This window comes from Dermacentor andersoni, chromosome 3, assembly GCF_023375885.2.
Source record: "Dermacentor andersoni chromosome 3, qqDerAnde1_hic_scaffold, whole genome shotgun sequence".
In the NCBI taxonomy this organism is placed as follows: domain Eukaryota; kingdom Metazoa; phylum Arthropoda; class Arachnida; order Ixodida; family Ixodidae; genus Dermacentor; species Dermacentor andersoni.
The window spans coordinates 59446898-59591076 of NC_092816.1; the positions used below are offsets into that span (position 1 = coordinate 59446898).

The 144179-nt window shown below is 44.5% G+C and overlaps 5 protein-coding genes across 6 annotated transcripts; 4 read left to right on the plus strand and 1 right to left on the minus strand.

Moving 5' to 3' along the window:
* The first annotated feature begins 6950 nt into the window (after window positions 1-6950).
* Window positions 6951-9682, plus strand: LOC126543874 (neprilysin-like). The gene is made up of 3 exons (XM_050191007.1): window positions 6951-7250; window positions 7564-8553; window positions 8597-9682. Exons 1-3 carry the CDS (start codon window positions 6951-6953, stop codon window positions 9680-9682), a joined length of 2376 nt encoding a protein of 791 aa, XP_050046964.1.
* A 13238-nt stretch (window positions 9683-22920) lies between these two features.
* LOC126547285 (OTU domain-containing protein 3-like) lies at window positions 22921-47811 on the plus strand. Of its 2 annotated transcripts, none has more exons than XM_050195256.3 (9): window positions 22921-23083; window positions 23805-23998; window positions 27438-27586; window positions 28928-29040; window positions 31900-32022; window positions 38615-38719; window positions 41524-41629; window positions 43124-43272; window positions 47088-47811. In XM_050195256.3, exons 2-9 carry the CDS (start codon window positions 23841-23843, stop codon window positions 47250-47252), a joined length of 1068 nt encoding a protein of 355 aa, XP_050051213.1. In that variant the 5' UTR covers window positions 22921-23083; window positions 23805-23840; the 3' UTR covers window positions 47253-47811. The 2 variants fall into 2 exon arrangements, with proteins under 2 accessions (XP_050051213.1, XP_054919018.1); XM_055063043.2 differs by lacking the exon at window positions 22921-23083 and adding an exon at window positions 23107-23351.
* Window positions 47812-49903: 2092 nt separating this feature from the next.
* Window positions 49904-66177, minus strand: LOC126547298 (transforming growth factor-beta-induced protein ig-h3-like). Its single transcript, XM_050195261.3, has 6 exons — window positions 65715-66177; window positions 65362-65561; window positions 64319-64508; window positions 61001-61102; window positions 54668-54775; window positions 49904-53712 (listed from the first exon to the last, which is right to left on the minus strand). The coding sequence occupies exons 1-6, from the start codon at window positions 66019-66021 to the stop codon at window positions 53567-53569; spliced, it is 1053 nt and encodes a 350-aa protein (XP_050051218.1). The 5' UTR covers window positions 66022-66177; the 3' UTR covers window positions 49904-53566.
* Window positions 66178-67104: 927 nt separating this feature from the next.
* On the plus strand, window positions 67105-107475 carry LOC126547255 (transmembrane and coiled-coil domain-containing protein 4-like). Its single transcript, XM_050195213.3, has 15 exons — window positions 67105-67576; window positions 68048-68171; window positions 70312-70369; window positions 72910-73051; window positions 78574-78706; window positions 80800-80897; window positions 84380-84523; window positions 87372-87491; window positions 89251-89415; window positions 90852-90988; window positions 91597-91681; window positions 94797-94914; window positions 95687-95804; window positions 99134-99340; window positions 101080-107475. Exons 1-15 carry the CDS (start codon window positions 67522-67524, stop codon window positions 101398-101400), a joined length of 2025 nt encoding a protein of 674 aa, XP_050051170.1. The 5' UTR covers window positions 67105-67521; the 3' UTR covers window positions 101401-107475.
* Window positions 107476-129865: 22390 nt separating this feature from the next.
* On the plus strand, window positions 129866-132839 carry LOC126547385 (thialysine N-epsilon-acetyltransferase-like). Its single transcript, XM_050195370.3, has one exon. It carries the CDS (start codon window positions 130206-130208, stop codon window positions 130728-130730), a length of 525 nt encoding a protein of 174 aa, XP_050051327.1. The 5' UTR covers window positions 129866-130205; the 3' UTR covers window positions 130731-132839.
* The last annotated feature ends 11340 nt before the right edge of the window (window positions 132840-144179 follow it).

Genomic DNA, 144179 nt, shown 5'->3' on the forward strand with positions numbered 1-144179 from the left:
CCGATATAATGCTAAACATTTTCCCTATCAATATCTGAATAGTATTCTGGAAAACCACCTGGCACATCTGGATACAAAGATCGTTATAGCAACTGATGCTTCGGTCTGTGTCGAACTTATGTCAAACACTTGCCTTTGCTTCGTGTTGTCGACAAATTCGACTTCGCCCTGCCATCTCCTAGCCGCCTGGTTAGCTCAGATGGTAGAGTGACTGCCCCGGAAAGGCGGTGGTCTCGGGTTCGAGTCCCGGACTAAGACGAATTTTTCAATTGTGAGGCTTTTCTTTCGAGGAACCCGTATGGTTTTCCTTTGTAGCCAACGCCACGAACGGGTAGATATCTGATTTCCCCTTTATTAATCAGTTACATTTCTTCGCGGACAGTTTAGATCGGGTCTGGATCTTACGTTTTTGGGTCCAGGTCTCTCTATATCCGCGTCGCAAACGGTGAATGTTGGGATAAACAGTGATCATTTTCTAGTTGTGTTTGAAGTGGTAGGTCCGCAGTCCACCGTGGTGGCTCAAATCCACTCTTTCGTTGATTACCAAACATTTTAAAATGCTTGCAGACTACATTCAAATCAACTGAAAATTATTCATTGAACGCATACGATATTTGCTCCATCTTAGATACTACGCGCAAAAGGTCAGAGTTCCAGTTAAAGCTAGACACGCAAAGACACAAACTCTACAAATTGGTGGCATGACGATTGCTCGCGGGACTTTGGCATTGGCATCCACTAGATCATTCAAAAAGGACAAATTTGATACTTCGATTTGTATCTTACGTGAATTTGTTGCGCTGTGTACAAGCAATTGCCGCATTTCTATATTACTGAGTTATTTTGGATTCATATGTAACATATCAATGTTGTCCCCTTTAGATGTATCAGATGCAATTCACAGGATTGTGATAATACTTTGTTCTTGCTGAGTTAGAGAGTTGTGGACTTGAAAGTATCGTTTTTTAAAATGAGAATTGACAATCTAAATCAAAAATTGGAAACAAACATTCACTAGATTTCAATTTTCTCTTTTAGATGCAACAAAGCTCGTCAAATTCAGTGCACTGGTTGCCGAGAAAAACGAATTCTCCTTTTACAAGTTTTTTATATAGGAGCGGCCGAGCTAAAGCTTCCTCTTAAATTCACAAGTAATATGACTGTCACCGGTTGCCTCGTCTGGCTTTTCCATAATTGTACAGCACTTTTCGTGCAAAATTGGCTACTGGAAACAAGAGTCGCAAGGAGTTGAGAAATTAAGTGATCTACTAAGGGAGAGAGCCAAGGCAGCAGCCCAACAGGAAGAAAAAGCAAATATTACCAATTCACCCGTTGTTTATAAAAATATTTATGGATCAACATCTCTTTATTTAAAAAGAAAGTAGAGAAAACGCCGCCGAAAGTGGAGAATAATTCCGTGTGTTTTGAATGACGCTTCTACAGTTCTCATTCGAGCCGCCTGACGTAGCCACGTCTCCTGCTGTGCTTATGTATAGGTGTTTTTCTCACCTTCGGCGGTGGGCGCAGTACGACTAGAACCGCAGCGTCCTGCACTCTACAGGGTTGTACGGGACTGGCGGCCACGCATCGTTACGCAACTGCCCAAATAACAATTTGAGTCGGTTGTGGCACTTAAATTGGTAGGGCAGCAAACGAAGGATCCAAAATAACTATGATTGTTGCGCAAATGTGTATTCTTCTATAATTCTTCCAGAGCTAACTCAAAAAACGCTGCTATAGTCGGAAACAACTCGAGTCTGCAGTCGAGCCCCGCACGCGCCCTCATAATCGCCAGCCACTGTTCCTCCGCGAGGCTGCAAATAATTCGTACTTCAAGCTCTTCTTGTTAACCAAATCAGGCGGTAACCACAAAAATAATATTATTAGCGAGTAACTTTATACGTTCTCCCTCGCCTATAATAGTGGCATGGCGAATACCTAATTCTTTATTGAACTGAAATGAAATACTTGCTTCGCTGCAACTTTTCAGTATATTGTCAAGTTGTACTTCAGTTGGCACTCAAGTTTCATGAGTAAAACGTGCTCAGCAGTGAAATGAACTGGACCGCAGACTTTCGAAGATTTAATTAATTAATCATGGAGTTATACGTACAGAAACCACGAGGTATGCCGTAGTGGGGGACTCCGGAAATTCGGACCACCTGGAGTTCTTTAACGTACACCTAAATCTAAGTACATGGGTGTTTTCGCATTTCGCCCCAATTGAAGATGCAGCCGCCGTGGCAGGGATCGGGATTCGATCGCGCGACCTAGTGCTTCGCAGCCCAACGTCATAGCCACTAAGAAACCATGGCAGGCAGACTTTTGATGAGTGAAATGCTCAGACTCCGCATACTTTGTCCATGTCTGCTGCCCACCTCGTTGCTTCCGTCGATGAAAAGACTCTTCAAGAGCAGCAGACGCTCCGGAGGTATAAAGTACGACGCAATTTGAAAAGGGCGCATGACGACGATTGTGTTTGCATCTGTGATTGGCTGGCGGAGTAACACAACCCCGCGCAGTCCGTGTGCCTTGGTTGCCAACTGCTGTTCTTTTTTTTTAAGTTGTATGCTACCATGGGAATCTTTATTTTACACTTTCGCTTTTTTAAATTTTTCTTGGCAGTGTTCTTTCTGCGCTTTTTTCCTACGCGAGTCCATTTGATGTGGTTCCTTGTTTGCCTAGTAAAGGAGAGGTATATCTCACAGGCGTATCTGTGAGATACACCTTATTTCATTTCTCTTTTGTGGGTTTACGCGTCATTATGACGAATGGCGGACGTTATTAACATTTGTACTAGTAAAGGTATCTCCCCCCGCCCTCATTTGCATAGAAAAGTTACATTGGGTTGGGCCCCTCCCGAAATAAAATCCTGGGTGTGTGCCTGGCAGGACTACAAGCGACGTAAAGCTGCATGGAAGCAGCTAATGCATAACCAGTCTCCGAAAAACTGGAGCAACTATAAATATATTGCTGGAACATTTAAAGGAAGGCACATAAGGCAAAATATGATTACAATGTCCGCCATTTCGAATTTCTTTCATTATCAAAGAATAAACGTGCATTATTTCGGTTTTAGGATCTCAAAAAGTTATTCCGCGCCCACCAGTGAAAGACCTTAGTTTCTAGATGTAATTGCGAGAGGGTTGGAGACCCAATTCGCTACTTTTCTTCCCTCCTCTCCTCAGAGACAGGGCTCATCAGAAGATTTCGAAGGGATATCGATGTCAGAATTGTCCCGAGCTGCTGCATGTTTACCAGCTGCTGTCCCAGGTCCCGATGGACTCACTACTAAGACGATTAAACAACTCTTTGAAGTCGCTCCTAACGGCTTGTTGGATACCTTAAATTACGCATACAATATACATGGATCCCTCCTGCGTGGAGAATGGAGAAGGTCATTGCACTGCTGAAAGAGCCAACCAAAGGGTATGTTCGAGAAAATATTCGGCCTATTTCTCTAACATCAAATTTTGTTAAAATGAATAGAAAAATTATTAAACGCACGTATGATTAAGTTTGTGACCACAAGAGAATTATTGAGAACATGCCAAATTGTATTTAGACCAGGGATGTCAATTTGGTGCACACACGTCGACCTAGAGAGCCGAATTCATTTGGCTCGTTACCAAAAACAATGTGCATCTCTAGTTACACTAGTCATTTCTAAAGCATACGACAGTGTGGAATGCCCTGTACTAATAAAGAAGATGCAGGACATTAGATTACCTGAATGCTTCGTAACGTGGACTGCTGAGTTCCTGCAGGGCAGGGAGTTTTACTGTGCACCAAGTGGAATATCATAGGGAGCGAGAGAGAGAGAGAGAGAGAGAGAGAGGGAAGCGGGAAAGGCAGGGAGATAACCAGACGCACGTCCGCTTTGCTGCCAAGCACTGGGGGAAGGGGATACGGGGAGGAAGTGAGTGAGAGAGAACAGTTTCGCGCACAGTGGAAGGTTCGCACCGAGTCTACACACGGTTCCCAAGATCTGTCGACTTGAGGAATTCAAGAATGCTTTCGTGGCTTTCTGTGCCATCGACGCGTACGGCCAGGGTACAAGGATCTTCATTGCGGAAAAGTGTCTTGAGTGCATAATTTCCCCGGGAATATTCAGACAAACGCGCGGGGTTCAGCACGGCGCAGTCTTATCCCCGTTGTTTAACATCTTACTCAGCGCCATTCCTTATCATCAGGATGTAAGCACGTACGTTTACGCTGATGATATTGCGTTCTTTTTTTTTTTTTTGATTCAGCAAGTGATATTCAGTCACTGTACGAGTGCTTAGACGAATACTTATGCGAGCTAGAAGCCTTTCTGGACACTATCCGATTGTCCCCTAATGTAAATAAGAGTGCCGTTATTATGTCCCTTTCAAAGCGCCACTCCACTATTCTGCAAGTGGGAAAGATCAATGACCTTGGTATTTTTTATGCTAAAAATCTTAGCTGGCGTCATCATATTGAACATATAACTTCAAAAGCTTCTTGTGCAATGGGGATATCAAGAAGGATAAGCAATCATTGATTAACCATGCAGAGGTACAAACTCATGATTAACGGCATGTATATGCGACTTATACTAGAGTTCGGCTATGTGTTATTCTCTGGAGCCTCTGCTTACAAGCTACATCCACACTGTAAGACAATTTACACTCTAAAAAGTGAAAAAGAGTGTAAATGTGTCTGTAATTCACACCCTTAGGGTGTCCGTTATATAGATAACACGCTAAGGGTGTGGGTTATAGACACATGTACACCCTTTTTCACTTTCTTGGGTGTAAATTATTTTGCAGTGCACTAGTTTTGCTGCAACGGCAAGCGCTTCGCTTATGTCTCGAGCTACCGAAGTTTGTAGCAAACGCTGCGGTCTCCAAGGAATCGCGAATACCTTCCCTTGAAATGAGATTTAAAATACTCACCATTGAAACATTCATAAGGCTCTATGAATCCCCTCAAAGGAGATTCCAGTCAATCATTATCAACCAACCAGCCCAATATTTCAGAGTCTCGTGGCCTCGGTTTCACACGCCGCAAGTTATTATAACACAGTCGTTATTGAGTCCATTAGATGTACATATATATTATGTAATCACGGGAAACAGTATCTCAATTTCATTGGTCATTACTTATGATGACATTTACCCAGACAATGCATAGCAGCTTCCCTCGCATATCGTTAACGGCTTACTCCAAGATCACTTGAATCAGCTGCGCACAAACGTAAATACAGCAACAGATGCCTCACAGATTGTAGAAAAGGCCGGAGTTGGAATTTTTTCCTCATCATTGTATTGGTCTTTTTCTATTCGGCTTCCCGACTTCACTCCAATATTCCTAGCGGAATTCCTAGTTGTTGTCCTAGCTTTGCGTAAGCTATGAGCTTCCAGGACAACCGCGATTATCATCACAGACTTACTATCGCTGTGCACCATACTTACTGCTCCCGGTGAATCGCATATATTCAAAACTTTGCACTCCCTGGCTCCAAGTTATTTGCGGAGTTTACGATTAATGTGGGCACCTGGGCACAAAGACATATTTATGAATGAAACGGCAGGCAGCATGGCCAAGGTTTCTATCAGGAGTGTTACGTTTCGCCTACAACGCGCGGTATAGCCGGCGCGGATGCAACGGACGCCGGGGCTTCATTCAAAGCGGCGGACATTTTGGCCCGTTCAGAGCTCCCGCAAAGCCTCCCCGCCAAGCGCGTCCAGGCGTGTTTCAGTGCCACGTGTCTTCGTGTGTGTGTGTGTGCCCACGCTTGTCAAAGCGCGGCAGCCGGGGAGAGGAGCTCCCCAAGTGTGAAGCGAGGAGGTCTGACAGGCGCCGGCTTGGCGGATGCGTCACTACACTCGTCTCAACGTGTCTCTCAGCCTGTCCGTGCCCGCCGTCACGTGGTCTCGTCACGAGGCCTTCCTCTTGCCCTCAACTCCGAGAGTATAAGAGCAGCTGCCCCCGGACGCCAAGGGAGAGGCTCCGATTTCTTCCGTTGAGTTACGTGCTCTCCCGCCTCTCCACTTCGGTCGACCTGACCGCCCGCTCTTTTGCGATGCTAGAATAAACAAGTTGTTCTGTTACCAGTCGACTCATGCTTTGCCAGGACCTTCGGATGCTTCCAGTTGTGCCCCAGGCCGCCAGGCCAACGCTACCCTTGGGGCTTGCGACCCATTTGCAACAACGGGCGTCAGCGCTGAGATTCCAACAGGAGCCCTGTGCTTACCGCTATTCCAAAACGGGTTTTATCTGGTCTGTAAAGTTTAGAAGATACATCTTTTTAACATCAAAATCAAATCTAACACCATCCTCTGAACTACACCACTTACCATTCCCTTGTAGCAGGACATTTTTCAAAACCAGACGGACGGAAGTGGCAATAACGAGACTGCGTCGTCGAGTCCCACCTGTAAATTTATACTTGCGCCGAACTGGTCTGGCAATTTCCCATTTGCGCCATTTCTGCAACTCATTAGAAACGATTGAACACTACTTACTGGAAAGCCGGAGTTTCTCCTCCATGAGAAAAATGACGTTGGCAATTACAGCGCGGCAGCTCGGCCGGACATTGAACACTCCGGCACTGCTGTCTTTCGGAGCGTCTTTGCTTGGGCACTCGCAAAGGAATGTTTGCATCGCCTTAGAAAAATTCATAATTGAAGGAAATTGATGTCATTGTTGACCGCATTATTCATTTCATCCCTCCTTTATTGCCCCCTTTATATCATATGTACTTTTTTTTATTGAATAACTTTCTACTAAATCATCGTGTACTTTCCTCGCTTTAATTTATTCATCAACACCATAGGTTTTTAAATTTGTTACCTTAAGACACATGTAAAATACGCCGGACTCATGACCGATCCCCGTGAGTGGGAATGCGCCAAACACATCATCATCATCATCATCATCATCATCAAGCTCCGGGCACGCGCCGTTCCGTGCCTCGTGCAATCATGGAGGACGCCGACGAGCTGGCGCTGAACGTGCGGCCTTCCTGCTTGGACCGCCGCTGCTCGCAACCTTTCATCGCCGACCGCGCCGTCCACTACGTGTGCGCCTGCAACTACGCCGCCTACAGCACGCTGGTCGTCGTCCTCGCCTTCCTGGTGATGGGCCTCGTCGGCTATCTGGTCGTCGTGCAGGGCCGAGGCGGCGTCGACTACGCGCACCGGCGATTCAACTTCACCGACGAATCGCCCGACGGATTCGAGGGTCAGGATTTCTCTCCCACCGCTCAAGCAGACGGAACAATGGTCAGGTTCACCATTTTACACCGAATATCATTTCTGTGTGCGTGTGTGGTGTTACTTAGCTTAGCGGTGCGCGAATAGTTATTTTTGATACCAAATCGAACACGTATCAAGTGGTGCCAAATGGAGCCGACTATGGAATAATTTTCGGATATCCAACAGCCCTTCCCACGATCGTGATCAAACGACAAGCACATCCTCGTATCCATGTCGTTTACCAGCTCTTCTCATTATATCGCACGCTCAAGGGGCTGTTTATTAAGAGCACGAACGGAGATTTAGAAGAGAATTAAGCCGTTTGTTAACATATACTCAGGACTCTTCGGAGAGCCGTGTGAATAACGCCTGCCAAACCAGCCGGCGCACCACTCATGAAGTTTTCTCTCCGAAATGCCAGGTCGTCCACGAGAGGGATCTGTGCGGCTCGCGCGAGTGCAACCACGAAGCGGTGCGCATAGTCGGCTCGCTCAACGCGTCCGTGGACCCATGCGACGACTTCTACGCCTACGTGTGTTCTGTCTGGATGGACAAGCACCGTCCCACGAAAGGCCAGGACAGGCGTTCCGTCGACGACGACCTCTTGGACAGCTACTCTCGCTTCCTGGTCAGCGTGCTGGGTCACAGCAACGCCGAGATACCCTCGGTTAAGACCCTCTTCGACGCGTGCGTCGAACCGCCCGCCTCCCTGTTCAGCGACGTCGTCACCACCTTCTTCTACATGGTGGGTCTACAGCACTGGCCTTACTCGCATTCGGACAGGGTTATGGCCGTGGACGTCGCCTCCAAGGTCGGCACTCTTCACCGTCTCTTGGGGCTGGACAGCCTATTTCACCTCTCCGTCGTCGAGGATCCCGAAGACAAATACACGTTCATGTCCATCGGCGAGCCCGAGCTGGTGTCCGGATTCGTCGAAGGATCCTCCGTCGGAGAGTTCGCCTTCTTGGCCAAGGCTCACGAAACACTCATGTCGTACCTGGGCAGGCCCTTGTCGACCAACGTTGCGGTGGTGGAGACGGACCTGGCGCGACGCATGGCCCCACGAAAGACTCCGGGTTGCTACGAGCTGCTCAGCCAGTGCACTACCGTGCGCCTAGACCAGCTGCCGGAGTCTCGCGTAGTCCACTGGAAGCTGCTAGCGGAGGAAGCGTTCGGCGACCGCATCGCGGCTGTGAACAGTTTCGTCAAGATGCCTAACGACGAATATCTGCTGAGCTTCGGCAGCGACGTGCAGCAGACCCTGCAGAAGCCGGACATTCTCAACTACCTGGCGTTCACCACTCATCGCCAACAACACCGTGCGCCACCGGCTTGCCTCCATCGCGTACGGCCGCAACCCACACGCTGCCCAGCCTCTGCTACCGGAGCACTACTGCGTGCGGTTCTTGGACCGCTTCGAGGCGCCCCTCGTCATGGCGTTGGCATACGACCAGTCCGTCGCCCGAATCTCGTGGGACGCTGTCCGGGAGCTTGTTTTGGGTCACCTCAATGCCACGCTAGCAAGACACCTCAGGTACGACTTCTCCCGTTGGTTCACGCGCGAGTTCGCCGATCACGTGTCCCAACAGTTGACGCGCGTCTCGTGGGAGCCCCTGGTGCCTAAGCGGTTCTTCGACAAGGAGTACCGCAGCAAGTACCTGAGCGGGCTCTATAAGGAGGACTCCGGCAGCCAGCAGCTGCCTTCCTTCTTCTACTTCTGGCTCCAGCGAGCCGTCAAGAGGGCGCGCGGCACCCTGGAAACGTCCGAAGAGGACCTCAGGCCCGGCTGGAAAAAGGGCTTCCTTAGCACGTGGCCGCACCTCGGCGCTCCCTTTAGAAACCTGGAGATCCCGCTGCCGGTATTCGACTTCGGCATGCCCCTCGACCGCAAGCTGCGCAAGTTTCACATCCCTCGAGTCGGTACGCGAGTCTACTGGAGCCTCTTAAAATACATCTACTTCCTGGCGTACGGTTTCTACCTGAACACCACGTTGTCCGACCCGGTCTCCGTGTTCGAGAACCTGCGCGGGTGCCTCCAGAAGGACTACGCCCGGATGAGCGCTTCTGCGGGCCGGTCTCCGCTGCACACGCAGCTCCTCTTCGAGAAGACTTCGACCGCGGACATGCTGGACGTGTTGGCAGTGGGCCTGGCCTACCAGTCCTTCGAGGAGTACATGCTCAAGGAGCTCTCCAACTTCCGCTTCACGGAGGCGCGCCAGTTCTCGCCGGAACAGCTGTTTTTCATCTACTACGGCATAAGCCACTGCGAGAACGCGAACCCGCTCTTCGAGAGCTGGCAGCAGGCGAACGACGTCAGCTCGGCGTGGGCCCGCGTCAACGGACCCCTGAGACACGTGCCCGAATTCGCGGCGGCCTTCCGCTGCTCTCTGGGTTCGTTCATGAACCCGCACGACAAGTGCAGGCTAGATGAGATCAGCGCCACTGTGCGCCAGCCTTAGCGGAAATTTGTTAGGCTATATATCTGACGGGGGCACAGAGACCTATGAACTAAGGCTTCAGCGAGTTTATAGGCTACCTGTGATGACGTTAAACGATGCGACAGACAATGTGCAGACGGCGAGAACACAGATATCTGCGGTCTCCCGAACACGCTGTTTATGTTCTTGCAAAGTAGTACTTGTAACGTAAGCCTTCATGGACAACGTAGTTTTGTCGCTTGCTGATGTCCTGTCGGTGTCGTTAGCATTGATGTCGTTGCTTACCGCCACAGCACACGATTTCCGCGATTATTTTGATTTATGCGATGTACAACAGAACATGTGTACACTGGAGTCAAACTGCTAATGCGACAAATCATGACGCGTGCGTCTAAAAAGTCGAAGCGTTTCTTCGATACAGCGTTCTTTTTCTTATTACTAAAAAAAAAAAAAAGAAACATGCTTTGCGCAATTTGATGTTCATATACCGTATAGACGTTTAACGGCGGCTGGCATTTTCCTATTTGTCGACGCGGTTTCTTCCAGATTCAAGCTAGTGTGTTGAAGATTACCCCGGATGTTTGGTTGATTGCGCATGCCGTGGTTACGTAGAGGATGGAGCGTGGGTGCGCGTCATTGTTGATCATTGCTTCTCATCCTTTTGTATAAACGAGCATAGTTCATGCCTCCGTGGTGTGTTAGGTTGTTTTCAATGCAAATAAGCGTGACGGGGGTATTTTTTTACCTCGTTCGCACCTATGTCACCCAGTTGCTTGCGAGTGAACGTCGAGCGATTGGGACGCGAAGAACGCGCAACTGGACACCCGTAAATGAACACGGACAATCGAGGAATACAGACAGTGTTAGCGTGTCACCACCATTTGATTGCTGCCGTACGATTAAGAAGTTTGCCTCCTTGCGAATGCAGCGATAGCGCTACGTACACAACGTTAGCAGACATTGTTTAAGCGTACGTGAACCGCAATGAATATGTGTAATAATGAAATACGGGACGTGGTCTGCTCAGGATAATGCTACGCTGAGCGAAGGAAATCTTATAGAAAAGCGAATGAGAGCATATGACGTTAGGGAGACGGAAGAGTCTCGCTGAGGTTGACGTCACACCGGTGGGTGGCGCCGTTAATGACAAATATTCCGTTGTTTGACTTTAGCTACGGCTCCTTGGTATAATGCGACTGTGTACTGCGTACGCAGATCGTTATCAAGAGTGCTCGGCGTTGTGGGTCGTCATCGTGGTTCCACGTTCTCGCTTTTTATTTTCGACGTAAATCGGCGAATCTCTTCTCGAGTTTAGTCTTTTTCTACGTTTCCGTGTAAATCTGCATTTACTTGTTTTTTTTTCTTTTACTTGCCGATTATCCGAAATATTGGAGTTTCATATTTCGCGTTTTGAATGGCGGCGCGTTATAAATAGGGACACCGACCACACACACACAAAAAGAAACCTGATCTGGAATGCTGAAAATAAATTTATTCACGCGAAGTATATCTGCAATCACGGTGGGTCAGTTCGTGCAAGCCCGATCGTTCAGCGCGTGTTAAAGCCATTGCGATGCGTGAAGCGTCCAGCATGAAAGGGGATAAACCACGCTCCCGAACGCGTATAGCTTCTTATCCGTCTCAAAAATCGTACACGAGTTGTGGCACGCACGTCGCCCGCGCCAACAAGGAGCACCAACGTGAAGACGTGACTCGACATTTGTCGGGCAATTAAGCGCCCTGGTTTCGCGAAGTATAGGGGGCTAATATATGCAGTATATTTACGTAACGTTATTTGCGCGGCGCTGACACACATGCCTGGAAGCGAAAGGCGCCGCTGCTGAAGAGGTTTCGTGCCGAAGGTGCAGTTACCGAAATTCACGGCCACAATAGCGCTCATCTTGATGATGATGATGATCCTGATCTTTTGCCATGGCTCTCACCCACTAAGGGATGTCGACCGAGAATCAGGAGGCAGGATCGAGGTAGTTCAATGAAATTCTTGGAAAACGACAAACGCAAAGTAAAAGAAATACGAAAAAAAAGGAGACGTTCTTCAAACCAAGACACCCACGAACTTCGTCTTTCGACTGTTTCGCGCCGGCGCTGATTTCCCATACTTGTTTTTTGTTCCTCGGTGAAGTGGCGCAACCCGTCTCCGGGGGATCGGCCAAGAGTCGAGCGGTGAGAAAACTGCTATTACTTTTCTTTCGAAGAAACTGAAGTGAAATCAAACAAGTGTTTTGTAATAGGAATGAGTATGTCTACTGTTACAGACATAAACGTTCAAATGTCAAAGTATTACAGTAAAAATTATGTGACGATATGAAGTAGAACAATTTTATCATGCAGTTCTTTTTGTCTCGCGCAGAAAGTCCCCCGTAGTAAAAGTCAATCCGTTATGTTTTTTTTTTTTTATTCGTGAGCATTCCTATGCCTATCCAACAAGGAAACCAGTCAGTCCGTCCGTCACACAAGACAACATCGCTTTCAAGATAGGGCCCGCGCGTCTCGTTCGAACGCGAACTAAGCGGCGATAACACAGCGCACACGAAGCTATCAGCAGTCGGCGCACTCTGTTGCCATAGCAGATCGCTTTCCAGATAGGGCCGGCTCGGCCGAGCCATATGCAGCCTTCTAAGCGGCGAGAACACAACGCACAGCCGCCGCCGCCGTACGGTTGATTAGGGTTGATAATGGTCCAGCGCGCATGGATAAGGCGCTCAAGAGCGATAGCGGTTTTAATAATCGCTACCCCATCAGCGCACCCGGCACCGTAACATGCAATAGTACGTGTAGCCTCAGCGCTCTCACTTATACTGGTCGGATCAAGTTTCATAACTTTGATAATGACACCGGGCTGCGTTGACATGAGGAAGCGGCAGAATGCTCACGCCTAAATAGGGAACTCCCAGAGGAGTTCTTCCACGACTACGTTCTTTTCCGGTTATCGCAGTGGAAAAATTCGCACTTACGAAAAAATGACGAGAAAAAAATGTTGCGAATAAAAAAATTTACGGGTGGATGTTTTTCGCAGTTTGAACTTGCAACACGGAACGCGAGTTATCATCGGGAACGGTTAGGAGAGATGGAGTTTTTGAGAGAGAGGCGAAGAAAAAGAAGATAAAAATGGAGAACGTTGCTCGCGGCCCTCGCTTTTCAGCGCCACGTAAGAGCACAGAATGGTCTCGTAGCAAGTTGGTTTCCGCGGGTCTCCGAATGCGCCACCGTCGCAAGAATTAAAGCGGTCACTCTCAAAGAGGAGTATGCCAACATGATGCGGAGGGGAAAGAATGTCGGCGTAGGCCCAAACGACGCAGATACTTCAGAGTGCTGAAACGACCTATAGCGACGTTCGCTACTGGCTCGGAAATCACTCGGTTATCGAAAATAGGTTTTTTTTCTTTTGCGTAAGCGCACCGCACATCCGTACGCGTTGTCCTCATCGATTTCGTCTACACGGGAACAAAGCTCTGAGAACTGGGCAAACGTGCTATGGTAGTCGGCCATTTTGCTTGCGTTAAATACGGGCGAAGGTAAGGGGGGGGGGGGGGGGGCTACCTTTGTTGCCACTCGACGCAAACCGAGACAACAGTATTACTTCAGTAGAATGTTGGTTCTTGATACGGCTTAAGAGTCGATCAGTATTCAAGTTGCCAGTTTGGTTTGTGAATACGAAGTGGCGCTGTACGCCGTAGGCCCGTATAAGTGACGTCAGGACTTTGTAAAGCATAGGCTCACCCCTTGCCACATCAACGAGGCGTGGGAGCTGCGTATAGTCTCCACGTCGCTCTGCAGTTACCCGCAAAAATGACCCTGCCAAAGAAGCTTGTCTGTGTAGTCAGCAAAAAAATAATGCATTCTGGCTGTGCCGCGGGCTCAGACGCTTGAGGCCAGCGCTGCGCGCTACCGGAATAAGAACGGATCGGTGAACGCGAACACTCCGTTCGCGTTCAATGGAAAAAAAACAGTCTTCAATAACCTCTCACTCATTTCCGCTGCACGCATACGTCACCAGTTCCTATGCACGTTAGAACAGCGGTCACCGTGCCGCTATAAAAAAAACTACCATCTGTCAGAACCCTCGTTCTAACCTAACAATGCTTCACGTCACATCGTGCTCGAGTGACGTTGTCGATGGCAGCCAAAAATTTTCAGCTTGGAGAAAAACGAGTGTAGGTGTGGTGACGGTGGTGCCCCTGCAAAAACATTTAACTTTGATGAATAAATCACGTGAGACAGGAATAACGCCCGAATTGATACCACACGAGTGGAGCCCCCCACCCCCTTCCCGCCCCCACCTTCTTTATGACCCGCCAATATTTTTATTTGCTCTTTTATACTCCTACCATCCCCTTCCCCACTCAGGCTGATAAGCCATGCTTATAAGTCTTAATTCATTATTAAATGAGGCATTGCCACAAGGTTAGCACAAAAAATTCATGGTGTGTTACACAAACACACACACTAAAGAGACAGAGCTATCAAACATAGTGAGGAAATATTTGCTTACCATTGTCGCAATGGGTTCGAGGAAGCCACACGCGAAACGGGGCAGCGTGCAGCTTCTTCCGAAATCTAAAAGCGCTACGTAACGTAGAAAGCACAGGGCCCCACCGTAATGCGCAGCTTCCATAATATTCCATCGCTTTACTGCCGAGCACCGCAATAAAAAATAAAAACGACAATAATAGAGGCTAAATGTCTAAATGCATAAAAAATATAATAACGCCACGAAAAGCGGGTTAATTAAAATTTAAAAAGAACAGCCAAGGCCACAGCACATGCACTTGGGTGCTGCGTGTAGTTCAACGCGGCAGTTGCCAGCTGAATCGCACGCCATGGCGCCGCATTTCGCGCAGCTGCATCTGCCTGTGAAGTCCCAGAGGACACGGCGGAATGACGTCACTCGGCGGCGGAGGGGACGGCAAGGGCGGGGGCGACACGGTGGCGGTCTCGGCTTCGGGCACCGCGGACAGCCGGTTTCCCGTCCACACGCCGGGCAGAGGCATCTGGTGGATGGGCACCCCGCCCTCGACCATGGTGGAGTTGAACGGTCCCTCCGACGCGGCCCCACCAGCCCGACCGCGTCGGGCCGCGGGGGCGTCGCGGTGACAGCCGGCACCTGCTTGCTCGACGACGACGGAGGAGCAGCTTGCGCTTCCGTCAGTCACCGAGTCGAAACGGTCTTCGCGATCGACGGCACAGCGCATGGTCTCGACCTCTTCGTCTAAGGACGAAGAGGGCGAATTTGAAGCCGTCGTCACGAGGACAGAGCTGCCGGAGGAGGACGTCCGAGATGCCCCACCGTCGCTAGCGTGAGCAGGCGGAGAACCATCCTGCTGTGGTTCCGTGCCCGCCACTGGGAGACCGGTAGTGGCCGTCGAAGAGGCCGCCGGCCCAATGTTCCGAGAACGACGCGCTGCAGGGACCGGAGAACACATGCCGGGTGCCAGGCGGCCGCGGAGCGCTCCCCGCCCACGTCCGCGGCTCAGCTTGGGTGCTTCGACGCCACGACGCCTCGGCGCCATACTTCTTGTTGACTTTCCCGGGCAACTCGGACACGCGCACCTCCTTTCGTCGTCGTCTTTCACCGCAATCTGACTGCTTCGACAGTTGTCGGGTTATTCGGTGCAATGCTTGAATGTCCGCCTGGTGGCTTGATCTACCATCAGATAAAACGACCGAGACGCTATAGCTCGGCCGGCGTTCTTGTAGCGTTCCGTATTTAGCTTTCTGTTCTTCTTATGTCACGCTTGCGCCGCGTGCTCGATCTCATGCGATAACAGCGGTGCGGCTGAGCCCGAGCTACGTCGAGCCAGGGCGATAATAGAGACCCTCCGTCAGCTTACGCTCACGGCGGCAGTATACTGTCGCGAAAAGAGTATAGCGCGGGCCTCTTTGCTTTCTTTCCGGGAATTTTGTGGGCTCCTCGACGCGGGGGGAAACCATTGTACACAAATAACCGCGACGACGCCGCGGGCATGTGCTGCCGCCGCCGCCGCGCCTGACGTCACACGTGCACCTGACGCGTCCTGTTCCCACGCTCGGCTGTCAAAAAGCTGATTAGTTATGGTCAGAGTGCTTTTGTGTGCGGAGTGTTGACGCGACCATTTGGTCGCGTCAACACTCCGCGTCGTTACTCCGACCAGATTGGTCGGAGTAACGAAATAGCCCATTGGTGGAGAAATGTGTCCCTTGGATGCTGTGTAAACTTATTTAAGGAATAGTTCGAGTAGTTTTTGAGTTGTGAGCAAGTAGACAGCAGCAGACGGCGCAACTTCACCACGGGAGACCAGGCCGGTCAGGCTGGCCGACGACGACGGGTATGACATCGTTTTGTTTGTAGATATTCTTGTACAGTGTAAACTTAAGGTAAAATACCAATTGAATAAACCTAGTTGTTGGAATGCTACCTCTCGTCGTCGTACCTGCGGATTTGGACTTGCCCCTGCCAGAGCTCATCCCCATTCATCTCCGTCTCCCTGGTGAGCTGATGCGTCTGATATCTAACGACTGCGTCACTTCGCTACAATAGAGGCAATGAATTATAAATTAAATGCATCGCTACAGAAAAAAATATGACCCATGGATGGACTTATCTGATAAGAGAAGGCATGCAGCGCGCCACTTCCCCACAGATTATTTCTAGAAAACGCTACAAATTCGTGCAGAACTCATCCGCCATGACTATGCAAGTATGCGAATTACATATAGCAGCACGGGCGGTCTGGATGGGCACTCCAGCGCTCGTCCGTATAAGTTGCAAGACGTTCGACGATAAATTTGCCTCTGCAAACGGGCGCCTCCCTTTCCGCGTCTTTCTGCTCTGTTGGGCGCTGCTAATCTTTCCGGTATTGTTTTGCGCTAAAAAAAATAATGTCATTCCGTGTCCGTTTCGGTATAGCTCGGCGTCCACGCTGCAGAGTCATACTTTTATAGCGAAAGCTTTACTGGCCGCGAACTTGCGATTTCGCCGTGGCGGTGCTCGGAGGAGCCACATGACGTCACAACGCGCGCCTCGCCGTGGATATTTCTCTCTCTCTCTCTCCCGCTCCCTAGTCACTACTGCGCATGCGTCACTAGTAGCACTGAGCCACAGGTGTTCCGCTGCTGCGCTGCGCCGCGCCTTTCTGGTCCGCCGTTTGGTACGACGTCACACCGCGTTCCTCGTCGTTGCGCTCGCCTCCGCTCGCTTCGCCAGCTGCGTCGCATGCCTGATAACATGTCGTAGGATTGAAAAGGAGAGCTCGCCTGCGCTGCAACCACAGTTGAGGCGGCAGTATGGACGGCGACAATTTTGATAAGCAGGAGGAGGCCTGGAATCGACGTCGTAACGAGATGAAGAGGAAGCGAATCGCCCAGGAAACAGACGAACAGCGCGCCGAACGACTGGCTAAACGCCGCAACATAGCTAGACAACCAAACTAACCTGGACTTGCAATCAAGATTAACCAAGGCTAACCATGCTATGCCTTAGCTTTCGCTACGTATATCCTGGCATAGCCGAGCTAAGCCACTGCCAATTTTTGCTCTGAGCGCGCCTCGATATGCGACTTAATTCGGGGGCGCTGCCGCTCCTCTTCAGCGGTGCGCATACCTTCTTCGGGTGAGGCATTTCGCACTGCTGGACAACGTGGACACAGCGCAGCAGATTTCAATCCGAACGCCGTTTTTCCTTTCCCCCGCGGCGAGCTCGCTCCTAGCCGGACGATGACGGACACCTGTCCCATCGCCTACGTAGTCGGGTCGGCAGTGTGACGTCGCTCGTGGTGACACGTGATTTCGAGAATTATTCAAGACATCTGCTATTTCATGTGATACGTTGCTTGAATTGACGAATTGGAGTTTAGAATAATAAAATACACAAACATAATGTCTGCGTGTTTTTTTGTTTTACTTCGCACCGAAGCAAGAGAAATGTGCTTGCGCTTCGTCTGCTTGTTCCCACGTTCGTGCAGTCACGTGCACAGGTACCGAAACTGCCATTTTTTACCGCGTTCCAGCGCGAGATCATGCTCTGCGATCCGCTTGGTCTGCCTCAGTATTCGTGTAGCACTGAATTATACCGCTAGCCATGTGTCCTTGTGCACAGCGCGCAAAATCGTGGGCTGCGCGAAACGATCACAACACCTCGCTCGCAACGCCGTCAGCGCAGCGCCGACATAAAAAGGAGAAGAAAAAAAAAGAAGGCGAGGCCTGTGACGTATGCGCAAGCGATCCTCATATACTGGTTCCCGGCACACTTAGGACCAAAGATCGGCGACGTCCCCAACCTTACTCGAGCTCAAGCGGTTACACTCAGAATGCTACAGACACATACCCCACGCAAAACAGGCTACACCATTACATGCCTGAGCTCTACGACAAGTCTTATTGCACCAATTGCAATACGTCCCTTAACGTCTATCATTTACTCTGGCCGTGCTCGCAAGCTCACATAAACTGCAAACAGGGCAAGCGCAAGTTTGAGGAAGCGATCCGGAGCGAAGAACTAGCTCCCCAACTCTGGGCCGTCCAGCAGGTCCACGACGCCGCCAGGAACCTCAACCTCCCGGTTCCGTCGTGGGAGACGCCCACTCCATGAGAGCCCAAAGCTCTCGTGGCCTGCAGGGCCTCGAGTAAAGTTGATTTCCTTCCTTCCTCGAAGTCCAGTGTGGGAGAACGCAGGGAAGGAATTTCGCTTGAGGGGGCTACACGGGGCGAGTGGAGAGAGCGTCTCGATATGCAGTGGAGCTCGTCTCCTGAAATCAAAGGTTCGCGGCGCTGAAATATTACTATCTCGGCTATTGATGAGCCGACCTGAAAAATGTTTGCGGCAGAACGCTCCCTAGAGGACACGTAACAACTTCCAGCGTATAACCATAATTTGTTATGGGTCCTGGTGAAGGCGCAGGGACACGTGTACGTCATCGTCCGGCTTGGAGCGCGGTCGCCGCGAGGGAAAGGAAAAACAGCGTTCTGATGGAAATTTCAGCCCTTTCCACGGCGTGTAGCGATGTGATTCTTTGCAAACACGATCCTTAGCGCGTATTGTAGGCTCTGCGCTTGTCAGCTCAAGATGGCCAGACTTGGTGAGGGGCCCTTCAAGAGGAAGCTTTAGCTCGGGTGCTCCTATCTAAATACATGTAAAAGGAGAATTCGTTTTTCTCGGCAACCACCACGCCAAATTTGATGAGGTTTGTTGTATTTAAAAGACAAATTTAAAATTTAGGGACTGTCTGTTGCGAATTTTTGATTAGGTCATCAATTTTTTATTAAAAAGTGGCAAAAATCGAATGTTTTCAGAAAACAAAACTATCAAGTTTACAACTCTGTAACTCAGGTGGAAAACACTTCTTAATAAAGAATAAGATGAAACATTCACTGTCAAAGAAACATATACAGGGTGTTTCGGCGAACACTTTCAATTAAAAAGAAATGCCTATGGCAGATAACACAATTCTAGTCATCGAGCTGGTCTACTCGAAGAGGCGGACATTAATAGAAAATGAAAAATGAAATGCAGAATAAGAGAATTTAAAGGAAATCACTAATTAAGGTTCTAACTAGTTACTTTATGACAGATATTTCAATTTACAAATTCTAGCGGGTGATACTGCAAGGCATATCCACTTGAAGGGAATTGTGTGTATGACACCATTTACGAGATATGCGCCGTCAAACTTGTCGTAAAAATGCATTGTCGTTCCACTTACTTTCTTAATAAAACGTCGTTTTAAGCATTGAGGCACAAAAGTAACCGCAAAGTTCGGGAATCAATATCTCGAAACTGTTATATCATTCTCAGAATTCGTTCCAAGTGGATCCGTCTTGCGAACTCTCCGGGTAGAATTGGTAAATTGCGATATGTGCCATAAGCTAATTAATTTAAAACTTAGTTAATTTTAATGTAGTCGATTGTGCATTTAAATTTTTGTGCAAGTAATTCTGCCTCTTCGAGTAGAACAGCTCATGGATTAGAATTATGCTATCTACCGCAGGCAAATTTTTTAACATTTTTGGAAGCGTTCGTTGAAACACCCGGTACACAAACTATAACCGCACGCTGCGCGTTTTTCTTTTTTCTTTTTGGTATTTCATGTACACAGTATTGAGGCCGCAGCGACCGAACACCGGTCGAACTCACGACCTCCGTGTTCGACAATAAAGTGCCGTACTTTGCTGCGGACCCATTTCGGCCGCGTAGCCGTAGCTATTCCACCCTTTCGAGCGTCGAAGGGCCCGCGGTAGAGGTCACGGAGCCCGCAAACAGCTTTTATCATTATCTCAGGTACCTTTCGAACATATTTCAACAAGCACTTTGTGGGTATGACTCAATTAGATGACCTGTCGGACGACACGACTACACACTAGTCGCGCTTCCATTTCGAGTCTCACGGTACAAAAGGCTTTCTGTTCATTTTTCGTTATTTGCTCTTGAAGTGGTTGTAGGTGTTCTCCGCCTTCTCGCCTGGCAGCTCCCGCGCCTCGTCCCTCTATGGTATGGTATGGTATGGTATGGTATGGTATGGTATGGTATTCCTTATGCGATGGCGCACACCCACTGTGGGGGATTGGCCAAGATTTGGGTGAAATTAGGCTATCTTTATTAAAAACTAAAATTGGTAAAGCTAACTGGAGGAAATGAACAAAAATAAAATGTTTAAGAATTCAAGACAATCTCTTTGTAGCAGTTATAAAATCCTCCACGGTTGAGCAAATATCCCTGTGGCACTTTCCAAGAGAGGAGGCTCCTAGAGAAAGGATATTTATAACTGAAAAGCTCAAACCAAGCTGTGTAAATCTTGATTCTAGATTTTTTCTTAAAGAAGTGAAACGGCGGCAGAATATGAAAAAAAAATGATCTATTGTTTCATCTTCTCCACAGACTGGGCACAGAGGGGAGGGCACTAGACCAGCCCTGTGACGATAGAAGTTTAATTTTGGTATTCGACAACGTAATCGGGTAAAGATGACTTCAGTTTTTCTGGTGTGAAAGGAATTTTTGGGCCGAGGGAATAGGAGGTGTCGATATACTGAAAAATTAGCTACAGCTGGGTTCAAAAAGTCTTGAGTAGTTGTATATCTCCTGAATCTAGTAGTCGTCAGGCAAGCTATTGTAGGAAGTAATGGTAATACAGGGCCACTGACGGCCGCTCTTGCGAGACTGTCAGCCATTTCGTTCATGACTAATCCTTTATGTCCAGGCACCCAAAGCAATCTAATTAAATTTATGTGGGCAGGCACTAGAAAATGAAATGTACGTAAAAGGTTAGTGACACCATTTGCTGTGAGCGAGGAAAATAAGGATAAAGAATCTGTTATTATTACTACCGCCGATATTGACAAATTTAGTTTGCGTAAGGCTAGGACTACAGCTAGAAATTCAGCCAAAAATACGGAATAGAAGTCCGGAATCCTGATTGCAAATGACCAGTCTAGAGCGGGAGAGAAAATGCCAATTCCAGATTTTTCTTCCCACTGTGAGGCGTCTGTCGCAATGACCGTACTTATATATAAACTCAATAAATGGTCCTGTAATAAGCCGTTTAATATATTATAAGAGAGATGTTTTGCATTATTTGGGTAGATGTCATCATATATAATTTGTAAGTTCTCTCGCACATCACAAATAGGCGGTACCTCCCATAGACGTACATTTAAGGGATTTATCAATGTTTGTACGAAGACCACCTGTGGTGTATGAAAATGATGCCAGTGTACTCCGAAGAAAAGCGCAGGCTGGGAAATGAATATGTATTTCAATCTTGTAATAGGGGATTCATACAATCTTAAGACTGTTTGCACCGTCAGTAACCGAAATCTACACAATATTGAGGGCAACCTGACTTCTTGGTGTAATATGTTATTGGCAACATATTTCGGTAATCCGCAACACAGTCGTAGGGCTTCCAGCTCAAGTAGAACAAGGGGACGTAATTTATAAGCTGGAGCACCAGAAAATAAAACACATCCAAATTCTAAAATGGGCCGCACATACATTTTGTATATCCTTAAAAGTGGATCCCTCCGCATTCCGGACCGACTGTTGCACAGCTTACGCAGCATACCAACTGCTCGCACTCCTTTAACTATATGGTCAATATGGCCGAGCCAGCTGAGGGAACCGTCATATACTACACCTAGGTATTTCACCGACTCCACTTGGGGTATAGTCTCGAGGCGATAGGATATCGATATATTAACGGGATTGTTAAGAGGGAAAACCAATATCGAGCATTTTCTAACGTTAAGTGAAAGGCGAATTTTGTTTAACCAGGTTTCTATGGCGTTGAGGTAGTTTTGTAGTCCATAATATAGAGAGTGAATATCACTGTCTGACGCGAAGAAAGCAATGTCATCCGCGTATACGTATGTTTGTACATCTTGATGAAGAGGAATGGAACACATCAGAATATTAAATAGCAATGGTGAAGTGACAGCTCCTTGAGGAACACCTCGTGATTGATCATATATACTCGAGGAAACGCCTCTGACTACAGCAAAATGTTCTTCCATTTAGAAATTCACCAATCCAGTTTGAAAAATAATTTGGAATCTCTAGATTTCGCAATATATCTAATAAAATTAAGTGTTCTACACTGTCGTAGGCTTTGGAAATGTCTAATGTCACAAGAGCACCTATTTGCCTCTGTCGCCGTGCTAATTTTATTCTACTTTCTAGGTCCACGTGGGCATGCCAAATTGAACATGATGGTCGGAATCCAATTTGGCAGGGGCTAAGCAAGTCCTTGTTCTGTATAAATTTAATCATGCGGGCATATAGAATTCTTTCAATTAATTTAACCAAATTTGAAGTTAGCGCAATTGGCCTAATGTTATCTATTGTATATCCTTCCCCATGATATTTAAGAATAGGGATGATTTTAGCAATTTTCCACGCAGACGGAATCCATGAGCAGCGAACTGAGTGATTTACAATAGCTAAAAGGTCATCAGGAGCTTCCTTAAATAAAATTCTGATCATAGTAGATGTTACCCCATCCACACCGGGAGCTGAATCTGGAAGTCGCTCCACGATTTCAGCCAATTCTAACATGGAGATTTCTCTAAAATCATCTGATGCCCTTCCTATGCGAGAACAACTTGGCAAGACAGAAGAAAATCTAATTTCTAATACCTTCGCGATTTCTCCTCCTCATCCTAATCCCTTCGCGTTCTCCTCATCCTCATCTGCTTCCTTTCTACTCCTGCATCCATCCCGGCCTGGCCGACTCCTCTTCCTCTTTTATTTTGTCAGTGGCCGCAGCTGCCGGCAGATGGCGACTCGGTCGACGCAGCGGGCATCCATTCTTCGTGAGGCTGGCTGTCGCCGTGTAGCGATGCGAAATCGTCTCGGAAATGTTACTTCCCGATGACATGGGACCCCCGCCTATTACCCCGATGATCCAAATCACACGCTGTGGCCACACCCGTCCTGTGAGTACGCCGCGCGGCCGACTGGGATCGGTAGATTCCTTAGCTTTTCCGGAGAGCGGCGTCGATGTTCCTTCCCGTGTACGCGAGAGCCGCCGGATCTAATGCGAAATGTAGCTGCACTGCCCCCGCCGGTGGCGTATGACGCGTACCGGAGCTTAGGCGATGCTGGTCGCGTGGATTTTGCGAAAACCTCGGGGCTTCGGATGTGCCCGCTGAGCGGTAAATGTGCGCGCCTCGTTTGCGAGCAACGACCGCATCCGAGTGCTTTGTAAGTGAACTAGAAAAAAATGAAAAGGGGGCCATTGGTGGTGGGTGCTCCGGTCAGCGCGTCAGTCATCCCCGTGCGATACTATTATAGCGTATCGTTTGCAACACCGATGTAATGCGGCGCGCGAGTACGCATAAAATAAAAATAAACGAGTCTTGTTTCCGATCGCAACAGAGCCGGTGTGCGTAGTGTTTCGGCAATAGCTATGTTCCCGTAGCCGATGCTGGCACTGGGTTTCCATACCGTCAGCTGTAGTGCGGCTGGTACGGAAAGGCTCGCTGCTCGCTTTGTATAATGCACGGACTTGTTTGAAAAGGGAGGGCGACGGCGTTCTTGCTCTTTATTTCCGTTTTACGTTGTGGCTTTGCGCTTCCTTATTGCTTCGTCGTGAGCGGTTTGGTTTTGGTCGCTGACGGACTGCGTTGTGTGCTGTTTTGCATGCGATGTTTGCAGAGGCACGGTTAGATTCAATATTTATTCGGAAGGAAAATGGCGCGCCGAAAATCGTCGGAAAAGTGCAACCAGCAACAGAAGCCGAGCACCCTGAAGCAAAAGAACAAGGCCAACAGCGACGATGAAAATTTCACGTGCTTCAAAGATCAGCTCAAGGCAATGGGGCTGACCCTACGGGAAATACAGGGTGATGGGTAAGAGCGTCCTCTACCACTGTTTTGTGCGGTACATCTTAATTGTCTCGTTTCTTGTTTATTGAATCGTGAGCTCGATAGGTCGAGTTATTTCAAGGAAGTTACTTTCTCGCTTCTGGTGTATCATTGTTACGATTATCATACCATATTCATTATCCCCTCGCGCTGGACTTCAATGATAACTCGTGCTGTGCTAAAAAAATATCGCTCGTGCTGTGCTAAAAAAATATCGACAACTCTTTTTCCTGGTGTCATTATACGTGTAAAAGTTATAAAGCATTTATACTTTAATGTAAAAATGCATTTGGTTGTAGGTAAGCTCTCTTTCCTTCAGCAATGTTTGTGTACAAACTTGTTCGTACATCAGGTATACAAACACTGACAAGGAAATTTGTCACAGGTGTGACTTGTGCTGACAGTACAAGCTAACCACGTCCCTAATTATTCTGCTTCTCATATGTTGTGCTTACTGAAAGTAATTGAATCAAATGCAGCTGAAAGATTAAAACAATAATGAGTTCATGCATTAGTACTGCACAGCACATTAGCACAGTGATCACAGAGTGCCTAGCCTGGGTAGTGTATGTTATTACGGTACATTGTGGGTGTTCATCATATGCATGCCCACTTATTTGTAAGACGTAATGAAAACATGAAATCAGGGCAAGATATTCAGTTTGACAATGCAACGGGGCAATTGAATGTGCACTAGCAGATTACCCTTGGGGGTTGAATTGCAGGAACATCCATAGGGTGCAATGTTAACATGACTTAAATGGGCCGTGAAATGTTTCTGGAGGGGTAGATAGTCTGTATGGTGAGCCCTTCTGATCATCGAAAGACAGATTTAAGTGCTTTGCATAATATGTTTAATTGATTATTGAGTTTCAAACACCTGCAGATTGCAGAAGCACCACTCTCTGTGTTTTCTGCTGCTTTTGCCCATTCTGTGTAAAATAAATGAATGGTCATATCGTTGAGCGATCTCAGTGGCTTCCCACATAATGCCACTGGGAGTACTTGGAGTATACTACTTCATTAAGCTTATTTTTAATAAGACATATACCTAGCAATTCCTGTACCTGTATAAGTACACATATAAGTACACATGTGCGATATATATAGATGTTTCTTTCAAACCGTCGGCACACTTCCGCCTGAGGTTGCAGATTGCCTGTTACAGTTGTTGCCTAAACAAATGCGGTTGTGTGCGCATGGTGAGGGAAGGAACAGACTGAAATGTTTCTTTCTAAAAACTTTGCAAGGCTACCCAGAAGAAAGCAAGATGTGAGAAAGAATGGGGCAACGGTTGACAGGAGTAAAGTGGTGATGCAGTCGATGGGTGTGGAGGAGTTTACACATGAGCACAGGTGCAGCAATGACTTCTTTGTCAGCGGAAATATGAATAGAACCAGCGCTCTACAGCGTTCGTCTTGTGCTGCAGGCATCTGCTGGGAGTAAACTGCGCTGACTGTAAGACATTAGAAAACATGAGTGCTAGATATATACTTTATTTTGAGGACACCATCACCACAGTAACTAGAAAAACTGTGTTGGAAAGAGATGAAAGAACACACATGGTTCAAATCGACTGGAACTAGACCATCACTTGTGTCATCACACAAATGTCGTGCCCCACGAGGTGGTACATAGACATGGCTACATGGAAGAAAGTGAAGGGGAAATGCCACAGCTTGAGAGGAAGGAAATGTTTAACCACCTGTGACTCTTCTAATATAGCATGCCAGCACAAAATCCTTGTTAGCATTCTGTGACAAATGCTTTCTATGTCTAGATGGTAGTCATTGGTACTTTGAAGATCTTTTCAGGAACCCCTTGAAGTTCAAGTTAGAGCTCAAGGGAATTAAAATTAATCAACAGTCGTCTGTTAGATTCATCCGATCTTATGTACGAAATGCAGTCTGAATATCAGACAGCTTTGCTTTTCAACCCTGAAAGTGTCTTTTTTTTTTTCATCATGACGTGTGTCTACAGCAGGTAGAGCATGCTGTAGTGAGCTGGGAAATTTGTCCTGATTATCCATAGGGAGCGGATGCCTAGCTGATACATTTATTTGTGGAAAGTTTCACATGGGGCAGAAGCCACACTGGCCATAAAATGTCTTGTCCATACCATAGCAGCAGTGTACGTTCGACACTGGAAAACCTTTTGTGGCCAGCTTGCTTAGTCTAGAAAAAAAATGCCTTTCTACTGAGCTTAATTATAGCGATATGTTTTCTGTGGGTCCATATTTAGAAGCAGTTCTCAAGCTTTCAGCTCATGTATGTACTCCACTGAGCAGAAGTATATGGACCAGGAATTCTGTGATGAAGCCTTGTTTTCTTCTTCGCCTATGAACATGACTTAAAATCAGGGACTGCAGTCCAAAATTTGCATTGCAAACATTCTAATGTGCCCATCAATTTCAGTTTATGCATCTGAATTTCTATAAAGAAGTTTCTTGGCGAGCTTGTGGTTCATATGCTTTGCTCACAGGTGTACCTTTTCCTGAATATGTTGTGGTAAAACTGATTCATAGAAAATACCCTGCATGGTACTTCACTGGCAGCAGCGTTATGCTGCCGTGAAGAAGGTAACAGGTTCAACTTTTTCATGGCTGAGACTCTTGAGAGTGGTGGCCTGTGTGCATGATTATCTGAGGCTACGTCAGGTATTACTGTAGTGGACAAAGACAGTGATGTTTGGGAATATGTCAGTCTTAGAAACGATGTCTGAGAAATAATGATAATATCGCCATTTTTATTGCGGGAGCCTGCTGCTGCTCCTCCTTTATTCAATTGCCAAGGGAACCATTAAAGTCTACTCATATTGCTTTTCCAGGTTTGCCTGCATTGTGTACATGCCTTACAACAATTCTTTCGAGGAGCAAAGTGTTTTTTGTTTGTAGCCAATCCACTGCTGCCGCACTATTTGCTGCAAGTTAACGAACTGCAACCTTTAGGTTGTGCCTTTATGGCTAAATCTTGACCACACTTGTACAGCAATACTCAGTATGTGCAGATCATACTTTATATTAAACAGGTGATTCTTCTTGCGATGTTCTTGAAACACTAGTGATATTGTATATATACTAAATGACACTCATTGCCGTAGAAAATAAACTATGCGATAACAAGTAAACTTTAGGTAATCTGCATAAAAAGTTGTAAGAATGTTCAGAGTCAGAAGGGCAAAGTTTTGACAAAATACACTTGCGCATGCAGACACTAGTGCTGGGTTTCCTCCTGGTAGTGTTTGTGTGAAACTCCCTGAACACAGCACCCACGTACTGAAGCTAAACTTCTGTGTGTAGCTTTTACTGTGACTATGCACAAGAAAGCCTCACTTGCGATTCATTATTGAGAGCAAGCATTTCAAGTAAATGACTGATGGGATGTCATTACACTACTTTATTTTCTTCTCCTTTTAATCCAAAAAGGAACTGTCTGTTCCGTGCTCTCAATGACCAACTCGAAGGCCATACGAGGAACCACCTCAAGTACAGGTTCGAGACGGTGCAGTACATGAAGGAGCACAGGAGCGACTTTGAGCCCTTTGTCGAGGATGAGATCCCCTTTGACCAGCATTGTGAGTACATGCAGCTTGTGGCCTGTCTTTCACAACATGAGCAGTAATCTCTGAAAAGTTCTCCCTGCTCTAGGGGTTTAAATAGTAGAATTCCAACTGGCAGCACAGAAAACATTGCATCACCACCTGTTAACTCCATCACCCAAGCTACATTCACTTTGGTGTATTTCACTAAGATGCCTGAGACAAGCTGTACTTGTCAAGTTGTCAATTCTTTTTTCCTCTCGTTGCAACATAAGCCATGCTTGTCAAGACAACACATTTCATGTTGTGCACCTGTATTTTGGCATGCATTCATTTTCTGTTGCGTTTTGAGATATCTGCTTTCAATATTAAATGGAAGGCAAATTATACTTCAATAGTAATATACTAGCAACAGTTTTTTTACTAATAAAAGAAAATTAAATACAGTGTGGCGAGTCACGCATCCCAATCCTTAGCCAAAATGGTTAGTGATCGATAATTTACATAAATAATCTTTAAAAAGCAGAGCAAATGAAAATGCATAAGCATCACAAAAGACACTTTTATAAGTGCTTGCATGGTGAAAACACAGGATGCATACCAAACGGAGCAATTTCAAGCATAGATCACATGCAGGAGCATCAACTGATAATTGTAGTTACACATCCTGTTTTGTTCAAATAGTTACGTGTGGTGTTTCAAAGCAACCGTAGAATTTCCGGTGTGTTTTATCTGTGGAGGTAGTTCAAAGGACATTACGACCAGCAAAGGGCATTACGCGGTGTCCATAAACATTGTTGGATTCTGACAAACTAAGGTTGTTGCAGCTTGCCTGTCTTGTATAATGTTTGCTCCCTTTTTAGAGCTATCTTATTTCAGTATTGGGTTATTCATTATAAAGGATGAAGAGTGCATTCTCTAAATTTCAAACCAGAATGTTGCGTTGATTGTAGGAAGCTAAATAAAGTCACAGAAAAGACGTTTACTCACTGCGACATGTCAATGACTCTTTTGACCAGTTTTTCGGCATGCTATGTATGTATTTTTCATTCAGACTTAAACAGTGGCTTGTTAAGGCTGACAAGTGAGATTGTGAGAAAACTTTGTTTGTGACTCTGCACAGTCTGTGCGAATTTAGAGTGCTCCCTTACGGTCTGCTATGCTCCTGCCACTTTCCAGCGAACGATACATACCATTCTCGCTGGCTTGAAATGCCAAACTGCATGAAGTGTAGAAAACTTCGGTAGCACAAGAAATTTTCTTTTCTCCCGAGTATAGGTGGGTGAGGACATTAAAGTGTCAATGATTACTTCCACTAAGGGCTTTCATGATTGTTGCAGTACTTAACCTGATTGTTGGGTCGCTCTTGTGTTGCAGTACATAACCTGGGTCAGCCTGGCACCTATGCAGGCAATGATGCCATAGTTGCCTTTGCCAAGCTTCATGAGCTTGTTATCGTTATACACCAGCTAAATACTCCTCTGTGGCAGGTGAGTGATAATGGCATTGTCCATGTACTTTTTATCATTTAAATCTTTGCAGTGGCTGGCCTCAGCGGTCAGTAATCCACATTTTAAAGTTTCGCTAAACATCTTTTCCGGAATTCCTTGTTGGTTTAGATTTCTTGAAATTCAGTATCAATCCAAGGCTTCTGGAGGTGCTGGCATATGTAGAAGTGCATATGTGTAAATTTCAAGCGTACAGTGCGGAAAAGTGAAATGGATAACCATATTGCTCCTCATTGACCTCTTGAAACCAACCTCATGCTTGATATGTTTTACTTTCAAGTTCAAGGAAATCATGTTAGTGCGAACAAAACCAGCTTATTAGAAAGTCTAACAGAGAAGGAAGCATTCGGGACAGCTGAGTAAACCTCCAAAACTTGCCGGTTTGCCTTTATTCTCATTGTTTTTGCATTTGCTTGACCTAGCCTGCTTTGGGGTGGCTTTGTTTACTTCTTGGATTAAACTGATGAGCCAACTGTTCCAGCTTTTGTTTTGTGGTCAGAAATGTTAGATAGGGGTATAGAGCTTGCTGCTTCATACTGGTCCGTTTCACACAGAGCTATGCAAGGAGTGCAGTTTTGCAAATCTATCATTCCACGCATATTGTAATAAGCAGGTTTGAATCAGTGGCACCTCCTATGGAGTAAACTTTCTTATTGTAACTATAATGCCTCTATACTCTTTCATCTCACAAGTAACTACATCCTATATCACATGCTATGACTGCAATATATGAAGTTAGTGTTACGTCGAGTCATTCGTCATTTTAACACATTGCACATACCATGTGCAATGCACTCTGTTTTGGTTGCAAGTGCAGGCAGTAAGAAAAGTTGCTCCAGCATCCACGGTGTTGCCCACTGTCTATGAAATGGGTTAGGGTCGATTGCCCTCCCGTCTGAAATATAAGTGCAAGCTTTCTTCAACAGTGACATTCTGTAACCCTTTCTCACTCATCTCCTAAATGTTGCACCGTCCAGGGAGACGGGTGTAAATGACATTGCTGGTTAAACCACTGCTGGTTCGGGTCCGAATTTTACCGACAGGTAGCATTTTGTGGCCTTTTTAGTCTAATGGTGCATTTGGGTGCAGCGTTTGCCTGCTTCATCCATAGTGACAGAAGTACGAGTTGTCTGCACCCAAATGCTGCTCCATTAAAGCATTGTTGTCTCTAATAACTGCATGCAGATGGGAAGGTAGGCTCCATGAAAAGAATGTAAATGCCATACATCACTTAGGGAGCAAGCTGTTCTGCATTTTATCATGTCTGTGGTGTTTGTCTTGCACTATAAGGAGAGGTGGTACCAATATTCCTCTGTTTAAACCATCATTGCCAGCTCCACATTTGGTGTGAGCATTATGGAAAAGTTTGTTTAGTTGCTACAAATGCACACCTAACAAAACAAGGAAGACGTACACCGGTGGACGCAGTACGTACTGTATGATGCTGTATCATAACTGCAATATATTTTCTGTGTTCAATGTCATGTTAAAAAGACACTAAGGAGCGACACTAATTCAGTTTAGGGAGCATACTATACTTTTATGCTCTAAAACTCGGTTATCATTAATTTGGGAGAAAAAAAAAGGGTTCGGTTAGTATTTGAGAAAAGGAAAGACGAACTTCTCTTGGTGCACAAAAATTTGTGGGAACTTGTAATGTCATCCTTTGACCTTTTAGAATGCAAGTAGTATCGATTGACTATCAGCCCTTCCTGGTCTGAATTTTTTTTCAATAAAGTGGATGTTATGTTACATTTATCTGAATTGCCAAACCCGTGGAGAAATAAAAAAAAATTATCACTGTAGTTTTCGGTAATGAAATAAATGTTTTTTTCCGTGAATTGCCAAAAAGTGAATATGTTATAAGCAGCATGTGGTTCTTCATATTCCTAATTCGCAATCATAAGGTGTGAAATACAGCCAGCGGTTATTTGAAGACCATTTTTGCGCTACTCGGGGCAAGTTGTATGCACTCGGCAGTAGGCTCCAAAAGTACAGTGCAGAGGCCTAACCTTAGTGCGATGCGACGCGTGAACATTTGTGAAATTTCAGGGAGAGCCATATTCACATGACAGAGTCGACAAATTATGCACTTAGCATCGCTGGCCCTCACATTTTTGAAAGTAGTTTTGTTGTTTCTTTCTCTTAATGTCAGATATTTCCTGTAAAACATTGATTCCTACAGGAATTATTGGAACAGAAAGGTTTAACTAGACCTGAGCAGATGCTGTTGAAATCCACGACACTAGAACAACCAGACGCACAAACTTAAAAGCACTGTGACCACCCATTTTTAGCTTTCACGTATTTTCTGTCTTGCTGAGCCTCCTCTTGCACTAAGACTGGCATTTCTGCTATTTGCAAAAAGTTTGCTTTACTTATACTGTGCAACTTAATATTCCTTTTTAGTGCTCCTGTAAATTGGCATTTTTTTAACAAGCAGCATCTGAGCTGGCATTTCATTGCCCATTGAATGCAGTGCTTGTTTATCTGCTCATGCTACAAAGGATAAAATGCCTGTCTATGCTTTCTTATCAGAAACTTGTTCTGTATTCTATCACCATTCTAATGGCACATCCAACTGGTCGTTTGAGAGCATTGTTAGACTGCTCTAAGAGTAACATAAAACAAGAATGAAACTGTGTGCACAGACAAAGGACTTCAGCAGCATTACTGTCACTTTCTCAACACTATAGGAGTCTGTTTAATGTCAATAAAGGGTAGCTACTTTGCTAAACAACCTCTGAAGCTTCGCAGCAGTGCTCGGAATAACCTGTCAAGCCGAACCACACCACACTTCGAAACCATAGAACAGCGTTTCTTTTTGTTTTGGTTTTTCAGGTGAAAGGCACAGACAAGCCTAATGCCACGGAGCTGCACCTGTCCTACCACAATGGCGACCACTACAACAGCGTTCGTAAAATTGGCGACAATACTCAGGGTCCCGCATCAATCCGATTAGCTGTAAGCCAACACGAAGTTTGAATGCCCGTCAGTGTGGCCTCAGTGTTGCTCTGTCTCATTTTCGCCCTTAGTCCCTCACCCATGTGATGTGTGCGCTGTAACACTGCCATTGGCACCAGAGCTGCCACCAGAGTGCACTCCTTACACCCCTGCTTCACAAAACCCCATTGTGCGACTGCTAGCTGCATTCCTTCCCATTATTTTCTTTTTTATTTATATCTCCTCATTACCTTCCAATGTGCCAAATCGCATGGCGTAAGAGAAGGCGTGAGTGCTGTATGACTGCATTAGTATGCGGTGTGTTCAACGTAGTGTGATAATAGATAGATATGCGTCCGTACATAAATTGTAAATTTGTGTATATAGATAACACATATAATAGTGACTTCCCTTAGAGGTAAAGTCTGCTTATTGGCCATTTTTGGCCTGTACCACCGATGTGCTTTCAATAAAAAGAGGCGATGCGGGAGCCTGGTCTGAGGAGAGGAGAACCAAAAAAAAAAACACTTGTGTTCTGTGTGCGTTTCTTGCTTGGTTGTCGCTTTTGGCTTTGAACTGCCCAGACACGTGCGATGGTGCAGTTGCAAGCCTATTATATCACTAGATTAGCTAAGCTGGAGGTCAACTGCAGTGAAATCTCACTTGAGCCTAATTTGTTAAAGGTGAATGGTAGACATCACCAAAGAGCGGCAAAGTAGCAAGGCCAGAAGTTACATATTTTCAATTAACAGCATTCCGATTGCTTCGTAGGAGACTTACAGGCGCTTCTATTGGTGTGCCATGAAGCCACATGATAAGCCAGAAATGTCAACCCCGCAATCGCGCGCGATGAACTGCGGGCGGTCCCAGTGGTATTTTTTGTTTTTAGAATATGCAGCCACACGCAGCATACATTATGCATGAGCAGTGAGCAGGCACGTGGGTTCTGATCAGGCCGAACCTGGGTTCTGCGCAACACCCGGCAAGTTGTAATCGGTGGATTTTTTTTTTTAATTTTCAGTATCGAAAACAAATTTTGACACATTTCTGATGCACATGATTGCCTTTTGCACCGAGTCTTCTTTATCACTATACTGTCACCACAAACGCTGGTTACGCGATGTGAAATTTTGCTGCTGTTGGCCTTCAAGCAGCAAGTACATTGGTAAACACTAGGTGCACTTAATAGAGGGTAGCTGAAACATGGAATATATGGGGCACCCTACGAGGGCATCATTAAGCGATTGACTAGAAAGGATGTGGGCAGCTTGTTAACATGGTAGATTCCCGCATTGTCAAGATAGCCCTAAGGGCTGTTTACATTGTTTTCTTTCGGTGCCAAGTTGCCTACTTGAAGGTTTTAAGCAGTGGACCGGGGGGGGGGGGGGGTGTAGTGCAACTAACGGCACGAGAGAGGGTGCACCGGGTACTGTTATTCTAGGACTGCTAACCTTCAGAACGAGCCATTCTTCCAGAAAACACGGGCTAAGCTATCCCTTCCCCATCCTGCTGTTTGCAAGGTGAAAGTTTTGTCCTATTCCTGCTCGTGGCCTGCCAATCCTCTCTGCCGTGCATGCATCCTTTAATGTGCGTTCATCTTTTGCTTTTCGCTTAATTATGCCCCTTTTTTTGTGCATGCCTCTTGAGCTTTTCCTTTTCTTTATATTGTACTCCTATATGCTACAGTCGGAACCTCGATATGACGAACATGGTTATAACAAATTATTGAACATAAATAAAATACTAGTACATTTCTTGCCAATAGGGGACAGGGTGTAACAAATGTTACATTTAACATAGAATATAATGAAGTATAATGAGGATTCGCTGTAACGAGGTTCAACTAAACTGATGGCATTGCTTCCCATGAGTCAACAAAGGGTGCGTGGAATGAGCAACCTTGGTTAAAGTGCACAGGCGGCACTGTGTTTTAGCAAAAACTACTACAGAGTCATGTGGTAGGGCATCTGTCGTGTTGCAAAACGCCACTACTTGGGTTGGAGGGAGTAAGGGCAGTAGTCCTGCTTGTTCTTTGGAATTAAATTTGCCACCCCGAGTCCCACATTGTACTGTCCAGAGATTGGCTCAAATTTGTGGTTGGCGATGAAATAGCATAGTTCCAAGTGAACTGCACTCTCGCAAGCTTGGAGTAAAACTGCATCAACACAATTTCAGTGCTTCGTAAAGACTCCTTGGTCACACTTGCAGCACGCTGAGGTTATGTCTGTGGCCACTCTGTGCTGCTTTCGTTGGCATAGAGGCACCCGTTCAAGGCACCAAGACATCACTGTGCTGTTTTGTTGCATGTTTGCGAGTGTGCGTTCAGTTCGCAGCTAAGCCCCACAACATAGCCCAATGTGAACTCCATTCATAAGCAGCGGCAGTATGGCCTGTGCACTTTTTACAGAGGTTGCAACATTGTGCAAAAGACAGTGAAGGACCAAGTAAGTCCAAAGGCGTTCCAACACTCGGAGGCTCTCGAGCTCAAGCACCAAGTGCATTGCCAAACTGAAGCAGCTGTACTGTGTACGCTGTAGTGAAAGAAAGTGTACTTACTATCTTTAGTTGTTCAAATGCGAACAGTGGAGCACATAGTTTTCTTGCAGGCCAGCAAAAAAGCAAAGGCAATGGAGTTGTATGACCAACTGTGGTGTGCCACAAGCGGTGACTGTGACAGATCAGAGTTTGTAGTACATCTTTGAGCCTTTTTCTTTTCGCAAGACTGCATCAAAACTGTGTGCTCTGGTGGTCGCATTTGAACGACTTCATACAGTACAGTACTTTTCAGAATATGACTCAGCTTGCACCAAAATTTTATCAGCCCCTTGCATCAGCACACTCATGCTATGTGTGGTATAACGCTCTGAGGATTTGTTAGGCATTTTAGGAGAAAAACTGAGATACCGTATTTGTGCAAACTGAACTGGTCCCTCATTTTTTAAAGACCAGAGTGGGAAAGAATGCTTAGATTCAAATAAGGTCTTTATTCTTACTTTCAACAAAAGGGGGGCCTGGCAAAAAGAGTTGCTGTATTGCAGATGGACAGAGCTGAACACCTTAGATGCACAATATAGCAAGCGAGTGCAGCTTCTTTGCCAAGCAATTTAAATGTTCTATCAAGATACTGTAAACAGGCAGCTGGGGCAGGAAAAAATAAAATAAGAAAGAAGAAGTACAAGGTTTATGAAACAAATACTGTTTGCTTGAAAAGATTTCCAATGTAACTTTTAGCAGACAAACCAATTGTGGCCAACTAATTAAATGACTGCTTGCCACGATGACTATTGTGGTTCAATGAAACTGACACACTTGACAAGAATTCCTCTGTGTCACGGCTCCTAGAGTTCTCAACAACCTGTCTGTCCCGTCATTTCTGCTTGTGATTATCAATTTTGCTAGGTGCCATTACATAAGCTTGGATCCAAATATATTCCACAATTCGCGAAGAAAGTGGTTATTTTTATATCCTCAGAGCATTGGGGGGCTGTGTGCTTAGATTCAACAACATGTGGTACATTTTTTTTTCTCCTTGGAACGGTGCATGCCACAATGAAAACCTCCGGCCCTTTTGTTAATGGGACATGAAAGAGCAAGCTCAAGAATGTAAAGCCAAAAACTTAAGTCTACCTGAAGTGAAAGATCAGTTTTCCCAAAGTGTTCAAAGCACCACTTCTACTGAGGAAATTACCCACTGCCGTAGTTTAGTGGCTATAACGTACTGCTGCAAGGGAGGCTCAAGGTCACGCGGTCTATCCCGCCCACGGCAGCTGCATTTCTATTGGGGTGAAGTGCAAAAACGCTCATGTACTTAGGTTTAGGTGCACATTAAAAACTCCCAGCTGGTCAAAATTAATCCAGTTCCCCACTACCTCATAAACTGCATTGGAGCTCTATGGCCATAGTAGCCTTTATGCTCTTAAACTTCATAAATCGTCATCACTACCTCATAATCAGATTGTGGTTATGGCACATGAAATCCCAAAATTTAATTTCAATTGAGAGCACAGCCTTCATAAGCGGAAAAAATGCAGGACGCTGTTGCTGAGAAAGACACTACACCAGCTGCCATATATAATTGATAGGTTGTATTCAAGTGACAATGACAGCAGCAATGAGGCTGTGTTGCCTGTGGAACACTTATTATTCTATTTGAAATGTGTAATTAGCACACATCTTAACTCTTGTTTAAAATTTCAGATTGAAATTGAAAAACAATTTGAATGCAGCTTGGCCAATTTTTTTTTTTTTTTTTTTTTTTTTCGTAGAACTCTCTGCTGCAATCTCCTTGCAGCTCTCTGCTGTGAAGGTTTTTAAACTTCTTTTTAGCGGGAGTGCCACGTCTTCCTTATCAAGGCCTCTCAGCTAGGGACTTGGCAGGTAGAACACGATTTTGTAGTCTTATATAGGGCCAGAACCGAGACTCATCACGAGAGTTTTAGTGTCTATATTGACACACATTTTATCTTCATGACTTGTGTTTAAATCCTATTTCACGAGGTACGATACCCACTTAGGATTTTTTTGCATTTGTGATAACCATAATCCATGCAATCATTTTATGTAACTTGCAGTGGTTGTGATTTTCGCACATCTGAAATGCAGTCTTCAAGCCCAAGCTTTATCTTGAAAGTTTATCTTTGTGATAAAGAAGGTACAAAACGTTTGAATAATTGGTTTACTCTGCCTTTATTAAGGCCTCGTTCACAATTTCGTGAAAAAAAAAAAAGAAGAGAGAACACGCGTCATAGATTCATGTAGCGCGCACATTTTTCAGCCATATTTTCAGATTTAAGTTTTCAATGGGAATACCAAACATTGAAAAAATGCATACCTTCAGGTCAGTGGCGCTTTCTTCATATGCGTGAAATCGCAAACAGAATTTCGTCGTGTGGAAAAGGACTAACGGAGAGCACACTTCCTTTTGATCAGAGTAGTCTGGGCTTCAGCAACACTGCTCAGCGGTTTCCGAAATAACGAGTTTCATAGGAAACAGCCTTCTTCTTCAGTGCCTCCGTTAAAAAAAAAAAAAAGAAGCACCACCACCATGAAGAGCACCCTTAAAGGGACACTAAAGTGAAAAATGATTTCCTCTACATCAGTAAATTACCGTTCTACAACACCAAAAACACCACTCTTGCAACGATAAGACGTTTGGTAAGCCAGAAAAAGCACAAGAACGAAAATACGGGTGGCGACACCTAACTTAAGTTCCCGCACCTGGGGGCTGTGACGTCTTGGATTTTGATGGCATCTTCTAGGGCCTACTAATTATATATAGCGGTACCGATTGACTACATTGTGTTCTAAAGGGACCAAATTTTAAACATGGCAAGTTTCGGGAACCTTTATTCAGCCAACGTGGCCCAAATGCGAAAACATACTTTGTAATCCCTGACATCACGCTGACGTACCGGTGCTGGGGTTTCGGCGCGAAATTCAAATACTGATACTTGGACCTTCATTTTCTCATCTAATAATCAAACTATTTTGTTGAAATGACTGCCTGCAGGGTTCTCAAACAATGCTTCATTAGTCTAAACTGATTTGTTGTTTCGCTTTAGTGTCCCTTTAAAGAACGTGTTGCTGGGCTATTTCATTTGCTTGTGGACGCCAGTTGTTTCCACCCACTGTATGGCGTACATATTTCTAAAAGTGTAACAAATTCAATTTCTGTCCATGTAACACATGAGCAGGCTTTAAATTCAAATGCTATTTACTGACGATATGTTACCAAACATATTGCAAGGTATTTTAAACAAGAGTTAAGATGTGTGCTAATTATACATTTCAATTAGGATAATTTCTTTTTCCACAGGCAGGCAACACAACCTCATTGCTGCTGTCTTTGTCACTAGAAAACGCCTCGTTATCAACGTTGAAGCCCTCCAGATCAGAGTTCATAAGTTCTTGAATTTATGCATCATTAAAAAAAAATATGCTTGGCTTTTTTGTGCTGGTTCACCATGTCTGAAAACAAAAGATGCGAGCAACACTGGCAGATAAGCTTTGTTGTGCCATCTGTTGTAATAAAACAAAACCTGCCATGAAAGTTCGACACAGATGGCACAACCAGCCTACGGATGTTTCACATTTGAGAATCATCCGGAAAGGCAAGGATTATCCGGAAATTGTGACATGGCATTACTTGTGCATTGCCACGGGTTGTGCGTCAGCACCCAGACGAGCATACCTGGGCAGAGCACTCGCAGGGTTAAATAAGCGTGCACTTTGAACAAATGCAAGAGACACAGGACAGGCACTGCTGTCCCATGTCTTTTTCTCGTTTTCATTCGAAGTGTGCACTGCTTTAAGCCAGCAAACTACATGGACTCAACCGAGAAGTTACGGCTTGTGAATAGCCAAGAGTCATCGTTAAAACAGTGACTGCTTCTGTTATGGAAGGGGTGGAAAAGTGCCAATTCAGAACGGATTGGCGAATGTGCAGAGTCATAGCTGCCCTCCTTTCTCTCTCTGCACTGTCTCTAGTTCCTTCTCTCATTCTCAGTGCCATGCAAAGCATCCCCCCTCCTCCACTCGTGTTTCAGTGCATGCAATGGCTGCTTCCTGTCCGCGATGTCAACCGATTAATTGTTCAATACCTCTTTGAACAAAGGCATCAAAGGTCGACAAACAGGAGAATTCAAGTACAGAAGGGGCATCCGGTGATACAGCAGCAGCACCGCTGGAAGAGCAAATAATGCGAGAGACTGGCATACAAGTAAGTACTTCTCGTGCATCTTTATTTCTGCTAGTGATCGACGGTCGGTGGACAAGGGAAAAGCTTCAGTCAGGAGCCGTTGTTTCAGCAAGGGGAGTTGCGTTCATCGGAGTAAGAAGTGCTTTCCTTGGCAGAATTTACATAGCTGCCAAGTCCCCTCATCGAAACACACTGGCTCCTGGCTGAGGCGTCCCTCATTTGACCACTGGTGATCATTTCAAGCATGTAATTTTCTGTGAACCTCTGTCTTTGGCTTACTTCTGCCAGTAGCACGGCTGATGATGCTGATGTTAATTATGCAGTCTATTGTGCAAGGGCTAGATATAATTGTATAATTTCATTCATTTAATCATCCTAATTCACCCCCATCCCATACCCCTGTATACCGAGGCATTTACCCTCGCATTAAAAAAAGAATGTAGATGGGCAGGAACGTGGTATCAAGTAGTTGACGGAGTAATTAATTATGGAGTCCTTGATGTAACATAGCTGTGAGATGCCTAAAACTCTCTAGCTGCACATCTGTCTCATATGGCTTACTTCTGCTGGTAGCTTAGATGGTTAAGGTATTTTTAGTGCAAGGAATGTGGTAGCAAGTTGCCGATGGAGTGACAAATTACAAATGGTGGATGTAATGCGGCTGAAAACAGGCCTAAAAAGTCTATGGTATGCCTGAAAATATGACGACGAATGTGGTGAGCCAAGTTGTGAACGCAGTACCTTTCTGTACCATAGATGGCAATTTTGATTGGAGAGATGCATGTTCTCCATGGAATGCATGTAGGGTGATGGCATGAAATGAGAGCAAAGTGAGGTTTCAAAGTTTTGGCTCTGCAATTTTAGTGTGCATCAACCTCGGAATTATTAGGGGCAACAAGCAAGTGCGTTGTTTAGAAGCTTTGAGTTGCATACGTTGCTTTGCCAAATATTCCGCTTTTGTCAGTGGCTAATGCTTAGTCTACAATGAGACAGAATGTCATTGAATAAAAGAAAGCTGCGTACAGCACTGAAACTGGTTATTACTATGCAGAGGTGCTTGTTGTCCTAAGCATTTGTATTGTTTGTACATTGCTATTATCGTTAGCGTTGCCCTTGTGGCATTATTTATTTATTGTACCTTAAGAAGCTGAAGTTTGGAACAATTGCGGCAAAAAAAGGGTACCCATTGTTAACAGTTTATCTCCATCTTCCTGTGGACCATTTGTCTTGTTGAGATCAGAATGAGCATTTTTAGTACATATGTGTATGGATGACTGGCACACCTCACCAATTCATTCCTATCGAAATGTGCATAAGATTCATGATTCTGAAACAGTTTCTTCTATTCAAGTTTCCCGCAATATGTCTGCTGCTCGTCTGTCTGGCTCTGCATGCTGAAGTATGCATTCAAAAAGTGCAGGAAGGCTTACAACTGCACCTAAATACTTATTGGTTTTGTTGTCATTGGCCCTGCCAATTTTTTCGAAAGCTGCTGTCCTCCATAGAGAACTTTTGCAATATTTTCCAATCTGCTTCCAGTTTCGGAAGGTTGTTCCTTGTTACTCAAGTGATGGCCTGGAATTTAATGGCTCAGTTCCAAGAGGTCACTCGATGCTTAGGAGCACTTGTGTTAATGTGTCCCCTTTTTTCGTTTCCACCTGTAAGCTGTGCTGAATTTTCCACATAAACTTATACCAATTACTTCAGGTTTAGTCTGCGCTCGTGTTGACGTGTCTCTTTGTCTTCATCTCTAAGCTGCGCTGAATTTCAAACATGACATCACTCCGCCCCTTGGCTGGCCAGCCATGCAGTGAAAGAGTGCAGACGTGTGTCTGTGCGGAGTGTACAGCTGGTACAGTGATTCCATATGACTGTCACGGAAAACATAGAGAGGTGTTCAGTTCACGAATTACCTGGTGGCAGGAATTAGTAATGTTGGATTGATTTGAAATGAAAAGTTTTTGGGTTCAATGTTCCAAAGTGACTTGTGTGCCACGAGAGGCACCGTCGTTGGGAAGATCTGGATGATTTCCATTGCCCGAGGTTTTTTATTGTGCACCCAAAGTGTGGTACACAAGCGTTCTTGCATTCTGCCCCCCCATTAAAATGTGGCTGCTACAGCCTTGTGCTTAGCAGCGAAATGCCTTAGCCACTCAACCACAGCAGCAAGTAAAGGGAGTGTAAAGTAAGTTGTTGGGCAAGTTCACAATTGTTCACGAATAGAAAAAAATCGGCACAATAAAAAAGAAAGACGACAGCGTCATCTCCCTCGTTAGACATAGGAACAGCGCAAAGAGACAAGGATAGAAACCAGATAGAGACCACACGAGTGCTGATAACAAAACATGCTTTGCCACATGTCATTAAATGATCAAACACTATGAAAACAAGATAGAGGAGGAAGAGGAATGAAGGAAAGGTGTATTCTAAGACAAACAAACTAGCCAAACACACCCTATTGCAGTTCATCTGCCTCATCTTTGTTTCTTTTTCATGCACATTTCTTCCCGTTCACGAGAGCGAAAGTTAGAAAATCAGGCTTGATTGATTAGGTTTAACATTGAAGAGCAGTACGGGAGACTATAAGGGACACTTCAGTCGAGGGCTCCATATTAATTTTGACCAGCTGGGGTTACATACAGTGCCACCTCCGCATCGTACAGTTAGCATGTTAGCATGCCATGCTCATTGGAATGTGGCTGCCATGGCCATTGCAAATCAGCCTCTGCAGCAGGTGCCTCATGTATCGACGAACCTATGCTATTAAAGTTTTTGTCAATGTCTGCACACGGTTGGACAGGCTTACAGTTCGCGATCATCCACAGGACCTGCAGCTGATCAAGGAAGCCCTGCAAGAGAACGGTTTCAACAAAGTCGGAGCCATTAGTCAACTCATGACGCGCCGGACTTCCCTTCCCAGTAGGGACACAGGTGAGTACCGTTCACGCAGCGCAGAATAGTACAAGCAAACCACCCGATAACACGCAAGCATTAACACTAAGCGTATGCACAGACAGATGTAGAACAAGAATGGCTTGTTGTTGGGCAACCCAAAATCAAGAAGAGGGCTGACAGATGGAGTAGCACACTGTGGTATGAGGATTATAAACAGGGATAAGGTGCCTCAGAAAGGCTGTTTTGTTAGGAGGCTCTATCTTCGTCAAAGGTGGCCTTGTCATCCTTAGCAGGTTAGGTTTAACATGTTGGCAAGCTTGTTGATACTTCGGAAGCCACTGTAGCACAAATAACATCTTCAGGTGTCAATTTTGTCCTCAGAAAATGTTGTTTTGTCACATTTCTCGTATCGCCAGAATCTTGAAGAGCATGCAGCTGTAAACAGATTACGAATTTTCAATTCTTGGGCAAGTTTTGTCAGGTTGCAGTGTGTGGACCTCATGCGAGAACTCTCTACAAGAATGTAAGGTATCAGAACATCAAATGTTTCATGTCTAGCATACTTGGAAAGCACATATTCAGCCACTTTAAAAATATGCCTGATGTAAAACATTGTGAAAAACAATGAAAGAAGTGAACATGCTACGTGATGTGATACTGACAACAAGAGCAAGCAGCCAGCTGTCTACCTTCCAAATAATTTTACACACATATTATTCAAATTTGTAGCATAGGTCCACTGAGAAGTGTTTCAAGATGTATGCAATATATTTTAAATATGGTTTCAATCGGCTTTTTCATTTTACACACTAGTTTGGTTTGCACAATTGTGCCCAGTGTCCAAAGAGGATAAAGCAAACACAAAGAAAAGAAAGAAAAGAGTGCACCCCTAATGTCCCATCTTCTGTTCCTCATGCTTTTTTTTATTTGGACTACAATGGTTTCATCATTTCGAATTGCCTTCAGTCTGAAGCAATAAAACGACAGACACCGACCAAAAGAAGTGCTAAAAATAAATAAATCTTTAAGATGTTTCGGCTTCGCTACGAAAGCTTTGTTCACACATCGGTTGTGAACAAGGCTTCTGTAGCGAAGCCGAAACGTCTTGAAGATTTATTCATCCTTAGCACTTCTTTTGGTCAGCGTCTATCATTTTATTGCTTCATGTTTCATCCCGACCAGACGGGCTTCTGTCGAACCCTCGACTTAATCTACCTTCAGTCTGTTCTGCAACTTTTGAAACATACTTACTGCAACTCTGTGGATTCTTTTGCCAGTAGTCATTTAGAACAGGTGTCCTGACCCGTCCATTGGGTTAATCTTGTGGTTTAACGCCACATATTAGCAAGCCTGTAGATATACTTATCTACCTTTGTTTCCATTGACTACGATGTTATGGTGGCCACTTTTTAAATTCCTCCCACTTGAGTTTTCTTCCTGTACTTCAGAAAGGTTGCAACTTCAATGTTTTCACTCAAGTCCTGTGACTGTGTGTGACAATTTCTTTCCCTTTTTCTTTCTTTCTGCCAGAGCTCAGCGAAGATGTAGAGTCGATCTGGAGCACAGATGGACTGGAACCTTTGATAGTCGGTGAGGGTGCAGCAGCAGTGTCGCCGAAGAATGGCGTTACGGAACCTGAAGAGGGCAAAACGAAAACAGATTCCACGCCTGGCCAAAAGGTGGGACCTGTGTGATGCCCCGAGGTAGCCCTACCGCTGCTTTCTTTAGCAGTGCTGTGCCGTCATTTGGTCTGCCTTTTGACCGGCACCTCGGCGATATTGTAGACCTTGTGAAAATATCCACAAAACATTACTCTCCAAACATTAACAGCTCATTAAGCTGTTAATGTTTCCAGAGCTTACAGAGAGAAAATGCTTACATTGCATTCTTAGGAATTGGCTCACGCAGTACGAGTTTCTGTAAAGTCTGCAATTTACCAAACGCATAGATATTCCTATTACTTTTCTTCATCAAACAGAAAAGCTAGTAAAGCTTTCAAGGTTCTGCATTTTTCATACATTGCTTTTGAATGCTTTCATATTCAGTTTTGTGTTCTATCGAGACAAGGCAGAAATAAACCGAAGAAAAAGTTAGTGTATGCATGTTCATGGTTACGTTGACAGTTAGAAGGGTAGCATATACCTGCCATGCTTACGTTGCATTCTTGGGGATTTGTTCTTGCAGGGCGAGTTTCTGTAAAGTCTTTAATTTACCAGACACATAGATATTCCGATTAATTTTCTTCATCAAACAGAAAAACCAGCAAAGCGTTTAAGGCTCTGTATTTTTTACGCATTGCGTTCGAATGCTTTCATACTGTGCCGCACTATGTTTTGCAATTTCTGTTAGGTACATCTAGCAACTGCTGCAATGCAAAAGCATTACGACATTACAAGTCAGCATCCATTGAATGTACCAAGTGCTTTTTTTCTTAAACCATACAGGATCTTTATACAAGTCGCCTGTGGCACACAGCACAATTCTAGTCCTCGAGCTGGATTATGTGAAGAGGTGGATATTACTTGCATGAGAAATCGAAATGCATAAGTGAGTTACAAAATTCAATAATGAAGTGTCCAACTAAGTGCTTCACAGCACATATTGCAATTTACAAATTGCAGCTTGTGAGTTAGCGAGGCATATCCACTTGGGAAGTAATTCTGAGGATAGCACTGGTTTTGGGACGTGCATCGTCAAACTTAACGGTAAAAATTCACTCTTGTTCCAACTTATTAACTAAGCACTCTTCTTTGCATTAAAGCACAACATAACTGGAACACCAACATACTTCGTTGCCTACTTTGGGAATGAATTTCTCTAAACTGGTGTCATCTTGAGAGTTTGTTCCAAGTGTACATGCCTTGCGAAACTTACCAGCAACAATTCCTAGATTACAATTACGTATTTACCCGCGTATAACCCGCCCCTGCGTATAACCCGCACCCCTAACTTTGAACTCGGCGGAAAAAAAAAAAAAAAACTCGCGTATAACCCGCACGTTTACCTGAAAAAAAAAAATGAGCGCTAGAAAGATGCAACTGAAAGATGCAACTCACACTCAGTGATCATTTCGTTTTCAGAACATTTATTCAAACGACCGCCACCACGTCACTGGTTATCCGATTCTTAATCGTCGCCGCTCTCACTACTGCCATCCGAGGCTTCATCGCCACTCTCAAAGACGTAGTCGTCCTCGGAACCATCCAAACTATTACTGATCGCACATTTTTTAAAGCTTTTGCGCACCAAATCGGCCGGTATCGCTTTCCACGCATCCACGATCCACTGGCACAGCAATGGAATATCAGGCCTTCGCACGCGTCCCGTCGGTGTGAGGGTGTAAATGCCGTCGGCCATCCACTGGGCATACAGCCGCTTCACGTGTGCCTTGAACGGCTTGTTCAGGCACACGTCGAGTGGCTGTAGCATGGACGTCATGCCGCCAGGTATTATGACGAGGTCGGTGCTGGTCTCGGCAAGGCGAGCCTTCACCGCATCAGTGCAGTGGCCTCTGAAGGAATCTAGTACGAGCATCGACCGGCGTGCCAGCAAGGCACCTGGTCTTCGCTCCCAGATTACTCGAAGCCAGTCACCGACTAGGCCACTGTTCATCCACGAATTTTCTTCCGCACGCACAACGATTCCTGGGGGCAGTGGAATGCTAGGTAGCGTCTTGCGTTTGAAAATGACATACGGGCGCAGTTTCGTGCCGTCAGCCAAAGCGCATAGCATGACTGTGCAGCGCAGCTTGGCATTTCCGCCGGTCAGCACGCTGACTGATTTGGAGCCCTTTTTTTCCATGGTCGTGTCCATCGGCATCTCAAAGTACACAGGTGTTTGGTCAGCATTTCCCACCTGAGACAGCAAATAGCTGTGCTCCTTCCGAAGTGCGATCACATATCGTTGAAAGTTCAACAACTTTTCCTCGTAGGCTTCAGGAAGCCGCTGGCACATGGTTGTTCGCCGCCGCATAGAAAATCCATGCCTTCGCATGAAGCGCTGAAGCCATCCACGGCTTGCACGAAACTCACGTGGAATGTTCAATTCCCGGGCCAACTTCAGGGCTTCCATTTGCGCCATCTCAGTCGAAACAGCGTGGCCACGACTTCTCTGCTCCTCAATGAACTTCGCAAGCTGCGTCTCGAGGTGGGGGTACGCGCCAGTCTTCGGACCCCGAAACGCTCGCCTGTCCCGGTTCGTTGCTTCGAGACTCTCTTTTTTCTTCCTCCAGTCGCGAATGCACGACTCGTCGACGTCATGCTGTCTTGCAGCAGCTCTGTTGCCGATTTCTTCGGCAGCGGCTATAATCTTTAGCTTCTCTTTCGCTGTGAAACACTGCCGTCGAGTCGCACTCATGATGCCAAAACAAAGCAGGCAAACAGTGCAAACTGGGGTAAGTACACTAAACAGCGCCTAACGCGAGGCTCAACAATGCTGGCCTTTCGTTGGCCCTTCATTGGCTTGACAAGCGTCGATGACGATGGGGATGGCGGACTACACGGGGAGGCCGCCGCACATTGCGGTGAAGCCGACCCCCCCCCCCCCTCCCAAGGAAAAAATTCGCAGATAACCCGCACCCCCACTTTTTAAACGCGTTTTTTCACATTTTGGTGCGGGTTATACGCGAATAAATACGGTATGTGCCATAGAGTAACTATTTATAAACTAAGTGGAAGTTAAAGGGGCCCTGAAACACTTTTCGAACCCTTCAACTATAAGTGGAGCTATTACACCGCTTTCTCTTTCTTTTCGTCTTGGCTAACACGATGGAAGCTACACAGCGAAGAAGCCAAGAGGGAAAAGCCCCAGCCAAAATTTGAGTGTCACAGCGGTGATAGCGCTTGTCGCAGTACCCCATGGTGGCTGTCGCAGACTACGCTACACAGCACGCTGCTGCCATCTCGAGAGGCCGTGCGCAGAGCAAAGATGAAGTAGTTTTTCTGTAGTATCTTTGAATTCGCAGACACCTATATATTTACAATTATTTAACTCAAAATGAGCAGTTATGAATTGCTGCGAATGCTCTCGTGTTCGCGAAATCAGCCAATGGCGCGTTGGTGTGTCCAGCTGCTTTCGATGACACTGCGTGACAACATTGCATAAGCCAGAGGAAGCGATATTTTACTGTGTCTGACAGGAGATTGTAAATTCCCTGTGGCATGCAGGGCAGTGATATTTGGCGCACATGTTCCCAGCAGCCTCTACAACAGATTGGCTATGTTTTCTTCTTATGTTCAAGAAGTGTTTTAGGGCCCCTTTAAGTGGAATTTTGGTAATTATTCGTTTATGCATTTGGATTTCTCGTGCAAGTAATGTCCACCTCTTTGAGTAATCCAGCTCAAGGAATACGATTGTGCTGTCTGCCACAGGCAATCTTAAAAAGTCCTGTATGATCTAAAGAAAAGTACATCCAGTAGATATCGGAGCTGATAATGAAAGATGCTTCACAACATTATCGCTTCTTCAGTGTTCACTCAACTGTGGCTCTTTGCAGAAACGGCTATCATCTAAGGCAAAGAAAGAGATTAAAAAGCAGGAGCGCAAGCAGCGAAACATCCAGCGCAAGAAAGGCGACAGCAACACCCTCAAGCTTTGCAACGAACAGGAGGCCAAGGCGACCGACGTCATTGTGGCAGACTTCAAGTACCTCACCATCTAAACTTTGCCGAGCAAAGGCCACTGCTGCCGCCTTTCCTCGACATAAAGAAGAAAACACACCAAAAGTGGACTGTACAGACATTCCAAGTTGCGTGCCTTAACGACCGTTCGTGCGTTTGGAGGCGACGACGTAGTTCCTGTGAAAAACCAATTCGACGCCGAGGTGATGGGGAGGAAGAGGTCTCCAGCTTCATTAACTTATTTAGAATGAAAGTGGGTTGTGAGTGTCCTTCGCCTTGAGAGACAAGTGTGATAGGTGCGTGTGGGCGTCTGGCAGGCCCTTCGCCTTTTTGACGAACTCTCAGGGCTGCGACGCCCTCTGTTCTTGTTGTTTGGAAAGTGAGAGAGAGAGAGACTTTGCATTTCGACGTTAACGCCAATCAACTCCTTCTCGTGGGCTCCCATTTCCTACCGTTGTCATTACGACGGAGCGCTGTAGTGTGTTCTGAAACTCTCTGCTATGTATAATTTATTTAGATGACCAATGAACTGCTGCTCCAGTGGTGAGCACTCATAGATGCTGTAAAGTTATGATGTTGGTTATAAAGAATATGACCGTACGTGCTTGCTTATTTTCTCTCCAACAGTAGAGTTTTGCGATAAATTCCATAAACTTACTGCATCTTATGGAACACCTGAGACAAGCGTGCGCCGCATTGCTGGTTGCACCATCTCATAATGCTGACATCAACTAGGAACACTAAAGAAAAATACAAGCCAAGTATAGTACTATTAGTAGGAAAAGCTTACCAAAATAGGCTGCTGTTACCAGGAGAGGAGGCTTGGTAAGCCAGAAAAAGATGCAGAAATGAAAGATTAGTGCCTATGCCGCTGCCATGGAAATTTATGCACCAGCTCACCGTGATAAACCTAGTTAATTGTTTACTGGTAAATATGGGCAGCATTGCATTTTAAAAGAGCCAAGAAATGAACTAGTAGCAAGTTGCAATAACTTTTACTGCACCATGGCAGCCTAAGTACTAGAACTTTGCAGTGCTGCTTTATAAGTACAAGTACAAGAAACAGTTTCGAAATCCAGGACGTCGCAGTGACCTACCAGTGCTGGGATTACGGCCCAAATTTCCAAAACATTATAATTTGGTCCTCGTTTTCTTTTTCAGTACAGTCAACCCCTTTCCGTGAAATTAACAAAAATAATGTTTTAGAAGTATAATTTGAGTTTTGCTTTGGGTGTTTCTCTTTAGTGTCTCTAATTCCAGTGACTACATTCTACCTACCTGCAAAGGCGCCAGCAGCATCAGTAATTAGTGTGTAGTGGATTTTTCTGTTTCTACATTTCTGCAAGAGCAATGACTCAATGCCAAAATATTTCTAACGAGCAGTGGTTTCATAAAGTCTCACAAGATGGTGCTACCACTGCTGCAATCCATGTGTCCAGTGTTCCGGTATTCGATAAACTGTACTATGTTTGCAACAAGCTGCAACTTTCTAGTGGTACCCAAATTACGGAAAAACAAAACACAACCAGCAAAGGGCCAAGAGAACGCAGAGTGATGTCCCTCGTTGATGGCACTGTTTAGTTTTTCATGTGAATGCGACTATTACTAATATGCCCAGCCTGCTGCGGTACCCAGGGAGTCTGAGAGCATCAAAAAAGGCAAGCAGACAAATGGGCATAGCTCGGCAAAACAGTAGGTACAACACACTGGTTTGCTTGCCAAAACTTTTTCCAGCTGTGTGTTTAGTCACACTCATGTCCACTCACATCTGAGGAATCAGTAGACTTGCAAAAGCACACTACAAACGTCACATAGGCAAATAAACAGGCACAACAAACACAGCAGTATACTCTGTTACAGAAGCTCCGTTCAGTACTGTGGAAGCTACAAGCGCCTTAACTAAAGAGGAAGGCGAAAACATCGGAACACATACATCTGTGCTTTGTTGTCGACTGCCGACACTGTGTTACCAGTGCCTGTAGAGTCCACAGGGTCTGCAACATCTGTCATTGCATAACACTATGCAAATACGATGCAAGAGCAAACATTTGAACTATATTTTTCTTGCGCAAGCATCTACGTTCATGTGCCTCGCAGCCTTCTGAGCGCAGCTTATCAGACAGAGTATATCTCCAACTACCATTTATGAAAAGGCTAACGATATATACCAAAAAAGTTACAATACAGCCACAACAGATAATTTTGTCATTGATGTGGTTAATATGCAAGCGCCAGGGTACCAGAGGTCTTTGTTCAGTAAGGACAAGGACGAAGTGCCGACCCAATCTTCTCCTCCAGAATGAATTTCCACTGCTTCTATAATCCCTCGTGTGCAATTGTTCTCATTATGGCAAATAACAATGCAATTATCAAAAGAGTTGTTTCTTCAAACTTTGTTGTACCTGTTTTTGTGCATATTTTCCATTTGTAACATGCTTTTGCAAATTTGCTATCAATTACCTATTGGTCCAAGTTAATACCTTGCTCAGAAATCGGCTTGAGTGCGTGCACATGCAAGCGAATGTGCTGACCTATGCAGATGAGACTGTTTGATATTGACACATGCTGAACTATTCCTTCAGCATGTTACAGGACATAAGAGCCTGGGTTAGTTTCTAAATTTGTTCCGTCTTCCAACCACATCTATGCAGTGCGGTGATCATACCACATTGAAAGAAGCAGTTTGGTGAAATTTTTTTCAATTATAAAATTTTATTCGCATAGGTGAGCTGGCATCATTTGATACATTTCATGGTCGTGAAAGCCTTGCGCGTGATAATAGCACTTTTCATTGCTTCAAGTGGGCGAAGCTGGCTAGACTTGCCTTGGTCTAAGCACAACTCTTGCTTACCTCAATGCATTCAATCACAGGGTGTCATAACATAGCACCGTTCGGCGCTATGGTATAGCTTAAGTCTTTTTGGTCCAAATTTTAGAAATGAAGCAAAAATGTTATATTACCTTTTTATATTTTTATTTGATTATATTTTTATTATCTGAACGACCAAAGTCTGGGAAAAAAAAAAAAAAAAACGTTCCAACTGGAAACGAAGTTTCTTTTTCTCATGAACAGCCAAAAGCTCAATATGTTTAAGTGGCAAGTGGTTCTTCAAACCTCTAATTCGCAATCGTAATGGTGTGAAATGTGGCCACAGATTATTTTATTTAGTTATTCTTGGGGCTGTTCAGGCCCCTAGGCAACTTGTATTAGGCACAGCAGGTTCCAAAATAAGAGCACAGAGGCCTAGCCTCAGTGTGATGCGATGCTTGGACATTTGTGATATTTCAGGGAGAGCCATATTTATCTGTGGCACAAAGTCTACAAATTACGTTATTAGCATCGCCGACAATTTTTCAATAATGATTTTGTTGTTTGTTTTTCTTGATGTAGGATATTTCCTGCAAAACATTAAGGCTCCCACAGAAACCACTAGAACCAGAAAGTGTTAATTTCGGCGGTGGCCGCAGAGGCAAATTAACCTCGTGGGCACCATGATGTGACGATCACTTGCCGTTTTTGTGTTAACCAAATACAGATGTATGCAGTAAGTACAGCACACTGCTGATAAGCAGAATAAAAAAAGCCATATGTGGCTATGCTCGGCAAGCAACCGGATGGAATTCAGCATTTGCATCTTGCTTTAAAGCCAGCTTCCACATAATAAATGTAAGTAAATGCAAAATGTTTTCCAAATACATGTATTACAAAAGACAAAAATACACATATACTTGAAAAAATTCTGAAACTATGTGAAGAATGCGAAGCATGAAGGTTTTGTTAGAAATTAAACAGGTGGCTGACCACCGTTAGAATACTTAGGGGTTTGTATGGATCCCTTACTCAAGCATAAAAGTGTGGCTTTGCAAGCGTATTGGAATTATCGGGCAAGTCCAGGTCAACGAGCAGCTTTCCCAAAAAACAAACTGAAGTAAGCGGCACGACGTTTTCAAAATTGGCACAGCACAGATAGAATATGTCACCAAAACAACCTCTGGCTCATTTGAATGAAAACATATGCTACTTTGCACATAATAATTTGGGCGATGGTCAACTGTACATGGAGAAACGATCAGAAGTTGGTTACCATCATTGATCACAATGCTACCCTTGCACCGAGCAGCAACTGCAATGTCTTTTGGGTTGCTCTTCTAGCTTTCGACAACAATTGCATGTCTGCATGAATGTAACAAATGAATGCCACAAGTCTGACCATGCTCGAGGACTTGGCAAAGAGTGAGCGCATGCAAGAAAAAAAGACATTCCTTGCAACATACAAAGAAGCTTAACGCCAACAAGTCCAAATAACCATTACAAGCAGTTGAAGAATTTGACAACAAACTCGGATAAAAAAAACTGCTTGAATCCCTTTCTAATAAGCAGAAATGATCACTGTGCAACATAAATGAATATTGATTGAACATGCAATCACTTACAGTAGACGACAACACAGATTTGTTCAATAATGGACGATTACAAATGCACTGTTACTGATATAGCAATGTGACACTTGACATTGCGGCAATCGTTTGCAGGCTGTCTGCAGTCTATAAAATTCCATGTAGTACTAAATAAAGCAATGTTTTATTGTCTCCTGCCAATGCACTACCAAGAAAAAGAAAAGAAGAAAGGAAAAACCAAGAAAATATGTCAGTGCATATGAAATGTAATGGCGAGTAAAGTGTATTTGGTTATAGCAGATGTCACTTTGCATTTATTCAAGGGCTGTCAAGTGTATGTTAAATGCACAGAATTGTTTAATAATGTGACCAATATTAATTATTGTGAAGGGGTCTACGTTAAAAGGGTTTTATATAGGTGCGTGCAAATATTCGAAAATTTCGAATATTATCGACTACTATATTTTTTAATATTCGTGTTCAATTCGAAAACTAGGTGTACGAAAATTTTCGAATGTTCGATTGGATACGAATATTCGAAACAAATTGAATACATTGCTGGCTGCGAGGGATCAAACGTGGTTCTTGGCGTTTATTTGTATCTAATATAAGAAAATGTGTCTGATTTTGTGCTGAATGTTGCGATAATTTCATGCTGCTGGCGGAATTTCGCCTGCAAGACAAGCTTATCCACTGGACGCACAAGCTGTGCAGGAAAGCCAGCTTCTCAGTAGCAAGGGGTAGCACGGGTTTGCGAACAGCGAAGGCGCACTCTTGTGCAGGTTCCACACTCAAGTCCTGAGCTTATTGATTGACAGAAAATGCGATGAGTGACGGCTGGTATAGGGTCAAATGGTTCCGAGTTTACGGGAAATTGATGCGGTATAATAAGGCACAGGTTGGCGAGAACAGACAACTAGCGGAGATTACTCAATTTTCCAAACCTAACATGAGCCAAATATACAATCTTTTGGTATAAGGACTTACTAGGTTAATTGTTTTACCAATGACAATGTAATTGCAATGTTCCAACATGTTAAAATAAACCAACTTGCTAATGAATGCATTTGCATATCATTATTCAAAATTTGATCCGATATTCGATGCTAAGTATTCGTATTTGAAAATTTTGATATTCGCACGCCCCTAGTTATATGCTACAGTTATATTACTCAGAATTAATATCAATCTCGCAGTCTGAAATCTTGTGCTTGGCTTGTCTTTAGCAGTCTGTGTCAGGTCATCAACAAACGAAATGTGATAATGCACCTGCACCATACTGCATGGAAACCATGCTCCGCACAATAGGCGTTGCGTTAAAATGTTCACTTGTAGCCAAGAGATATGAACTACAGCATCTGCTACTCACAACTTCATTACTACCTCCACAAATGTGCACCCTTCGCGCCGGCCCATGTCTCTTGCATAACTTCATTTGTCGCTGACTACGTGAACATTATGAAAAGGCTCACTGAATTAGTTTTCAAGCTACTGTGACTACTCACAAGTTCAAGCTTGACATGCGAACACACCCCAACTGGCTTTTGTACTGAATACTCAGCCTTGCATTACAATTACATGTGTTGAGTCACTGTGGTGTCCCGAATGCAAATTTAGGTAAACTCTTCCTCAAAAGCATATTTCCTATGTTGCCTGCGATCACCAGGCTGTTTAACGGACTTCCTGCAGTACGCCGTAAATTACAACGCCCTGAGGAATGAAAAGAACTCTCTTACTAACCATCCAGCAGCCTAAATTATCAGGAGTGCCATGGGAACCGCACCACACATATGAAACGCATGTATGAAGTAGGCTGGAAACTTTTGACAAAGGCTGTATGTTTTCTGTCTTATTGCGCACCGCTGTACCTAAACAAGCAAATTTAGTTTGTGTGAGACCCTGTCGTGGGGGAAAGCCATTTCGTATAATGGGATCCGAATGACCCAACAAAGCAAAATTATGCCATGGTTACAATTGTTACACGAAAGGGTCGGTTGAATCTCAGAAGCTTTGGTATGAGGACAGTGTCAATCGAATGGACTACACCGTTGCGCACGGCTGCATCGGCCAAGGTGACAGTAGCATCGTTGACGTGGACACCACCTGTAAAAAGATACAGACAAGGTGAGTCATAGTCATTGCAAAGAAGTTTCAAGCAGAAATGCTCAGACACTTGCTTACAGCTACAATTGTAAAACTTAAACCCCTGCCCGGAGAAGCGTCTTAGTGACTCTGACGGCATTTCGGAAATTTTCTCTCGTGCACTCAATACAACTAGTACTACTTTCTTGAGTTTTTTCCAGTATGAGTGCCATTAAGAAAACTTTGCTAATTTCTAGCAATGTTCTAATTACTCTGAACACTTATAAAGCTAAGCTGATTCATGCAGGGTGTCCCAGATACCATGCGCACAGGGGAAAAAGAAAAGTGTCTTGTGCAGGTCAAAGCAACTGCATAATAACAGAAACATGAAGCATTCAGTATCTTTTGTGCTGTTCTTTATTCACTCACAATGATTAATTGAATCAATTATTATAGTTATGGCAGATATGTTAACAATAGGTTCTAGAACACATTGAAAAACATCAACTTCAACTGTTTGTGGCACACAATCTTTTGCATGGCTCTGTTTTCAGTGTTTGAAAGAAAGCCCACAAAATATTAAGAAAAGCTAACCAGACTTCCTGCTTGTGCAGCTCCTGCAGGGGACGGCTGACAACCCAAAAGCCTCATAGCGCGAGACATTAACTCGGACATGCACAGCAAGGCAATATGCCTGCAACCGAGCTCCTACATCCCAGTGCAGAGCCAGTGCCGCACCTGCATGTCCGAGTAGTGCTGCAGCACCCTGTACTGCTGTCATACTGCTGTTCAAGTTAGTATATCTGAATCTTCACATAAGGGGGATGGGAGGGAGGGGGGGAGGAAATGGGCATATTTGGAGCATGGTGCTTTCTAGGCTCATAATTCTGGAGAAAAAAAAGTCGTTGCTGTAATATTTGTGCAAATATGGTAACTTTGACTCCTTGCGGGCTTGTCCCTTTGCCCTGGCACTCACCGTCGTCGATGGAAATAGTCAGGTTCTGTCCCTGCAGAGTCTTCAGCTTCCCATTCACCAGCCCAGGGCTGTACCACACATTGGGTACCACGTGGTAAAGCAGAACCTCTGAAAAATTATTGGCAAACAGAAAGTGTATTTGGAATGTGCTTGGTGAAAAACATTAATTACATTCAGGGTTTTTTTTTTGCCTGCCAAAAACAGAAGGGTATAGGCTTGGGCTGGTTGGTAATACATAGTTACACTGGAAACATAGCGCGGAAAGGACGATCGACAAAGACTAAACAGGACTAGTGCTAAGACTGTCTAGTCTTTGTTGATCGTCCTTCTGCGCTGTGCTTCCAGTGTGCCAAAAACAGTATACAATTATTGAGAATGCCATAGTGGTGGACTCTGGATTAGTGTTGAACGCCTTGAGTTCTTTATGGTGTACCAAACGCATGGGACATGGGCAATTTTGCATTTCACCCCCATGGAAATGTGGCCACCATGACTGGGATTTTATGCCGTGCCCTTGGGCTTAGTGGTGCAACACCAAAGCCACTACACCCCTATGGCAGATTGCATGATGCAAAACGCTCTGTAAATCGTTGTGCATAACTGTACAACTGCATATAACTTAAGTGAGATCTACGTAATACCGCTTAGAGATATGCTCTCATGTTGATATGAACACAGAGACAACCAAAACTAATGAAGAACACCCAGTTCTGCGCAACACCACTGTGCCAGCTTACCTTTGCCATAAATGTTACTTGAAGGGATACTAAAGCAATACATATTAAATCAGCTTAGGTCAGTGTACGTTAGTATTTAAAAACCCTATGTGCACTTTTCTTGCAAAAAAAAAAAAAAATGCACTTGATTGTTAGTGGAAGAAATCAATACTTTCCCTCCAAAAATTTGTGCTGCCTGAACTGAAACAATGATGATGTCAGCATGACATCACAGATTTCACACTACTTCCATGTTTTGCTCATATTGTAAAGGAAAAGTCCTCAAAAGGACCTTTCAGTGCTTTTGCATATGCTTGAAAAAAATGTTATAGGCAATCGACTAGCACAGAGCATAGCATAGAGCAGATGCTGCGCCATAATCTATGACTTCACACAGGGCTGTTGCAGAAATTCTTAGGTGGTTCTGCTGACAACGTTTTGTTCTCACTTTCTCTCTCAAATGCCAATTACCTGTTCATGGTAGGACCAACCTTTTTTGCAAATCTAGATATGTAACCTTGTCGCTGTTATTTTACTTACTATTTCTCTCTATACAGTAAAGTAAGCTTTTGTTAACTTGAACTATGATATCCCGAGCCGTGCTGCCCGCTTATCTTTCCCTCTTCCTTCTGCCTATCACCATTCGCGCGCACTTGCTCGGCTGCTCACTGCCACTTTGTTTTGGCTTCACGCAGCAGCTGTAAGCTGAGAGCTGAAGTATTTTCTTTTTCCTCTCATTTAGGACTCTAAGGGATGCATCAATGAGGGCATTTACATGAACCCGACAGAAGCGGATTGAGTCGGCTTGTCAGGCTGGAATTGGCCTGTCGAGTTCATGTAAACGCTAGCCGGTCAAGCTGAACGAGTGTTTAGTCAAGCTGAGTCAGCCCCACCGCATGAAGTAGATCGACCCAGCCCAATCCATCTGCAGCGTGCATGTAAAATGCTGACGGGTCGGACCGACTAATGCTGACAAAATGTGGAACCAATGTGACGTCGCAATTTATGTGCCGGGCCGCAGGAATGGTATTAGGACATAACAAATATATACAAGCACTGTGCAACACAACCTAATCGTAACGAAAAGGCCCATGAAATAGAGCTGTTACAGACGACTGCAGGAACCTGAAGCATAGTTTGAATGCCTTGACGTCTCCCAGATAGCCACAAACATCCAATAGATGTACCGGTTTGATCCAAACATCCATCAAAAAATGGGATGTCCTATGGACATCCTTTACATGCACATAAATCTAAGAAACCTACAATGGCATAAATGTTTTGGATGTCCACTGAACATCCATTTAGTTCATTCATCAGATGTACAGTGGACAAAATTTTGGATGTGCGTAGGACGTCTCCACAAACAGTACCTCAGACGTACATTGCACAAAGTTTTACATGTCCATGGAACCTCCATAAAGTTTGTGCTTTAGACGTGCACTGTAGACCCCCCCAAAACTTTTGCATTGTATATGCCCTTCTATGATTTTGATGTGGACGATGCTACGCAGTTGGTGCCTGTAGTTGGTACGACTATATTGCGCTGTGTCATCAGTTGACATGTAATGAATGTCCATAAGACATCCCATTCTTTTGCTGGACATTGATCGATCTTTGATACCTCATAAAATGAACGTTTGTGCATGAAATGTACATTGTTTCAGTACAACAAACTGTACAAGCAGTGGGCGAAGCGAAAGAAAAATGTATGTGTGCCAAAAACATTCGTGTTACAGATTCTAAGTTTTGCAGACTTCTTCGTTTCCAACTTTGGGAAGGTAACCGAAAAACAAGGTACAGTATATTCAGCAGTTAACTGATATACAGCAGAAAAAAGAAGCGCATGGAAATTATATGAACGGGCTCTACTTTTGTTAAGCGCCACCAAACGTTTTAAGATGGTGACAAACCTCACGTGCGCAATTTATTGTGTGGCCTCCAATGCTTAACAGTCAGTCTCGGAGGCCATGTATGTCGAACGCAAGGAGCCAGAAGCACACCATAAATGTCACACTAAATAAAAAGTGATGTTTAAAGATGTCAGAAAAGTTAAGTGATTTAAACGGATTTTACGTAGCATTATTGTCCAATTATCAATTAGTCTCACAGTCACGTGCCTGTCATACGTCACCATAAGTGCAGCAAGCAAATGTATGCGGGCATGTGCAAGCTTATGTTTCGGTGCTGGCGCTGAGCCATGCTCCTCTATGCCATGCTCCCTCAAGGGCTGCAGAAGATAGCAAGATAGCGCCATCCTTTCCTTTTTCACAATGAACCACTTGTATGTTGCGGTGCTGATGCTGTGACACTTCATTTCTTATGCTCGCCATGTCTGCAGCGGTGTCTGGTCATCAGCAGGCACATGCTTTTCAAGCATGTACTTTCTTCTCTTGTATGCCGGTAACGAGTGCTTAGCATGGGCCAGAAGGGCTGATGCACAACGCAAACACACAACGGTTTCGGCAGTACGCCTCAAGGCATGTCGGCGGTGTTCCTTGTTGGAATAGTATGAAACTCAGCCAATCGTTGCATGGCTGAGACGAGTTTGAACAGCTGAACTGCAACCAGAAACAAATGGCGATAGACAAGCAATGTTCTTGTTTGTCTCCCTTTGTCCCGTGTTTCAGTTCAGCTTCTCATACTCAGTCCTTCTTTCACTGTGCTTCTTGCGGTCCACAGGTTTTGTGCACAACGGCACAATGGTTTAAGTGGTCCTGGCACACATGTGAGGTAGTCACCATTCATACATTGCTTTTTTCTGGTGGAGACAATAAGGGCTCTCTGTAGAGCTAAGTGATCTTTTGCGTGCTTTGTCACTCCTCTGTACATTTACATAGCTCCTGTGTATAGCGTGCAGTATTACGTGCTGGTATTATTCATAGGCAGAGGCCATGTACTTGCCCACGTTCTTGAACAGTCAACCTTTTTGCACATCATATAAAGCTTCGCTGCGACTACTGCTCGCAAGAACAAATATCATTGTCAGTGGTACTATTTAAGCAGACGCTTTAGATCTGCTTCCATGACAACGGAGATTCTATAGCTCTGGATTTCAACTCTGGGATTTTAACCTAATCACTGAATTTGGAGAAGCCGAAAACTGGTTACTTTAGGCATCTTAAGCTACTGTGTTTGTCTTACCCCCATATTCAGAAATGTGCCTTGAAGCCCATGCTTGATTTGGTCAAGATAAAGCAAAGGCAACGAGTGTCTTAGGCACGTCCACGCCTGTCGTTATAAGTGACAAAATCAAGCATGGGCTTCCAGTAAGGGTGCAAATCTGAATGCGGGACAAGTAATAAGTGATGGATTTGCGTAGTTGCAAAGATTCCGTCCTATTTTTCATGTTTAGGATACTCAAGCCAGCCAGCAAGATCTTCGCCCTCCAGTCCCACATAGCATCGTACCATGTGCCTTTAGGAGTGCTGACAAATTTTCTTCGTCCTTTGAAACAGGTAGCAGTCTAACTTGTAATCACGGTAATGACTACAAGGCTAAATTTCACTATCTTCTGCACACAAAAAAAGTTTTCCCTTTGAAGTGGCAACTTTAAGATGGGCACTCACTGTAACATGTTTCCCGGGTAGAACTGCGGCGGGGGCCAATGCAATTAACCACTGCTGCTAAGTTGAGCCCATTGCATGAACACCAACCAAATAACACTACGGAGATACAGATGTAGCAGTTCGTTGCCAGCAACAGCTGAATCAATGCTTTGGCCTTTCGTGGCATTTGACTGCATTATGAGGAGCGCAGTATGCTTGCAAAAATGTGACAAACGTAGAATCCTGTTACCTGGTGTCAGGCTGAGTGTACAGAAAGCACTGAGATGGTTCAAAAGGAAAGGGCTGATTTGGTACTACTACGAGTGGCTCAGCACTCTCAGCAGCATGGTGCGGCCTGGTGCCACTGCACTTGGTTGACTAGTGCACTAGTGCATGCCAAGTGTGCTATGGTACCAGGTAACCACTAACTGCAATTACACTGACATTCCTTATGATCCATGAATCTGCACACGAATTGGTTGTAGTCTCACTCACATGGAAATAGGGGGTAGTTATTCTACTCCAATAATTTGCAGAGCATACTATGGTTGTACTTGGACTGCATGCTTGCTTACTTCAAGGAAAATTAGGCAAAAATTAAGATACTTCCTAGCTATAACAGCTTTGTGCCATTTGCAAGAGTCTTCATTTGTAAGAGCAAGAACAATATGTTAAAGCAATTTCTTTTTATGTAGCAGCTGTGTTTTGAATTTTTTTCTTTATAGAGAAGCTAATTTGGCACCCTTTTGCTGCAGGCGGCTGTCTGCTTCTCTCACACAATTTATCATTGTAGTACTAACATAGTGGTGGTTTTGTTTTTCCTATAGGATATTGCTGTTTTGGGCCTTCAGCTGTTGCTCTCCTTTGTTTCACTACTTTATTTGTTGTTGTTTTTCTTTTTTTGCTGAATACAAGTTTCCGTATACAAGAATACATATGTTTCCATATGTGAATCCTACTTTTGTTTTTGTTCATGGGAATTAAGTCTTACAACGTGCCCTTTGTGTCCTATTTTACTCGAGAGAGAGTGCAGCTAACACTGCACTGTTGCTCACCTAATAAGGACTCTTCTCGTTTTTTTATGGGAGAAGTGTTCCTGTTCAAGCATTGCTTTTACTGTCTTATTCTATTTAAAGTGGACAGCTTTTGCTTGTCCACTATTTATGTACACGTGCCTTTGAAGGACTCCCATTCATGTTCATGACCAATGGTAATTAACGAGCTGGAAGCTTTGAGTTGAAGACACACTCAGCTAGCACAGCTTGAAAAACGCATTGGTCACGTTGATGTGCACAGGTAATGCAAGAACTCGCCTTTCAAAACATGAAATGATAAGATCTTGTGTTTATGAAGACAGCAAAACAAAATAAAGCAGGCACATCATGTAGGAATACGTAGGAGGAGTGGGTAAAGAAAGTGGGTAAAGAAAGTGGGTCAAAGGAATAGGGCTCCTTGGCAGCTTTTGAAGGCTGATAGACATCGCCAATGAAAAAGAAAGATAGCAGACATCACCACTGTAACCCAAGAACTCTTCACAGTACGACTCTTCACAGTACGATTTGTCTTCATCTTGTAGGATATTATCACCAATGCTGCTGTTCACACCTACATCTCATAATTTTGGCAACATAGTTACTGCAGTACTTGTACATTCGGGTTTAACATTCTCTGATAGAGTGAACATGAGAAAAAGAAAAAAGGAAGAAAGAATGCATGCAAAAGATAAAGTGACCTGATCTTTGAGAGGCTTTGTTCAGCCCGCAGTCTACCTATGGGGTTGAAGGGTGTCACATATTGTTTCATTTCATTGAAGAGTTCTCTAAACTGGGAGAATAGCTCAGCCTCAAGGCTAAACAATATGCTATTGCAATTTTTCTGTTAGATAAAAAAATTAGGTAAGCTGGGCATTGTCAAGTCAATGTTTCACAATAATACTAATGTCTGTTCCATTAAACGTAAGTGTGCAACCTTTTTTCAAATACGAATAGAGAAGGTTAAATTACCATTTCTTAATGAAAAGAAGAAAAGATCTGGTAATAGGGCTGGTGCAGAATAAAAAAAGGCAATACCTTTCAGGGCTGTAACGTTGCTCTTGAGGTGGTCAATGACATCTGGACTCAGTTTTGCGAATGCCTCATCTACTGGAGCAAACAGTGTGAACGGTCCGTCACCTGTGTAGTCGGACAGGTTTCACAAAACACTGTGTTAAGTTTTGAAATGGGATAAACTCATGACTGTTGTAGCGACTCCTGAAAGCGGCCCCATGTACATGTGTATGCAGTATGGTCCAGTGCAGAAGATAACACCAAATTAGCATTTCGTGACAGATTACGGTTCAGTTTTGACATGAATGCCTCCGAAGCAATTTTTTGCTGATATAATCTACCTGATGGGCCACACAACCACTTTTAGCCTAGAAAGTGAATGACACATTCAAGTTTATGTTGCAGCAGCATGCGAAGCTGGGCTTGTTGATTCTAAGTGACTTTTGACGGTAGAACAGTGCAGGAAATGAAGACAGACAGAATGAATGAACACACACACCACAAAGTGCTGACTGACAAGTGGAAGGTTTATTGCCACGAGAGCAACAAGTGGGAACAAGATCCAAACACATTAAAGCAAGAGTGAACTGTTCAGAGAGCACGCCGCACGATAAAAGTAAGCAGGAGGGACGCTTTATGCACACAAGAAAATAACCGCAAAAAGCTACAACAGGCATTCCTCCTGCTTAGCTTTATGACGTGGTGTGCTCTCACAACAATCCGCTCTAGATTTCATGTGTTTGGACATTAGTCCTGTTCATTGGTCTCAGGACAATAAAAAACTTCGAGTTGTCAGGACATTGTGGTGCGTTTTCATTCTGTCTACTTTTGTTTTCTGCACTGTCAAAAACCAAGTTATGTTGGTTTGATCATTAATTATGTGCACCTTTTAACAGTGGACCATATTGTATATGCATAGGGGGGAGTAAATGGTAATGTAATAGACATCCAATGTATGGTGAGAAAAGCAGAACAGCATGAAAGCACTGCTTAGCAACTTACATTCATAACTATTCGACATTTAACACAATTAGGAACAGATGGCAATAAGTGCCAGATGATGATAAACATTCAATACATGGCAATAGGTAAGTTCATTATAAAACATACTGAGCAATTGACAAACAATGCAAAAGCCACTCAAAGCATTATGGCAAGAATAAAACAGCATAAATATGAAAGATACAGTTAAAGACATAACACAAGTGCTACAAGTACTCTCACATGTACACCTATTTTGTTCTTTCACTCCAAAGAAAAAAAAAAAAAAAACACGCCTGAAATCGGTGATGCAATGCTGCCTACTCGGGCAGTTTCATTGAAGATGCGGATATTACTTGTACAACCACTCACATCGCGCATGAAATAACAAGCCTAGACTCGGCGTCAACCTTAATTTTATTATTTAATAAAACTAAAGTATGTCATATGAAAAAAAAATTCAATTATGGGGTTTTACGTGCCAAATCCACTTTCTGATTATGAGGCACGCCGTAGTGGGGGACTCTGGAAATTTGGACCACCTGGGGTTCTTTAACGTGCACCTAAATCTAAGTACACAGGTGTTTTCGCATTTCGCCCCCATTGAAACGCGGCCACCGTGAAAAAAAAAGAAACATGTCAGATGCAAGGATGCTCTTATCAAGAAACCGCTAAAGAGGTATAAAATTTGTTGCACTTAGAATAAACATATGAAGTTCTGGGATTAGATTTGTTATTTACAACATAAAATGTTTTAAAAATAAGTTCCAAAAATTGCTTTTAAAAGAAGTTTACAAGAAGCCTTAAGGTTACAGTCCCACAACTATGTGCCAAAATCTGATATCACATTTTCGTAAACTGCGCGTATTGTGCAGTTTACGAAAGCAGACCAAGATAGCATAATAGTTTTGAGTTCACACACCAATATGATTATAATGTTTACTTGAGTTTTTCAAAAGACCTGTCCCTAAGTTATTGGTAGAATACAGAACGATGTATATAGGACATAAATATTGCTGCTTTCAGACATTCCGTTAGGTGCAGCCTGTAGTGTTGTTTTATGTCTTGATTGTGGAGTGACATATTTGTAGACTTCGAAGCATTGCTTCATAATATTGAAAATTATCAATTGCTGGCAATACTGGCAAAAAGAAAAGGCAGAAGGAAAAAGAAAAACACCCTTGCAGATGCATGCAACATTTACATCAGGGACAATGATGCTGTATACTAAGTCAGTTCTCGCAAGCTTTGGAAGCCCAGGAGTCTGGTTTGCCAATGCCCAAGGTCTATCCAAGATTTTCCAAATGCTATCACTATGTTCACTGCCAACTCCTTCACTATACCAAACTCTTTTCAAACAGTTCAATATATTTGAGCTTGGTACTTTCTATAATACCCACTATATCTGATGCATGTTACAAATGCTGCATCAGATCCACTCTGTACAGTACACCTCTACCCGATTCATATTGGTCATGCTGCCACAGGTTGCTGCCGCACGAAAACTGTCGTGGGACTCCTTCATACAAATTTGCTGAAAAACTGCCACTTGGTGAAAACATTTGGACACAACAGCTGCCAGAACGTAGCCCTCTAACCATCAAGCCCTAGCTGTCCTTGAACTTCCAGTTTGTACTGACATCGCCAAAGACCCCCCTAACCTGTCCATACTTTTTTTTCTCTCCTTAGCTCACGGAGAACAAGTCAAGCGTGTCTGCTCATTTCACCATGTATCATAGACCTTGGAAACGTGCACATAACATTTCGTAGTTTATGTTCATTTTGCTGCCATGTGTTTAGACATTATTGTACGAAAGGTCTAATATATACTGAGAAGATGCTCGCTTCAAACAGGCTCTCTTGTTAAATGTTTTCATTCCATATAAGTAATAAACATTTCTAATGAGGCCATTTTTCACCGAGCCTGGCAAAATAAAAATAAAAGGTGTGGGAGGGGAGAAAATTTCATGCAGTGCTCTTGGAAATAATTCGTGCATTAGAGGGATAATGGCGTCTTTAAATGCTGTGAATTTCATTAAGACTGGTTCTGCAGTTGCTAGATGACAGCATCTCTGCATTTCACATGTATATTTGAATACAGCAGATGAAAGGTACAGCGTCCCTTGAAATTTCTCGGTGCTTTAACTAAGAGTCAACTTACAACTATAAGTGCGCACAGGGTGCCCACTAAGGGGGAGGAGGGAGCCTAGGCTTATCGCCACTGCTCTCGCCTCGACACCTTCACTGAATCATGTTAGCGTGGCTAACTGCAAATTTGTGAAATGTCTGAGATAGAGCCATTACCCTAGCCGGCTATTCTACACTGAAGTAATACAATGTCTACATGCACATTGAGCTCACCATCCAATGCATTGTAGAGGTCAGCTGTCTTAATCAATTCGTTGAGGATAGAGTACGCCTTGCAGCGGCTCAATTCAAAAGCTGCACTTCCTTTGTACAGTGAGCAGATCACATCTGAAAGCACGTGCACAACTCCGTTGGAGGCAACATTGTCGGTGCTGGTGATGTTTCTTCCAGCAGCTGTGATAGACTGTGAAAAAAGTAGTAGGTCACTCGGTCAGCTCAACGGGACCAAATTACACAAGCAGAGTTCCAAATCTTTATTTCTCCATGTTCTAGGCAAATGAATTCATTGTCACTTTTATGGGGATAAAAGCGTGGTTAAGTTTGGCAACACTAAATTTAGGGCATTGTCGTAAAAGTAGCCCCCCATTGGTTCTTGTTCATTGATTACACTTGCAAGCATTCCTTTTTTTCTATGCTTTGCATTATGTGAGCTGTTTTGTTGTAAACGTTACCAGTAAAATTGTGCATGCAATATGGTGCAGACAAAAATGGCCCGGGTGACATTGTCTCAACAAGCAAGTTATCGTTCTAAAATCCACCGCTAGTTCTTCAATCACCACCAGTGCGAGATCGTAGAATAAAAATTGACTCCTTCCCCAGGCTAAGCAGTATTTTCTGCCTCTCTCATCTTGTAGTGCAATGAAGCTCACCACTGAAAAATGAAAGGACGCGCCAGACAATAACAATATAGCACAGTGATTGCACTACGTTATTCTCGCCTGGTGCATCCTTTCGTTTTTTGGCAATTGGTCAGTAGTACTCAACGCATTACAACATGAACAAGCACCAACTAGCCCAATTTCCCTCTATCCTTTTCTGCCCCAGCTTATGTTAGTTACTCTCTCTATTGTAATACTGAGCACTTATTCCACAATACTATAATTGGAGATCTTGTATTCACACTCTTGCATAGGGTCTCATGACCAAGACGACAGTGTGCTATAAATAGGTCAGTAAACATACTTCTCCACATACATGCATTTGCTTCTGAGTAAGGCAGTTACACAAAAGTAGTGGATAAAAGTTTGGTAGCTCACATTGGTCTGCGGGTACACATTAATTCGTAGTTGGCGTTGCTGTAGGAAACTGGTGAGCAGTAGGTTGTTCTTGAATTCGTTTTTCTTGTGTGAACCAAGTGCAATATGGTACTTGACGACATCTTTCAGTGGAACATTTCTGCAGTAGCCAGGTGCTTTTTCAAATGCTTCGTTGGTGGGGCCAAACAAAGTGAATGGACCTAAGGCAGACACCCGCAAGAAATGTCAGTAACGTGTAAGAAACTACACACTCACAAATTTGTGACAAGAAATGTACGAAAGGACTAATCAGTGCAATACAATGAAAAAAGGAATTTCTTGCTTTAACATACACTTCATGGAGATTTGCTTACCTTCGTGATTCAGCAGCCCTCCAAGCCCTACTTTGATTATTGCTTCAACTAATTTGGTCAAGTTTAGTTTCTTGGCTATCTCTAGCAGGTTAGAACGCCTGGAGGTCACGTTCTGCCATTCGAGAGGCAGCTTCCCTGTCAGTGACTCGATAGTATACTCGGTTCCATAGGTACCCAACACTCCAGGCACGGAATTGAAGAAACGCAACAAGTGCGTTCTATTGCCGATGTAATCCAAGTTAGGGTAGCAGTAAGAGACATGCTGTAAACCGACTAGAAGAACGACAACGGCCACTAACACCTTCATATTGTGCTTCCTGCCTTACAGAGGACGTACACAACTATGCGTGTGACCGCGCTAGCAAACAACCGACAACCGACTGGCTCGACGCGAGTGCAACGATTTGAAAGCCGAGGGACGGTTGTGGACGTGCGCAGAGGGCCAGCCGTTGCCAGCTACAAATACGCTAATCTCTGTAGCGCTATCAGAACCACACGAGTTTCAAAGACGGTGGCGCTACTCTGGGAACGACCTTGACTCGTCTGCAGGGTTCAGGCAGCACCGGTTTTCGACGCTGGCAGCCGAAAATCGAGCGAAGATAGCTACCCTCGCTGGTGCAAGCGGCATACATTGCACGCGTGCAAAGGTGTGCGAGCAGTGTCGTATCAAACATAACTTTATTTTTGCGCGTTCCTAAAACCACACATTGCTTGTTTCCACAAGGCGACTTCGGGTCATTTGATACGGTGCTATCACTCGACCACCCATGGGGCCACTCGGTCCGTGTCAAGATAGGCAGCGAGTTGTGTGGGGGCCAGCGTCTCGCTGGCGCGGTCAAAGCGCTAGCTCTTCGGCGGTGGAGACGCCTTTTCTTTGTCAGAGCCGAGAACGTCCTGTTCTAGCTCCCACAGTTCGATGTTCTGCGTGCGGATGGCGTTCTTCACGCATTCTTGGTAGACCTTCAGCAGGGAAGCGCAATGATCGTCTTTGCGCCCCTTGAGAAAGTGGTCCGAGAACCAACTGTGAAAGCACGCGTCGTACTTTTTCTTCAGTTCGTTGCACTCTTCTCCGACACTGTTCATCTCGAATCATAGCACTGATGCGTCCTCAACACAGAAAAATAAGTTCCGAGGCTACAAGGCTTGACACATACCGCTACTTGATTTTCAAACAACGTTGTTTTCAAGTTTCAATGGTACGGTACATACCACGCCGCTGCCACGGCTATCATCCGGCTACCACAGCAACACATCAAAGCCGTAGCCTCAGCCACCGGCAGCCCACATAAAAGTCAAAAGCCAAATCACGCCGAAGCCACGAAAACCCCGCTAGCCATCATCATCAAGCAAGCTACTCGATAAAGCGCGTGTTCCTGCGCCGACGCGCAAATCGCGGGTGGCCCAAGCAGACGTAAAAAAATCAACGGCAGCATAATTTGCCTGTTTTACGCCCAGCATAATGTTACAGAGGCGAAACCGACATCTGATTAATTGCTTACGGTCACCGTTATACAATTAAGACTGCCTTTTCTTTGTAAAAATGAGCTAGTGAAGCGCAGCAGCATGACGTGCACTATTTTTTATAGAGCGCAATGACTGCGTGCGCGAAAGTCGTGGTTTCGTCTGATCCCATATGCGCTGTTCTGCACATGCTGTTTCTAATGTTATCGGCTTATCATGGGTTCCCGACTTTGTCTTTACATCACCACGAGAAATGTGAATGTTTACACAAACTGATTAAGTTACCAGAATGCCATCGCGAGTAGTGTGTAAAGACGGAACTGCGACTTGACTTGTGACAACCGTCATGGCTGACGAAGTTGGTTTAGAGGCTGAAGAGGATGTCCAGTCTCCTCCTCAAGGTCTGGATCTTGTCCATCTTAAACTGAGAAAGAACTAGACAAGCATCGTAGGATGAAAAAGCCTCCGCGTCACACATTGTGCAGTTGGCTGCTGTGCGTTAGAAATGGCTGATTGTTTTTGCGAGTGTGATGGCATGGAATCAGCTGATGCAGCGGGAATCAATTGTTTAGGACCGAAAGCGCGGTTCGCGCGTCTTGCACCGAGAGATCGCGTCGTGCGCAAAAGTGCGGTGATTACGACGCGACAAGCTAAACTAACTGTGCGCTACTAGAGGCTATGTAAGCGCGAGATCGTAGCATCTGGCTGTCGCAATACATGTCGCACCTGATGCACTTCTAGCTGTCGTAATGCGCTGCTTATAACGCTTTCACTGTCTGCCTAAACATTTGAATTCGACATCCTTATTCATAAAGCTGCTAACACGCCCTCTCTACGTGTGTCTCATATTTTTGTATTCATTCTCTTTCAAGGAGTTCCAACACCACATCGCCTCGGGAGGCCGTTGCAGAAAATTTTGGGAGATGCCGGCTTGTATTCCTATTGCGCCATCTGCGCACTTTCGCTTCACGACCTTTTCCCGGATGAATGGGACCGGTAAATAGCGACATATTTTCGCAGGGCTTGTCTTTCTAGTACCCCATGCACTAGACGTTTGCAAGGTTAAGTGTGTACGAGAATCTTCTTTGTGCCTACCATATACTGTGCATATAAAAGACACATAACATATACATTTCGGATGAAGCATTATAAGGCCCCCCTCACCCGTCAGAAGAACTAAATAAATAAAAGGGTATTGAAAATGAAAACCTTGTTACGTAGCTAGGACACAATAATATAAGCTGCACCGACAATTTTTTTGTAACTGTGTGACAGCCCTTAACGTTTTTCCGCCTTTTGTAACTTGCCACCCTAGCTATGTTAGTTGTACAGCTTAAATTTAATTTTTTTTTTTAGCTCAGCCTTCACGGGTATCAAACGCTTACCCCAATCTGTGACATTGCATTCTCCTTGTACTAAAAAACTTTGGAAGGTGATCGTGACAATTATCCTTACAATTTTTAATTTATTCAACATGCACATTCAGAGGTGAAGTTTATTAGGCACGTCATTACGAGAGGAGTGCCCATAGTTGAAGCGGCAGCTGCAATAAGGCCGAAAAGAACATACATGCTTGAAACACAATGACAAATGATAATTGAGTGTTGATAAGGCAGCATAAAGTTACAAAAATGCATTCACACGATAGGTCGGCATACTCATTCATGAGTGCATTGACTCGTCCTCGCTTCAGGCTCACTGCATGAGGGTGAGATGGAGCGTTAATGAGTGATGAAAGTTGTTACTGGACGCAAGTGTGGAACAAAAGTCAGTGATGGTTAGCTTGAGTGAGCGCGAGTATGAAACAAGTGTCCGTAACGGTTATGTGCGGACACGAGTATGAACATAAGTAACTGTCGGTGAGTGTGAGTGGATGTAAGAATGTAAGTGAGCTAACGCTGGTGGGTGGGAGCTGATGCGGATATGAGCTTAAGTGGGGGCCAATAAGTGTAAATGGAAGCAACCGTGAGCACAAGTGAGTGTTGGTAAACATGAATAGGAACGTGAGTGAGTGCCGACCAGTGTGAATTTGCATGAATGGGAGTGAGTACACAGCCTGGATCCTACAAAAATATTGGTGAGTGAGCGTGAACGAGCGTCCGCTTATTCTGCCAACCTATGGTTCATACGCCAACAGCCAGTGATAGGAAGTGCAACTAAGAACTAAAAGAAAGTTCAGTATCTTCACACGACTTTTTGAATAAGCGCTGGCTCATATTATCGAAGCTGTAGTTCTGCCGCATGTTCCTCACATGTGAAAAGGATTGTACTTGGCAAGTATGAAGGTTGGGAAACACTAGTACTGTATCCTAGCTAAGGTGACTGTTTGGGCATGTTGGTAGGACATGAACGCAGCCTTTTGCGCACAAGACGAGGACAAAGAAGAGACTTAGACACACTGCACTCGTGTGTCTCAGCCTCTTCTTCGTCCTCGTCTTGCGTGCAAAAAGCTGCGTTCATGTAGTCTAACCTGATGCTAAAGTTGGTCTCGGAATGCAGCACTTAGCACCACCGACATTATCGTGATATCATGGCACGGTGCAGAATTGGCCGTCATTGTGTGGCAATAATGCTAGGCGGTGTAATGTTGGTCATTGAAAAAATAAGATTGCTGCGTGTGTTTCTTCTTGCGTGCTCTTCTGTGGCAGCAGCAGCGATCGCAGGAACAGAGTGAGGTAGTGCATCATGATGCGTCCAGCTCCTGTGTACCAAAACTGGTTGTATTATAGTAAGAAGCACATAGTAAATTATTTATGGCACTTATTTATGGTACTTATTTATGCTTGCCAGTATTTCTTCTAGGGTGCAGATGGTCTGGACCTTCACTAAATGCAACATAAAGACGTGTTGGAAGTGTCGTGCCTGAAACTTCGTCAGACATTTCGGTGTTTTGGAATATGTGGGTTGTCATAGCAGAAGCCCACACTACATGACTTTAAGTGAGCTTTGGTCATACATGAACTGGACTCCCTGTTGTTACCTGTGCCGCCTGTTGTTGCCTGCATGTGTAATTAAAATTACTCAAATCTATTTTACTTTTTATGCAGTATAGTTGGTCTTATTCTTCAGAGGCACTGAAGAGATCGTTGGTACCTGCCAATGGTTGTGTGAATTCTTTCCACAATTTGTCTTTCAGAGAATTTTGCGAAAAATGCCTTCTGCAGCTGATACAGCACCTTGGCCTGCCTTCACAGGTACGATTCTTGTACCCGGCTTTTTGACAATGCCACACGTTCCTGTTCTGTGATCAGTGGTTTTCAAAAATTGGTTTGCGGGGATGTCTGACTGAAAAACATGCTATAAAAGTTTCTCACTCATGGCCATGGTGGGGCAGATGTGGAAAGTCCTGAATGAGAATGTCCCGCTTGAAAGGCTGTTCTACATCTGCCACCAGGGCTGTGGGTGGCGCTGGCTAACACTCCCACGGCTAAACTTGTGCACATGGACAAATACCCAAGAAAGCCGATGGAAGGACAGTTCCTGCTGTAGCTCAATGGTAGAACATTGCACGGACAATGCTCAAAACTTAAATACACGCTCACTCTTGATTTCTTTTTCGTGATGAGACCTTTGCACTTGTAATGAATGTAGAATGTAATCGAGGTATTTTCATATCAGATGTCTTTGTCTTAATGAAGTTGACTGTGTTTTCATCATCATCATCATCATCATCAGCCTGATTACGCCCACTGCAGGGCAAAGGCCTCTCCCATACTTCTCCAACTACCCCGGTCATGTACTAATTGTGGCCATGTTGACCCTCCAAACTTCCTAATCTCATCTGCCCACCTAACTTTCTGTCGCCCCCTGCTACGCTTCCCTTCCCTCGGAATCCAGTCCGTAACCCTTAATGACCATCGGTTATCTTCCCTCCTCATTACATGTCCTGCCCATGCCCATTTCTTTTTCTTGATTTCAACTAAGATGTCATTAACGCGCGTTTGTTCCCTCACCCAATCTGCTCTTTTCTTATCCCTTAACGTTACACCTATCATTTTTCTTTCCATAGCTCGTTGCGTCGTCCTCAATTTAAGTAGAACCCTTTTCGTAAGCCTCCAGGTTTCTGCCCCGTACGTGAGTACTGGTAAGACACAGCTGTTATACACTTTTCTCTTGAGGGATAATGGCAACCTGCTGTTCATGATCTGCGAATGCCTGCCAAACGCACCCCAGCCCATTCTTATTCTTCTGATTATTTCACTCTCATGATCTGGATCAGCAGTCACTACCTGTCCTAAGTAGATGTATTCTCTTACCACTTCCAGTGCCTCGCTACCTATCGTAAACTGCTGTTCCCTTCCGAGACTGTTAAACATTACTTTAGTTTTCTGCAGATTCATTTTTAGTCCCACCCTTCTGCTCTGCTTCTCCAGATCAGTGAGCATGCATTGCAGTTGGTCCCCTGAGTTACTAAGCAAGGCAATATCATCAGCGAAGCGCAAGTTACTAAGGTATTCTCCATTTACTCTTATCCCCAATTCTTCCCAATCCAGGTCTCTGAATACCTCCTGTAAACACGCTGTGAATAGCATTGGAGAGATCGTATCTCCCTGCCTGACGCCTTTCTTTATTGGGATTTTGTTGCTTTCTTTATGGAGGAGTACAGTGGCTGTGGAGCCGCTATAGATATCTTTCAGTATTTTTACATACGGCTCGTCTACACCCTGATTCCGCAATGCCTCCATGACTGCTGAGGTTTCGACTGAATCAAACGCTTTCTCGTAACCAATGAAAGCTATATATAATGGTTGGTTATATTCCGCACATTTCTCTATCACCTGATTGATAGTGTGAATATGATCTATTGTTGAGTAGCTTTTACGGAATCCTGCCTGGTCCTTTGGTTGACGGAAGTCTAAGGTGTTCCGGATTCTATTTGCAATTACCTTAGTAAATACTTTGTAGGCAACGGACAGTAAGCTGATCGGTCTATAATTTTTCAAGTCTTTGGCGTCGCCTTTCTTATGGATTAGGATTATGTTAGCGTTCTTCCAAGATTCGGGTACGCTCGAGGTCTTGAGGCATTGCGTATAGAGGCTGGCCAGTTTTTCTAGAACAATTTGCCCACCATCCTTCAGCAAATCTGCTGTTACCTGATCCTCCCCAGCTGCCTTCCCCCTTTGCATAGCTCCCAAGGCTTTCTTTACTTCTTCCGGCGTTACTACTGGGATATCGAATTCCTCTAGATTATTCTCTCTTCCATTATCATCGTGGGTGCCACTCGTACTGTATAAATCTCTATAGAACTCCTCAGCCACTTGAACTATCTCATCCATATTAGTAATGATATTGCCGGCTTTGTCTCTTAGCGCATACATCTGATTCTTGCCAATTCCTAGTTTCTTCTTCACTGCTTTTAGGCTTCCTCCGTTCCTGAGAGCTTGTTCAATTCTATCCATGTTATACTTCCTTATGTCAGCTGTCTTACGCTTGTTGATTAACTTCGAAAGTTCTGCCAGTTCTATTCTAGCTGTAGGGTTAGAGGCTTTCATACATTGGCGTTTCTTGATCAGATCTTTCGTCTCCTGCGATAGCTTACTCGTATCCTGTCTAACGGAGTTACCACCGACTTCTATTGCACATTCCTTAATGATGCCCACAAGATTGTCGTTCATGACTGTGTTTTATAAATAAATAAATTTGTTTCTTGGGGATTGCAGCCATTGGAAATGGAATCAGCATATAGTAGCCTGGTGCCACGTGATCCTTTGTCAATGGCAAATGCTTCATGCAGGTGCAGTCTGTGATGCAGGCCTTGATGATGGGCGAAGGGGGCGAGGTTGAGCCCTTCATACACGTTCTCAAGGACGAACCGGGTCTGAATGGAAACTGTTTGCGGGTTGTTGAAGACCTCATCCTGTTTGCAGTTCAGGGAGGTGAGAAAATGCCGCCGCTGAAGGAGCATTAAAAAGGAACAAATTATTTGCGCTGTATTTTTTAAATTACCCCACTGAAATGGCAGAATAAAAAAATGAAAGGCAAGTGGCGACAGCTGTTTTAAGTTCCCGCACCAGCTCGTCGTGATGTCGCGCATTTTGATGGCGTCTGCTCAGGCCTAGCTAACTTGTCATTGAGCCAACTTGTCCAAAACTTGTCCCAACTTGTCTAAAAGAGCCAAAGACTAAACATATTAAGTTTCAGAAACCTTAACTGAGCCACAATGGCCTGACTGCGAGAAAAATGCTTTGAAATCTGTGACGGCACATTGACGTACCTATGGGGGGGACTTCAGTATGAAATTTAAGAAAACAAATTAAGCTTTTCTCCTATAATAATCAACCTCTTACAGTGAAATTTACAAAAATGGAGTTTCACAAACATACTTCATGGCAAAATGGATTTAGGGTTTCACTTTTCTGTTCATTCAATTGAGAAATTTTTCCACTTCTAGCTTTTGGTTTGATGGTGGGTTCTAAGCTTGATAACATGCTTTCTGACATTGTTTTTAAGACCATTGGCAGTATGGAAGCCCATGTGACTCCTGTGATCATTCAAGCATTTGTAACTTTATTCTGACCATGTAAAGTCTCTGTGGGGGTCAGAGCAACCTTGCAGTAGCAGTCGGAGCTCTACAAAAAAGTATAGTCTCGAAATTGTTACCAAGTTGAGTCTGTGGAGATGCGTGACCCTCACACATCCCCTGCTATGTTGTTTTCCCGCATAGCGCCAGTCTCCTGTAATCCGACTTCGCCGCATGGCTTGGTGCCAGCGGCAGTCGGTCTGGTTGAAGAGCAGTACAAGAAATGACGCGATTGTTGCTCTGCTATCGCCACCTAACGGCAGGGTTACGTGGGCACAAAAGGGAGAATGCTCTTCCTCTTTGGCTCGGGATCGGCAAGCGGCGTGGACATTCTGCGTGTGCGCCGATCTATGCTTCTGCGAGACCGTCTCGTAAGGCCTACCCCGGAATAATCGAACATGATTGTTCGAATGCGCCACCGTTCGCGTGACCGTACGTGCAAACGACTAGGCGTTGGTGCCCAGCATGGGGCAAACATATTCGCTCGTTATCCGGTCGCGGTGAGTCGGACTTCCGTGATTTGTCGCACGCCCATCGGCATGTTTTGTGGATAGCAACCCGGCTAGCAGGCATAAGTCTATGAAAAGTGCAATAAATGCCCTTGTGATTGTTTGCACTACTGTGTTATCATTCCTTGTCCCAAGAGCGGGTGTGAGGAACCCCACAAGTCCTGAATATGGTATTCTGTGGCCCGTTACGACAACATTTTATTTACCTACGCTGTGCTTTCTAAATAGAACAGCCAGTGCATAAGAATTTACCTTGTTAAATTTTGTGTATTAGAATATTGTGCATCTGGGACTGTGCCAAGTTTTTTCTCACCCTGCATTTTGAAAGTAGAATTTACAGACATGTTAATGATACAAATAGACAAATATCCTCTATTCTCTATTTAGTCTAATCAGTACTGTTTCCAACTATTGCAAGGAAGTGTGGCATAGTTGTGAGGTGGAAATGGGAAGGCATATATTATTTCTCACTGTTTACTGAGAAGTGCTTCTAATCTGCCAGAAATCTTTGTACTTTAATGCGACTCTAAGGAGAAACTACTGAATCACTTTAGACTGATAAGGTATCCTTTCGAAGCTCTGTCTTTATTAATTTCACAATAAGAGGTACAAAAAGAAAAAAATGAAATGGCAGCTATGCTGTCATTTTCAAAATTCCGCGCCGAAATCCAAATGCTAGTGTTACATTGTTGTTAAATTACAGCTTTGGAAGAGTCTTCTCATATTTGTGCCATTGTGGTATCATAAATGTTCTAAACATCTGCTCGTTTCACCCTCTGGCTCCTTGTTAATATGATGTAGTCCTTATTTACTGATGAAAAACTAACTAGGCTCAAGCAGACTCCGTCAAAATTCATGCCATCCCGGCAAGCTGGTGCAGGAACCTCAAAGCGTCGTTGCCACTCGCCTTATGTAATTGCAACTTTACTCACTTATCGAGCTTCGTCTCACAGTAAGAGCAGCTATTTTTTCATATTGTGGACGCTTCATTTACTAATACTACAGCTCAACATATTTTTCTCTTTAGTGTCCATTTGAACTGTAATTGCCTTACGTGCCAGCTGACTGTGCAAGTTACTGATCAGAAAAGCTCAAGTGAATAAGGTACAATACAAGGAGCACTTTTCCAATACCCTCAATTTTAGCAAACTGATGTGGTTTTGGAGCGTTGATACGCTTGACTTTGTCGCTACTTGTTTGCTTCGCTGATGCGCAATCAGAGCCGCAATTTCATTTCATTGTTAATTGTGTGCACTGCAGGAATGCATCGATTTACTTTTTAAAGAGCGGTGCTAACTATAATACCCGTACGTGTTGGCTATGTTGAAAAAGACAGCGATTGCTTTTCCCAGAGAGAGGCTGACTCCGTCAAGTTACATGAGTAAATGTTTTCTTGTGGTGTGCAGATGTGAAACGTTTAGCTTCTTTAGTACTTGCTAAGTTGGTTCATTGGGTCATGCCGTAGCTAACTCTCCGCTGTCTCTCAATTTCATGAAAATTTTTAGCTGTCTTTGACATGTCTTTTTCTTCTTTCCCTTTCTTTTTACCTGCCGCAAAAACAGGACTGGCTACAGGTGTGACAGGTTGCAGTAGCATGTATTTTTTATCAATATTACTATACTTGTGACATTGCATGTTTGTGCATGGGCTGTAGTGTGGCCTGTTGGTAGCAAAAGATGTTTTTTTTTTTAAGAAGTTAAAGGTGGGGGAGCTGGGAGTTGAGTGAACATCACCTTGAAACTGGGCGACATGCTGAAATTGGTGCGACACCTTTCAAAGAATATATATATATATATATATATAGATATATATATAGATATATATAACCCGCCGTGGTTGCTCAGTGGCTATGGTGTTGGGCTGCTGAGCACGAGGTCGCGGGATCGAATCCCGGCCACAGCGGCCGCATTTCGATGGGGGCGAAATGCGAAAACACCCGTGTACTTATATTTAGGTGCACGTTAAAGAACCCCAGGTGGTTGAAATTTCCGGAGCCCTCCACTACGGCGTGCCTCATAATCAGAAAGTGGTTTTGGAACGTAAAACCCCATATATATATATATATATATATATATATGGTGTCCCAGCTAATGTTAGCCAAGCTCTTAAACATAAATATAGAATACGTGAGAATGCAACTAATGGTATCCTGTCAGCAGTAGCATACTACAGCAGAATAATTTCTTTTATAATTGAACTATTGATAATTAGATGAGATTAATTGATGAACATATTAATTTAAACTGAATAGAGGGTGTAAATTTTGATAGAAAAGTAATAATTTTGCTTAAAGCACCTGATTCAATTGTTTTCAGTGCACTATGTCTTGCGTAATATTTGTTTCCACATTGAAGGAAAACATGCAAAATATGAAAATAGCCTCATGATTACACACCCACATGCTGCAACACCAGCGGTTTCAGGCCTTACTCGGAAGAATTGGCTCTGCTTAATGCGTGGCTTGGTGGCCACATGAAAGTAGCGAGGCATTGGTATTGGCGTTGGTCACCGCGAACTGAGTTGCCTTTTTTTGCATGAAGTGTGACACCAGTGCAGTGTGCAGTGGCATTGAAGGAAAGGACAAAAGGCATTGAGCAGAGTTAATTCTTCTGAGTAACGCCCGACTCCACTGGTGTCACGGCGCATAGACGTGCAATCATGCATCTATTTTCATATTTCGTGTGTTTTTTTACAACTCGGAAGAAATAATTACGGGAGACATGGCACACTGAAAACAACTAAATCTGGTGCTTCAATACATGTTCATTACTTTTCTGTCAGAATTCACGCTCTCAATTCAGTAATTAAGACATTCATTAGGTAATGCAATCTAATTATCAATAGTTAACTTATGAAAAAAATACTCTTGGTGCGGTACGTCACTGCTGGCAGAATCCTCGCATATTCTATATTTTATATTTAAGAGGTTGACTCTGGCGTTAGCTGGGACACCTTGTGTACCCAAATAAATTTGAACAAACATGTAATTAGTGAAATGTTTACTTTCCCCATTCTCCCCTCAACAAGTTGATCTTCAGCTGAGGAGGCACTAACGGCAATGCCCTGCCTATCGCCTTTCTTTCTTTCTTTCTTTCTTTCTTTCTTTCTTTCTTTCTTTCTTTCTTTCTTTCTTTCTTTCTTTATTTATTTATTTATTTATTTATTTTGTTCCACGGGGCACTTATGGTAAACCTTCGAGGCTGGAGTCTGACCAATAAGGAGCTACGACAGGATGGGCAGGATGCTTTAGCAATTGCTGCTTCCCCCTCTTACATGAAAATCTGGAAGGACATGCATCCCTGTGCCCAATAGCTAATCTCTCTAAGCTGTAGCCATTCATTTAGTGATTGTCGATGTTGGCCTAAAGTGGAAAGAAAGTGTGGGTTTAGAAAGCAGCAGGACAGAGCAGGAAGTCTACTATGCAAGATAGTAGGTTTCCGTCTGCAGGCCACAGAATATTTGGCTCGCATTTTCATGCAGCACGGTCTACTGATCAGGGATATTCTTTTTTTGCCATGTTCGAAATGTGTTTGAGTTACCCTTCAAAGAACACGAGCGACCCCACATACAGTGAAAGTTGGCCAGGAAAACATAAAGAACTCTGGAAGCTACAGAGAGACATGAAAACCTAAAGGCACAAATAGGTGTAGCTCCTTTGTATCCAGAATGTGCAGGCACATGCGTAGTCACACCTGGAAAACTGGAAGAAAAACTTAATTTAAGTTAACTTTAGGTACCTCGAAAAACTGTGACACTGTTGGGAATTCAGTGAGTCAAATAGGCATTTTACAAAGTTCCATGTGTCGGCTTTCCCTCAAAGCATTGCTTCAGCCAAATGACCGTCTCCTGAAATATTGCATTTCTGCCACAAGCACAGCACAGCCAGTGAAAGGGCTCAAGTGTAGGACACTGGCTAGCATTTTAAAGCTTTGTTTCATTTCTTGTCCACCTCAAGTTCTAGTTCAGAGAATTTGGTGGCGTCATCAATCAGCAAAAAGTGCCCCTTAGCTTTCCCATCTATTTTGGCCATGTGAATTGTGCTGAAGTACTGTTTGGGGGAACCTAGCAAATTCATGAAATCCTAAAAAAAAAATGATGCAGAGAAAAATGGAAGCAGAGGAAGAGCCAATTTGCCCTATGGTGGCCATTGAACCCACAGCTTCTGCATGATGTTTGCAGCGTGATGTGTGTAGTTCGCTTGCTGTAATGTATGCAAGAGCATTGAAGTCGTATGTAGTTACTGAGTGCCATTGAAGTAGTTTTTTTTTTTTCGCACTGCATCATCCATCTTGCCTGAAGTGCTTCCAAGCATGTGTGTCGTTTCTATTGCGTTTATATTTCTGTGACTTACTTATGACTGTTTTTGTAGGTATCTATGATGCTCGAACACGCGTGTTCATCTTTTACGTGGCCTGGAGGCTCAGGGTCTCCCGGTCACTCGTCGAGATGTACGAAGAGTCTGTTGTCGAAATGCTGTCCCAGGAAGTCCACGAACAGTCAGAGTGAGGCCTGGTCTTGTTCCACTCCGGGGTGCCCCCTTTTGTTACAGCCCTTCAATGTTTTGATTCAACATTATCGCATGGTACTGCTGAACATATTAATGCAGTCAAACCTCAATGTTACCAACATGCACATAACAAATTGTCAGATATAACAAAGTAAATCTCAAATATTTCTTGCCAATATCGCAGCATGTAACGAGTGGATATCGGATATAACAACTATATTTTCATGTTGTTTGTGACTCCATTATAACGAGGTTTCACAGTAATATCAATTGTCAAAAATGAAATTTTGTTTCTCGTATTGTGTATCTGTTACGAAAATAGACAGTAAATGTGTTATCTATGGGTCCACACAAAATGCCAGACAGTGCAAAAAATGTTTTGTCATTAAACTTCCATGGAATTTAAAGCTTGGTGTAATCACATCCTTTCCTTCTACACCAAATTTCATCAGAAATGTGTGTGAAGCGTTACTGTGGCATTTAATAGTTGCAAGTGTTATCGTAAGTTTGTCATTAACATCTTCCCATAACTGGTGCCCCATTGCGGTGCAAGAAAAAAATTTAACTTTGAGATGTGCAAGATTAGAAATTTGCTTTGCTGCATGTGATAAAATGTTTAGTCTAGTAATTTTGGTTTTGTTTAAATTAAAGTGGAAGTGCCATACAAAGCATGACATACAATGCTTTGATTTACTTACGATTTACTTTAGGTTTATTGTCAGATTTACGTCTGGTAACTCACCATGCAAATTTTCGTTATAAGGAGGCTCAATTTATTGGCGATTAACTAAATTTTTATTGCCATTGGGAAGGCTTGTGCCATGTCGGCATTTTACTGTAAACAGCGGTGTATTGTACACCAGCCTTGCTTTCTTTACCACATGTAAAGAAGTTATTTTCCCTGTGCTCCTCATAATGTATCAAACACACAAAAGAAAGTTGGAATCATGGCTACAAGTAATTTGTATAAATACTTCCTTTCTGTAATGTTGTGTACTGAGCAAAAGCATTACACTTGCTCCTTAAGAACACTTCCATTTTATTTCTCAGTGAACACAATAGTTATGAAACACGTGTGACACGCTGTGCTCAGAGTACTGGAATAGATATGTTCAAATGAATTATGGCGTACAGTCAAAAAATACAATACCAAAAATACTGAACATTTACTGTAACAAATTAGTCAATGTTGCATTCTTCAAGAAGAACCAGGTTAAGAAAACCTATGCATATAACTTTGCCGCTTACTACGTATAATTATGCTGACACATGCACTACTTAACACAACTGGGTAACTCTATCTTTATTGCCTTGTTGATCATGCACTTGTTCACATATTATTTGTTCTTGCCTTTTTTTGTGTGTGGGTGTGTGATGTAATTTTATCATGTAAAACCATGTGTGCCGTCTGTACTGCTGATATTGTAATTGGGGACGGAAACCTCATCAAGCCATCAAAACGAAGTTTCTTTTTTCTTTTTCATTTTGTTGTGTTTCTCAAGAACATAAGCAAATTTATATTGTATTGCATTGTATTACATTGCCCCTCGCCGTACCATGCCACTGAACAAACAAGGCACTTTTGAAGGAACACTGGAGGAAAACATTAATTTGAGCTACATCTAAAAATTAGGTTTCCGTAATAACAAATTCACCATTTGTACCGAGAGCAGAGCTTTTCTAAACAAGGAAGTGATGAAAATAGAAAATTGGAGTGGTGCCATTCATATTTAATTATGGTAACGGTCACAGGGCATCAGCAACGGCTGATTCACAGAGAGCGGCAGAGAGGGAGGTCACATGGAGATTACGTTAGCTCCACGATTTTACTGTGGACGATTCAAATTGAGGAGGCAGCAGTGGGACCTTTGGCAGCAATATTCCACGCGACAAAGTCATCTATTGGCATGCAGAAAATGGTGATAGACTTCTAGACGAATAGTCTATTTACCTAACTCAGCTTTATTGTCCTTGTAAGTGAGCAACACGGTGAAAGAGGTCAACCCAAACAGTCAGCTGTTCACTCACTGTAACGTATAGTAGCTGAATGCTTTTTAGCTGAAGTTTTTTTTGCTGGCTCTGTTTCAGAGAGGAGCGGAAGGAAATTGCCAAACGTCAGCGCAACAAGAAGCTCAAGCGTTTTCTTATGATTGGTCTTGCCACTGTTGGAGGAGGTGCTGTCATTGGTCAGTATTGGTTACCTGCTGGTCTTCCTCTTGCAGCTTGTTCCTTCTTGGTATAGTACATTAGCTCGTTTCTGCATGCTTAGCCACAGTTTTTCCTCATTCAGTTCACTTCATGATGTGAAATTGTATCATCAAAATTCAACATGCAGTATTTTTTTCTTTATGGTGTGAAGTTGACCCTGTGTTTCCAACTATGTTTGAACATTGACGCTGTGCTTCTTTTATGGAGAAGTGTAACTGCATCGTCCGATAATTACGTATTCTTTTTTGATATCTATATTGTTTTCATCTGTAATGTAGGCATAAAACTCTGCACGTCCTGTTTGTAAGCAAGCAGCACGTTGGAGTCTTGTGATGTGGCCTTTTTTTTTTAATGTTGCATTTGTTTAATTGGTGCACCTGGCTATCAATGCCACATTATGGCCTAATTTTGTTGCCATGAGTCTAACTCTCTCCTTTTGGCTTTTTCCTTAAAGTGGTGATTTTACCTTTTGTGTCAACTCATTGCTGAAGCTTTGTAAAAGACCTGGAGAGGACTACACCAGTGACTCCAGTCATTGTCGCTCATTGGCACAATCACACATACACATTGCATGAATGAAAGTTATGGGCAAATGGACTAGCATACTAAGAAAATAAACTAATGTAATGGGCGAGTGAAGATCCATGTATCATGCTGCGGTATCTGGCAATGTGGCATAAGTGAACAGCACAGAAATTGGGTTGATGTACTGTACTGTAATTTTACAGTGATAACTTTTATGGGCTTTTTTTTATTTTGGTTTCCGTCGGTGTCATCACTGGAATCCTAAAATCATTTGTGAGAAAATGACAAGGAAATGGCCGGGTCCAATGTGGGGGACTATTTGCGATGCACACGGACTATAGGGGCCGTGCGAAGTGATCTGTGATGGCCGGCACAGAGATTATCAGGATAGCCAACCACGCGTCCACGTCTTAGCATGCCAGGTTTATTCTCATCTGCTGCAGGAAAAGGGAGCGATTGCACTACCTTTTACAAAGCGGCTGTCATTAGCCGACATGATGGATCACCTCCAAACCTCTGAAAAGAATAAAGGCTCCCATGCATAATAGAAGGCAAAGAAGTTTTGAACACCGCCTATCTAATTTGTTACGGCATCAGTTGAGGCTTGCAGCACTCAAGATGTTACTGTATTCAAGGACTGTCTGTACAGTGCTCATGGAATGAAACACGTCAATTTAGGGCTAACTAATGCGCCTACTTTGGTTTCCACCGGCTGCAGTTCGTGTCACGTCGACGTAATTTTGGTGCGTGCACTTAGATCGGAGTCTGAGTTACCTTTGGCGACCAGATTCCTAGCGACATGACATGGTATTCTCGAGTTCTCTGCACATATGCTGGGTCCTACCAAATGCTCGCTGTCACGTTTCATTCCATGAGCACTTTACATACATCACAAGGGATAACTCATATGAATTTGGGTTTGTTTTTGACAAAGGCAGTCATGTCAATATGCCTGAGCTTCTTGTTGTATTCTTCAGCTGTACTGTCTGCATGCCTTGAACCCGACGTAAATACAGAAATGACAGTCTTGAATACAATAATTCACACCCTGCATAAATATATATGACTACCATGCATATCCAGTAGGGCACGCATGCTTGTTGCATGGCTGAAGGGCATTTCGCCCCCATCGAAATGTGGTATGCATGGTTCTTCAAGCACAGTAGACTAGAACATTGAAAACCCGTCAATAAGCTACCGTGCCTTTCAAAATGCATGACCTAAAAATACTTCAATACACAGCCCCACAGTCATACACAACATTGCATATGGCCAGTACATTAATAAAATTGATCGTTAGGCAATCATGTCTGGTCTTTGAGTACCAGTGGAAAATTCACAGTGAATTAATTTTGAGGAACGGTCAACTATATTAACATGCAGGCCATGTGCGACGTGGTATACGTTGTGCACCGAAACATAAACATTAACCTTTTACAACGTTGTGACTGTATAGTTTATGTGAACTGGAGGTTCATCATCAGTGTTGATGATTAGCCTTTTGCTTACTGATGCCACTCCAGAAGAAGTCTTCAGTGACGAAGTGCGCCCTACAAACCTTCATTGGCGGTGTCACAGGCTTGCAGATCCAAAGCTTCGTCACCCACTTCTTCTTAGACATGCATCCGTCGTAAAGGAAAGGAGACTAATTTGATCCTTTACTGCTCGATTGGTGCACTGATGCACGCAACATATCCCATTGCTTTACATTTTTTTTTATGGCGTAGATACAAGCTGTTGACGCATCAGGAACACGCCTGTGCACAGGGAACTGTACAAAGACACTATGTGGATAATCCTTGAAGCATTTCTATCAGTGGCCGCTCCCCGACGCGACTGTCTGTGTGCATTGCAAATAGCTGTCACAGTAAATGAGTCCAGAGCCAGAGGAATCGCTGAATTCTGCTGATTAATCTCTTTGCTTTTTCCTTTTGCTATACAGTTGAACCTCAATATGGTGAGCGCAGATATACCGCATTATTCGACGTAATGAAATAAATCTAAAACGTTTCTCGTCAATATCAACGTGTAACGAATATAGTATGCTTATATGGACATAAGGGGCAGAAACTTGGAAGCTGACAAAGAAGCTCGAAAACAAGTTAAAGACCGCGCAAAGAGCGATGGTACAAGGAATGTTAGGCGTAATGTTTAGAGACAGGAAGAGAGCGGTGTAAATCAGAGAGCAGACAGGGATAGCTGATATTCTGAACGACATTAAGAGAAAGAAATGGAGCTGGGCAGGGCATATAATGTGTAGGTTAGATAACCGGCGGACCATTAGGGTTACAAAATGGGTGCCAGGAGAGGGGAAGTGCACTCGAGGACGGCTGAAGACTAGATGGGGCGATGCAATTGAGAAATTCACAGGTGCTAGCTGGAATCAGTTGGGCGCAGGACAGGGGGTAATTGGAGATTGCAGGGAGAGACCTTCGTCCTGCAGTGGGCATAAAATAGGCTGATGATGATGATGATGATGATGATGATGATGATGATATTGGATATGAAGGTATTTTCATGTTGGATGGCAACTCTAATAGAAGTTTTAACAAGGTTCAACTGTAATAAATTTCATAGGTTGTACAGTCAACCACACCATCTTACGAAACACGAAATCTGAGAAAAAGCTGAATATCTGTGCAGCCTCACAACACAGCCTAGTGTTCGCATTTACAGCCTCTGCCAGTATACGTGAACAACATTGTGATGTTCGGTTTTACTGGCTACTGTTACAGGCTGCCCAGAAATTGAACATTTTGTGAGATCCCATAGTTTGTAAACTTTTGTGGTTGACTGTACATGTGTTATTAGTGCCATTGTGTGATAATGTATATTTTTTTGTTATATTACTAATATTATTTGTTTTGGTGCAAGGGGGGGCCCAAGAGAGCAGTGGCAAAGTTGCCACCGATTCATTGAACTTTCACGCATGCAGGCCTGACGGGAGGTCTAGCAGCACCACTGGTGGCTGCTGGTGCCGGGGCTATCATAGGGGGCGCTGGAGCGGCAGCCTTGGGTTCTGCCACTGGCATTGCAGTCATAGGTTCGCTCATCGGTATTGCTGGGGCCGGACTCACAGGTAAGGGAAAGCGAGATTCAGCCCCGCTGATCTCACATTGCAATGTTGTGCAATGCATAGGCTTGGGCTTATACTGCTTGATTTCAGCACTGATTGCACTGAGTCCCAGTGATGCACGGTTATTGGCTTGAGCAGCAGTAGTAGTACAGCTGGTTCCATCAATGACAGTAATGGTCCTAAAGAAGGACAGCGCTGTCGTATGTCTTGTGGTTTTTGAGATCATGTCATGCTCCATCATTAGGTGTGTGTACAAATGAGTCCACTGTGGCGATGTGAAACTGCAGTAGTACCATAGGTGATGTAGCTGTAAAATGAAGCTGTCAAACTGCCTCTGAGTGCCTGCTTTTATGTGTGAGCAGTAGCAATTTGACAGACTTGCTTGCTTAGTGCATTTTGTCTAGTTGTAGCATCCTTTCTGTGTTAGGTGCAGTAAGGAGGTGGTTTGAGCAAGCTCATCCCACTGCAGCTATCTACTGCCAGTGGGTGAGAGAGAGGGCACAGTCGGTGTGCTTGCGGCTTTGCTGATGCAGTCTTTGCTTTCACTGGAGTCACTTGATGTGGTCATGTGGTGGGCACACCTCATAGAGATCAGTCAGTATGTTGACCTAGACACTGACAGTGCCGTGCAGAGAAAGGGTTGTCCTTAACAAGTAGATCTCGTTGCCTGGGCTCCCGATGCAGTTTGTGTGAATTGCCCTGTACGTCTAATGCATGAGGCTGGCAACTTCATATGGGCAGCAGCATGGTTCACTTATAACAATGCCTTTACACCAAATTAATCATTCTTATCTTGTATACTTTTGCTGATCAACCACATTGTATATATGGTTTACTACATCATATGATGCATGAGTATAGTAATGCAGTTATCTATAGAATTAATTTCCTAAGCCTTAGCAGACAAACCAAGATCAGAATGGAGTTTATCATGTGCCTTATCACAGTGAGATAAACCATGTAAAATGATGTGAATATATATTTCAGAGTTTGCCAAGGTTTCTATTCCTCAGTGTTCTTGAAGGGCAGAAACTGCTTTACCATGCAGCTTATCCCATTATAGTATCACAGTAAATGTGGTTTATTCCATTAGCTATGGTAAAAGAGGCCATAAATAATTCCCACATATAATTTAACTGCCCTTTGGTGTTCATCAAGGGGCAATTTATGGGACATGAGACCTTCCAATTTTTCAGAGATCTTCGAAGCATTTCCAGAACCAGGACACAGCAGCTTTGATTGAGATTAGCAGCTTGCACTTGTGCAGGCAAGGAACGTAGTGTTCTATACATTCTTTTTTTTTTCTCTTTTTACTGTTTGAAGGTGCAAAGGGCGAGGGAATTCACTTTGTTCACCCAACTTTTCACACTGCAACCTTTTGGCACTGATGGTACACTTTTGACAGTGTTTTGACCCTTACGCTGTACAATGTCTGTTAGAAAAGTATTCGAGCTTTGGCTGAAGAAAAAGAACTGGCATAACTGGAGCGTTGGAAACCTAATCACCCTCAAAGTAGTCTCCTTGGGACTCCACACACTTCTTCCAGTGATGCTGCCATTGTTGGAAGCATTGCGAAAAGGCCTCTTTCGGAATGGAGTTTAGCTCAGCTGTCATTGCAGCCATAATGTCCTCTCTTGCCTGAAATCGCACTCCTTTCAATGGCCTCTTGATTTTGGGAAACATCCAGAAGTCGCAGGGGGCCATATCAGGAGAGTAAGGAGCCTGTTGAACTACAGGACGCTGGGTTTTCGCCAAGAAATCTGAATCAAGTGCAAGGAATGTGCAGGAGCATTATCGTGATGAATGCACCAATTTCCTGTTGACCACAACTCCGGTCTCTTGCACCACGCAACATCACGTAGGTGACGGAGGACATCTCTGTAGTACTCTTTGGTGATTGTTTGACCCTGTTGTGTGTACTCGTGGTGTACCACACCGCGGGAGTCAAAGAAAGCAGTCAGCATCACTTTGACATTGCTGCGCACTTGGCGGGCCTTCTTTGGTCTTGGTAGCGTGGAATGCTTCCACTGTGATAACTGGGATATGGTTTCCGGGTCGTACTCATACACCCAAGACTCGTCACCAGTGATTATGGTGTTCATGAAGTCGGGGTCACTGTTTGTGGAATCCAGCATGTCCTGTGAGACTTCAATACGAAGTTGCTTTTGCTCCACCGTGAGCAGCTTCGGCACACATTTTGCCGCAACTCTCTTCGTGGCCAAATCTTCGGTCATAATGGAATGTGCAGAAAAAGTGCTGATGCCCACCTCTTTCGCAATTTCTTGGATAGTCACACGACGGTCCCGCATCACCACAGCGTTCACTTCGCCAATGACCTGGTCATTTCGGCATGTTGATGGCCGACGGGAGCGTGGCTCGCTCTCCGCCGATGTGCGGCCGTCTTTAAACCAGTTTTACCACTCCTTAATCTGTGTGCTGCATGCTCATACCATCGTCACCGAAAGCCGTCTGAATCTACCGAGTGTTTCCACTTGGCTGTCACCTAGTTTCTGGCAAAATTTGATGCAGTAGCGCTGTTCCAGTCGCTCCGCCATTTTGCTTGCAATAAGAAACCAACGAGAGCATTGCACACTACCTCACTCAAACGCTGCGTCCCAAGGACTGAAGCTATTGGCAGGCCGGAAAAAATTCACGCATGTGCACAAATGTTCAAGGTCGGCTGATGCAAGCGCGCGTGTTTCATATCCATCAGGTGCTCGCAAAAAAAATTAAGGTCGGATACTTTTCTAACAAACCTCGTAAAAGCTTTTACACTGTTTCTTCTGGGACTGCTGACTTTGTGGGTATTATTGTGGCTTGTGGTTGAGATATGCAATACCTTTATTGCCAGGATACAAGATGAAGAAGAGAGTCGGCGAAATCGAGGAGTTTGCCTTTGACTCACTGACTGAGGGCAAGGGACTACACATCACCTTGGCCATATCGGGCTGGCTGTCTGACGAAGATCCAGGTAACCTTTGAACCTTGTTTTTTTTTTTCTTGTTTTCATTTCCAAATTAGATGAAAAATCTAGAACCTTTTTCCGTGCCTTTAATTAAGTTTATGACCGCTCACACATGGATACCTTGTAGCATGTGCACAATGCAATAATGACATGCAAATGAGCTGGTGAATACAAAAATAAATACAAAGCACATGAAACAAAAACTGTCAACACAAAACTTGCAGTGTGAACTTATTAAAACATCGTGCTCCGTTCAGTATTGCCGTATCTTCTGAGTTGCTTTGCTAGGTAAATGGGTGTTCACATGAGGCAGTGCTGGAAATTAGGGAAGGAGTCATTTGTGTTGTCGTTCCCAGCTAATGTCCTCTCAATCCTATCCATGCAGTGAGATACTGTCGAGCAATTGGACTTGCAAAGGCTGAGCAGTTCATCCCTCCTTAGCCATAGGGAACTTTCTTGGGTGGCTTTTGAACAGTCTCTCTTCTCAAAGAGTTTCATGGGGCTGCCTTCACCACAAAAGCATGGTGTCGTCGTCACGGGGCATGCTTCCTTTGCCGTGCCCCATGGGGAGGTGGATCTCCCTTTTTTGTAACCATGGGATTTCACCCTTTCTCGAGACAGTGTCAGCGACACTGTCCCGAGTTATTTTCAACAATGGGTCCAAGGCACTCACAAGTGGCCATGCTAGTGCAAAGCAGTGCACGTGCTGGCCAGACCACTGACCCTAGCGCAAGAAGGGAATAAAAATTGTGCAGAAGCCATCGATGATAAATGTCAACATAAACGAATAGCCGAAACAAGGGAGTGACAGCTTCCTCCTCCTCCTGCTCCTTGCCCTCCTCATAACTCATTTGCCTGAGAGCATGTGCCCTTTTCCTTGGTGCCTCTCCATGACCAACAAGTGAGCGACAGCCTCCCCTTTGCGCAAGAGCACGCCCCCTTTTCTGGCCTTCATGTTGCAAACGAACGAGCAATAGCTTCCCCTCCTTCCGCCCCTCCCCATAGCTTGGTTGCCCTTTCCCTTGGTGCCTTTCCTCACCTTCCTGCAATAAACAAGCAAGTGACAGCCTCCCCTTCTCGCCCCACACCACAACTTGGTTGCCTGAGAGCACGAGCCCTTTTCCTTGGTACCTTCTACTGCCTTCCCACGATGAACGAGTGAGCAATAGCCTCTCCTCCTACTTGCTCCCGCCCCTCTTCACAACTCGGTTGTCCGAGAGCATGCGCCCTTTGCCTCGGTGCGTTTTCTCACCTTTCCTCGCCCAAGACTGACCACTTATCAATAAGCACCAACCACCATAGACCAATCGAGAAAACGGTTCAAAGAGCCAAAGAAAGCTATTCGTTTGACAAGGCCGGTCACCTCTGGTCTCCCGCTGTTAACACAATGGTAACATACACATTGATGCTGTGTTGATTCTTACATCTACATCTAGACATGGAGCAAATGGTCTCTTTTCAAAACATGAACAACAGTCCCCTAAGAAGGCAGTGGTGCACAGCGTCGACACAGAGGTTGATTAACCACAGTGGCTCAGTCGCCATGACAATTTGCTAGCATGTTAGCAACATTTCTTTGTGGCCCAGATTCAGTGCATTGTGTTTGTTGTGCACTTGGTAAATAAACTCCAGGCAGTACAAATTAATCGGAAGCCCCCTACCACGGTGTCACGCATAGCTCGAGTACTGCTTTGGGATGTTAAGCCTCGTAGTGATGCAGAGGCAGTAGTCCCAATAAAACGCTGGCATGTTTGGTACTTTGCAGGTGCTCTGAAGCGGCCATGGCGCACACTGATGAACTCGCGAGAGCAGTATGTTCTGCGATACGAGTCCTCCTACTTGCTGGAGCTTGGTCACGCCATTGACTACCTGTTCAGTTTTGCCGTCTCCATGGCAGCGCAGGAAGCCCTCAAGTACACCATCCTCTCAGGTTGGTGCCTGCCTCGCTTCTGGCCAACTCCTCGTCGAAGTTTTATACAGGGCACGTAAAAAGGGCCTGTAAGAAGAATGGTCCTTCAGGTCGCCCGAGACAGAAGTGCTCTACATAGCTTTCAGTATTTAGTTGCCACTAATGCATGTTTGGGAGTCGCTTAAAAGTTAGCACGGTCATTAGGGTGCTGCTGTAATTGAAACTGAAACCTGCCTGTGGTGTGTTACAGCCTGCACGTGGCTCTTTAAAGGCTCTCAGTCAGGTTTGTGTAATCATTAGCGACTGCATATCGCCACAAGCATTTTGTTTTTACTTTGTGCCGTCCATCAATAGCCTTTGCAGTGCTATCAGAATTAGTATGCCGCTGTAACTAAAACTAAAAATTGCCTGTTGTGTGTTACACCCTGCATGTAGCTTTTTACTAAAAGCTTTGAATCAGGTTTGTGTAATCATTCGTGACTGCATATCGCCACAAGCATATTGTTTTTTTGTACCTTCCATCATTAGTCTTCGCTGTGCTATCAGAATTGTCAAGTCTCTTGTGGTATCAGAGTCAGCTCATGTCACGAAGGTTGTAGGCACGAGAAAGATGAGAGCTGTCTTATTGCAATGTGTGTAGAAAGTCCTAATTATTGTGATCACTGTCATTTCACCTGAAATGTTCAACAGCCCCTGCATTGAACCTGTAACTAGGAGCTGTTGGCAAGCTCTTCTCTTTGTTCTCAGGTGGTTATTATGCCTGTCATTCTTGCAGAATCTGACTTGCTTGCTTCACTTAGCAGGGCACAGATTTGTCCAAATAAGTATAGTCTAGGTCTCCAGGGTTCATTGTTGTCCTGTATATTCCTATCTATGGTGCTGCCAACTGTGTGCAACAAGTATTGCCCTACCGGCCAATGCATTCTAAAGCTCATTGCACCATGCTTAGCTAACTGCTGCAAGATTGAACTCCTACTGCTGATGTTTCACCCCAAAAGGTTAATGTCAAAGTGGTGCAGCAGATAATGTGTCTCTGTAAAAGATTCCTCAAATTTTGCACAGAACTTATCAAAAATCTGGGTCTCCTTGAACACTTTGACTTGGCGTAGAATCAATGTCTTTGCGTGTTTGAACACAACAATTGATGGAGGGACATTGAAGCAATTTCGTTCAGATAGTACACCAGACTTGCTTCTGCTAGAAGTATTTTACAAGCTGCACCTTCATTCAGTTTTCAGTTGTGCAATCGAAGAAGTTTGTGAATCTTCAAGGCATACTTTGTACATGGAGGCTTCAACCTAGTGCTACATGTAGTTCTGATATTACATAATGTTGCAGCACAAAAGAACACAGAAGACACCATAGTGCGCCTTGTGTCTTCTCTGTTTCTTTCTCTGTGCAACAGTGAGCATAGTTTTGAGATGTTTGATGCAGCGACTTTGAATTGTATGTAACAGGTCTGATCACAGCCATCACGTGGCCTGCCACCTTGGTCATGGTGGCTGGCGTCATTGACAACCCCTGGGGCGTTTGCAACAGGAGGTCTGCCGAAGTGGGCCGGCACCTGGCCGAGATCCTCTTGGCACGACAGCAGGTCGGTGCATCCAATGTGTCCTCTGCCTTGGAGTGTCCTTGTGTCATTACTTATTGTAAATACTGCATTATCCACAAGTGAATAATATAGAAATGTGTCAGGATCTAATATGAGGAGAAAAACCAATACAAGGCTGTTAGACACAAGAAAATAATGAGAAATGCAATGCTGCCCCCACAAGTCACACAGTTTGTTGTTTCCTCCTGTCTTCCTTTTACACCTCATTGCATTGCACTATTTCTACAAGGATTGCGAGGAGCTAGCAGCGTGTTTCACTGGAGTCAACGTAGGTGATGCATGGGCTTTCCTGCACATCAGTCATGTTGTTTTGCCCATCACACATTAAGTGTTGTGCATGAGGTCGTTCAGTCTAGCATTTGAGGGTTGATGGATGATTGCTATATGAAGGTACGTAGCTTGTTAAGAAAAAAAAAAAAATTTTTTTTGCTTCTATAGATGAATGAACCCATTCATCTGTTATAGTATTATTGTAGGAAATTTCGACAAGGTAGCAATGATCATGACATAGATTTGCCTCTTGAGTAAGTGTCATGATTGTTACATGTATAATTCGCCTGGTTCTGCCCTTTTTTTCTCTCTCTTCATAGGGGAAGCGTCCTGTTACTCTAATCGGCTTCAGCCTTGGTGCTCGTGTCATCTTCTACTGCCTCAAGGAAATGGCCAAGCGGAAAGGTGAAGAACATGGTTGAAATGTTGGTCGAAGTGTGTCGCTACCATATAATTGAGTTGTGGCTCAAGTCTCGTGTGCAGTAACATTTTGCTACACGGATCTCCACTCAAGCCAACCCAGCCGCCTGTGCAGATAGCAAACGGTCCTGTGCTGAGCTCGTCTAGATTAGTGCACTCTTTGCAAAAGGCAGCCACTGCGCCCATCACTGTGAAATTCTTGCTGACATTCGGGGTGATTGTTAGAAGTCTCTTCATAAAAAGTAAACTTGGAGTGCCATACGACAGAAAGTCGTGCTTCTTTTCTAGCAAGAGGTTGGCTTTGTCACAAAACTCAGTTGTGTGGTAGCTGAGTCATATTGAAGCGCTAAATTAATTGGGTTAAAAAAAAAAAAGAAGAGGCACCGAATTTTTATATCAGGTTTGGATTAGGTTCGTAATATAACGTAGGTGATCAATTAGTGGTGGCTCATGACAAAAAAGAAAAAAAAAAAAGGTTTGCTCTGACTTGTAAAGCCTACACTCTTCACTCTTGTGAGCAAAAGGTTGACTTTACCTCAAGACTTAATTACACGGGGGCTGAGTTTGTCTACTCTGAAACCAAATTTGGATGTGAAAAAAAAAAAATTCGTTAAATTTAGGTCATGGTCTTGAGTATAACTTGTGGTGCTTCCTGGTGCTGTCAGTTTCTTCAAAAACGATGTATTTAAAGCTTCCAAACAAACCAGTACAGGATGTTGACGCCATAGCCATTGGCCATGGCTTGCTAAATATGCAAGGTCTTAGCATATTGCCAAAGCTAAGCAGCATCATTCATTGTCGGTGCTTGAGAAGGAGACTGGGAGTGAAGGAAGCACAAATGTACTGGAGGAGATTGCAACCTTTATTAACTCTTTCAATAAAAAAATTACATGCATAAACTGTGCATAGTACCTATAAGAACCTTTAACCATTCATTTGTGGTTATTGTCCTTTCTGTGATGATCGCTCCCTTGCCACAGTAAAGGGCCTTAGCTTGTTCGTGAGAAGTAGCTCACAATTCCCAAGCTCCTGGAATGCAAAAGAAAAGAAAAGGAAAGATCTCATCAGCCACTGTACACGATCAGAGCAATTAGTAATCAAACTTCTGTAGCATTGTTACACTAGGAAGCTTAAGTGGAGTCCCCTAAGCTGTTCAGCACCGGTGTAATATACAAGGATTGCTTTTGCTTGATTTTATTCCTTCTGGCTCCCGGTGATAGCATAGGTGGTGTTCCACTCAGACCACTGACAAAGTGTGAAAAGAAAAAGAATTGGAATAGAATCATTACATTATTCCAGCCCAGCTTACATGTGCTTTTCGCCTAGTTCGTTGCCAATGAGGACCATTGCAGTCGTTAAATGCCACCGTCTTCCCTTTGAGTTCAGTAAAACGGCGTGCACGATTCTGCTTGTTGTGTGTAAATTGATCTGAAGTTTGCGGTTCCGTTCTTTTGTGGTTTACAGGGTGTCTACCAACCGGGAAAACCGGGAATTCTCAGGGATTTTGAGTAGTCTGGAAAAACTCAGGGAAAACTCAGGGAATTTGTGCCTCTATCAGGGAAAATTAGCTGTAATTTTATTGAAAGGGTCAAAAGTCGCGGTAATGCTGGCTCGAGTAACAGACAGGAATCGTAACGAATCGTCTTTGACGCCCTGTCGTCGGCTGGAGGAGTTGCCAGTGTACAGTCAACGACCGACTTTCCGGATTCCCGATAACTTGGACGGCTTCGCGGCACCACCACGTACCCCAAAGAGTCAATGTATCATAACGTCTGAAATTTCAGACGCAAGAGCTCTTCGCCATCCGATTTTTCAAACGTTTTGCGTGATCGCAGGTCCGAAACGGCATTAATGAAAACCACCACCGCTGCTATGTTGATTACCTCGCCGCCTTGAACCGGTGCTCTCGCACGCAGATCCGCTGGCAGCCGTAGCCACCACTGCGGCAACGCTAGGCCTAGCTGCTTCGACGTTCGCTATTAAGCTTCTTGTCGTTCAATGCCGTGTTTCTTCATTTCTCCGCTGTCAGCAATAATTTTGTCTTCGAAGCTCGGAAAGCACGGCGCATTGCATAATGCTCTTTCCCGAAAGTCTGTTTCGCCTCAGTACAGTCGTATGACGCGGTGAAGCTTAAGAAGCGTAGGAAGGGGCAATTGTCGCGGGACACTGTATGTATTCCTTAATTTTACACGTGTGCACCCGCCCTCACCTGTCACAGTAGGAGCACCGATATGCCTTATAAGTGCACTGACAGGCATTCAGAGCTTTTTCAGACGTACATGTGTCGATTTTAGCCCTTAAGGGCAGTAAAAAACATGGCCAAGACATGACCAATTGACCAAGAGTATTCTTCAAGTGGTCCGTGGGGCGAACGCGCGGCGAAAGTAGGACGAGAACAGAAAGGATCGATGCACTGAGGAATGAACGGGGAATTAAGTATGTGACGGCTTCTTTGAAGGAGCTTGAGCTCAAAAAACGAAGTGTTGGCTGATGCCGAGATGCAGGTGTCCCTCATCCAAACCAAAATAAACTCTTTAAAGCAGCGAAACACAACACTGAGGCGTCTTGCGCGAGCTGAGAGTACGTCAGGACAGTTGAGGTTGACTTAGTTACGAGCTGTTGAGAGAGAATCTCAATTGTGACAAAGTTCGGGCTTCATACCACTGAGCATGCTATCAGTTGATAGAAATAGCTCATATTCGAAAATATTTGCTTCTGTATGCATCTCCTTTTTATTTGTACTAGAGAATGTCCAACTCGATTTGCAAATTTTTTTGAAGACATTTTATTTGCTGTGCATTTTAATAACCCCTCCCTTCTATTCTTTTTTTGAATAACATAAACACTACTCCGTAGTATTCAAATTAGATTAAGTTGGTTTTCTTTAAAAAATTTTTCATATGCTTACTAGAGAGTGACAGCATAGGGCGATATGGTTTCAGCCCGTCTTGACATAAAACATAGTTCTGCATCACTCAGGGAATTTTGCAAAGGCACTCAGGGAAAACCTGGAAAACTCGGGGAAATTGGAATTGTCAACTTGGTAGACACCCTGGGTTTAGCTCGGTTCTCTTGAGGTTCTTCTGCATTTGTTTCCCAGGGTGCGAGGGAATCATTGAGGATGCAGTTCTCCTCGGAGCTCCCGTCCCGGCACACAAAGAAGAATGGAAACCAATGGCCCGAGTAGTTGGGGGAAGGATAGTTAACGGCTACTGCAGGTGAGCATGCATTTGAACATTGTTTCACATGCACTGCATGATTCGGGCAACCTACATACCACAATGAATTTCGCTGTACTACGCATGCTGAAACTGAACTGCCAGATGCTTAAACTTCCACGCGAACCACAACACGGGAAAGTGTGCGTGGGATTTCAACATCTTAGCCATTGGTTGTGTCCTGCTAAGTATGCCAGCTCTCGGCACATTGACGAAGCTAAGCAGCATCGGTCTTGCTTGGTCTCTGAGAGGGGGACCAATTTGAAGCAGTGGGTTTTGAGGGCTGCCTTTCTGTCACCGATAGGTTCAGCTGTCTGCTTCGAGCGAGCAAGACGGTGTATTTCAGTACCTTAAATGCCCGAAAGTGTTACAGGAGAGTGTAACAGTTAGTGTCCTCGGCCAGTCGTCAAGTTGCGCCGTGTCCACGGCGAGGTGAGGCTGAACTACACTCTCAACCCTTAACGAGCATTTTCTTCTTCTTTACATATATTTTTCATGTTTATTGTATCTTCTTCTTTGCTAAAGCTCCTTTTACTTTTGCCAAAGATATCACTTTCCATTACAAATTTGTTATATTCTGAAAAAATAACTTATGAATCTAAATCTGTGCTGTGTTGTCATGTTTCCACTAGAGTTAGTAAACGTTCATTCGATTCTCGTGTTCATAGTTCCTTCATCACGGACTTAAGCTCTCACCGGGACAGACGCGCATAAAAGTGAAAACGTGTACATGCTACGGATATTATTAAGCGCCTCCTTTTCCTCTTGTTAGGGGAGACTGGCTGCTCAAGTTTCTTCACCGAACGTCGTCAGCAACCCTGAAGATAGCTGGTCTACAAGCAATCCGGTGGAATGACAGACGAATGTTCAACATTGACTTGAGTGACGTGGTCAGTATTTCTAGAGGAAGCCACCTATATCTCCATTGGCTCTTTAAAGGGGTCCCAAGACACTTCTTTTAAGTAATAATAGAATGACTTCACTGTTGAAGTACCTTGTCCCAGGACCCGCCATGGTTGCTCAGTGGCTATGGTGTTGGGCGGCTGAGCACGAGGTCGCAGGATTGAATCCCGGTCATGGCGGCCGCATTTCGATGGGGGCGAGATGCAAAAACACCCGTGTGCATAGATTTAGGTGCACGTTAAAGAACCACAGATGGTCAAAATTTCCGGAGTCCTCCACTACGGCGTGCCTCATAATCAGAAAGTGGTTTTGGCACAAGAAAAACCCATAATAAATACCTTGTCCCAGGAATCTCACGCCACAACAATTTTTGGAACCTATATCGCCATAAGCCCTGTAAAGGGTTCCCGAGACACTTCTGTGGGTAATCATAGAATGGCCTCACTGTACCTCATCCCAGAAATCTCACGGCGTAAAAATTTTTTGAACCCTTTAGCGATGAGTGGAGTTACCGCTGCAATACACTGCTCTCTTTCTCTCTCTTTTCATCCCTGCTGGAGCGCTGGAAGTTGCGCAGTGGCTAACAAAAGCAATGCACCTGGGCAAAGGTTGAATGTCACAGCACCAAAAGAGCTTGTCGCAACACCCCGTGGCTGCCATGGTAGACTACGCCAGGCACCGAGGCTACGCCAGCTCTGAGGCTACACACAGCGGACGTAGCTGCGGGCAGTGCAAACATTAAATTATCTATTCTGTCTTTTTGAGATTGCAGACATGTATATATTTTTCATTTATGTAATTCAAGATTGGCAATTATGTATTACTGAGAATGTCCCCGTGATCACTAAATGAGCCAATAGCATTGGTCAACCAACTGCTTTTGATCAGCTATCAATTACGACATTGCGCATGCGAGAACTAGAGTCTGTTTCACAGCTTTTGACACGAGATTGTAAGTTTCCTGCTGCATGCATTGCAATGATATTTGGCTCACATGTTTCCAGGAGCCTCGTTAGCAGATCAGCAACATTTTTCTTACTATGTTCAAAGAGTGTTTCAGGGCCCCTTTATGAATAGTAAAAGAATGAAAAAGAAAAACTTGCAGAAGAAGACTGAACCTTTCTTTTTCCACATGCAAATGGTTCTGTTGAGCATAGAGCAAGACTAAGCAAAAAGGCTGTGTCAAAAAAACAAAGATTCTCGGATGTTTTTCTTTTTTCTTTTCTATATCGAAGCTGGGCTTACTTGTATACACATGGGTATCACAGCAGGTTTTGGTTTTTCCTATTTACACGTTTTGAACAAGCACACTGTATCGCCAAGTTGTTCTCACTCAAAAGAACTCGAGCTCTCCGAATCACCACGCTTTCCTTTCAGCGTGTCTCGAAGCATTTCTCATCTTACAAAAGACACCATATTGAAATAGGCAGCTGGCAACACAACAACAAGAAAGGTCTATAATCACAACTTCTCTCCTCATCAGGCTCCTTGCACCAACTGGTGTTGTTTAGAGCAAACACAAAGCTACGGACGAGCTCAAATTGTCTTGAGGGCTGCAGAGTGCCGGATGAGTAGATCCTCGTTTGTCTTTTTTGAAAGTATGTGCTTGATGAGCTCGGCTCGTCTTTTGTACGGAAAACATTAACTGCTTCTTTTACGGTTTAGACTCCCAGAACCTGCGCTGCCCTCTATGCGTTGTTTGCAGTACGCACTATGGTCGTGCTACTTGTCTACTGATAGGATTAGTGTCAGAATTTTACTACCTAAGGACTGGCATTTAAAAGCAAGTTATAGCTCAGGGCTGACTCCGATTTCCCTATTTGAATTCATGTGACGTGCAGAAATACTTTTACGAAGTGACCGTTAGACTTATTATGAATTAAATTTGTTGCAGTTGAGAGACAAAAGTTAAATACTGGTGACTCTAGGAAGCAGAATTTTGATTTAGAGCCTGGAACTTTGAAGAGAAACTCCAGAAAATCGGCAAGTTTAAAAAACATTGAAGCACCAACTTTACAAATCTGCACCGAAGACAGATATCACAGTTCTGTAAACTGCATCTGTCAAAGCGTCTGAAGCGGACAAATGTGACATCTGAATTTACAGCTTAAGCAAAATTGTTAATGTGCTTACGAGGGCTTTGCAAAGTTTTTGTGTGGACACTCGTAGCAGTGTATATTGCATCAAGTTTGTCCAGTTTAGATGTATTATTAGGTACAGTTTACTGAATTATGATACCGTTTCTTATTGTGGAGTTAGAGTTATAACCTTGTTCTGGAGCTTCTTGAAATTTTACAGATTTAAAGACTATTTCTCTAAAAACTGGTGGTCTTAAATTAAAAATACATTTCCTAGAGTCACTAGATTTTCACTCCTTCTCTTAGATGCAACAAACCTCATCAAAATCTGTGCAGTGGTTGCCAAGAAAACCAATTTCCTTATTCCCATGTACTATTTGCTGTACTTGCTTGATTCTAACATGCCCCCAAATCTAACATGAACCCAATTTTCGTGGGTTTAAAGCAAAAAAATAGAAGTGCACCTGAATATAATGTGCTTCAGATTCATGAAACAATGATATGCCATGCCCCCCAGTTTATGATCAGAAAAAAACTAAATGCGCAGAATTTAACTTCACACAAAATAAATCTTTTAATCAACTTTTATAGTGAGAGTGGCACGTTGTCATCACCATTTGCGCTTCATTGGCCACAGATACCAAGCACATGGGGGCGGTATTCTCGAGCGATCACCTTCAGAGATACTACTATCACTTTTGCAAGGTTTTACGTGACTGTGCCAGACAAAGCAGCACGAAATCTCATAAAAGTGATGGCATCTACAACCTTATTGACCGAGAATGCCGCTCCACATCGTAGTCGAGCACGAAATAGACCCACAGCAACTAGTATAACAAAATTGGGCTCTCTCACCCTCTTTTGATGGCAATGACGCTCCTTCTGCCAGCTCTGACGATAGGCTGTTTCCAACGCTGCGAATGCAGTTTGGGTTTTGTATCCAATCGTAAGGCACAAGCAATTTTCGTACCCGTTTCCTCTGAAAGAATGGTGCGCGTTAGATTCGGATAAATACAATAGATAGGAGCGACCAAGCTAACGCTTCCTCTGAAATGTGAGATTCTAGAGCCACTTTTTCTCTGAATATCATTGGCCCCTTATGTCGCATGCTATTACCTAAATGCGCTTTATTGGAAATTTTATAGTCTCATGATTTGTTAGATTTTGTTTGCGATGCAGTGGTTCATGACTGAAGGAGGTAAGAGGAGCAGCAACAGGCCAACTTGATTTTGTCGCAGGTTTCTGGGCACACTGATTATGTAAAGAAGATGGACATCATTCTCAAGGCCGTCGGCATCCAAACCGGCGATGACGTGCTGGAGGCCGACTACAGCATGCGCAAGTCAAAGTCTTACGCTCCGGATAGGGACGAAGATATGCGCGGTCCGCAGATGCATCGCTCAAGATCCGACTCCGTGCTCTGCAACAAGAAGGCAATGAATGTGGTTAGTCTTTCTCCAGTGCCTTTTCTTTTCTTTCTTCCCTTTCTTGAAGCTAGATCTGCCTCATTCCCGTGGACCTGTTGCAGGCCAAGATATGCTATATATGTGTAGTAACAAATATATTGCACATATTTCATGCCATATCATGATCTATTTACCATGTCACATTGCTTTCAACAGTGTGCTGTGTGACGATGCTGACAAGCCTCTTAAGCCACTCAGAAGTAACCTTTACTTTTGCAACTGCTAGCGAATAGCTTTGCTTTGCAGCAAGGTTACGTGCATCCCGCATTGCGGTGAAGCCACGCTGTGCCCTCTAACGCAGAACAAAATAAATCGTCATGGCTCAGCATATGAGGCAAGGTAGATTCTCAAGCTTTGCATTGTGCCAGAAATTGCTGTGTTGCGTAGCTTTCATAAAGACATGAACGGTGTTATTGTGGGCATTGCTGCTGATCACACATATTGATTTTCTTTTTTCGCCTTTTCAGAGGGTTGTAATTGGGGATGGAGATTGTGGGAAGCTTGGGTTACGAGTGCAGAAATAGGATATATTAGCTTCTGGACAAGGTACGACCTGAGTTTTCATGTAGATTGCATTTAGTCAAGCAAAAATAAAGAAAGGAAATCCATGGCTTCTTCTGAGCTCTTATAGACTTCCCCATTAACGTTAAACCACCATTGTGTATGGCTTGGTGGCTATGATGTCCTGCTGCTGAGCGTGAGTGTGCCATGGTGACCGCATTTTGATGGGAAATGGAATGAAGATATGCTCATCTGTTTAGATTTAGATGCAGATCCCCAAGTTGTTGAAATCAATCTGGAGCACACTCACTACAGCATCTCGCACAGACGGCGTCTTGCTCGGGGACGCTAAACTCCATAACCTGTTTTTTTATTAGCTTTGAGTTTCGAGAATTGTGTTCCACATTATTTCTTGGGACTCTGTAAGCTCGCAAATTGATGTGTGCCTGTTTCACCACTTCCTTGCCAAAAATGCTACTAATTTCAGTTTTTATGTGCAACCATTTCACAGATTGAGCATAGATATACGTTGAAGCACCCTGCATCAGAGACTGTAAATATTATAGACCACCGTTGGTGATACCTTAATTTCTGCATGACACATAACTTCATGACTGCATGACACATTGCCTCACTGTGTCAATGGATATTTGTTTATGTCGTGATATTTTTTGCTGCTGAGGAGGTGCTACCAGGCCAAAATGTTTCTTTCATTTTTTGTCTGCTTCCACTACTTTAGCCAGTTGGAGCCGACTTAAGGTGATCAAATGAGCATAAAGCCCTTGTACTTTTCTTTACACACTTATCTAAGGGTTCCCTACACTTATTTACAGCCACTGGGGCTACGATTCTTAGGAAATTTGCAATCAAATAAGTTATGATGTCCACGGTCCCAAAGCATTACATGAGCTACAAATGATTCTATAGTCAGGGGACTTCTGGTTAATTTCAACCACCAAGGGTTTCTTTTTATTTGGTACCCACAGCACAGTAACTGAGCGCTTTTGCATTCTACCGGCATGAGAATGTGGCCAGTATGGCCAGCAGTCGAATCTGGAACCCTTTGCTCAGCAGCAGAACGCCGCAGCCAAGAAAGTTGGTAACCACAATATTGCATCATGGCTACAGGAAAGGTCTGGCAACATATATTGTGCAGCAAGGCTTACTTTGCTTCCATTGTCCACTGACAATGCACATTATCTTCCTCATCCAAACAGGCTTGCGCTCCAATAGAAAACCGTCACCTCTCGACCACCGACCGACCAATGAGCTACTCTCTGGAGAGCGGCCTGAGCCGGAGCAGTTCGGCCTTCGGTGGCAGCAGCAGCGTGACCGGCGACGGCCACCGACGTTGGTCACCCCGTGAGTTCCTACAGTCAACACGCAACCTGTGGAAACCTCGCGCACCGAGTGCTGCAGCAGCAAAGGATGACGACACAACCAGTGGCGTTGTGTCCACGGCCGACAGCTGGGAGTGGTCGGCGTGGGATGACGAGGCCCCTACCTCGGCTATGTCTCACAGCAAGCCTCAGGCCTGACGTTTTCTGAGCCACACCTAATGTGTTGAGGGGCAGAAGTAACAATGTTTTTGTTTTCGAGGCCTTCGCCCATCACTTGTGTACACTCATGCAGAGCAGTTGACTTTGAGCGTGTTTTTCATTTTTGTTGCTATGAAAATGGCTTGGGAAATCAACTTTCCAGGGTCAAAGGTAGCGGCATTTAGTCCGCGACTGAGACAACTGGGAGGTGTTCGGTCTGGGAAGGCGAGGCCCTCTCGCTCCGATTCTGGCTGCAGGCCATGAGATGAGTGACGTTGCCAAATCATTCTTGGACCCGATTTGGCAGCATTTGATGCCAAGAGAAGGCAGCGATGCCGTTTCCTCAAAGTCTTTACGTCCTTTACATGTGCTTGTTCACATGAGTTAATCGGCTACTTCTGAAGCCGTTCCTCGTCTGCGTCGCCCAGGAATGCAGCTCATGTTTGGAAGAATTCACAATCATGGAATAGCACGGATCATGCGGTGGGCCGTTTCCTGACTGTGGCCCACCCCTCCCATTTCTGTACCTATTCTCTCCAGCAGCTGCGTCCCACAAGTCTTGTCTTGGGTCTCGCGCTTCGATGGAATTTAATTCCTACAAGCGGGAAGGACCCAGTTGTTCTCTCAAAGCCCCCACTCCTCGTGCGTAGACATTTTCTCAAAGTCCTGAGCCCCCAAAACCAAATGTGTTGTTGGTGTTTCCCTAGAAGGCAGCTCATGTCCGAAAAAAACGAGGGCTGCAAAATGTCAATACTGTGTTGCGTTTATCACACGGTGACTTGGTTAAGCAACCGATGCTGTATGCTCGTTTTGGACTTCATGTGCACGTATGACCATTTGCTTTATGAATTACAATTTGGAAGGAAGATGTTCCATATGGGGGTTCAGAGTGTTCTCAGCAACTTCATCACTTTTTAAATACGGCTTCTTCGTCGGAATACAAGGTCTGTCCTGTACAGTAGAAGTGCTGAGGTTTGTTTTTTAACACAAGAGAACGGTGTGAGATTTTCCCCTGGACTGCCCTTGTTTTGCAAAGGCCACGCATAGATCTTTTAGTGATGTTAGAATGATGATTTTGTGGCTCTGGTTTTTCTTATCGATAGTATTTGTTACATCATGTGGTTTCGTTGAAGGTGTGCTGCGCCATAGTACAACGTGACGTGATGAGTGATGGTGTATTCACCTTTGCATGATTGGACTTTGAAGTGACATTGAGTTATGTGTGTTACGTTTGACTGCTATCCTTACAGTTACATTATGAACTTTATCGAAATGTTGTGCATGTCAACTAATGTCCAGGATGATTTTTTGAGAAAGCTGTCAGTACATAAATGAGTAAGCTTTTGTTTTTTTTTTTCTTCCTCCCTCGAATATTTGTTAGCTTGTTGAAGAGCACAAGTACAGAGCGAGGACCCTGAGGTTGTTGTGTTGTACTCAGGTTATAGCAGTGATACATGTTTAGACACCTTTGTCTGATAGACATTAAGCCATGAAAGAAACAGCTCGGAGAAAAAAGTAGTTTTGCTTTGAGCAGTGTGAAATTTTTTAATGAATTTGCTTGCACCGGCGTTTTTTATGCTGTTAACTTATTGCGTGAACAGGTTACTGTGATCAAAGTGAAGAGAATTATGGCAGCCATTTGCCACGGTGTTGATGCTACTTGTCGTTTGTGGCTGGCTGTGAAATATGTTTGTTCTTTGTCTAAACTTGCCATGTTGGGGACTTTTTTTTTTTTTTTTAGAATATGTGGTTTCTTCATTTATATTGCGGAAGTGTTTAAACTGAAAACTGAATGTGGGTCATCATGATGAAGAATCTTTATTGATCGAGCAAGGGAAAGAGAGTGATGTGTAATAATGACATTAGAGGGACATCAAAGAGGCGCATCAGGTTAAACTGTATGGGTCTATTATACCCGCCATGATGGCATGGTAGCTATGCTGTTCCTCTGCTGAGAACAAAGCCAGGCATTCGATTCCTGGCTGTGACGACCACATTCCAACGGGGGCGAATTTGCAAGAACACTCGCATATGCTTTTGTGGCTCACTTTAAACATCAAACAATCACGTTAGGAATGCCAGGTGCTCTAAATTAGTCTGAAGCCTGGAACACTACTTCCCTTATAGCCCACTGCACTGCTTTGAGAAATTAAACATTATTATGATTAATTGTTTCATAAAAAATAATTTGGTTATGCTTCTGCGACGGCGTGGCAAGCGAGAAAAGTTGCAAAGACAAGGGGCAGGTGGTGATGCTGCCCTGCAGTTTAGTACCACTTGGCCTAGACGTCGCGGATTTCCATGTTGTGCTGTCGTCTTGGGGCAAAGGTTCTGGCAGAAAATCTTAAAGGGAGTTGGCCTTCGTTTTCTCTTTGTAGTCATGAACCCTTTTTGTCGAATGAATGAACAACAGAATTCTGAAAAACTACTTTACCAGTTTAAACTTATATATAGTGTCCCTTTAATGGTTGAAATAGATGGGCATGCCTACAACCATGCAAACACCGAACGGCAGCCCACACTGAATGTCGGGAGGGACGATGACGTTTTGTGTTGCTATTCGTTGCAGCAGTGCGGTATGGTATGTCCATCCTGAAGTGGTATTCTTGATCATTCACTTTCCGGTATATCGGTTCTTGCTGGCGCCGATTGGCTAAGCCGGCAGGCTTCAGCATGTCTGTCACTACAGTGAGGCATTGGGCCACGCACTACATCACGAATAAGTACCGTATCTGCTTGATTCTAATGTGTACTGTCTTTGTGAAAAAAATTTACTAAACAAATGACATGTGCTCTAGATATTAGTACGAAATCGTGCTGGATCGAGTACTGCAATAGCGACGAGCTATCATCTATTACTATGATCGAAACCAACCTACATGTCGGCTGCTGCACGGAATTGTTTGTACCCACCTCGTAATTTTCTTAGGGTGCTATAGCGTGGCATTTGAGAAATAGTATCTCAAATGCCATGGATGGTACCGAAGATGATATCTTATCGGCTGTTGATGTAGTGATAAGGAGGCCTCCGACAGCGATGTCTGGTCTACTGGTGCTTAAATGCAATAATATTTTTCTCTTTGAAGTTAGAACAAATTGTAATTACTCTGTTCATTAAAATGAAAATTTGCAAGTGAGCAGTCAAGGCCATTGCATTTTCCACTTTACAATCTAGGATGCATTAGAATTGAGTAAGTACAGTACTCTAAAAGTGGTAACCGAGAGTACGACCTCTGGTCACAACAATTTCACAGCAAAATTGTGTCACCTCTACAAATTTCTAAAATCAGGGAGTTTCCCACAGATTTAAGCTCAATTTTTTTCACTCGTGTTCTTACATTTAGTGAGCACTGTCTCACGATTTACGAGCAGTTTCACAATTCAGTTTTGTTACTGCCAGTAAGGGTTTCCCCGGCTGTTAGAATTGACTTGGATATCTCTGACGCACCTTTTTATCTTTCTGAGTATGCAAAAGGATAGACAGTTGGGAGAGTTGGTACGGTAACATGATTTTGGCTTGTAGCGCGAAGTGAAACACGGACACAGAAAGGAGCAGACAGGACAGGAGTATGGTCGTGCGAGTTTATTGCTCACTCTTCTTCACTGGGAAGTATTTGACCATTGCTATCTAAATGGGTCACTGAATGCTGGAACCACTTGGCTCATGTGTAAACACTACTATGAACTTCATTCAATTCAGCTTGCCGTTTGAGCGCCAGTATCACATAAGATTTTTAACTACGTATTCAGTAGCCAGGCACATCAATACATGGCTCTAGTCCAGAGAAAGCACAATTGGTTTTAAAAAAAAAAATACGCTAAGGAACCAACCACATGAAAAAAGATGCGGAATTCAAAATGTCTTTGAGTTCGATTTTTCAGTCCTTTATTTAGCCTCTTAAGTCGTCGTCAGTGTCTACCTATTTGCCTTTACCTATTTATACTATAATCATCCCAAGCGAGATGAGCTCCTTACAAACTCTCAGCTTGTTGGGAAAAGGAGAAGCTCAATTTGCTAGCAGTTTCATCAGGTGAAAGAAAAAAAGTGAGAGAGAGAGAGAGAGAGAAAGACATAAATGTAGTACAAAATGATTGGCGTCTGATGTCTTTTAATGACTAACACATTGGAGAGACAGCACTGTTCTTTGCACATTTATGTACAACTTTCAGGTGTTTCTTATACTAAAAGGCAGTTATATTAACTAGCACCATTCATATCAGCAACACTTCTGCACATTTAACTAATTGGGCAGTCACGGTATTTTCACCGATGACCAGAAGCTTTTTCTCAGCAGAAGTGAGTGGGACACATTTCTGGTTAAGGTCTCTGAAAAAACAAAAACAACAAAGGCAATGCAACTATTTTGTAGTTTTGACTTCTTTGGTTGGTTGTATCATAGCATTTGCTGTCTCGCTAATGTTGAAATGAGAATACCCTGCCCATCCTTGGGACCATGTCGCATGTTCTCAGAGTTTTTTTTTTACAGTGGTGACATTCCTGCATGCATTACCCACCCAGTGATTCTCGTATTATGCAAATGCTTGCTTGTCTTCACTGAATAATCTTGTGGTTTCATTTCGTCTTTCATTTATAATGAACAGCATGGGTTAAAGTTGCCATTCTAGTCACTAGGGTGTATCGCGACAAAAGCTAAGGGTGCGCATATTCATGTTTCTGAGGATGCTTTATTGAGTGCTGGAAGGTTCTCTGCATTTCGGTGGTATTACAGATTGTGGAATTTCGTGTTTGTTATGTCAGTGTCTGCACTGTTTTTCTTTTTTTTTGCTGCTGCTGTCTGTCTTTTAGACAGCGAAAATTTGAATGTATTATGCCTGATGTTATGGCTTCACAGCATCACCACTGTGTAGCGGACGCTTATGCAATCAAAATCATTTTTAGGGGCTTCGTTAAGTTACATTATGCAATGTTTTACTATGGTGTTTTACAACCATATCACTTACCGAATGCAGCAAGCTTCACTCAAATTAGTTCAGTCGTGGCCACATTGGAGTATTTACTCCGTACACATGTACTTGAATTGGAAAGGGCAGTGCCTGTGAAACCTTCCCCTTTAGTGCCACAGCACAAGTTCTGCCTGTAGCACAGGCGCTGATTTTGTGAATGGGAATTTTTGATGTCATTGTTACTTGTGAGCTGCTTTTAATGAATTTGCCTGTATGTACATGTACTGGTTTCTGCACATTGGGCCTTCCACTGGCTTTCTGCACTACTTGCAATCAGTTACTTTTGCTTGCCTACATGAGCTGCTTGTTGTAGCCTATGGCTGGAACAGTCACCAGCGCTACATTTTTTTTCGTTGCTTGTTTGCTTGTCGTGGCCAGATATTTGCGCTGCAAATGCTGCTACATCACATGGACGAGACAAATGAAAAGAGGGGTGGTATTCTTGGTCCTTCACTTTTGTGAATGCAATCACTTTCAGGATATTTCGCATCACTAGCACCGGCAGCACATGGGCGTCTATGGGCGATATTGTGCTTGGCCCCGTGCCAGGAATACTGTTGCCTGTGGCCGTAAATGTGTTCAGAGCTAGTCGTGTGAAATCTTCTGAAAATGATTGTATCCCTGAAATTTGATCAATTAAGAGTACCGCCCCAGTTGCATGCACAAGGTGTACTACATGGGTATTGCAAGCGTAATACAGAAGATGTGGATTTGGCTTCCACCGACGACAAGTTGTCTCTTTTGCCTACACCTCCCTTTTTCTTATTATTTCTATGACTCAATGAAAACCGCAGGTAATTTCCTCTACACTTTCCTTGGCTTCATTGTCTTTTGGCTTCACATAAATGTAAATAACAAAATTGGAGCACCTCGATTATCATTCACTACACAGGGCTATGCTACTTGTGTGAGCAATCCATCACGAAAGCTTTAAGGTCAGCTGGCTGTTACCTGAAACAGCTGGTTGGTCCTTACCTTATTCCAATATGGTTTGCCTAGTCTTTGCGTTTTAGCAGCAATTGCAGTGCAAATACTTGTAGTTGTGTCATACCAGATAGGTTCTTGAGCTCATTTGCTGGAGTAAAAATAAATATTTTAACAGTACTTTCACACTGTGTTGGAGGTATACTAACTGCCTTTCTTGCAGAATTCAATGTGTGGCGAAGTGCAGGAAAGTCATTATATGTGACTTCTGCAATGTCATACTATACGATAGAGATGAATTAAGTCAACTTGTATTCGCTCTCATCTTAGTATTCCTGCACATATATTCATTTAAAACACTGTTCGATTGTGGTGTCAAGGAAAGCGTATTTTTAAAAAGGTTGTTTAGTACATATTTTTGTGTAAATTTTTACACAAGGTTATTGCCAAGGAACTGTTGCCGAGCATTGGTGTCAGTTTTGCTAGCACCAAGTGCGAAGTTGTGCTGTGTTAGGAAGGTGGCACTTTGCTTTGCAACAGCCTGAAATGGAAAGGTGAGATTAGATAGCCTTATTGTAGCGTTTGTGGTCCGCTCCACTCAGACGAATGCGTCCTAACAATTTGCACACAGCCGTTCAGCGGGAAAATTAACGCATGCATGCGCAACTTGCGTAGGCAGTTGGAAGCATAACGCAGTCCTTGCTCTGTGGCCTAGTCAGCCGAGTGGAGTGTGTTAGCACGCTTCACTTCATTTGTAATTTGGTAGCCACGTCAACCGCAGGTTGCTGATATCTCTGGGATAAACACTTCTGTCCATTGCCGAATCCTTGTCTTGAGTCAGGGCTACATGATTTTCTTTTGCCATATTTATTCTTTGTTGCGTTGTGCATGGGGAGGCATGTGGCTTCTAAGCTCAAACAGCTTATTTCAAGATTTTATTCCTATATTGTGTCTTCCTATACCTTATTGTCGGCGGCTGTGGAAATGTTGCTGATAGGTGTCTTGGGCATCAGGGCTTCTAGAAGGAGCATTATTAGTTGATTCAATCGGCAGTGCAAGCAGTACGCTGCTTGCAGCGACTGTGTGACTTGCAGTTGACTTCTTGGTCTCAAAGATAAAGGAAATGTACAGTCAGTGTCAAAAGCATACGGACTGCATAATCCGACAGAACGTTGAATTTACAAGCACTTTGCGGCCTTAGCCAGGAAAACAGTACAGCACCATGTTGTTTGCATGTACTATGGTACAGGCTGGAAATTCGAATATGAATGCATAGCCAGGCTGTGGGAATATTTGACTTTCTCTCGGATCTTGCAGTCCATAAACGTTTGACGCCGACTGTACAGAAAGTCACATTCAAAAAAGGGCTCCAAAAATCAAAAGACTACACGCAGTAGGGTTCCTTCACAGTGATTTGCACAACAACAAAGAAATGACAAGCCGCTGAAACAGAAGCTAGCTACATCAGAACTTCTAATTGTACTTAGCGCAAATGCAGCTTGGATTATATATATATATATATATATATATATATATATATATATATATATATATATTTAATCATGAGAATCATTGGATGCAAAACATCGTACATAAATGCAGCATGCACGTTTTGTACAGTGTAATGTGCAGCGTAATACAACCAGCAAGAAAAACGACTAAACATGAAGTTACTTCAAGAGTCCCTACAGAAGTGGTGGTAGTGTCTGGTAGATGCAAAGAGTGGGAGGGTTCAAGGGAAACAATCTCATGTCAGTCAGCGCGCTGCCCAGATAGCGTCTCCGAGAATGATCACTTTGATGTCGGCTGCTGTGGCACATATCGCAACCCTGCGCCCTCCCACTTCTAATGTCCCTCATCTTGCATATCACCTAAAATTTCATCTGCCTATAGTAAAGTTATGTATCAGGTGTATTTATCTGTAATTTTGGTAGACTCTAATGCCATATCCCTGTAGTCAGTGCAAAACACAGGAATGAAAAATTAGTTGCTAGTAGGAAATCTTGTCATGTTGGTATTCAACTTTCTTTTTATATTTCCTGTTTTTTGTAAGTATTGGGTAGTGTAAAGTTAGCTTTTATCATGCTGGAATTCATCCCTGCGCTGTAAATTTTGCTGCTTACAAGAAGCTGCTACAGTATCGACGCACTAGTGTGTGTTGCGTTTGCCTATATAATGACGTGGCATTTGAAGTTTACATACTTTCCAGATTGTCATGAGCTGCTTGGCTTGGATTACTGCTTCTTGTGTTCGTGAGCTGTTCAGCTCGGGTGACTTGGAGTTACGACACCCTGTATACAGTCCACATTTGCACAATCCTCTCAAAAGCTGTCGCCTCCCGCATACTCTTGTGACGCAGCCTATATATTTGGCACTGTGTGCATGTTACTACTGCTGTGTGATGCAGTTGATTCTTCCCTGTTGGTGGATTCATTCAACAGCTTGCGTGGCTGTTCACGCTACTCTAGATACGTCCTTTTTGTAACGGGCAAGCCTATTGTGCGACAATCATTTTTCGTGTGTTGAAGTGTGTGTTCATGTTGCATTTACGCCGTAGCAACAAAGCTACTCCTTGTTGGTGGTGGTACCTATATAGCATGTTGGTTGCAATGAACGAAGCGTTGTTATCACTACGGGTAGGAATGTGAAGTTGGTGTCTGTGCTTACTGTTTGTTGTCATTTGTGGTTCATAGCGAGTAGGCTGTATTGCCCGCTTGCCATGTCTTCTGGTCAACAAAGCTGAACTGTAGCTTGACTGCTAGCGAAAAATGAGAATGCAGTCAGCTGCTAGAACTTTTTCATATTTCATTCATGTTTGCTGCTACATCAGCTATATTGATATGCATATTGGACAGTAGGAACTTTGCTAAAAGTTTGATTTTTTTTAATTAGAGCCCACAGAGCAGATAAGCCAGGATTTTATGGGACAAGAGTCGTATTTATGAGTATAGAACTTGTTGAACATCGTGCATTTGAGGGAACACAAGTGAAGTCACTCCTTTGCTTGATTTGGTCATTCGTCAAGCTTCTGGATAGGAAGCGTGAGAGTTCAGACTAACTTAGCTTTAAAGCATTTTGTCAAGATGTAAGTTTGTAGCCAAGGTGCTTATGGCAACCTATACCTGTCCAGCCAAGGTCATTGGCAATTAGGTGAATTTTCAGGAACACAAAGTACATTCGTCGGTATTGTACAAGATAAGCTTGTAGAGCACAAAAGGGTTTTATGCCTAGCACAACAGTTTTTCATTGTTTTTTTTTAAGTTTTACCATTAAGCATGCATCATGTAAATGTCCTCTTACGAGAAATTTCTGAATTTGAGTTGCTGCTCCGACATTCTGAAAAGCTGTGTTTGCATCCTGGCCTACTGAACAAAAACTGCTACATTTGATCCTAGAAGTTTTTGAGAGGCTTCACTTGTAGTTTTTGTAGACCATCACCTGGCAAGGCTGTGGTAGTGTCACAAGGTGTGAGTGCCATGATACTCACGAAGTCATGGATCACAATGACACTAATGAAACCTGTGTGCATCGTATCATATCTTGTCATGCTTAAGTATTATGGGTACGTGTGCCACTGCTTGGCATATACCTTCAGCACTGAGCTGTGTAATTTAATAAGGGAACAGAAAGTAAGTTAAGGCTGCTGCTGTTTATAATTGAGTAGTCTTGTACAGAGTATGAAGCTTGATAGTTCAAACCTTCTTTGCATATTCAAGTCAAAAACAGTATGTAGAGTTCTTTAGTGACTTTTCGTAGCACATCACATCACATTAAGCGATGTTTGCTTCCATTTCCAGGGTCCATTACTTGAGTGCAAAGGAGGAAGATGAAACTACTACAAAGCAGTTGCTTTCAGTCTTTTTTGGCAGTCACCACTTGAGTGTAGTGTTCCCATCCACCTTCATGATTTTCAGTAGAGAAGGAGGAAGGAGGAGTAACTGTGGGCTTGACCTTTGAGGCCCCTTTGCATACTGGGGCTGTATTCTCAATGGTTGTATGAGGTATCACACTTAAAGGGGCACTAAAGAAGAACATCAAGTTGTGCTATATTAGTAGATTTTGCTTTTTCAGTATCAGAGAGGCTGCTCGTGCTTAAAGACGCTCCATCCACATGCTGCTGCCACTTTTGCTAAATAGCGCCGACCCTTCATGTGCGTCGCCATTCCAATTCGTCACTTGCACCAGTTCTGCTTTCACACTTTTCACTTCCAAGATGTCTGCTTTCTGAATTTCCACTTCCACTGGTGCTTGCTGTCGCACATTAGCAGCTCCACGCAGTAGTAGCAGATGGCAACACAGCCTACGGAACATCATCCGTCAGCATTGGCGCATCTATTGCTTGTTCATTAAACTGACATGCTTTGCCTGTTGCCCGTACCACCATGCAGAATCTTGACAATGGGTCATCTCGACAAAACTTACACTTGAGTTCAAAAGCTGACAGGATGAGTGAGAGAGGAGTGCAGGGGGGGGAGGTTGGTGGTACTTAACACCATAGGTTGGTGGTACTTAACACTGAGGTCCCATGAATTCTGTAGCAATCAACATTTCGCAGTAAATATTTGACAGCGAGAGAACAAACAACAAAGCTGTTTTCAGAAATGTCAGTATCAGCAGTGCTAACTACGTAGTTTGTTGAATTTGTGTCGCAGATGAATATGGCTCTCCAAATGGCCATGCATCAATCACATCCTGCTGAGGTTAGGCCTCCGTTTAGAGCCTGCTGCCTCCTGCATGTAAACCTGCCTTGGGTGCATGGCACCAAAGTAGTCTTCAAATAATATGTGGCCGCATTTCAGAGTATTATGATTGGGAATTAAGGAGTCTGAGTAACCACATGCTGCTTACAGCACATACAGTTTTTTGGCAGCTGCATGAGAGAAGCCTTTCATTCACTGCGAGAACCTCCAGTGGGAATTTTGTCTTTACTATTCTTTGACTTTTGTCATTTGGATACATTTAATATAGAATTTCCACTTCACTTAAAGAATTCAGATTATAAAAGGTTAACTTGGTCGGTAAAAACATGTATTGAGGGACTCTGACTGCGAGAGAAAGCTTGGTAATCCAGAAACAATCCGAACATGAAAGACGGGTAGAGTTGCCACCATGAAACTTTTGCACCAACTTGCCGTAATGTTGCCAATTATGATAATTTCTGCTCAGATGTAGTTAACTGTTTATCAGTGAGGAAGGACCACTGTGTATTCTAAAAGAACGAGAAGCTGAACATAGAAAGTTTAGATAACTTTTCCCCTGCCAAAATGGCTGAAATATGAAAAGAACTGACAGCATTCAAATCAGTGGCGTCACACTGATTTGCCGTTTGCCACTTTGCCTAGGTTTCGGTGCGATATTCAAGGAAAACAAGTTTGGCTTTAATTTCTTTCACAAAAGATCCACCTACTGCCTCAAAATGAATGTAAATAACATATTGAAAGAACACCTTACTAGTATGAGCTGATTTAGTGCCCCTTTAATGTATGAACTCCTTAGCTAAAGCAGCAGAAGATGCTATGGAGGATTTCTGGTCGAGTGCATTTTCGGTCAGCATTTCTTGATCATTTGGTGAATTTACAAGGGTAGAACACTGAACCATTTACTTGTGCAAGTTTTTATCGTAGATAGAAAAAAAAAAAATATGACTGGGCAACACTGGCTTTGTGAACAGGAAAGGTGTTTCTTCAAGCAGCAGTGAAGGTTGTTTGATGCTGCCTGATGAATATCTTGGTACTAGTCTTGAGGGGAGCATTTAGAGCTCAGTGTGCTTGTCTGAATGCAACAAGAATGTTGTATTCAAATAAATGCAGCTGTATAAGTTTGGCGATGTTGGCAAGTTCTTTTTACTTAATTTCTCTCACTTATAGGGCCAGATGTCACATTGCGCGAAAGCAAAAGGATTGTTGTAAAGTGGTTTTACTGCTTTAGAAGACAAATGTTATTGCAAGGAACAGGGATGATGAGCTTAGTAGTTAGTTGCACTACAGAGAAACCACCAATCCCTCGACTGCTTTGACTGCATTTGTTCTGGTGGCTATGGCATATATAGCAGTGGTGTACCTGCAGCCTTCGATCAGCCATGCTTTGTGTGATGGTGAAATAGAAGTGGCTTTGCACAACACTTTGGCACAAACAATTCAGAAAGCACCTTTGACTTTGCACTAACTAATAACGAAAACCGGGAAGGAAGAACAGCCATTTTAACCGTGCTGCACTTACTAGCCATGATGTTGTAATGTTGTCTGCCCAAAATAGAATGTATACTCCTACCATAGTCAGACGTATAGAGTACAGCTGGTTATAAGCTTCAATCAAAGTAGACATTAACTCAAGCGTTGTTGTGTGTAGTGTAATAATGTGTGTTGTGTTGGTAGAGAGACTCGTGACAGCCCAGCATTTTCCGAGCGACCTCGCTCAAGTGCATGCCCAATGTTTTACACTAGCAGCGTGGAACTAGACTGGATGTTATGCAGAACTAGGTGCTCCTGCTGTTGATGTTACAACGCCAATGGTAGTACAAAACAGATATGCGAGGGCCTGTGTTTTAGCACTTGTCATTTTGCACGCACATGTGGAGAAGTGGTAGAAACTGCCTACAACCATGCTTCCACATATCTGCCACTTATTTACTCTGTTCACGTGGTTCACGGAAGTTGGACTTCAGGATTTGAGTCACTGTTTTGTTATTTGTTTTAATATTACACCAGAACCTGTTGCGAGCTCTTTCAGCTCTCCATGTATCCATAGGCTGGGCAACAATACTAGCTACCTTATACACCCTCCATAGTTGCTTTGGGTATTTGCACGGAGGTTGTCTAAATGTTTTGAACACTTTTGACCAGCACAAAACACTAGCAGTGGCATTAAGGGATTCTGGCACAAGCATGGTACTTGTAACCTAATATTGCCATATTCCCTAAAGCTGTGTTCCATGCTTGAAGTTCTAAAGGTATTGTTAAAGTGATACCATAGGGGAAACCGATGGATGTGGTGTGACTGAAAAGTGTTTCTAATGTAATTAAGAATGTGCGTCTGTGCTGTAAACCATGAGACTATAGCATAGTGAACCAGAAGGGCACATTAGCAAGTTTTACCAAACATGCATTGTTTGATAGAATATGTTGCTGGGCGAGTTCGTTCAAGTCTAGGGGGTACATACTAGCACGACACGGAAACTTAACTTAGTAGGAGGAAATAGGAAAGAACTGAGTGAGTGCTGTTGGCACTCTGTTTTTTGCGCAGAGTTACAGATTTGTAAACTTCTTGCTTCAGTTATTTTTGTGAACTTGGCCATTTACGGCAATGTTTGTAAAAATTATGAGGCCCTAAATCAACATTCTGCTTCCTAACATTTGCTAGAAGGCATGTTTCTGTCTCAAATGGAACAAATTTCGTTCAAGTTGGCCCAGCGGTTGTCTAATGAAACCATTTCTGCATTTTATATGTTATTGAATGAGGAAGTTGGAGTTCCGACTGAAGCTTCCTCTTAAGGCTGTGCACACGAAAGAACCCTAGAGGGTCAAAATTAATTCAGAGCCTTACAAGGTGGTGTCACTCGTAAGCCCGTGTGCTACTTCCGGACATTAAAAACCTTGTGACCAAATAATCGATTTTGTGGAAGCTTGGTGTGCAAGCATGTTTCTTCCACATGTGTCAATGTACATGCATGTTATACCAAGAAGGTTGTGCTGGGCATTCGTACACACGCAATGCTCGTCACCCAAACAGAAATTTGTTTAGTCTGCTTGCAAGTTCATTACTTTTGCTTGCAGGTGCTTGTTTTGTACCAATGTAACTTCTTCCGTTCAAACCTCATGTTGAGGCTTGATATTTTGCTTTTCATGTTTATAGTGATATGACTGAGGCAGAAATAGATGGCACAAACTGACATCAAACGAAACCTCATCGCAGTTGAAACCGACTGTATCATTCTTATCCCAGAAATTTTTATCTTTAGGCAAAAATTGATGGTAGGCATTGACAGAATCAAATGAAACATTGTCACTGTCAAACTAAATGTATTATTACTGCTGAAGAGGTTCTTATCCGAAGATAGGCAGCCAGTCAGAAAGAAGAAGCACTCTGCATAAGTACACTCCTTTCAGTTGGGATTCCCGAGGCGTGTGCTCATGAAAACTCTTTGTATCATTTTTTCTTTTGCTTGAATAACATACTAAAAGACGAAAATAAAAAGGCTGCTCAGAGTGAGCGGTTTAACATCAAATCATTAGTGCACATATATAACTGCAGATCACAGAGTACGTAGTAGAAATGCCAAATCTGCACCATATCTTCAGCTGTCAAGTTGGTCGCAAACGGTCTGCAAAAGTCTAGGTGCTCTACTTGATGCTGCAAACTCCCAAAAGAATGTGTGCAAAAATGTTGACTGGTCTGGCATCGATCACAGAGCTTGATTTTATCCTTGCCCACGTCACGGCAGCCACTTTAAGATGCCTCGGAATGTTTGAACACTTAATTAATGTTGTTGAAATGCTGTTGACTGCATGAATTCTATCAATGCATTGGGAAGCTGGAACTCTGTCGCAAGGTATAGTTAAGCTTGTTTGTTAGTCAAATATTTGCTGTCACTGAGTCTATTCTGCATCCTCATTCGTTATGCTGATTCCATGTACTCAGTGTTCATAAAAAAAAAAAAAAAACATATCTTAATGGATTTGCTCTGTCAGTGGCATAACAACTGTGTATCCTCCCATGTTTCAGAATTGTGTGAACAGAGCAGTATGTAAATTTTGTAGCAGAGTTGCCATTGTGTCCACACTTCTGCCAAACAGAAGAAAACACTGCTCTTTTCAATTTCATCGCATATGTATATCCCCAAATGCGGTCTCCCTCTGAACATATCTGCATTTGGTACCTGGTTGAAAACATGTAAATCTTATTTCTTTGTAACATTTACAGATGAGATTTAATAAATTGCAGCAAAGTGCCTCCTCAGCAGACAACTGGTGTGCCTGTCTCTGCCTTACAGAAAGGATGCGATTAGTCTCCATATTATTTTCGATGGTCACATTAGCAAACATGTCATTACTTCTCACAAAATATAGTTTTTTCTCTGAGAATTCGTGTAGGCTTCACTTCCGTGGGGCATCCCCACATCATGACCCCTGCAAGGAGTCCTGCATGCAACATTCTTTTTCAGAGGCAGATCTGTTTCCACCCACCTCGGCGCTCGAGACGTGATTGCACTAATCAGTAAAAAGCGGGAGGCTTTATGACCGAGTGCTTCAAGCAGGGGTTTTATGGCCAAGGGCATTGGAGCCATTGTACACGAAACTCTGACATTGTTATATTGTAGCACTGGCGTAGCCAGGATGATGCAGCCATTATGCAGCTCTACGCATCTGCATATGTGGCCGAGCCAGCGCCAGTGAGCTCAGCGACATAGGTACGCCTTTTTACGGCTCAAGCTCTTCAGGCCGATATGACCGGCTCCCAGCGATCTGCCATGCACTGTCTCATTGTCGGTACTCAGCAAATTTTGCTTTGGTAAGGACAAGAACGTCCCGGAACAAATATTGACAACAGGATGAGGCATGCGTGGGCTGCCAGAAAGAAAGAAAAGAAATGGAAACGTCTTGGCACATCGTAATATAATGCCAAAATATTGACACATGTACTTGTTTATCCTTTTTTCCTGTGTGTTGTACTTTCTGAAGGGTATGCGAGCACCAGTGATTACGCTTGAGCCTTCGACGAGCCACGTTGCATATAAAAGCCGATTCACTCGACCGCTTTGCCCGCAGTTCAGATTTCGGCGATGGACGAGTGCGCTCACTGCTATCATTGGGTTACTTGTATTGCTGGGCACAGGTTCGCCCAATAAACAGTTAGTTTCGTGACTTGCATTGTGCCACTGCGGTTGTTCAGCGTCACTACGAGGTGACATTTGGCGACCCAGGAAGCAGAAGTTCGCTACCAGCTAGCTTGATACAGCTTGAGCAGTATAGAAGCGGCTTGAGCTATGTCAAGCTCTAGCACTTGACGTCTCTAAGCTATACTCACATTTAGTTAGAAAAAATAGGTCAAAACATTTCAACGCCATGGCTAGCACTTCATGTCTGCAAGCTACGCCTCTAGCCATTGTGAAGACAATCACTTAGAAAATGTCTCAAAATTTCGTAGGCATCGCCAGGGAGGTTCCAGGGCAAGCTTAATGAATTAAGGTGGAGGGAGGGAGGCGACACGGTCAATAGAGGGTCATAGCTCAATGGTTTTAAGGGCTCGCGGACGAGCGGAGTCAGTAGCAGAGCGCCTCACGAATTGAAGAGCTTTAGCCCAGTGATCCCTCGCTCGGTCGAGTGGAGTCTTTACGTAAACTATATGGGGGCGAGGAGTTACGGAGTTGCCATCTGTCGAAAGCGCCTCCCTTGCGTAGTATGAAAGATCACGTGGCGCGCTCCCCATAGGTTTCACTTACGTCGCTTAATAAAAACACCACGCAGCAGCCCTCGTGGACATATATGTAGGTACTCTCAAAACGAGGGACGTTTTTGACCATCGATATAATCTTGAACAAACTGAAAGCACAGAGTCGTTTACAGACGCTATCTCTTTACCGAATACGTACAGTGAACGCCACTACGCGCGGTCGCCGCGATGGAGTCTCCCGAATCGGCTTCTTGTGTGAAAGGTAGGCAAACGCTAAAAGTAAACTATGTGAAATATGTTCTTATAGTGGACTGTCTGTATAACCAAATGGGGCATAACAGAATGGCGCCTCAATCCAGTGATCGCATGGTTTCGCAGCAACCGACTGCCAGTCTGCATGCATGTCCCCGCCACAATGTTCTGCTTTCGCTGTAAGCGCGTTTTCGGACCGTGCCGTGAGCTTTGGGCCGCAGCATATGAGCATTTAACAGTACACTGGCAACCATTGTTGCGTGGACGCTATCAGAACTGTTAAAAATAATTTCGTTATAGACGATGTAATCTTTTTTGTCTTCTGAATTCTTAGACATTTCAATATTATTTCTCAATTTGCGTCGCACTGTATGTTTATCGGTCTTCTCGGCGTGCAATTTCCCTCTGCTTCTTTTTTGTAATCCAGTGCATTAATTCATAACACAAACATGACCATACGCCATGCCTTTCTTTAATGTGTGTCTTACCGCTCCCTTTTTGTTCCAGTGAACTTGCCAGTATCTAGCATCAACAAGTTCATAGACCAAACTGTCCTGACATTAGCCCGGCAGCGGGAGCAGGCGAGCGTCTCAGTGCGCGTTTTCTGCTACTCACTGAACATCGCAGTCCCCCGGCGGCGTTTTACAATTCCTAGTAGGTACAGCGGAGCGTGGCGTATTTGACGGCGCTCGACGTTCCTGCGCAGGCGCGAGTAAGAGCGGGTGCGAGAGAGAAAATCTGGGGGCCTTTGCTCCTAGAATATGTGACTTTGCCTAGGCACTACGGTGGAGAAATTGCTTTGCGCGAGTAGCGTGCGTTTGTCCCTAGGCGTGCCGGCATGGCGGAGAGAGATCGAGTTTGTTTACGCTCCGCCGCTGACTGACCGCGCGGTGAGGCAGTGGGCACGGACGCCCCATTTGGTGATCACTGTCTCTGAAGGGGCAAGGTTCTGACTGGTGTTGTATAAGTCGCAGGTCGCTTTGTTAGTCGCGACGATAGATTGCATTTTTTTACAAGCACTGCTCCATGAGGACACATGTAAGCGGCAAACGGAGGCCTCGGGAAAGCGCCTGAGGTTATATTAAAGCAGGCGGCACAGGATCTCCAGGGCACCCAAGCGGTAGCGGGGGGATCAAAGCTGGAAGCAGGACGGCCTATTATAGTAGTTTCAGATGTTGTCAAGTTAACACGCAAGGCGGTAAAGCCTCACCGCTTAATCAGAACCGCGGCGCAGGTGGGACTTCAAACTTTTGTTTTCAGCTCGCTTCGGCGCTTCCGAGGCAGCCGACGCGGCCGCTGTGTCCACGTGATCCCTCATGCCACGTCACGCCGACGGTGGCGCCAGCTTTTCCACTGGTGGAGCTCGCCCCCAAAAGCTCTCCAGTTTCGTAAAGGCTAAACCTCATGAGCGCGATTTTGTGCGCGACAGCGACGAACGACGGATCGGGCCGTCGCGTGAACAGATCGATCGGTCTTGTCGCGCGATCGCTCGGTTCTGCAAATCTAGAATTCGTCGCCCGGAAGTGCTATGAGCGACTAGCCAATAGCGCGAAGCCGCAACTGGATGTACATGACTCAAGTACATCCGATTGTCGCACGGAACGAGCAAACGATTTAATTTTTATACATGCAAGAATAAGAACTTACTGCAAGATTTTCAGAAATATTTTATGCGGCTTTTTACAGTAAAACACATAAACTTAAGTTAATAAAGCACGCGTCACGCTAATTTCGGCGCGTATATTGCTGCCCTCATACCGGCAAAACTGGGGAGACGTCCCTCGTAAAACCCGTTAAAATTCGTAAAGTAGTGACACTCTCCTCCTCTGCCTTCACTCCTCCTCGTTTCTCCTCTCTTTCATGCTTCCTCCTCGACCGTGGCGCTGCCTACGATGCTCGAGCGCAGCAGACGACCTTTCGCAGAATGAATGCACGCATAGCAAGACAGTGCTCTTTAGGCGTTCACGTTGGCTTTGCAGCTCGGCGTAACTTCGTGTACAGCATAGAATTTCTAGTCGGATGGTTATACAAATTCAGTAACAGCAGCTTTTGTTTCATTTTTTGATAACTATTTTTTAAAAAAGTATCTGAAGGAGTGTTAACGCTGTGCGTTGACGACTGCGAATGTATCGCGTGCCCTACAATTAGGTACACAACATTTGTCAAGGGCGCGTCGCAAGATCTTGTTGCGAATGGTTGTAAATAACACGTTTACGATCGAATGACAACATCTTGATTTCCAGCAAGCCCTCAGCCTAAAGAATCCGCACCGCCCTTACCATGTGAATTCGCGGCGCGTATCAGCTATGACGTGCAAAGGCTGACGGAGATCACTACTCTGAAGGTTCGAAAGTGTATTACAAGCTACAGTGCCGTCAACGTGCGTGCTTGCCAATCTAAGCGCGCGCAAAGGCTCAGAGGTGGGCGCTGGTGCTATTTTATGTTTCTCGAGTTTCAACGTCGACAGAAATACCGCGGCCGATCATCGAGTCGGGACTCTGCGTACACAAGCTAATAAAATAAGTTTTGAGCATTCGTGCGCAAAGAGGGAGCGCGCGATAACAATCTTGACTCAATCTCAAACAAGACCACTGTGGGCTTCAGTGTATTGTTTTCGGGTTAATGACTTAGCACGAATAACACTTCATCGTGCGTTGGTTCGTCCGTCAAGTCCGTCACTAAGTGACGTACTTGTCGCGAACCGAGTTGCACTGAAGTGCATGCATTGAGGACGGTTGCACTCCCTCCGAAGTAACATTTGCGAGACATGACTATTAGTGAAGTCATGATCGCGCAAAGAATCGCTCCGCCATGACGTGGCCGAAATTGCGGCAAGTGAAATGATGTTTTATCTATAGGTCAAAATAATATGAAACGGCATTCGAGTTGCAAGCTAACAGTTTATTTTCAGCATAGATGCATTACAGATTTGCCTTTGCAGTCGCAAGTCCGTGTGCACCATTTATTGTCTCATTGCGTAAATAAACGCACCAGCCTAAGAGTCCTACGGCAAGCGCGTCTCAATTAGGCATAGTGACTGTAGAAACTAATAGTGGAATGAACGAGCAAGCGAACGACTATACGAGTGCGCGAACTAAACAAACGAGCAAACGACTAAACGAACGATATAAACGAGCGTGCGAACGAACGAGCAAACGACTAAGCACGAACGACCGCACGTTTTCTTTGCGAGTGCTCCACCGCCGCATCTTAAGCTTCGCACACTTCAAAGCTCACGCGAATTAGCACATACGTCTCAATTACCTATGATGCTCTCGCTCGGCGACGAACGCACCGCGTAACACGGTTTCGGGAGAGCACGCACGCTTTTCATCGGTGCCCCTGTATCGCTAATCCACCGGGCGACCGCCAACGAGGAACACGAACAAATGAGGCAAACAAAGCAATCCTATCTAAAGAAGGCTAAAGAAAACGATTAAGCGCACCAAATACGACACATGACCACGTAGTGCGTATATAAACAAAGCAGACGTTGCGTAAAAATCGTGTTAAAGCGTGCATACAAATGACAACATGCACAGTGAACTGTGCAATATCTACTACGTTATTGCCCGCTGCACAATACACAAGCCTGGCATTATACTACACTCTGAGAGACTCACAACTTACCTCGTATAGTCGCGCGGAGGAAGTTCTCCCTCCCGATTCGGGAAACCCACGTCTTTCTTCTTAACCCGTCGCGCTTAACGGACGGTATCGCAAACAGATTCTTGCCTTTGCTAAAACTATATTGGCATCCGAACACGCAGCAGGTCATGGTCACAAAAAATGACGTGAAGCGACGTCGCACTTGCCACAAAACATCCTTCAAGGCGTTCACAAAATCAGAACAACACAGAATAGGAATGGAAGGAATGGCGCCAACAAGCGCCGCTTCTCGAGCAAAAATGGCACCGAAGCGTGACTGTAAACCACGTGCTGTAAACAAACGAAGCCGGCGCATGGGGCCACGTGATGCCATTAGGCCAATAGCGACGCGGCGTCGGCTTCGGCCAGAGCGCTCGAGGAGGAGGCGGCATTCTTCAAAGCGTGGCAGTACTTTACGAAGTTTAAGAGGCTTTAGTCCCTCGAAGTCATCGCTCGCATGGGGTACGCTCGCATATCGTACGCATCGCTCGCATGGGTATTTTGTTTTATAGAGTGTTTTACAAAGCACCCTGGCAAAAGGGTGCTTTGTGGTACGAGTGCCCCAGGATTCTTCACAGTCTGCCGACACACGTGGCGACTAGAGGAAAAAGGCAGCTCTGTAATGTAGATGCGCCGGCTGAAGTCGGGCGTGCCCATCTGACTACGGGGACGCCAGACAATGGATACCACGACGACTGCGCTGCAAAGGTCGTCGGCCCTCGGAGAGAGCACCGAAACTTATGCGGCATGTGCGTGTGTAAAACCCCTAACCACTTCTCACAAAGGCGACCACGAGGACTTTCTACGATGACGTCGAACGATGACGTCGAACGGAGTGGTTACAAGCAGCGGTTTTCGGCTGCTAGAGGGTGTTCGTTGTCGTGCTCGAAATGTACTCGTGAGCTGTGTGCTCGTTTGCTGTATGCTTTGTCTTGCGGGCTCCATTTGGGAGTCACGCTAGACTGTCGATGTATGTCTTGTTTAAACTAAATAATGTAAATAAACCTTGTTCCCCTAGTTCCTCCCAAGTTCCTCTCTACGACCTTCAACCCTTACACCACTCGTACCAGACCACCTGAGTTCCAGCCATCTTCCGTGCTAACGGCGTCCTGGGCCGCTATAACGTAAAACTATTCCAAACTTTTCTATTCCAATTCTGCAATCAGCCCTCCACGATTGGTCAAAAACTCTTTTGGGCCACCCCAACTTAACCTGTCTGTCACGCGACGTCACAAAAACCGTGATAGCTCCCTATCTGATATGACGTGTACGCACTGATTATGCATGATTTGATCGAACAAAAGAAAAATAGTTGTTTCTGATTCCTTTTCGCCATTAGCCCTTGGCTATTGGTCAAAAGTTTTCGGGTAGCAGCCACTTCACCTGCCTGTCACGCGACGTCACGAAACCGCGAAATGTCACCGCGTCAAAGTGATATGTACGCGTTAAAGATGCATTAATATGCCGAACGAAACTGAATTTTCTTCTGAATAGCCGCAGGCTGCCTCGTTCCGAAAGGAATAAAAGATGGCTGCCCGCCGATCGCTCTGGCACTGGCAACGTTCCGGCGACTCGTACCTGCAGGAGAGCATGGGTTTCCTTGCGTACAATGAAACTTTCGCGTGGCAGTGTAATGTTTTCGAGCACTTTCGGCACGTTTACAACCTCGTTCTGCCAAATCTTCTTTGCTGAGGATCCGTTTTAGCGTCATTCTTAAGCTTCCGCTGCATGCCGCCGCGATTTTCGACGAGCCACCGCAAGCTAAGTAAGGGAAAGCGGACCAACCGCAGGCGCCGGCACCCCCCTCTTCATCCGGTTATCGATTTTCAGGGCAGTGGCTCGGCCCCATAGAATCCCTCTCCACTTGAACGTGCTCCTCGCCTCTTGTCAGCCAATTAGATAAGACAAGCCGCTCAGAGTAGGCAATGTTATTCGTTTCTCAAGCAAAAAAAGTGACTTCCTATGAACGAGGAGAGCGTTTGATTGGTCTGTTTAGACAACCCTGCGGGGGACCGCCCGATCCGTGCATCGGCGGTTACGAAAATTTGACGTCAGGAGACTGGAATAGAAATAAATCGGAATAGTTTTACCGTTATAGGGCCCCTGATCATCGGCCCTGTAGGCTCTGCATGCTTCGATGGGAAAGGAGACAAGGACAATCGCCGCCTTTCGTGCTAGCCGCGATCGAGCACCTTGCTTTGCCGGAAGTCGTTTCGTGGAGACAGGTTAGCGCCGTTGCGAAAGAACTGCCGCCGAGCGGGAGTCGCGGGTCTCCGCCCCGGATGATCGAGCGAACTTCGAAGGTCATCAAGTTGCTGCTGCAGGTCACGGCGTCGGGTGTTGCCGAGATACGAGTTGCACTTCCACGCTGACGCGGGAGGCGGCGGGAATGAACGCTGTGGAACTGTGCCGGGCGAGGAGGTCGAAGCAGATGACGCTAAAGGAGGCCACGGCGGCTTCACGGAGGCCAGAAGTCGATGCCCGAGGGCCAAGCTTCAGTCTCAACTCTCCATCGTCAACCACCACGGATCCGCAGCCAGAGACACAGCAGAGATCGACACGCTCGTCCGCGAATCCGACAGCAGCCGCCACGACCAGGGTAAAGCAGCGCAGCCATCGCTCGTCGAGAAAGCGTTTTTCTGGTACCAGGAGCGGTCGTGCGAGGATAAGGAAGTCCGGTACGTGGCGCAAGGTGTTCGCATGAAGGCGTTACCGGTGGCGAGACGAAAATCGCCGAAGTGATTGTCAGCGGTCGAGTGTCGCCTCGCCGACCGTAGCCACTGTCCGCTCCACCAGCGGCGTCGCTGTGTCGTTACGGCCTCCGTACGTCGGCAGTGCTGGAGAGGGGCGACGTAGCAGCCGGCTTGACTGTAATTCGCAGCCTCTTGGGGCAAGAACGCAACGAGCCAAGACCGGGAACCGAAAGGAGACGAGTTAAACTACCTGCAATCATCTGTGCAGTCCGGGTAAACGAGGGCCGGCAATGCGAACAGCAGCGCAATGAGGAGCAGCGTGTCCAGGGCAATTACTACTCGATGTACACGACCACGCGATGTGTGGCACCTCCAGTGCGGTGTCGAAATAATGACTCAGCTGGAGTTTTCTTCAGCAAAGCTCGAAGATTGACCCCAAAGGCTGCTCAGCCGTCTAGAAGAAAAATCCGGCGGGGTTACTTGGCCACTTCGCAGAAATGTACTAGTTTACAGAGTTCGTTATAAACGATTCGCGTTTCCTCGTGTTTCCGCACAAGTCTCCTTTGGATTCTTGTTCAGTTTAGGATTATAAAAGACTTATTCATAACAGAATTGTGTTAATCGTGTGCAATCCTTTCACTTGAAGAGACCTAGAAGGAATATCGCCACATTAGAGAAAACTGTGCCTGAAGCTCGTGGGAAAATGCAATTACTTTATTAATTCACAGTTCTTTTCCTCAGATATGCATTTTTTCCGCAGTGAAGACGGATGTTAACACGCCGATCGATGTAATTACCGCATGTCTTCGAGTTTGTAGAGTTCTCAAAATCTCGTCTAATCACTTCATTTCTGATTGCTAATTGCGGAAAAGCTGATTAGATGGCTTCAGCGAAATTCAAGTACATTGATTAGTGATGATACTTGACGTCCGCTGTCTCGGACTACGTGTGGCCGAACAATGAAAATGAAAGGATAAATACCCAAATAAAGCGTATAGCAAAATTTTCTAATGTTGCGTTTGATATTCATATATAGTCTGCCCCGCTCTGATTGCTCTAGCTGTGCACAGAAGTGGAGGTAAGGGAATTTGTACCTGAAGCTCGAACGGTCAACGCAGCTTTCTACGTGGAGGTCCTGAAGCGTCCGAGATATCGTGTGCTGCCCGTGCTCGACCGAATTCATCGAAAGATGTGGAGCTGAAATGTACATCGCGCGTGCAGCAATGCCCTCGCGCACTCTGCGCTGACAATGTATTAGTTTTCCATCACGGTGACGCAAGCTTCTCACTTTCCCAGATTGAGCACATTTTGAACGTTGTTATTTTGCTTATTTATGTATTATCTTTATTCCTATATATCTTTTTGTTCACCCAAGTGCATATTGGTGCTCCGGGGACGGAAGGAAACGATAACGCTGCTAAAGCGCTTAACAAAAGGATGCTTTCAGCAATGGAAGAGGATATTGTGTCTAATGTGGGATCGAATATTTTTTGTGGGTGAACACGTTGATGCAGCGTAAATATTTTGAAATGAATATATTTTTTAAGTACTGCCTAATCTTTTGGGACAGACCTCGTATACATTAGCCCAGGGGCCATGAAAAAGTAGATTCAAAATTTCCTTTTGAATAGTCTGCTTACATACACCCTAGCAATGCTGTCTCTCCGTAATATACGATATCTCGAAAAATAAATCTTTTGTCGAGCAGAGAACTGCGCAAGCTTAAAACGGGGGGAAGGTAGGCGACCGGACAGAGCGCTACTAACAACCAATCAGACTTATTGCTCGCGCAAGCAATATATACGCGTACAGTAAGATGCGAAATGGGGGAGAAACAGATAATTCTGCATGCGTCTTGCTCTCACAACTACCAAAAAAGAGAAAAAATGAAAGAGGCGGCATATGGCATAGCTATAGCGTGACACTTGTTCTACAATGACGGGTAAGTATTCTTGTTATGAAATAATTCAAAGGATGGGGTGCTAACACACAGGTTCCGCGTCATGGGGAGCACCTCACACATACCTCTAGCCACCTGGTGCCTAGATTTCGCCACAATCACGCACTTTTGAAACATAGGCGTGTAATTGCATTCTGAAAAGTTCACTGCCAGGTGACTTCCAACAGACCCGCGCATCAAGTTCGTGTGTTCACGCAGCCGAATATTTTTACGTCGGCCGATTTGGCCGGCGTATAGCATCCACCGCACGATAGTTGTATGCGATAGATAACTTCACCTGTGCACTCTACAAGTACTTTTTCTTGAGTGCTTCTTTTCGCGAGCATTGATGCGTGCCGTTTTATTTATTTACGCGCATGCAGAACGTACCTGCTTGTTACGTGCTGAGAAATTTAGCCTTAGGTCGGCATTTCCTACAATTCTGGTGAGGCGGTGAGACGCTTTAACGTAAGGTATGTCGGCCCTCTTTTGCTTCGTCGGTCACAAGTGGTTCATTCTTGTGCACTTTTTTTTTCGTAATTCAACGAGAAGCGTCTCCACTATATATACGCTCGGAAGCGAGATTTCCAGAAAGTCAGCTGCTCTGAGCCGTTCAACTTGGCTGCTGAAGCTCCTTTCTACGAGCTACGGGCAAGACACCGAAAGTGAGGCTTTCATACACGATTCTGCGATTCCTCGCTTCATTAGCTTAGAGTGCGCTGAAGTCAAGGGCAACAGGATATCTTTATTTGGGGGGGGGAGGGGGGGGAGGGAGTGCAGTGTTTACTGTCATTATGCGTGGTTGGCCGTGAAGACCATGTCTAAGTCCGAAAACCAGAAGGGTAGGACCATGCTGATAATTAAAGCAGGGAGCGAGAGAGAGAAAGGCAAAGAAAAGACGGGGAGGTTAACCAGAGATTATCTCCAGTTGGCCACCCGTTACCTCGGGAGGGGCAAAGGGATGAGATAGGTGAGAACGAAAAGGAATTTAAAAAAGAATACATACATACATACATACATACATACATACATACATACATACATACATACATACATACATACATACATACATACATACATACATACATACATACATACATACATACATACACATATACATATACATACACACACATACACACGGTGTACACGAACTGTTTTTGTGGGCACTGTCACGCAGTCTGCGAAGGCGTTCCTAGTGTTACACAATGTCACTGTCCAATCCTACGTCACGCAGTGTGCAGCCACAATTTGTCACAAAGTCCCTTGTCTTTTAAATACCGCAGCATCTCCTTCATAGTGGATCGCCCTGATGTTCACGTAGGCCAGTTTCCAAGGGTGTTGTTTTCCGTTATTGGGCGCTTGTCCAGTTGGTCTTGAGAGGGCTGGTCTTTGCGGGTTGAAACGAGATCACTCACAAAGAAGGTGCGCGATTGTTTCGTTGCAGCCGCAGAAGCCACAAAGTGGGCTGTTGGCCATTCCAATAAGACAGGTGTACGCATATGAAAGTGCTACTCCGAGCCATAGAGGGACTAGAAGGGTGCAGTTACATCGTGGAAGGTCGGGCGGAATACGGAGCTGTAAATTAGGGTCCAGGGTACGAAGGCGTGCACTTGTGAACTCGCATGAATTCCATTGAGCTAATGTCAGGTCACGCGCAAGTGCGGAAAGTTTTTTCCCTGCGTCGGCTCTGTATAAAGAGGAATGACAACGCAGTTAACGCCGTCATGGGCAGATCGGGCAGCTGCGACCGCTCGATGATTGCCATGTATGCCACAGTGACTAGGCAACCACTGATATATTATATCGTGTCCTTCATCAACTATTCGCTGGTGGACTTCTCTGATCTCTGCGACGAGCCGCTCATGTGACCCATGGCGCAGTGCTGAGAGTACATTCTGTAGGGCCGCTTTGGAATCACAGAAAATTTACCATGGATGGGTGTGGTTCCTCCTGAATAAAATGAAGAGCCGCACGCTGGCAGGGCTACCAGTTCAGCAGCTGTCGTTGACGATACATGTGACGTTTTTAGCTGTATTTTGACGAATCTTGCTGGTACCGCCACAGCGGCAGCTGAACTTGGTGTGACTGAGCCGTCGATGTAAACATGCATGCGGCCACTGTGAGCCTCGTGTAAAAGGTCTAATGTGGCTTGCTGTGGAGTGGCACGCCCCAACACGTGGCGTGCCACTCGCCCCATGATCGCGTCCGCCTTCATGGCGCATTGCGGCCCGGCTGACCGTGCCGATCACGACGTTTGGCTCGCGTAAATCGTTTTGAGTGGGCGGTGCGAACAGGGTGCGATAACGCTATCGCGTTCCACTCTTGAAGGCAAAGCTTAACCGTCCTCCAATTTTTTGCATCCGCCTCGCCTCTCTGAGATCGTGGATAGATTTAGTTCTCCTGCATACTCTTTCACTCCGCCGGCGAATCGCTCGTAATCGCTGCAGGAGAATGCAGGGTGCACTTAGGACATCCTCAAAATGCCAGGTTTGCAGTGTTAACGAAGGAGGCGTTTACCGTTGAACATTTGTTTCATTTCATTTCATTTTGTTAGCCTAAAAACCTGCGAGGAGTGTTACATAAGGGGTAGAAACAAACATATAGATGACTTATAGTGTTCAATACTGTGAAAAGTGATTCGTAGTAATTTCCGCGAAAGTGGATGAGGACATAATGGCAGCGATGTCGTTGGATAGGTCATTCCAGTCTGCTGCAACACGGAAAAAAATGAGACGGCAAAATTGACAATGCGGGCACGTGGCCGGGAAACTTGAAACGGATGACGCGTGCGGCGTGATATGCGGGCTGGCAGAACAATGTGGGGTGCGCAGCATAGGGAGCTGTGGAAAAGCTTGTGTATTAAACAGCGACTGGCAATACGGCGACGAGGCGAAAGCTTTAATGAACCCGATTCCGCTTTCAAGGATGACACACTGATGTCGTATGAATATGACGAGTGATTAAATCGGGCTGCTTTGTTTTGAAGTGATACAAGCGCATTAATAAGGTAGGCGTGATGCGGCTTCCAAATGGGTGATGCGTATTTTAACTCCGATATGACAAGAACTTTGTATGCTAGTAATTTTACGCGTTGAGGGGCATAGCGGAGATGACGACGCAAGAATCCAAGCGTCTTATTAACAGACGAAATGACATTAGTAATGTGCGCGGCCTAGGGCAAATCGCTAGATAGGGTGACACGTAAGTACTTATATGATAGGACATAATGTACATCTATATTGGCTATTGCGCATGGGAAATCAAGGGAATAACGGCTACCTGAGTGACTACTTTGCTCACTGGCTACCTCACTGGCTACCTCATTGACTACCTACCCGCGTGGAAGAAGGGAGGCTTAATTGCTTGACCATGCCGGTCAGTGGGCTGAATGACTTGAGAGCTTTCAAAATTCAATATTCAGTATTTCAAATTCAATATTCAGTTATTCGAATTCGTATTGAACACACTACAACCTCATTCTTTTCATGCGGTAGCTTCGGCCGAAAGCCTACCGATCTCCTTCACAGCCATCCACGTAGCTGTTGTCGCCGGCGCTTTATGTATTTGAACGCTGCACGATAAGGCGACTGGCTCTGGCACATCTCCAGCTCTCCGTGCAGCGCATATCGACTCTGCCATCATCTATATCCCAATCACTTGATAGTTTCGTCTCGACAGCGGCGCTTGCTTTCACTTTTCTCTAGAGATTCGCCTCCACGTTTCTGCGAAACGCCGAACAGAAACTGCGGGTCCTCGAGCATGGTTTTTAGGCGTCGCCATTTTCATCAAAGCTCTCCTCGAAGCTCCACAGAGGGCTCTGGCTGTCGGGAACGAGTTTAGTCATGGGATGCGACAACGCGAACGGCAAAAGGAGGCTTCGTACCCTCGTTGCAGCAGACGGCATCTAACACGGAAGGCTCGATTGTCGCTAGCTGCATCTCGCGATTGCGTGTTTCGCGTAGCCGGAGACGCGAGAAGGGGACGTCGGTGAAATGTCGTTCAAGGTCAGACAGGCCGAGCGCAAGGATTGCGCCGCCATACTGGGCCTGATCAGCGAGTTGGCCGACTACGAGCGGATGCTGGGCCAAGTCAGGTCGACCGTCACCGACCTCGACGAGCACCTCTTCTCGGACGACGACCTGCGCTGGGCTTGTGCGAACGTGGCGACGACCGCGGCCGGCGAGAGCGACGGCGAGTCTGACGGCGAGCGCGTCATCGGCTTCGTTCTCTACTTCTTCGTTTTCGACCCGCTGACTCTCGAGCGCGTGGCGTACATGGAGGACCTGTACGTGCAGCCCACGCACCGAGGTCGGGGCGTCGGCCTGGCGCTGTGGCGCTCGGTCGCCGAGCACGGTCTCCGGCGCTCGTGCGAGGTGCTCAACTTCGAGGTGCTCGACTGGAATGCGCCGTCGCTGGAGTTCTACGCCAAGCGGGGTGCCACCAACATCACGCGCTCGCGTGGTTACCAGCACCTCAGGTTCTCCGCTGGTCCCTGCGGCTCTTTTCTAAGCGTTTAGGATGGTTCGTGCTGAAAATACGATTCGTGTTTCTTCAAGTTGCTTTTCTGTCGAATATTTTTCTCGTCGCTGCTTAAAATTGTGCCCCCGCGATCCCTACTTTGTGCGAGTATATACAGCTTACGAAGCGCCACTGTCGCCCACTGACCCGTGTAGAAAGTTCTGCGGGAAGAGGTCGCTTATTCCATTCCCGGCCACAGCAGCTGTATTCGTATAGGTTGAAGTACAAACGCTCTTGTGCACTCACCTTTGCCGGCTACGTTTCCACGTTAGAGGAAAAAAAATATTGGATAAAAGAAACGAAGATAACTCTGCCTCAAGTTTAAGATGCCGCAACTCTGCACCAAAAAAGCGTGTCGCAGTTCGGTAAACTCGACCTGTTAGAGCACCTCAAGCGGACAGATATATTAGTTTGCAGGTTACGTTAACTGTTGCAATATTTATCAGTTTTTTGTCCGCTTGAATATGTTATCCATGTGCCGTTTATATAATTATAATACCGTTATTTTATTACTTAATCAGAGTTGTTCACTTATACAACATTTTTTACTAGATTTTATTTTTTGCTTTCAAGTGCAATTAACCGCATCATTAGCCTTGGAATAGAAAAACGATTTCTGCGTTCCCATCTTTGCAGACGAGCGCTCCCGACCTAAAGTGTGATATTAAAACTATGCGGTGAAAGATTAATATACCTTTATGATGCAACAAAATAATATCCCGGAACTTAAACTACGTCGCAAAATTCTGAGATTAAAGTTTCTTTTTCACTTGAAAAACAACCATCAAGCATTAGACCCTGCTCCGTACATCCAACCTCTGATGTCACGACTGACTCGAAATCGTTATGCTGAATCGATAACACTACTTAGAACACGTACTAACACATTAAAGTTTTCATTTTTTCCAGGAACGATTACAGACTGGAACGCTTTGCCGCTATGTATGCTTCAGAACAGCGACTCATTCGCCGCATTGGCGTCATAATGTGAAGCGCTTTTCTTGTTTTTTTCTTGCAAATGACTGTTTTCCCTAAAGTTGCAATGTTTATAATTGTTTTCACGGCCATAAGGTGCTCATTTATGTGTCATCTTGATGTATATATTATTTTTTTCTCTCTCTCTTCATGATCTATGATGATTTATGTTTAATGTTTTTACCAGCGCTTGTGTAAACCTTTTTGATACCCCTCCTGCATGGGCCCTAGCTTGGGCCTGCAGTATTTTGTAAATAAATAAATAATAAATAAATAATCTGAATTCTCAACTTGGTTTAATGAAAATACTAAGGAATCAATTCTTTACGAAGTGGACCCTCAACTCAAATACCAGCTGCATGTAGAACTTTCGAAAAATACCGAGACACTAATTCATCGACTGCGCCTTGGGGCAGCATGCACCAAACATTCTCTATATCGCATAAAACGGGCTCCTTCCCCGGCTTGCTCCTGTGGCCACGACGATGAGGATGTTCGCCATCTCCTCCTCGATTGCCTCATATAAGCTATGCGAAGACGGCAGCTAGAACAAGAGCTACACTCCATTGATCCTCACCGGCCTTTCTCACTCGCAAAATTGCTGGGTCCATGGCCATCGAAAAGAGCACAGCGAAAAGCATTGAACGCACTTGAGCATCTTTACGAAGAAACAGGTGTCATTAACAATTCTTAACAAGCACTAGATCCTGCACTGAATAATCACACGATGTTACTGTAACTTGCTCGTAGTATTTGTAAATATTAATGCTTGTATATTACGTGTTATACTTTTTTTTTGTATTCTGTGCCTGCATTACTTTAACTCTATGTAATTCCTCAACTGCTTCTATGCTCATCGCAATCTACACCACGGGCGTTTGTGAGTGTTTACAAACTCATTTGTGGTGCAACTTGCATTTGATTTTCATATTGTTATGTTCACGGGTGTACAAGACTGTGTACTGTGGAATTCTGACCCTATGACGTGATTTCGTCTCGTTTTCTTACATATTTTTTTATATTGTTGTTTCCGCTATGAGAAAAGAAGTAGCCGTCATTATTATAAGGTGACTATACGTCTCTTCCTTTGATTTTCATTTCAATAATAATAAAAAAAACTGTTTCTTCCACTGCTTCGTCTGCAAATCGCAGTTTTGCGACGCTGTAGCATATGGGATGATCTGAATAAAGCCTCTCATATTTCTTAAATATTTGGACAAAAACCAAATTTGAAACATAATTTATGCGGCGAGGGTGTGACGCAACACCCGCGTCACACCGGGGAGGAGCTTCGCGCCGACCTGAACGAGAGTTTTGCACGCGTAGTAGAGTCTTTCAATGCTTTCAAAGACTCTGGTAACACGTAGAAATTACGATGAATATTTGCAGGACGATATCTCGGGGAACACGGGCGTGCTAGAAGGACTCTACGAATTTGGATTGAATTGGAATACGACTGGCTTCTAAATTTACAACATGTGAACCTGCCCTCTTACGGCAGTCACTGAAAAGCTTATTAGTCAACTTTAGTTAACGAGGTGGCTGACAGTGACGAATATTATCTGACTTTGTATATCTCCCTGGCCACATATGTGCAGAAGTTGATTGATTTCACGCAAATGTCAGCACCTAGCTTTAACAAATGTGCAGAGCTTATTCTATATATATATATATATATATATATATATATATATATATATATATATATATATATATATATATATATATATATATATATATATGTGTATGTGTGTGTGTGTGTGTGTGTGTGTGTGTGTGTGTGTGTGTGTGTGTGTGTGTGTGAAGCCAAGGAACGCATAGGGGCAATTAAAGTGACCCAAAAGAGGTAACTTGTCGCCGGTGGGTTCGAGAACCAAGTTCGTGCTCGCATATTACGAGATTTGAGCAGTGATATCGCACGCGCGCCATCGCATGCGATGGTTATGTGCCAGGGATCGCTCATGCAAGTGAGCATAAACCGCGTTTACATGAAAGCGACAGTTGCGCATCGCGTCAGATTTCTAGCGCGTCGCATTCACGTAAACAGCGGTAGCACGTTTTAGGAAAGCGCATCGCATTAATGCGCCAGCCCAGGATAGATTTACGGTCGCGAGTCGACTCACGCGTGGGGGCTGTAATTCGTTCCTGCGAGAGTCAATGCGCTACGTGTAAACGGCGTCGCATCGCCTGTCCCAAGTTGCGCTTATAAATGCGATGCGCTACTGTCGCATTCACGTAAATGCGGCTACAAGGGAATTTTCGGAGAACGTTGGGCGGTGCTGAACTCGTCTTCGAAGTCGCTAGTGCGGTGGGAACGCGGATATGAAAACAACGGGGCTTGTGAGATGTGCACGCCATAAACACTCTGCCTACAACATTTGATATAATAAATGGATTCAAAAACAAACAAAGCACCCTTCAGTGGTGATTCAGCGGTAAATGCGACAGAAATGCGTCCGCGTTTCGTCGCACCTCTCTTATGTCCCGGGTCCATGATTTACGCCCCGTACACCGCATTGCAAAACGTTGTTCAGCAGCTCAATCCGCACGCGTCCTTGCCTCTTCGAGGTGGGCAGTGCAACCGATGGTAGTCCGGAGGGGAAAGAAATATGCACTGGTTGTCTCACGTAATTTGACGCAGAGATTTAAATTATTCGAATGCCACGTCGCTGGACAGAACCAAAGTGATGTTGTTTGCCATCGCTTGGAGATGCAAAGATCAGTCTCTTTTTCTTTTTTGCCTTCCGCCTAATTACACAACACTGCCGCTCGACTGCAGCGTCTCGATGCACTTAGAATGTATTCGTGGGCTTATACAGGAATGGCTGTCGGGAAAAAGCGTTGCGTGGAGTAGACATGGTGAAAAGGGAGCTCACGAAGCTTGTCGGCAGCGTAAACACAAGCGGGGACTGATACCGTGTGGAGTGCATATCTGAGGCTGTTGATCACCACGTTGCGCGCCTGCCACCCTTTCACTGCCAACCGAGTATAGAGTTTGTTTGGAGTGACGTCAAGGGTTTCGTTGCGAGTGGAAATAAGGCATTTAAGCTTCAAGTCGTGGAGCCTGTGGTTTAGCAAGGCATCGCGCAAGTGACTGTCGACAAGTGGAAGAGCTATGTGGAGCGCGTTCTAAGTCAGGAAGATGGGATGAGAAAACTGTACCACATAATCCACGATGCTTTTGACCAAGGCCCTGCTGTTGTGACGTCAGGACATTGGAATAAAAACATAAAAGGTAAAACTATTCCAATATCCTGACGTCAAATTTGCGTAACCACCTACGCAAGCATCGGGCGGTGCTCTCCTCACTCTCCTCATTTATAGGAGGCAACTTTTGTTTGCTTTAAAAACGAATAACATCGCCTACGCTGAGCGGCTTGTCTTATCTAATTTGCTGACAAGAGGCGAGGAGCACGCTCAATCGGAGAGGGATTTGGTGCGGCTGAGCCAGTGCACAGAAAATCGATAACCGGATGAAGAGGGTAGTGCCGGCGTCTGCGAGTAATCCGCTTTCCCTTACTTAGCTTTCCGTGGCTGGTCAAATATCGCGGCGCCATGCAACGGAACGTTAAAAAAGCAGCTAAAACGGATCCTTAGCAAAGAAGAGTTGGTAGAGCGACGTCATAAACGTGATTGAAGTGCTAAAAATTATACTGCAACGCAAGAAAGTTTTATTGTACGCAAATAAACCCAAGCTCTCAGGCAGGTGCGAATAGCAATTGCCTGAGCGATCGGCGGCAGCCATCTTTTATTCCTTCCGGAACGGGGCAGCCGGCGGCTATTCAGAAGAAAATTCAGTTTTCTTCGGCATATCAATGCATCTTTAACGCGTACATGTTACATTAATGCGGTGAGTTTTCGCGGTTCTGTGACGTCGCGTGACCGGCAGGTGAAGTGTGTGCTTCCCGAAAACTTTTGATCCTGGCAGTCCTGATGGTCCGCGAGAGCACCGTAAGGTTTGATCTGATGGTTCCCGAGTGGGCCTAGCCAGGTAACGTTGAGTTTACTCGCGTCTATTGTGGACCGAATAAAGTTGTTTCACTCATTCACTCACCAATAGCCGAGGGCTAATGGCGAAAAGGCGGATAATGAGAAATAACTATTTTTCTTTTGTTGTCTAGTGATGCGTAATCAATGTGTACACCTCATATCAGGTGGGGAGCTATCGTGGTTTTCGTGACGTCGCGTGACAAACAGGCGAAGCGGGGAGGGGTGGGGGGGGGGTCCAAAAGAGTTTTTGACTGATCGCGGAGGGCTGACTGTACAATTGGAATAGCAAAGTTTGGAATAGCTTTACGTTATAGCGCCTCTGGAAGACGAAACAACCAGCGGTGCTGATCTCAGTTCTGACGAGGACGATGAATTGTGAGCCCCTCTAACGGGATAACTTGATTCATTCCTTATATGCACACAAGTCGAGATAATTCAGTACTGTCGCAGTGAAGGCAGCGAAAATGAGAACGGGAACGTCTCCAATGAGACATGGCAGACGTCGTAGGTGAGGGCTCCAGATTAATTTTGGCTGCTTGTGTGTAGAAAGAGAGATCGTGGCCAGTCTCTTTGGAACGGGCGTAGCTCGTCCAAAAAGAGAAAAACAGATATAAACAAGAGATCAACCCCACCTACTACAAAAATAAACAAGCAAAATTTTAGTATACTTAACATAGATGGTGCCACCTGTCATTATTATCAGGGGGCAACAGGCCCGTATATAGGAACACTATCTTCTGATGCGCTCCATCCTGATTGGTTAAGTGGCCCCTACATTCCACTGCGCTGCAAACAGCTTGTGAAAATAAGTATAGGTTCCGCGTTTTCGTTGCGTGGGGTTTTAGCGAGCGACCCTCTCTCTATAAGCTGATCGTACGAATAGGCCTTTTGCTCCAAAACATTTCGCTGCTGGTATCTGTGCTTAGCTTGCCGAGTTGGTACTTTAAAGGATATGTAGGAATCTTGAAATTAATTTAATATTAATTGTTATCTTGACGTTCTTTTACAAAGCAAATTAGATATCACGAAGCGAATTGCACATCACCCAGAGCAAGTTTTGGGGCTTTATAAGTTGTCCTAATTTAGCAGTTCGAGTAGACGTGGCTCCATTAGCGAGCGATACACATAAGCTCTATTTAGATGCAATATTCTGTTTACGTATGTGGTATGTGAATTCTTAGCCGCCTTGTTCATGTACCAAAGAAATGAATTATGCTCCCATTCGGCCGTGTTTGTGCTATGGTACTTGCGGAAATAGGGTAGTGCGGATGCCCAGAACACGGCAGTACGTATACAAATACCTTCCGCAGATGTATGCCAATGAGAACAACTAGTACATCAAAGCGAATCTGTGTAAGCAACTTCTCACACTTTTCACAAGTACTAAGGATCTGTTAAGAGGAAGCTTTAGCTCGAGTGCTCCTATCTAAGTACATGTAAAAAGAGAGTTCGTTTTTCTCGGTAACCACTGCACCAAATTTGACGAGGTTTCTTGCATTTGAAAGAAGAACCTAAGCTCTAGTGACTGTCGGGTTCGAATTCTTAAATTGTCAATTGTTTATCAAAAAATTGGCAAAAATCGAATATATTCAGAAAAATAGACAATCAGGTTTAGAAGTTTGTAACTCAGCAAGGAAAAATGAAAGCATAATTGTGTGAATTTCATATTACAGCGCATCTGAAGCGGACAAGACTGATGTGTTACAAATTAATCTTAAAAAGAAATTTTGTAATATGGAAATACAGATTTAGCGGAACCCTTGTACCCAACATAGCCAATTCACTTATGACACATCATGGCACATCAAGTTTGTACGCATTCAGGGACTTAGAGGATCCCGATTGAAGAACTGCAATATCTTTTCTTGATGCAGAGCTATTATTTCTAAATTTCTCGTTTCCATCCCTTTCAAACTTTGGAATCTTGGATAATATTTTTTAGAAATATTCAAGCCCTGAATCAATATTGCGGTTCCAACAGTCAGTAGAATTTAACTTTCCCTCTCAAAGGCAACAACTTTTATTCAAATCAATCCAGGCGTCATTCCCGAAAAATGTGTTTGCGTTTTAGATGCATTTCAATAGGCCACATCGGAGTTTAACGCGAGTTAAAGCTTCCTCTTAAAACTCGACGCCGCCTGCAAGTTATCACAGACTCTGAGGTAATATACGGCTGCGTCGGGCCTATCCCGCAGCCAGCGGTGATGAATAAGGACACCAGCTTTCACTGCCGCAGGCGTACGATGTCCTAGATGACCTCCGTCGTGGAGGCTGTGAAATGCGACAGGAAAACCAGGAAAAAAAAAGAAAAAATTGTTCATGCAGAAACTCCTCAGGGAGTTGCGTAATTGTCCGTAAGCATTCTGCCATTTTCTCATCTCCACGCAGCCCGGTGTCATGATCAAAATTATCAAAAATCAAAATTATCGAGAACAGTTGGATTAACCTTTATGTATAAGACCATACTACCCATTGAAGCTAATATAAATTTTTATAACTCGTTATTTTATTCGCATATTAACAATTGTCATCTTGTATGGGGAAATACCACTCTCACAAATCTACACACAGTGCATGCCCTGCAAAGAGGATTTTAAGAAATATAGTTAATGTCTCTTTTGATTACCCCTCCCCCGAGGTCTTTTTGAAACATAACATAATGAACACGTATCACCTGTATCCAAATCGCTTAGCCGTGAGTTATAAAATAGAACTTAAACAACAAAGAAATTTTCTCTCCCAATTGTCCTCGCTAACCGCAAGAATTAATTCATATCCCACACAAACTAACGAAGTTTGGAAAATTAATGTTTGCAGAACAAGCTATGGGACCCAAATGCTGGAACAAAAACTTCCAGTATTGCTAAACTTCAGTGACCCAAACCACATTAATGTCGCGAGAACTGCGGACAAGGAATTGCGTGCCTTCTTTCCCTATTATAGCAAATCTCCCGGTTAAAATTATTGCTACCGGTTGTAATTCATGTACTTTCCTGTGCCTACCTGTCGTAGTTGCAAGATATTCTTGTTGTGTACGTAACTGTTTTTCTATTCCTTGATTTCCTTTTTTTTTGAACTCACGGAAAAATTAACCAGGACTGTGGTGCGCTATTTGTTATTGCGAAGACTCCATGGAAACCTTCGTGTAACCTCGACTGTTGCGCGCTTTCCCTTATTGCAAAGACTGCCGATTGTTTTTTTTTTGTTTATGCTGTTCATGCTTGCACCGTGCGCTGCTGAAAACATGTCACATCCTATTTCATGTCGGGGGGGGGGGGGGGGGGGGGGAGGGGAAGGGCAGAAGCAAGTCAAGCTGTTCGCACAGCTTTTTTTCCTAGCCTCCCCCATCTTAAACGATGGGAAAAAGAGGAATTATTATTATAATCTTATAATCCGGCCAGTAAAACGATCGCCCCATGGCGCATCTCTATATGTGTTGTCATGTCGCGTGTCAATTTTTTTTGCGTTACGATCATCTAGGCACACAGTTTATATTAGGAAGAAAACATTGTGAGTATCGCAGCTGGTACGGATAATCTGTCTGGTGGGGCACATTTAAAACGGAAAGAAGTGTGGCGTGACTGCCTCACTAATCGGGAGATCGCCAAAGGCAGCGCGTGGTCGACGCGTGGTCGCGTTCCCCAGCAACCGCCGCAGACAGACCTCCGCTCTTGCAGCGCGTTGTTTCGACACAGACGACGCGCGCTACTCAGGCGCCATATCGTAGGCATCATCGCGGCACAGCCCGTCTTGCACGACACTACGCTTTTCTTCTCACGCTTTCGTTCGACAAACGACGAGACGCCCTTCCTCTCGGAGAAATCGTGCGACTAGTGACAGCAGCGACATCACCAAATGAAGCATGACATGGAGGCTTACTCGCAACCACTTGCTCTCGCCCTTGGCAGGAGCAGTGGTCCCCAAGCGTCGCTCGACGCCGGACACGTCGGAGCGCGTTGGCCGCGTCCGGTTACGTTGGCTGCGTCACTGCGTCAAGCCATCGGTCGAACTGTAGACGCTGTTGTTCTCGCAAACGTGACGTAACGTGTGCGCGCGCTCATGCTACGTCGGGGTATATTTAGCCCTTTACGCACACTAGTCCGGCGGACTGACAGCAGCAGCTGACACGGCGGACTAGCGTGGACCTCCCCACCTAGCGCCACACTTCCTCGGAAGCGCAGATGAGATCGCCTGCGCGGCTGCGGGTGCCGTGGCGGCCAGAAATTAGGCACATGCGCAGGCCGTTTCTCCTGCGCTCCTCTTCCGTTATTCGAGGATTGTAGCAGCAGAACTTAAGGAACACGGACACAATCCTCGAACAGTGCTCGAAGAATGAAAAAAGTAGCTCAGTTCAACACCCTTTTGGCTCCTCCTCCCCTTTCCGCCTCATGCTTTAGTGTAGCCCGCCTCTGTAGTTTTCTCCTCGTGGTCTTTTCTTTCAACTGCTGCTGGGCTCCGCGTTCGCTTTCATCTTTCGCTGTGCTCGTTCGCGTGGTTTCGAGGTACGACGCCGAGGCACGCCGACGCTCAACGCAGGAGTAGGCACCTAAAAGCTGCACTCAGCAGCAAACAGAAAATAAAAGTAATGCAGGGACTATGAATGAAAAAAATGGCTGTGGCTTAGCTAAGGTTAAGCCCAGGATGCGAAGCATACTAGCCTTTATTTTAGTTGTTGAACCACTGTTTAGCCTGGTGAACTGCTGTTGCTTGGCTATATTTGGTTCGGCTAGACGAAGAAACAACTCATGCGTTACTCTGTTTCGCCTTCAAGCGGCAGCCATCTTTTATTCTTTTAGGAACGGGTCAGGCGGCGGCTATTGAGAAGAAATTCAGTGTTTTTCGGCATAATAATGCATCTTTAACGCGTACATGTTACTTTGATGTGGTGAGTTTTCGCGGTTCTGTGACGTCGCGTGACAGGCAGGTGAAGTGGGTGCTTCGCGAAAACTTTTAATCCTGGCAGTCGAGATGGTCCGCGAGAGCGCCGTCAGCTTTCACCTGATGCTCCCCCCTCGTGGGCCTAGCCAGGTGACGTTGAGTTTACTCGCGTCTATTGTGGACCAAATAAAGTTGTTTCACTCACTGACTCACCAATAGCCGCGGGCTAATGGTGAAAAGGCGGCTAATAAGAAATAACTATATTTCTTTTGCTGGGTCTAGTCATGAATAATCAAAGTGTACACGTCATATCAGATCGGGAGCTATCATGGTTTTCGTGACGTCGCGTGACAAACAGGCGAAGCGGGGGTGGGCGGGGTCCAAAAGTGCTTTTCACTGATCGCGGAGGGCTGATTCCACAATTAGAATAGCAAAGTTTGGAATAGCTTTACGTTATAGCGCCTCTGGATGACGAAAGAACCAGCGGTGCTGATCTCAGTGCTGACGAGGACGATGAGTTGTGACCCCCTCTATCGGCATAACTTGATTCATTTCTTATGTGCACACAAGTCGAGATCATTCAGTACTGTCGCAGTGAGGGCAGCGAAAATGAGAGCGAGAACGTCTCCAATGAGCTATGGCAGACGACGTAGGTGAGGGCTCCGGATTAATTTTGGCTGCTTGTGTGGAGAAAAAGAAATGGGGCCAGTCTCTTTGGAACGGGCGTCACCCGTCCAAGAAGAGAAAAAAAAAATATAAGCAAGACATCAACCCCACCTGCTACAAAAATAAGCAAGCAAAATTTTTGTATACTTAACATAGATGGTGCCACCTGTCATTATTATCAGGGCGCAACAGGCGCGTATATAGGAACACTATTTTCTGATGCGCTCCATCCTGATTGGCTAAGTGGCCCCTACATTCCACTGCGCTGCAAATAGCTTGTGAAAATAAGTACAGGTTCCGCGTTATCGTTACGTGGGGTTTTAGCAAACGACCCTCTATAACCTGACTCTACGAATAGACGTTTTGCTCCAATAGATTTCGCTGCTGGTATGTGTGCCTAGCTCGCCGAGTTGGTATACCTTAAAGGATGCGTAGGAAGCTTGAAAATAACTTAACGTGAATTGTTACCTTGATGTTCTTTTACAAATCAAATTAGATATCAAGAAGCAAACTACACATCATCCAGAGCAAGTTTTAGGGCTCTTTAAGTTGTCCTATGTTAGCAGTTTGAATACACTTGGCTCCATTAGCGACGCAGGTCGGGTGGCAGTGCCCTAGTGCAATATTTTGTTTACGTATGTGGTATGTGGATTCTTAGCCGCCTTGTTGATCTACTAAAGGAATGAATTACGCTGCTCCCATTCGCCCGTGTTTGTGCTATGGTACTTGCGGAAACAGGATAGTGCGGAGGCCCCGAACGCGGCAGTACGTATAAAAATACCTTCCGCAGATGTATGCCAATGAGAACAACTAATAAATCAAAGCGAAGCTGTGTAAGCAACTTCTTACACTTTTCACAAGTACTAAGGATCTGTTAAGAGGAAGCTTTAGCTCGAGTAGAAGGTTCGACATTTGGGCGAGTTGGTACTGGTTGAACATCTTGAAGGGGCAGCGCAAGAAGCCTTCTGTCTTCGTCTTCTTGCGCTGCCCCTTCAAGATGTTTAGCTCGAGTGCTCCTATCTAAGTACATGTAAAAAGAGAATTCGTTTTTCTCGGTAACCACTGCACCAAATTTGACGAGGTTTCTTGCATTTGAAAGAAAAACCTAAGCTCTAGTGACTGTCGGTTTCGAATTTTTGATTTAGATTGTCAATTATTTATTAAAAATTGGCAAAAATCAAATATGTTCACAAAAATAGACAAGCAGGTTTAGAAGTGTGTAACTCAGCAAGGAAAAATGAAAGCATAATTGTATGAATTTCATGTTACAGCGCATCCGAAGCGGACAAGACTGATGTGTTACAAATTAATCTTAAAAAAATTAGTAATATGGAAATACAGATTTAGCGCAACCCTTGTACCCAACATAGCCAATTCACGTATGACACATCATGGCGCATCAAGTTTGTCCACATTCAGTGACCTAGAGGATCCCGTTTGAAGAACTGCAATATCTTTTCTTGATGCAAAGCTAATAATTCATAGATTTCTTGTTTCCATCCTTTTCAAACTTTCGAATTTTGGATAATATGTTTAGAAAATTCAAGCCCTAAATCGAAACTGCGGTTCCAACAGTCAGTAGAATTTAACTTTCCCTCTCAAAGGCAACAACTTTTATTCAAATCAATCCAGGCGTCATTCCCGAAAAATGTGTTTGCGTTTTAGATGCATTTCAATAGGCCACATCGGAGTTTAACGCGAGTTAAAGCTTCCTCTTAAAACTCGACGCCGCCTGCAAGTTATCACAGACTCTGAGGTAATATACGGCTGCGTCGGGCCTATCCCGCAGCCAGCGGTGATGAATAAGGACACCAGCTTTCACTGCCGCAGGCGTACGATGTCCTAGATGACCTCCGTCGTGGAGGCTGTGAAATGCGACAGGAAAACCAGGAAAAAAAAAGAAAAAATTGTTCATGCAGAAACTCCTCAGGGAGTTGCGTAATTGTCCGTAAGCATTCTGCCATTTTCTCATCTCCACGCAGCCCGGTGTCATGATCAAAATTATCAAAAATCAAAATTATCGAGAACAGTTGGATTAACCTTTATGTATAAGACCATAATACCCATTGAAGTTAACATAATTTTTATAACTCGTTATTTTACTCGCATATTAACAATTGTCATCTTGTATGGGGAAATACCACTCTCCCAAATCTACACACAGTGCATGCCCTGCAAAAATGATTTTAAGAAATATAGTTAATGTTTCTTTTGATTACCCCTCCCCCGAGGTCTTTTTGAAACATACATAATGAACACGTATCACCTGTATCCAAATCGCTTAGCCGTGAGTTATAATATAGAACTTAAACAACAAAGAAATTTTCTCTCCCAATTGTCCTCGCTAACCGCAAGAATTAATTCATATCCCACACAAACTAACGAAGTTTCGAAAATTAATGTTTGCAGAACAAGCTATGGGACCCAAATGCTGGAACAAAAACTTCCAGTATTGCTAAACTTCAGTGACCCAAACCACATTAATGTCGCGAGAACTGCGGACAAGGAATTGCGTGCCTTCTTTCCCTATTATAGCAAATCTCCCGGTTAAAATTATTGCTACCGGTTGTGATTCATGTACTCTCCTGTGCCTACCTGTCGTAGTCTTAAGATATTCTTGTTGTGTACGTAACTGTTTTTCTATTTCTTAATTTCGTTTTTTTTTGATCTCACGGAAAATTTAACCGGGACTGTGGTGCGCTATTAGTAATTGCGAAGACTCCATGGAAACCTTCGTGCAACCTTGACTGTTGCGCGCTTTCTGTTATTGCATAGACTGCTGATTGTTATCTTTTGTTTATGCTGTTCATGCTTGCACCGTACGCTGCTGAAAACATGTCACATCGTATTTCATGTAGGGGGGGGCAGAATCAAGTCAAGCTGTTCGCACACCTTTTTTTCTAGCCTCCCCCATCCTAAACGATGGGAAAAAGAGGAAT

Excerpts from the sequence above, each read along its gene's own strand:
- LOC126543874 (XM_050191007.1), top strand. The coding sequence starts at position 6,951 with ATGGAGGACGCCGACGAGCTGGCGCTGAACGTGCGGCCTTCCTGCTTG. Across the intron at positions 7,251-7,563 it reads CTCAAGCAGACGGAACAATG|GACTCTTCGGAGAGCCGTGT; the intron begins GTCAGGTTCACC and ends ACATATACTCAG. Across the intron at positions 8,554-8,596 it reads AACAACACCGTGCGCCACCG|CCTCTGCTACCGGAGCACTA; the intron begins GCTTGCCTCCAT and ends CACGCTGCCCAG.
- LOC126547255 (XM_050195213.3), top strand. The coding sequence starts at position 67,522 with ATGGCTGACGAAGTTGGTTTAGAGGCTGAAGAGGATGTCCAGTCTCCT. Across the intron at positions 67,577-68,047 it reads TGTCCAGTCTCCTCCTCAAG|GAGTTCCAACACCACATCGC; the intron begins GTCTGGATCTTG and ends TTCTCTTTCAAG. Across the intron at positions 80,898-84,379 it reads TGGAGGAGGTGCTGTCATTG|GCCTGACGGGAGGTCTAGCA; the intron begins GTCAGTATTGGT and ends TCACGCATGCAG.
- LOC126547298 (XM_050195261.3), bottom strand. The coding sequence starts at position 66,021 with ATGAAGGTGTTAGTGGCCGTTGTCGTTCTTCTAGTCGGTTTACAGCAT. Across the intron at positions 64,509-65,361 it reads ATGTGTACCCGCAGACCAAT|TCTATCACAGCTGCTGGAAG; the intron begins GTGAGCTACCAA and ends CTTTTTTCACAG. Across the intron at positions 61,103-64,318 it reads CCTCTACAATGCATTGGATG|GTGACGGACCGTTCACACTG; the intron begins GTGAGCTCAATG and ends CCGACTACACAG.
- LOC126547385 (XM_050195370.3), top strand. The coding sequence starts at position 130,206 with ATGTCGTTCAAGGTCAGACAGGCCGAGCGCAAGGATTGCGCCGCCATA.
- LOC126547285 (XM_050195256.3), top strand. The coding sequence starts at position 23,841 with ATGGCGCGCCGAAAATCGTCGGAAAAGTGCAACCAGCAACAGAAGCCG. Across the intron at positions 32,023-38,614 it reads CCGCATCAATCCGATTAGCT|GCATCAAAGGTCGACAAACA; the intron begins GTAAGCCAACAC and ends CTTTGAACAAAG. Across the intron at positions 43,273-47,087 it reads ATTCCACGCCTGGCCAAAAG|AAACGGCTATCATCTAAGGC; the intron begins GTGGGACCTGTG and ends GGCTCTTTGCAG.